Source organism: Glandiceps talaboti, chromosome 15 (assembly GCF_964340395.1).
Source record: "Glandiceps talaboti chromosome 15, keGlaTala1.1, whole genome shotgun sequence".
Classification (NCBI taxonomy): domain Eukaryota; kingdom Metazoa; phylum Hemichordata; class Enteropneusta; family Spengelidae; genus Glandiceps; species Glandiceps talaboti.
The window spans coordinates 7,513,288-7,625,167 of record NC_135563.1 but is presented as its reverse complement, the minus strand read 5'-3'; the positions used below and the strand labels follow the sequence as shown (position 1 = coordinate 7,625,167).

At 36.4% G+C, this 111,880-nt stretch overlaps 7 protein-coding genes across 9 annotated transcripts; 2 read left to right on the top strand and 5 right to left on the bottom strand.

Moving 5' to 3' along the window:
- The first annotated feature begins 2,128 nt into the window (after positions 1 to 2,128).
- LOC144446738 (excitatory amino acid transporter 3-like) lies at positions 2,129 to 18,783 on the top strand. Of its 3 annotated transcripts, XM_078136562.1 has the most exons (12): positions 2,129 to 2,217; positions 3,019 to 3,107; positions 6,208 to 6,348; positions 7,110 to 7,221; positions 10,362 to 10,569; positions 11,138 to 11,180; positions 11,869 to 11,977; positions 12,781 to 12,907; positions 13,370 to 13,603; positions 14,918 to 15,112; positions 16,541 to 16,675; positions 17,871 to 18,783. In XM_078136562.1, the coding sequence occupies exons 3-12, from the start codon at positions 6,232 to 6,234 to the stop codon at positions 18,079 to 18,081; spliced, it is 1,491 nt and encodes a 496-aa protein (XP_077992688.1). In that variant the 5' UTR covers positions 2,129 to 2,217; positions 3,019 to 3,107; positions 6,208 to 6,231; the 3' UTR covers positions 18,082 to 18,783. The 3 variants fall into 3 exon arrangements, with proteins under 3 accessions (XP_077992688.1, XP_077992689.1, XP_077992687.1); XM_078136563.1 differs by lacking the exon at positions 3,019 to 3,107; XM_078136561.1 differs by lacking the exon at positions 2,129 to 2,217 and having other exon boundaries at positions 3,000 to 3,107.
- Positions 18,784 to 28,157: 9,374 nt separating this feature from the next.
- On the bottom strand, positions 28,158 to 33,667 carry LOC144446906 (neuronal acetylcholine receptor subunit beta-4-like). The gene is made up of 5 exons (XM_078136751.1): positions 33,622 to 33,667; positions 32,762 to 32,901; positions 30,289 to 30,398; positions 28,715 to 29,651; positions 28,158 to 28,280 (listed from the first exon to the last, which is right to left on the bottom strand). Exons 1-5 carry the CDS (start codon positions 33,665 to 33,667, stop codon positions 28,158 to 28,160), a joined length of 1,356 nt encoding a protein of 451 aa, XP_077992877.1.
- An 8,487-nt stretch (positions 33,668 to 42,154) lies between these two features.
- On the bottom strand, positions 42,155 to 56,860 carry LOC144446905 (uncharacterized). The gene is made up of 10 exons (XM_078136750.1): positions 56,850 to 56,860; positions 56,325 to 56,395; positions 54,908 to 55,047; positions 54,114 to 54,158; positions 53,645 to 53,754; positions 52,340 to 53,279; positions 45,475 to 45,519; positions 44,605 to 44,714; positions 42,700 to 43,636; positions 42,155 to 42,274 (listed from the first exon to the last, which is right to left on the bottom strand). The coding sequence occupies exons 1-10, from the start codon at positions 56,858 to 56,860 to the stop codon at positions 42,155 to 42,157; spliced, it is 2,529 nt and encodes an 842-aa protein (XP_077992876.1).
- Positions 56,861 to 59,865: 3,005 nt separating this feature from the next.
- LOC144446904 (neuronal acetylcholine receptor subunit beta-4-like) lies at positions 59,866 to 62,990 on the bottom strand. Its single transcript, XM_078136749.1, has 4 exons — positions 62,937 to 62,990; positions 61,950 to 62,104; positions 60,571 to 61,543; positions 59,866 to 59,979 (listed from the first exon to the last, which is right to left on the bottom strand). The coding sequence occupies exons 1-4, from the start codon at positions 62,988 to 62,990 to the stop codon at positions 59,866 to 59,868; spliced, it is 1,296 nt and encodes a 431-aa protein (XP_077992875.1).
- Positions 62,991 to 71,435: 8,445 nt separating this feature from the next.
- On the bottom strand, positions 71,436 to 72,245 carry LOC144446902 (uncharacterized). Its single transcript, XM_078136748.1, has one exon. It carries the CDS (start codon positions 72,243 to 72,245, stop codon positions 71,436 to 71,438), a length of 810 nt encoding a protein of 269 aa, XP_077992874.1.
- Positions 72,246 to 79,657: 7,412 nt separating this feature from the next.
- Positions 79,658 to 80,467, bottom strand: LOC144446901 (uncharacterized). The gene has a single exon (XM_078136747.1). It carries the CDS (start codon positions 80,465 to 80,467, stop codon positions 79,658 to 79,660), a length of 810 nt encoding a protein of 269 aa, XP_077992873.1.
- A 4,116-nt stretch (positions 80,468 to 84,583) lies between these two features.
- LOC144446537 (uncharacterized) lies at positions 84,584 to 106,364 on the top strand. Its single transcript, XM_078136324.1, has 6 exons — positions 84,584 to 84,776; positions 87,849 to 87,992; positions 89,187 to 89,373; positions 96,945 to 97,403; positions 100,673 to 100,905; positions 102,005 to 106,364. Exons 2-6 carry the CDS (start codon positions 87,876 to 87,878, stop codon positions 103,526 to 103,528), a joined length of 2,520 nt encoding a protein of 839 aa, XP_077992450.1. The 5' UTR covers positions 84,584 to 84,776; positions 87,849 to 87,875; the 3' UTR covers positions 103,529 to 106,364.
- Positions 106,365 to 111,880: the final 5,516 nt, after the last annotated feature.

Below are 111,880 nucleotides of genomic sequence, written 5' to 3'. Positions count from 1 at the left end.
TCACTACACATATCCTCTGAACAGCAATGTACTGTTAGTGGTAGCGCGTTCCTATCACAAATAAAATATGACTGCACATTGTCTCAACAATAAATCCATACTGGCAACTGCTAACTACGATGAACCTCATATTTCAATAACCCTGGCAAACTTCACCCCCACCCCCACCCCACCCCCATCTCTGACCGTTGTCTGTTTCCTTTCTGACTGTGCATGATTGAAAACGTTTCGAAGGAACGGGCTCTAAAATATATAGCTAATTTTATACGTTTTCTGATATTGAAGGGTATAGTAGCTGAATATTCACATGAATTGAGCAAAACTCATTTCATTCTACGTTGTCAGCACAATAACATTATGCCAATATATTTACTCTAAAGTGACCCCCTAGGTCAGTGATAATGCAACTGATAAATAGTAATCGAGGGCCATTTTTGATAACACATCCTTGGTATAAATGTTTCCAACACATTCTTGCATTAAGGTTGATTATCATTAAACTCATCTCACCCATCTAAAGATAACAAATCATTATACAAAACTCAATGAAATGGTCTCTTCTGAACTCTGTCAACAAATAATTTGTCCCCAACTCAAGAAACTGATTTTAGTATTTTATACTGAGGAGCCAAAAGTGTGGGACGCAGTCACCAACAATGCAGTACCACAATTGAGCAAAATTGACTCGGTGTAGTTGACAAATAAATCCATAGTGGTCGCCCCCTTGCATGCACAATCAACATCACATGTCTACAAGTGACATACGTCTCCCTCTCTCCTCTTTGTCATCCCCTCTTTTAATTAATTCTCCCTCTCTCATCTCTCTCACCCCTCTCTTACTTCTCCCTCCCTCATCTCTCTCCCGCCCCCCTCTATTACTTCGCCCCCCCATCTCTCTCCCTATCCTCACTCCCCTCATCAATCCCATTCCTGTCTGTCTGAATACCATTCAAAGCGTTCATACATGCTATACCAAAATAGACATTAATACGGTGACAACGGAAATTTGATACGTTTTATACTTTTAAGGGTGCCATACTAGAACTGTAATAAAATATGTTTTGTAAATTTAATCAAAAAACTGATTATTTTAATACTGTTAAAACGTGCAACGGTTAGAAAGCAGTAAACATAGAGGTGATATGACTCATTTTTTAGTATTTGAGGGTACTTGAATAACAAATATACATCAGCACCATTCGATAAAACTCCTAAAGTTAACTATCTATTTCTTTGGTGTAATATTTTAGATAAGGATCATCAGCTGGCCGTTCGGGTCGTTCTTCAATCTGGCAAAATGATTTTTTAATGACGCCCTCTACGGCATGATTACAAAAAAGTCCAATACGTCACTGTTGTTGATGGCGACCCCACTAGCGTGTAATCTGAGCGAACATTATTGTTTATTGATGAAATTTTGGAACTTGATTGAAACAAATTATTCAAAGCTTAATCTGACTTTACATGTTATTGTCATTTCTTAGTCATTCGGACTATTAAAGAGGTCCGCGTGTGCGGGTGTATAGAATATAAGCTTACGGCAATGAGTTCAAATCTGAAAAGAAAAAAGAGGGTCACCATATTTTCCTAAAAATCTAGAAATCGCTAAAATTGGGTAAAATCACAAAAATCATACAAAAAAGTTTCATAAAATTCATATATTCTGAAATCCTTGAATATATGTTTACAGTTTTTTCTTATTTTTTCATTTCATGTTATTGTCCCACGCTACTAGATTTTAATAATATTCTTCTAAATGTTCAGAAATAGAAGTAAATTCTCCCCATTTTATGAATGTAAAAATATGTTCACGCTCAGTCGGCTGCTTAAACCACGGTCGGTCAGATTATCGGAAACACACTTCTTTTTATTTGGCCTGACTTTGGCAAAGGTTGCATTACTTGTACACGTGACTGCATAGCATGAGGTCAGGAATTGTGAATAAAGTGTGATGATTTATAAACTTTACATGCCATATTGAAAATACCCATGACAAGATATCGTAAATCTTGTACTCACAGAACATTCTTTTGAGGTTGTTGAAGTAGCTAGATACTTGACTAATAAATAAGGAATACGTAATAGTCCCGTTTCATGTGAAACTAGTTCAGGTACTTATGATTGTCTGACAAGATCTAGACATCACACCATTTTGTCACAATCGTTCGAGGATTGTGTGAATCCCAGAAAGGTGTACAGGTACTGGGTGACGTACAGGTTCGTATAATGTCAAAATACATCGATACGTAATCCAAAGATAAAGTGGATCCCTAAACTTATCACGACTTTCAGAAGCAAAACATAGTAAAATTCTATCCGGACACTATGATAATTCCAACAGTGATCGTTCGTTAAGGTTGGGTCATATTGACAACTGTTTAGCTGTAAAGGTTTTCGCATGACCTCGACCTTTTGTTTTGTGAAATAATTTATACCAGAAATGCATATTGCCATGTTTAGGGACCAGTCACTTTATCCAATCTAAGGGAATGTCCATGGATTGACGGAGTCGCCCTGTGTTTGACTTTGGGAGAGAGGTTTGGGTTATTTTGCTTTTTCCTTAGCATGATATAACTTTACCTTTGCTTGAAAGCCACGTATAATAGTAAATGTATACCTATTACCATATTGGTTAATGTACATTTCGTGCCAAACTCGTATAACGTATCTCAGACCACCAAGGTGGCAAGAAATGTCAACATCACGCCCCTGCTTTGCCCTTCACGTACCATGTCTGTTTTTTATACTGAATGATGTTGCTCTTTCGAATTGAGAAAGTGTATTGCCGACGCTTACACCCTATCTGAAAACTTTAAAAATTTGAATGCTGCGCACCCTTGACATAACAGAATGTACTTGCGCATGGTATGTGTACACACATACTTTTGAATAAGTCAGTCTGAAGTAGACAGGCACCTTCATTAAGACAACAAGTACACGACACCGCGTGCAAACATACATTTATACAAGGGAACTGTAATTTAACACCACCTGACTTCTTGGTACTGGTCTGTAAAGTGGTACTCGCCAGTGACTGTACAATTTGATGTGGATACCATTCGGAGATCTGTTTGAAAATTAAAAGGTTAACAGACTGAGTAATCGAGGTAAGGCTTAGTGTACTACTCATATCTATACCTTTCGTAGAGCGATTTATTCACTCACATTCTACGATCACTTTAACGGTCTGCCTGGCCTACAACGGTATTAGTTTGAAAGCCGTTACATTTGTGTCTGAGGCTTCCTTCAAGTTGTAAATCGTGATGAATAAACGTCACGTTGCATTGGCAGTGCAATTCATAGCAGTAAGCAAACAATTTTTATTGAGGCCGTAAGTTGTAATATTTCAACCACGTTCGTGCAAGGTCGACGTGTGCTTTTGTCCTGGAAGAAAGAGACACACACATTTCAATGCCTCTAACTTTAATGATAAATCGGTTATTCAACACGGGTATTGTTTCTCTGTTTTAGATTCACTTTTTCAACCCTGAGTTTTCAACAAATCCCGGTTTATGAAATACGATATATTGTATTTTGTTTTATAAGTTTTTATGTGACAATAAATACTGTACACATACAGCATATACATGTAATTGCCACTTCTACGGAGCCGGTCGGTATCGGATTAACAATGTTTTACGGCCTGTAAGTCAGCATAAGGAGACTCAGCATGACTACGCTAAAATCATTCAAAGGGGTCAAGAAGTCTAGCTACACTGAAGTCGGTTTTTAAAGTTGCAAATCAATTTTTTTTTATTTTTTTTTTTTGGGGGGGAGGGGGGTAAAATGGAACGGGATATTTCTCTTGATACCTGAAGGGATTGGGATAACGTTACGAGAATCACATTGATATAAGCGTAGAAGTTGTAAACAGGGTGAACTCAAGTTGACAAGAAATTAAAGTCCTCGTCTTATTTATATTGCGTTTACGATAATAATATTCAGCACATCTGATGGTAAGGCATATATTTTAAGGATAAGAAGGGAATATATTTATAAAGTTTGTCTCACAATGGCGTGGACAAATTGTCTCGGTTATCGACGTTGTTTATAGTGAGGATAAAGGTTTCAGAGAGAGTGAACACCAAGTTTTGATCGGCCAAATTTTGAGGTCGAAATTTTCTGAAAACTAAATTTTCTGTATTTCTTTCTTAACCTAGTTAAAGCTAATTTTGCTGTGTTTTCGATCGGCCAAACATATTTGTATATATGCCTCATTTGAACGCAGATAAACACAATTATTTAATGTAATGAATGTAACCGTGTAAGAGAAGACGTAAGAAGTCTGAACGTAGTGATTTGTCCTTTACCCATATTATATCAACATTATTAGTCCCCTGTATTTGATTGTTCGCTAATTCTTGAAGTCCTGCCAAGTCTAAGACAACTGAAGTCTGTCCTTGTTGTGATATAGGATTACGAGGACTCCAGTGTCTTCCCCGAGTCGGTTCTCGTCACCCTCAAAACTGGTGTTTGTGTTAAAAGGCGACGACTTCGGTACGTGGTTAGACTAGGTATGTGCTTTGGTAGTTCATTCACCTAAATTTGGTTCTACACATTTGTTGGTGAAGTTTTCAAATTAGGGATCACGTCTAAATTTCATAAAAAATGCATGAGATATCTCCCCCCCCCCCCGATTTCTATTGTCTGGGTTACAAATAGGTCACGTGTTTCAGAGTTAACTGTTAACTCCTCATTCACCTGTTTATATATGCAGGACTTTTGATCCCTAAATGAGATAACCTTTACGGGCTTTCCATCCGGTGTAGGTAAACAGTAACAGAGCCAAAACATACAAAGTAAACATCGTCAAAGGTACAACAAAGCTGACAAATTTGTTTAATAGATTAAAATATTCAGTCGTAGACGAACTTCAGCACTGGTGCACAAGAATTATATGTGGAGATTTTTTGACTTATGTTCAATAAAGATGGGATATGTACGTTGAGGGTATTTTATTCCCAATACCTACCTTCAGAGTACAGAGTGACCATTTGCTCTGCCACACTTCAATGCCCTCAGGAAAAATTCGCAGTCTAATTTAGGGTACATGTATACGTAGTGGCCCATTGAACTACTTTAAGTTAGAGACGAATGTTTACAGAAGGGGATCGGATCATCGGAATGTGGCAGAGCCAGGGGACAGAGCGCCTTCTGCGAACGCTTAGAGCTGATAAACAGCTACAGATTGGCATGGGGGGTACAATACACTCAACATTTATAGTATCATCTTTAGTGAACATAAATGTAGTCAAAAACATGTGTAAATCTAGCCTTCGCGTATATTTTCCTGTCACCTGAATTCTTAGTAAGAATACGGAGCACTGATATCCCACGCCTAAACAAATACAATTGTTTACCACTGTAATAACTATAATTTACAAGTCTACGACACCATGGGTTATAACATAGTGGCCATATAGTACAAGATGAGACACCCCCCCCCCCCCCCCATTTTTCCAAAATCTCATAAAGTACCATCCATATCTCTTTTTTTATATTTGAATATTTCGTCATAGGCGAACAACACTTTCTTTTTATTTCAGTAATTCATGGAATATCACACATCACCAAAACTAAATACTTGGTCATTTTTTCTGTCAAATTTTGCAAAGAAACACTCTGAAATACTTGATTGTTATAAGACTTTGGCTGTATGATCCATGTCTCCATGTCTAATGTACTATGTGTAATTGTATGATAACACACATCACCAGACACTTACACAATGTCTCCTACCAACATTATGTTTTGACAAAAGAAATTCTGAAATGTGAACTTTCTTTTTTCTTTTTTCTTTTCACGTCATGTATTTCAACTGTTATTTTCTAGTGATGTGTTTCACTTTATTTCAAGATTTGAACATTTTGGCTGGTGGCCATTAGTACTGAATAAAGATATGTATGTATGTATGTATGTATGTATGTATGTATGCACATGTATGTATGTATGTATGTATGTATGTATGTATGTATGTGTGTGTATACATGTATATGTGTGTATGTATGTATGTATGTATGTATGTATGTATGTATGTATGTGTGTGTGTGTATACATGTATGTGTGTGTGTAATATGTCTCTTTTTATGAAGGTCAGGCGTGAAGATATCGTGCGTACTGTAATAAATTATTGATAGACAGTTGAACATTTATTAAGTTTATCGATTGCCCATTTTATGATGCGTTTTTCTTTTACTCAATTCGCAGAGGTGTGTATTGTGTTCAAGAAGCATGGCGAATTTAGAATGCAGCGGTGATTGCATGAAGAGATGGTTTAAAACTAATTTGTTACTTCTGCTAACCCTACTTGGAGTAGTTGTAGGATTCGTGCTCGCAGTTATACTGCAGGTAAGAGACTCAGAGCTGATGCCATGTATATAGATAGAAGACATGAAGACAGACCTCTGATTAGCTCTATTTTTACTATTTGCCAGTCCTAAGTCACACAGTTTCAAAACTTAACTTGCGTCTTTTCTTTCATATTTTTGTGATGCTGTATGAATTTTCTTTTATTTCTATTGTGTATTCTCTTTTATGTATGTGTGTGTGTGTGTGTGTGTGTGTGTGACGAATAAAATAAATAGAAAAAAGAAAATAGAAATCAAATCAATAAAATAAATATGAAATAGAAGACTAGTTGGAATCAAGGAGACTTGAAAAGTTGGTTGTGAATGTCGCATTTTGTGTTAGAGAGAGAAAGCTTATTAGTATACTGGCATTTTCTTCCACCATAAAACTGGCACACCACGCCCGACTTATAACAATTCACTTCTTAAAGGGTCATGTTTCAGTACCGGGTCATCGCATTTGTGATAGGATAACATGTGGGCCATTCTTTTGTTCTGGACCAACTTTTTCTATAAATACATCGTCAAAGTTGTTGTGTGTCAACGCTATTCGCAGTATCCTTCTCGTTATCTCTTTTTCTTTGTCTCGATTTACTTCAGAAGGCTTAAAACCAGTTTTGCAATTATTTGCCCTCTTTACAATCAATTATCATGCATCTGATGTACATGACTTATCTGTGTACTTTAATATCGGATCCAGTATTAGAACTGCCACCTGTTGGTCTTTTACCAAACTGTCGCTTTCTCTTGCTACCTTTCTAGCCGTATGACATATCTGATGATGCTATAATGTGGATTGGGTTGCCAGGTGACCTCTTTATGCGGGCATTACGATGTATGGTTCTCCCTGTATTGACTGCTAGTGTTATTACAGGTAAGAGTCCCTCTTTTCAAGTCACGTGACTGTAAAATATATTGGCTGTGACAGGATTAGGGGTGATCACAGTGATAAATCGTCTATTTAGTCATTAACGCGTCAAATCATACAAAACTACACAATTCCTGAGTACACTGGCGGCCGTGTGTAGACCTTTCGAGCAATAACCCTATAAATCGAAAATGTGTCACACAAGGTCACCAATTCTAGTCAGGTTTATGATACAGCAATAAATGCTACATATTATAGATCTACTAAAGTTCGTGTTTGTATGCTAAACCAACTGGACATTGTGTGATGTATACAATAGACACCGGTGGAAAGATAAACAACAAGGCGGAGCCGCGTTGTTTATCTTTCCACCGGTGTCTATTGTACTTATGCCCGACAAGTTCACAGGATGGCAGGATTAGTCCATCTCACCCTTGCTAGACTAGATTAAGATAAAGTACACACTGTCTCACCCCTTGCCACGCTAGGTGATGATAATAACTGAGATAAAAGTGTACACATTCGGGTGAGGACACACACAGCATGCAGTGTTCACGGCGAAGAAATAAGCCATACAACATTCACAAGCCCTGATATGACTGAACAACGAGACGTGTCTAATATTATAGTGTAGCTCATCTGAAGATCTGTGTAAAATTCGTTTTTTAAATGTTTACCGTTTCTTTTGAATGGTAACAGTTGTGCCCTTCATCCTTAAACCCTTACTGTGCAGTCACTACTCCATTCATGGTACAGTAGTATGACTTATTTTTAATACTACTCGCCACAACTATTTTTCTCCGTAATTAAGTTCTCCTCGTAATTTTGGCAAATTATTTTGGTCCGGGTCGTACTCTTGCATTTCATTCTTGAGACCATGGAGGCTCCCCTTCCATGTGCAGGTATATGGTTTCTGACTTTGCCGGACTGGTTTTACTTGAACTACAAAGGTCAACCCAATTCACACCTTCTAAGTCCCCCTTTGTCTTACACTATCCAATACTGATAAGACTTCAGCGGCAACTCAGACAAGGAGGTGGTTATAACCCGCTACACAAACTTTAATATTAGCTCCGGTAGAGGACTGCTAATCCCGTACATGTCAAACAATGTGTCAACATTATGACAGATAAAGGGCATAATGTATCAATAACTCTTATGCCCTTTATCTGTCATAATGTTGACACATTGTTTGACATGTACGGGATTAGCAGTCCTCTACCGGAGCTAATATTAAAGTTTGTGTAGCGGGTTATAACCACCTCCTTGTCTGAGTTGCCGCTGAAGTCTTATCAGTATTGGATAGTGTAAGACAAAGGGGGACTTAGAAGGTGTGAATTGGGTTGACCTTTGTAGTTCAAGTAAAACCAGTCCGGCAAAGTCAGAAACCATATGCCTGCACATGGAAGGGGAGCCTCCATGGTCTCAAGAATGAAATGCAAGAGTACGACCCGGACCAAAATAATTTGCCAAAATTACGAGGAGAACTTAATTACGGAGAAAAATAGTTGTGGCGAGTAGTATTAAAAATAAGTCATACTACTGTACCATGAATGGAGTAGTGACTGCACAGTAAGGGTTTAAGGATGAAGGGCACAACTGTTACCATTCAAAAGAAACGGTAAACATTTAAAAAACGAATTTTACACAGATCTTCAGATGAGCTACACTATAATATTAGACACGTCTCGTTGTTCAGTCATATCAGGGCTTGTGAATGTTGTATGGCTTATTTCTTCGCCGTGAACACTGCATGCTGTGTGTGTCCTCACCCGAATGTGTACACTTTTATCTCAGTTATTATCATCACCTAGCGTGGCAAGGGGTGAGACAGTGTGTACTTTATCTTAATCTAGTCTAGCAAGGGTGAGATGGACTAATCCTGCCATCCTGTGAACTTGTCGGGCACCGGTGACACCGGTGGAAAGATAAACAACGCGGCTCCGCCTTGTTGCTTATCTTTCCACCGGTGTCTATTGTATACTTATTGCCTTCAATGGTGTGATTGGTGGCCAATGCACTGTACATACTACAATTACTGTACACTTTCAAAACTTACCTATACGCTTACGTGTCTTATAAATGTAACAACTATGTACTCTATCTGTATGGTGTAACCGAACTATTCCAGTTTTTGACTTTTCACACACCATGGTGTTCAGATATAATGTTGATGTTCAATATTTCTAATATTGCGTGGAGTTAGGACATCACAATGAGAAGTGTGATATTTCGAGTCAGCATCCGATTCTCATATTAAGTGAGTCTCTTAGTTGTACTCAGTGTGCAAAATTGTCGGTCATCCACCAAGATCAAAGTTGTCACACCTAATGCTACTCTAATGACGGGAGCCCTCCGACACATCCAAGTATGAAAGGATGCTGATGAGGGCAGAACGACACCACGTATCTTACAATCTAACCTAAAGCTTCCCGGTTTAAGAGGTGGCGAATAACTTACACAATGTATACACACACTGAGACTGTAAGATACGTCGTGACGTTTCGCCCTCACCGGCCTCCTCTTAGGGATTGGCCGATGTTTGAGGGCGCACCGTCACGGCGTACCTTACAGACTAACACACACTTTGTCACAGTAGTTATTCCATATTATATAGTAAATAACGTTCCCCGGCGAGTACCCACTTTAATAATACACGCAATTCAGATCTGTGCTTTACTAACGGGATACAAGTACATGTAATTGTCCTACATTTAATGCCTTTCAGTGTGTTCCTTGTCATTTCTGGTCATATGGATGAGAATTTGGTATTTATTTTCGATTTTATTTTAATTTATAAAAAAATTATCATGGCTTCCTACTTGACAAATCAGTTTGAACCAACATTGACAAAATCTGTGTTTGAAATTAAACTCAATACAAGTTGCAAAAAAAACTATTTTAAAAACTGCAAAAGGTTTGTTATTGTACGTACAATATAAACCAAAATTTTACACATTTATCAGTCTTTTGCAATGTATTGAGTTACAAACAAGGACTTGGCATATGTTGTTTCAAACATCAATTTTTCAAGTAAAACGCCATGATAAAAAAAATTATGACTTAAAAATCTAAATAAATATCGCACCCATATGGCCACTTTAACTACTTCACAAATACATATGTGTGGGGTTTTTTTTTTACAGCTACGGCATCTTTGCAGCCAAAATCCAACGGTAAAATGAGTGGTATTACGTTCGCCTATATTCTTGGGTCGGTCTTCCTGGGTGTCCTTGTTGGGATGTTACTGAGTTTAGCCATTCAACCGGGCAAACGACCAGACGCTGACAACATCAATGAAGATTACCAACCAGCCTATTATGAAACTCAGGACGTCATAGCAGATCTTCTGAGGTACAGTCAAAATAACGAAGCCTGAAACAAAACTAGGTCTAGTTCGACTAAGATCTTACTAACATTGTTACATGTTATCGTCATGGTCTGGCACGAGCAGCCTTGTTCCTTTCTTCAGCATCTATCGTAGAAAGTCAACATTGACACAGTCAGTGGTCGATCATACAACCAGGTTGTGCTGTGATGACGTCGTTTATTTACTTATATTGTATGTTGAAATATAATTGTGAATAGAGGAAGCAGAATCGAGACAGTGATTACAATACACCAATCTCAGTCCGAGGCCCGGCTCCCTAAATATAACACGATTCCACCAAACACCAGCAATATCAAACACTACACAGAATCAAACTATTTGACTGGTGTTCGGATATTTGAATCTGTCCGTGATACGAACAAACCATTTATTTATTTCGCTCCGATAATACTGTGTGTAAGCTAGAAATGTATATATGGCACAGTACACTTACACAAGGTAGTAAGAGAACAATACGAAATATTAGTTTAGGCTAGCAGACGTGTGTATTTCTCTGTTGCCGAATAAATGTTGTGCATTTGATTATTTCAGAAACGTGATAACTGACAACATCGTCAAGGCCTGTTTGCAATCTGTAAGTTACTGAGATGACATCAATTTAACACACACACATACATACATACATACATACAAATGTACAGACAGACAGACAGACAGACAGACAGACAGACATACACACACACATACATACATACATACATACATACATACACACATACATACATACATACATACATACATACATACATACATACATACACACATACATACATACACACACGCATTCATACATACATACATACATACATACATACATACATACATACATACATACATACATACATACATACATACATACATACATACATACATACATACATACATACATACATACATACATACTTGCTACCAATAGTAAACCTGACGAATTTTAAAATGTGATAAGTTACTGTTTCACTGTTATAAAATATTTTCAAAAATAAAAAAGACCAAAATCTAATGTCAGTTGTATTTGTGGTGTTAGGGATATTGTAACTTTGATGATATAACAACGACATAGCATAAATTCATTTCGGTAGTCGGTCGTATCACAAATCAACCGACGCCACTTTTCAAATCTCTGACATCCGATCGCACCTATAGGAGAAATAAATGGGGGAAAATGAAACCATACTTACTTTTTCTTCTAAATCATTGTTATCAATATTTTCGGTTTTTTAATGAAGCTAAAAAGTTCCAGCTTTCGTTTTGCTAACTTCCAGATCTATACAGCTTACACGTTTGGTGAGAGAAATATCACGAGTACCAATGGAACGGAGATGATAGTATTGGCGAAATCGAATGAATATAACGATAGTACCAACATTTTAGGTGAGAAACTTAGGTCAGTGAAATATAAATACAGTATACTTGCACTCTAACAGCACATATTTCTGTAGATTTATATACCATTGTCATCGTCTCATCGAAAATACATTTACCTCACCATGATTTCGTCCACCACAACTCTTATTTGTAACCAAATGAATTTTTCATTTCTTTTCATCTATTTTATTTATTATTTTTGTTATTCATGTATCTATCTATCTATCTATCAATCTATTTATCTATCTATCTATCTATCTATCTATCTATCTATCTACCTACCTACCTACCTATCTACCTATCTATATATCTACCTATCCATCCATCCATCTATCTAATATATATAGTTATTTATGTATTTGTTTGTTTATTTATTTATTAACTTATTTATTTATTTATTTATTTATTTATTTATTTATTATATAAATATATATTTAGTTATTTATTAACTTACTTCTTTATTTATTCATTTATTTTATTGATTTATTTACTTCATCGGGTAAAAAAAACATTGGCGCCCAAATGTCTGCATGGAGTTCCAATACATTTAAATGTTGTTGTTTTTTCATTTACACTAAAATGTAGCAAAATATGCTATCTTACTTTTGAAGTGTGGCATGTGTAGTTTCTTGTTGGTTTCTGTGTGATTGTATCATGACAAAAAGGCTGCACGGCATAATTGTGAAATTTACTGTACCCTGGGTACAAATTGATGTACTCCAAACAATGATGTTATTGCATTTTACTAATACTTTATTTCAATATTTTTACCTCTTGTTACATTTTGTCTGATTTCATTTCTAAAAAAGGTGTTTTGGTATTTGCCCTCGCATTTGGAGTCTCCATGTGTGTGAATAAAGAGGAGACACGAACCATGTTTAATTTCATGTGGTCACTTCGCATAATATCGATCAAAATATTGACTGTACTATTGTGGTAAGTACACCATTATAGAGAGTAAAGAGAAAAATGTGATTTCCTGCCTAGAATATGATTAGTTTGTTTTACGATGTTTTAATGACAGCACTGATGACGAATGTATGTATACATTTCACGTGTCTTTTTGTTCAAAAAATCACTTGTTATTAATGAAGAAATAAATGTATAATTTTACCTCAAGAATGTTAAAGCAATCGAACTTCTTTGAAAATCTGTCCAAAATCTGCCCCGTCACGGCGTACAACACAGACTACAAGTAATACCCAAACGTCTAGCTATATTTCACACATACAATAAATGCTCAGATATTTCCATGTCCGGTTGCCACCCCTGTATAAAATAACAGTGAAATAACAAATAACTGCGAGCGTTATGTTTAAATTATAATAACTCAATTCATATTTCTGTGAAAAATCACATTTTGTCATGTTCATGTTTTTTTTACCTTTTTTATCACAGGTTCCTCCCTATAGCAACCGCAAGTCTTATTTGCAAGTCATCGTTACAAGTTACTGATCTGGCAGCCGTGTGGACATCTCTTGGTTTATTTGTAGCCACAGTGATAGCTGGTCTGGCCATCCATGTCTTCATAACTCTACCCCTCATCTTTTTCATTATAACGAGACGTAATCCATACTTGTACATGTTGAGATGTTCAAGGGCTATTGTTATGGCTATGGTTGTCAAGACAAAGTAAGGATAAATACCCATTCATGTAGAAAGTAACCAATACATATCTTCAAGGTTGACATGGCTTTGTTTTGTTTTCCATAGTGTCAACTTTTGATTTATGTATTTTTCATTTCAAAAGTCAGTCCTATTCCAATATAGCTAGGCTTTCGCCTGCAGAAAACCAGTGTAGGTAAACTCCAGTCAAAATTATTTCTGCCTTTAGTTCATTTTGTATCGATTACTGCTAGTGCTATCAACTTAAATGAAAAGTCAAGCCAGACTTATTTCTGCCTTAAGTACACTTGTATTGATTACTGCTATCAACTTAAATGAAAAGTCCAGCCAGACTTATTTCTGTCTTAAGTACATTTGTATCGATTACTGCTATCAACTTAAATGAAAAGTCCAGTCAGACTTATTTCTGCCTTTAGTACATTTGTATTGATTACTGCTATCAACTTAAATGAAAAGTCCAGCCAGACTTATTTCTGTCTTAAGTACATTTGTATCGATTACTGTTATCAACTTAAAGGAAAAGTCCAGTCAGACTTATTTCTGTCTTAAGTACATTTGTATCGATTACTGTTATCAACTCAACTTCCATGCTATTACTAATCCCCAAATTGCTTGAACATATTTCACGTCAGTAGAGCTTTACAAGATTTCAAATTTGGATGAGTTACTGAAGTGCTATATAATCACCCCCAAATCGTAATATAAAGTTGATAGCAATATCAACTCAAGCGTACTAAAAGTAGGAATATGTCTGACTGGCCCTTCCTTTAAAACACGTTTAGGAAAAGGGGTTACATCTGTGAAGCCTGGGCTTTATTAATCAGTATGAAAAAGAACATTAAACATAGTGTCACGTATTCGTGTGAATTAGTAGTTACCCAGAAGACATTGCATACTTCAGATGACTGTTTTTGTAAGTGTGTAACTGCAACGTACCATGCCGATATTAAAAAGAAAATGTGTTGGCATAGTTATGGTGACTAGTGTGGAAAAGTTAACATATTTACTGGGATTGAAACGATGAAGCGTAACCATGGTAACGGCAATATAAATGTAAACATACGATATAATTTGGTGAAGTTAATTCGTTAATACGTTCAATGGTTGAAAAAAAGACTTGTCACTTTGCTCTCGTAACCATGGTAACATTGGTGTGATTTGCATGCGCGTATATAGATTTCCTGAATCCTTGACAGCTGACTAGGTATAATGTTGATACATCAATTTTTTCTTTCAAACAGAATGTGATGCATGAAAAGAAATAATTTATTATGTCTACCATTTTCATTCAAAAACTCTCATTTTCATTTTTTTCACCAGTTCTGCAACTCTGCCGGAAATTTTCCGAGCTTGTGAGATCAGAAACCATGTCCATAAATCCGTCAGCAACTTTGTGGTACCGTTGTCAGTTTCCTTCCGAGCTGATGGTTCGGCTGTATTCATCGTTTGTGGCGCTATGTGGTTGGCACAGAGCTCTAACATGTCCCTAAATGGAGGCCAACTAGTCACCATGTTGTAAGTTTTATTGACAAGTTAACAAACTAGATAACACAATTGATGTAAGGCTAGGTGGTCTTTCGCTTAAAATCTAAAACCTATGACCACTTACTACCAAAGTTTAAGTAACGTTAGACTTTCAATTAGGCGGGACGGTGTTTTTCACATCTCACAAAACGTTTTTGCACAAGCAGACACTGATAGTGCACACATGTAAAACAGACACTGACAGTGCACACATATAAAATGATACATGTTATCTCACACTGTGAACACAAATCAACATCATTGTCGGATGACACATGGAAAGTGCTGACAAAAAATCAATCTAAATCTATGTCCAACCTTTTTTTCCAGCAATATACATTTATTGTTTTTATGGCGAGAATCAAGGAGAGAAAAGCAAGTCTAGAATGTATGCTTTCTCAGTCATAGACAAATGTTTTGGCCTGTTTCAATCATAAATTATGTAATGCAACTTTTATATAATTCACTGCTCATGAATCACATACAAATGACCCTGTGTATATTTGAATCAATTAATATATTTGATAGCCAATTGGCTTGTTTCTGTTAATTACTTTACCATGGATTCGTTACAAACATCTAATCATTTCAAATGCCATTATTGTACACTTGAAGAAAAACACGAATGTAGGAACTAGGAACTAAAGGCCCTTTTTAATAATCAGTGAAACTTAGTTATTCTATCATTTTGCTCCCCTTTATGTATGGTGTGCGATTGTGTGGGGGACCTTTCCCTTTCTGTGTAATATCAACAAATGCATGTCACGAGGTTGAGGCAATTAGGTTTGTGTGTTATCACCTGGCCGTCACCTTTTGACCAGTCATTCGTTCTTGAATATCCAATGATTTATATTTCACGGCATAGTTGTTCAATCTCTGCGCTGAGCTGATATACATGATACATGGCTTAAAGTGGCACAAGTTGAGTTTAAAAGTGAAAATACTTACAAAATAAACTAGATGAGAATATTCTAGTATGTTAATCTCGGTACATAACTTCTATGAGACATTGCAATTTCTATAGATCTGTTCTGGTATCGTTAGAACTAGTACTGTTGGTTGATTGCATAGTGTATTTTTATACGTATTATAAATTACGTCGATCATAGGTCATAGTAGGATGGTTAATAATATGTTATATCCTAACGCAAGGTTTGAGTTCAGTCAATTGCAAATAATGGTCACATCAGTGAGATGACATGTCAACAGCTACAAGGAGTAATGCCGATGAGGGCGCCCCATCTCAACGTAGCTTGCAGACCTAACTGAATCTGGAAGCTGTCGATCGCGATATTTTGTACACTGATATTCTAATAATCTTAGTATTTCATAACCTTCGGCCGATGTGAAATAACATGATTTTGATAATGTAATTATTTTATCATTATTAATGACTCATTACGGTCGTTAATCTTTCAGCATTGTTTCATGGGTGATGGGCAACAGTCTCCCTTCTGTTCCGAGTGCCAGTATCGTTGCTATAGTTACAGTATGTAGTGCCGTTGGGGTACCGTCAGATAATATTGGTCTCCTGCTCACCATGGAGTGGCTGTTGTAAGTAAACACATGTTGCAGGTTTTGAGAGATATTGATAGTATAGGTACATGTCGCACCAGGAGTTGTACCATGTAAATACTCCGCCCTTTCTCCGAGTCAGCATGGGCACGTCCCGGGGCACGTATACGAATATTTAGGGTTCAAAGCCGTGGTAAATGTCACACATTTCGTTTATGTATAGACGTACTATATACTGTCCGTCCCGTAGCCCAATATAGTGTTTTCATGTATGAACGTAAATGTAGTAAGTTCTGAATTATATAATTACTTTTTGATAAAGGTACATCGATTATCAACAACACAAAAAACGTTATGATGAATTACTAGTATACCAAAATACAGTGTTGAAGACTTTTTTCGTCATCTCCCGACGTTTACAGATGTATGAGGGCGCCCCGTCACGACGTACCCAGCAGACTCGACGTTGTATAATGTATGCAATAAAATCAAGTTCAAAGATGGGCTTTTTGCGTACTGTGGGCTAATACTTAATAGGGAGATGAAGGACCTTCCATATGAAGGGGAACGGGGATGTGCCATCTAAAAAGTTACTTTTCACGAAAAATATCCCTAAATATGGGGTTGATAAAGACACGCATTTTTCCTTACTGTCCCTACTCTCGACTAAAAGCTCAAGATTAAATCGCCTCAAAAGTCATACAAACTGCACCCATCGAGAATCTAACATGACATTTGTAAAGGTAGGTAATCATGTGTCCGGGTAATGTTATGCCTGATGTTATGCCTATATAGCACCCCCAACGACAGAATAATCTTGAATTAATCGCGGGTCCCCATTTTCCAAACACCCCAACCGTACAAAAGGATACATGTTTTGAATCTGAACTGCATACCCCTTTTTTATAAATTACACAGCCAATGAAAATTAAAAGCTTATACTGTAAAGATTTATCGGCTTAATATGCCACTTCCACATTATAACTTCATCAAATAATCCTAGCGTGCAATGTCACCTTTTAAATCAAGTATTAATCATGAGAACGAACGTAATTCACGTGAAGGGCATATGCCGCACGACGTCAATACTCAAGCCCCTTCCACCCCTGAGTAATCATGAGCACGTCCACTTTTAGATAATTGTATGGTGAACAATAAAATTGATATTTAAACAATTATTATTCGAGTTCCTAAAAAACAGTACCGTGACAATTATTTGTGTATTTTGTAACAGGGATTCACTCCGAACTGGAGTGAACTGTTTCGGACACTGTTCCTCCGCTGGCATTGTCGACTCCATCATGGGAAAAGAAATCCAGGCTCTTGAGGAAGACCTGGAGAAGAAAGAGCCAGGTGATGTAAAAAATGAAGAAACGGAAGGCTTACAAAATAATGGATTTGATGGGAAGGTCGTACCAGAGAATAAACTGGATACAAGGCTTTGAAGCAAGTGTGTTCACGACGCGCTCAAAGATGTATTCTTGTATATCACCATGGCTAATGCGAGGTTGTATTTTGTCGGAAAAACGTAGTTACTTCATATGATTGTAATACCATATACTTTCAATATATAGATGCTTCAGGTGTTGGAAAATATAGACAAATACATTATTGCCGGTGTCTTTCCGCCCACACCGCCTTCTTTTGCGAAGGGTATTAAGGCCGACGAGGGCGCCTGACACAGCGTACTACATTTTGTATCTTGCAGACTAATAAAGACCAGTATTTCAAAATATATAAACTATTCTTTTGTTAACAAACAAAGCACGATTTTAAGAAATTGGACTATTCCAGTCTCGAATGCATTCAAAAACTAACATATAGAAGTTTGTCGCTGCAATGAATTATTATACATAACGCAATAAAAGATAGCAGGGCCAACTTCTATAATGACGTCACCTTTTCAGTAATCTTGTTTTTCGATGCATTCACAGGACAATCATACATATAAGTTAGTTGATCATAATCTGGTCAACACTTGTCAAAATATTGGGATCACACCATTGCTTGTTAAAAGACTCTAATATAAACACTAATAGATATAATGAATAATAATAACAATAATAATATAAACATTACTTTTAAAACTATATTTTCTCAAATATTTGAAATAGTGCATTTTTAAAGGGAGCGTTGTGCTAGGGGCATTTATATTGTCAACGTACATACAACATGTAGGATTTAGAAGTATATGGGTTTAAAAAATTCTGTAAATATTGATGTTAACGAATTCTGATAGTTTCCAATAATTGTGTGTGTGTGCGTGTGTGTGTGTGTGTGTGTGTGTGTGTGTGTGTGTGTGTGTGTGTGTGTGTGTGTGTGATACGAATTATGTATCCTGATTGGAAGTCGACAATAATAATTCATCGTATAAAATTTGACTTTGGCTGATTAAACTTGTATTTTAAAATATCATTTGATAGCGTTATGTTTTTTCAAAGAGATAGCATTTCTGGTGTTATTAATCTAATGACAAAAGAACCAGTAAAACACCAACGTTGCTATAGTAAATGTAACAACCAGCTATGACAGATAAAAGGCTAACCGTGGTCGATAATACCACGTATACAAGAAGAGAACAATTAGGCAGTCGAACTACCAAATGGAAAGTTTTTCCTAGATAGTTAAATGTGTAATTCTGCTCAGAACCTTTTTGAGTGTTATAGATTTGTTATGGATTTTATCGGTGCATATCGATCACAGATGTTGGAAATGTATTTACAAAGTATCGCCACGGTAACGATCGTATGCGCGTCACGACTGCCACCTACAAGAAACGTGTATACAATCCTGGCGAACGTACGACCTTATTGATACCCCAGACAAGTGGTCTAAAATGATACCCATGGTGTCGTCATTGGTTGAGGTCACTAAAGGTGAATCAGAGCCTGATAAACACAATTACTGTAGTTGTAGCCGTGTATGCTGACAGAGGTAAATGCCTCATATTTGTCGGTTATTACCTCTCACAGTTGTTTGTTGGAAGAAAAGAAATCAATAACACTTTGTAGTGCCACACATGTGGTATAAACATATGCTATGACGCAGAAGGAAAATAAATGGTATGATGACTCGTTCTAAAACCTGTACCTGTGTTCCATTGTATCTCCATGACAACAGATAGTCCCTATCAGTAGACAGTGCTACTCTGAATAAGGTATTGTGTACCTCCAGTATTACTATTCCCTGGGCAACTTTTGTTTTTTTGTTTCATTTTGAATTTTCTACAGTGCATTACAAACGTTTGGCCTTGAAGCACCCGGCATGCACTTGATTGAACGCAATAAATTCATTTGAGTATCGTATATAAAAGAGGTTTTATGACTAAAACAGTTATTATAATAAACAGAATATACCAACAACACGTTTTTAATAAAACACCATTGGAAACATTTCGGAATACAATTGGTATCCAGGTCTATAGGTGGCATTCATATGAAACTGTCAACAAAGACCGATAGCTTCAATCATATACTCTACATGAAATGTACGGTATATGCTTCAATGCACTCCACTCCCGCTGTTAATGTTTTCAGGCTATCATGGAAGGGGAGTTGTGAAAAACATGTTTACGTTTTGACAAGTTCAACGACATATGTTGACAAATATTTGATGATGACGTTACTATTGTAGAGGAAGTCGTTAATTGCTGGCACAGTGGCGGCCATCATATGTCAAAAATATGTATTTCTCGCCACCCTTAAAATCATAATCCATCACGTGTTGTATTGAGCTAGGGTCAATAAGGTGTGCTGATCTCTGCTATCATCCTTTCCATATGTTTAATTGTTCTCGAACATAGTTAGCACAACTCAACCAATGTCAAACGTATATGCATATTGACGTCTATGTGTACGTGTGCCTGTATGTATGTATGTATGTATGTATTTGTATATGTGTGTATGTGTGTATGTAGTAGTAGTAGTAGTAGTAGTAGTAGTAGTAGTAGTAGTAAATGATAGTGGATTGTTCAAAGCAAAGTGACCAGAATAATACTAGTGTATATGTATGCAAATTATGTAAATGATGAGATAAGGTCAAAAGGTTGAAACCCTAAAATTGGTTATGTGATTGGTCTGAAGTTTGGTGTGGATATTTGGAATGCTGCGTCAATCCTTTATGTGTAAATGAAGACTAAAATTTGACTTCGGGTGAACAGATACAGTCATGCTCAAAAAATGGGATTTTCGTCCAATGACAAAAAAAATCGAAATTAGCTGTACGTTTAGTTGTGCGATATTGATAGCAAGTAACCGTGATGTGGTAAAAAACAAGTACCATCAAAATCTTTAATTTATATTTCTAGGTGTGTTTATATTAAACATTGTTCAATGTAAGATGATCATAAATCTACTGTTCACTTTTTTGTTTAGACTTTTATTTTGGGTCAAAAGATTCTCATTCTTCAAAAATGCTTTGTTAGGTCGCAAGGACAAGCAGGTAAACTATAATGTCTGAAATAGAAAATAATCTAGATAATATCAAATTCAGTTATAATTGCCCATGTTCAATTGACAGTAGTATAATCACTTGTGCTACTATATCATTGGCGCTGGTGTTTTCCAACGTACGCACGTGACAACCTTTCAACTGAATTACACTAGAAAACATTTCAAAATACTGTTTCGTCATTTATTTATCAGCGCCTAGTATATATACAACCACTGGCGTAAGGTTTAACAATTCATTGAAATGTGTTCTGAAGTCGCATATTCCATCACAGCATGGATATCATACTTGATAGCGATGGTACCGTCTCTTCAAGGATTCTCCGTTCGAAAAACACCTCTTTCAGTTTTCATAATGAATTTGAACCTGGGGATTATCTTGATTTATTTAATGATGCATTCGACGAGAATCACAAACACCAGGCATTTCGAATCATGATCATCTTCCTGGATGCCGTTATCATCTTCATTGGAGTCCTGGGGAACTTAAGTGTTATCATCGCTATCTGTAGAAGCAAAACTATGCGATCTTCCACTTTTATTTTCATCGGGAGTCTAGCTGTGAGTGATCTGTCCATCACTTTATTTTGCCTTCCATTTACACTCGTGTACACCCTCCAAGAGGATTGGATATTTGGTGGCGTTATGTGCCATATAATACCGTCAATTCAAACATGGGCCGTCTGTGTATCAAGTGTAACTCTTGCCATAGTGGCTGCCGATAGATACTATGTAGTTGTGTACCCAATGAAGACGAAGCTAACCACGAAACGTGGATTTTTCATCGTCATCTCTGTGTGGATTGCATCTGCGTGTTTCGTTGTACCGATTGGACTTTCCTCGAAACTGGAATTTATCGATATTCTTTCAATAGTACATATGGTGAAATGCACTGAACAGTGGTGGACAGCATCGGGGAAGAAAGCTTATAACCTCACCCTGTTCCTTTTGCAATGTGTAGCCCCCCTCTTCGTCTTGATTCTAACTTATCTACGAATCTACCTGAAGTTAAAGAATAGAATTGTACCAGGAACAAGAACAGCTAACCAAATAGATGCCGAAGTGAAACGACAGATGAAAATGACCCGTATGTTATCAACAGTGGTTACAGTGTTTGCATTTGGATGGTTACCTCTAGATATTTGGATCCTTTTATCGGATTTCCACTTCTCAATCATCGACAATGAGAATGTAACAGTCGGTTACCATATATGTCACACTATTGCCATGATCACCACGTGCATTAACCCAATTGTTTATGGTTTAATGAATGAGAAATTCCGAAAACAATATGGCCGACTGTTTCAGTTGTGTTCTAAACCGAACTCCACAACAGTCCAACCTATTGGTGCCGTCGGCGGGCATCATCAGGTATCTATAAACTCAATAATTTAGAACTGCTGGTAAAGTGTGATGACTAGAGTATATATGGAAATCAAGTTAATTCACCAAAGGTACTTTCTTTTACAAAGTGTTGAACATATATTGGACACAATATATGACTGTCTGACACCATTCATTGACCAAATCATATCTTTCATGAGGACTTCAATACCGTTCATCGCATTGATATAAAATACCGAAACACTTCCATCAACAATTTCAAAATGATATTCGGATTTTTGTTTACTGTAACAGTTCAATGTTGCGTCTTTTTCAGAGAAGTTCTAAAATATTACAATTGTATTATTAAAATATTACAATTGTATTATTAGTAGGCATATCGTTAGCCTGATATCAAATGTATTTATCGTTATGGATAATCCTGCTCCCTGTATGAATATTATCAATAAAGTTTTATGTTACCATAATTATCTTATCGTATCTTATCTTTCGACACCTTAGTCCCAGAACTGTTCAAAATATGGCGTCTTCCTGCAACTAATGTGTACGTTAGTTTGAAGTACCCAAAGACTTTGTCAACCTAACGATGGAAATCACAATTGTTTTAACGAATACAATGCATAATAACCTCAAACAAAGGTGAAATTCGACAAACATACACGATGTGGTCAGTGTCTACACGTTGCATTTAATTTACCAATATAGAGTGAAACCATACCACTTGATATGATTGAATATATCAAAGTACATACTATCTTACCCACAAAATAAAAATACAAGCACCGGAAAGGACCATATGGTTTATTGAAATGATGAACTCCATTTACATTAGCGTCGCACATCTATAGGATTTATCCGAATGATAAATCAGTCAATCAACTATCCAAGCGTAAAACTGTGTTGATGTTGTAGGGAATTGATGTGCATCTGAATGTTGGCAATATGTTACACACAGTGATGTATGAATTAGACTCGATGTACAAGTTAGGCTAGCATTTATCGTATCATATCGTGTCATATCATATCGTATCATATCATATCATATCATATCATATCATATCATATCATATCATATCATACAATACCATACCATATTTCAGTAGCTATCTATATACGAGCGAAAAATGATACGAACCAGAAACTGCCTTGTATCACTAAAGAAAGCATGGTGCTTTGATATTAAATTTCGAAGTATTCCAAAAATATTGATATCAAAAATCGGTAATAGTTCTTTGTATGGCTGTTTAATAGATGTTTACATTTGATGAGTTACCAATATTGAGTTACCAATATGATTCATTTCATTATCACATTCATGTCAGTAGTGAACAGGCATTATCAATTCGAGTGGTTCGATTTTAGAAATATACAGTGAGTGCGCCAACAACGGACACTAAGATGTTTAAATTGGTACAAGGAGTTTGTTCCTATTAAAAGTTAATCAACATTACCTGAAGCCCTTAAGTAGCATAGGAGACGGGTGTGTAGCCACAGTTTTTACACCAACCACCAACTTTTCTGGTCTCTTCTTTTTTATTTTCATGCGAAGCTGTCCCCTCGGAAAAGGGCAAGAATAAAATAGAGACAAAGCTGGTACCAAATCAAGCGAGCACCAAGTACAAGAAGCTTAAGTTATTAGTGCTTTTTTGAATCATAATGAAAGTATAATGTTATAAATCCTGGTTTTATCAATTTTGATGTATTTATCCACTTTATAAAATCTATCACCTCTTTTTAAATTAAACAGAAACAATAGGTGATGTTTTAATTCCTGCACTTAATATTATACTACTTATTGGGAAATTTCCACTACATAAATAATAACCCAAATTTCATATATTGCAAGATATGATGATATAAATGCGGAAGCTAAATCTTGTAATAGAAACCCTTTTACATCAAAATCTATATAGTATATTTTTGTGTGTTATTCCGTAGTTCACTAATACCTCTATGGTATCCAGTAAGATATGGTCAACCTATGTTTCCAAAAAGTATTAAGATTTGGATTTATTTTGTTGTACTTTAAGTCGTTCTTTCTTATCAGCAAGTGTCAAATTTGAAGTTATTATACTCAATATCACAGACACAACTCCAACACCAGATATAAAAAACAGGTATAGCTGGAACCATTGCTAAGATTGCTGTTGAAGTTTATTTAATCCACTAAGCAATTTGTATGATCATTTATAAGCTGAACATAGACGTTCTAAATAGTTAATTAATTCTTCAATACTTTGTATTTTTTCACTAATCATATATTTATATCGACATATTTTATTCAATACTTTTCTCAATATATTTGAGATCAATCAATATAACTCTTCTTGGTGTAATTGTAGATATATCTAATGGAAGGTTGGTTGTTACCCTTGAAACTAAATGTGCAGTATTAGAACCTTTATGTAGAACTTCAACTGATCCATCTATCTTGATGATTATTTTGGCTCGTGTATGAGATGAACACTTTACTGATATGTTATTAAACAGTAAATCATATTCACCCTCCGTATTCAGTTTGATGCAATCTATGATTAATGTGCCTTTAGTTATTATTTTATTATCATTTGTCATTTGTACAGCTGCCGTGTGCACGGATAATTTGGTTTGATTTTCACTTTTTAACCCCAAACACTTTTCTTCTGGTGTGTCATAGAATAAGATGTTTGATAATTCACCACTCATTAATGTGTGACCTACATACGTCTAATGAAAATACTGTTTACTGTGCAATTATAAAGATGAAAGGATACGGCCATACATTGAGTGACACTTCCTTAATGGATTTGCTATTGAATGTCAGAAAGACTTTTACTTCATATCCCATATTGACACATCAATTGTCATATGTGATTAGTGTGATATCAATATCCTTGACAATATCCTTGACATGCCTGGGACGTCTAACTAAGACTAGTTTGCTGCTGTTTTCAGTGCCAAGCTAAAGAAAGTCAATCCACTGAATATAAAGGCCACTCCAACCTCCACCCCCAACGCCCATCAACTCAATAAAGAGTCGAGTGTGTGTAAAACATGACATGGTTGTGAAAGTTAGTTGTATAGTATACGACATATGACTAACATTCATAGACGTAAACAAACTGACAAGAACATGACGTGAACCTACGTCAGAGGCACCCGCAATTGTTTTGTATAAATGTGCATGTCAGTTTGATATTGTGATAAGGAGAAAACATTTCGGCACCTTCAAAGTAAATTGACAGCTAATAAAGACAACCTTTTGATCAAAAGGCAGCTCGAGACAACTGATGTAAGGGTTCTACCTATGACCCTTGTTACATCAATCAGGTACATTCAAAAATCGTGATGAATATCGAGCTTCACCAATGACAACAAAACATTTCATTATATTTCGTTATTAGAGAATACTTCAATAATGCAGTAAAATTGGTTAACAATTACGTACACAATTTGATTTGAATAGGTCATTTTAGGTCATACTGAATTCATAATACAGCGTGATTTAATAGAAAGTAGGTCATTGCCATATTACATTAAGTAATGATGCATCACACACTTAGAGATCACATGGAACTTTCTTCCAGTGTTATCACAAGGTAATTTCTTTTAATGGATAATATGTCAATAGTTGTCATTGTTGATATAGCAATTAACCTCAATTAATGTCAACTGAGGTTTATTACATATCAGTAACTACGTTCATTGTATTGTTGTCTTTGATGATAATGGCAAGTACTATTGTTGTCGTTTGATTGCCATTGGATGTATAACTGTCAATATTAAATGTCTTTTGTATTAGCATAATGGTACGGGTAGGCATTGTTTACTCTTTATCAATGCTATCATATTGACATTGTGAAATGAGTTAACGTATCAAATTACTTATCAATATTGCCTCAACGAGAAATAATGAGCCAAAAGTTGTTCATGCAAGCAAGTGAGTACCCCACCACCACCACCACCACAACCCAAATGTTAGAATGATATAAACATGTACCATTTTTGGACACTATGTAACTCCCCCTCCAACAAATAAATAAACAGACAGACAGACAGACAGACAGACAGACAGACAGACAGACAGATAGACAGATAGACAGATAGATAGATAGATAGATAGATAGATAGATAGATAGATAGATAGATAGATAGATAGATAAAAGATGGTCCTTTATACTTCCCCAACTTTTTGGACAGCATACGATTCACTGAAGGCTATGTGCATAGGACAAAACCTTCACATCTATATTGGAACCCTCTCTTCTACCAGGTCGCCCTTTATACAATATTTGGTCTACTGGTAAACAAACGAGGCTCAAATCGTTCCCTATTACTTTAACCATTCAGAAACAAATGACACATAAGGTTGGAAGCGGCCACATTCACCATTAAATATTCATCACCACTTGGTAAATGTATCACTATATTTATTCTTATAACATATGAAAGAAATATGATTGTATTAAAGTAGTAAATATTAACAGCGTGATACATACATTTATTACCATATACACGAGATATGATACAGCAGTTTAAACACCAACATAATTACTACTGAAGGAAAAGTTGAATTATTAGCAAGAAATAAATATTTGAAAGTAATTTTGATGATCGGTGGACTATGCAGCGTTTGAGTAAATTATCAAAATTATTCATGCCATGAAACATGACATGAATTATCTATAAATAAAATAGTGAGAATTATTTATTTACCACAAGTTTGTAATAAGTTGAACAAAAATCTGAGAACAGGATAATTTATGAATTGGAGATTTGTGAAGGATACTCTACATAAAGATATTTAGAACATCACAGAACTGTTCCTACATATTTACAATTCTAAAACAAATAGGGGGTTTGGTAAGACCTGCAAGGGTTTTTGCTGGAAGTTATATACCCGAAAGGTGAAATTTGCATACATGACAGGAAAATAATGACCGAGCGTGAGTCAAGTATTGAGTTCCTTTCCTGCGCGTGCGCTGGTTACCTATCCACTATCAGGGCCATAGAATGTCACCTGATCGTACACGGAAACGATTAGCGTAGGTTGCTTAATTTTGCACGTGGTTTCTACAAATCCGAATTAATTATACTAAAATCTTTAACACTTGACGACACGGTCACTGTTCAAACTAAGCATGGCATAAAAACGTCGAAACAGCTAGTAAACTACGGTGGAATGTTAAGAGGTTGGCACATTTAACACACATTACAGGGCCAGCATGAGGGGATAAGTTGCAAAAATATCGTTAGAGCTTAATTGTTAACCAATCATATGTATGAAGTATATTATAGTATAATTTATAATATGCCTCAGTGATAATGATGTGCCATGATTCGCTAGAATCAGTCACGTGATAGGAAAATAGAATGACTATTTCCCTAGGGAAATAGTTCCTTCAACTTTTACATGGTCACGTGACCACCGCGCGTTCACTAGCAGGTCAAAATGGCAGCTTCTGATGATGTCGTCTGCCACCGCGAGTTCACAGCATGAGGTATATTATAAAACACATATTGCCTGGCCTATATTCAGGCAATAGCACCCGTTCATTACCCCCTCGTGACTGTGAGTTACCAGAATCACATGCTATTTCCCTTGGCCTTTGGCCTTTGGCCTCGGGAAATAGCATGTGATTCTGATAACTCACAGTCCCTCGTGTGTAATAAACGGGTGCTATAGCCCCCATGACCAGGCAATATGTGTTCAATATTGACCGAATACAACATTGATACCAATTAAGGAATTAATATTCAATATCAGCTTCTAATAAGAACAATGCAACTGTGCTGATGACGTAGACGATGAGAGATATCCACAGCAATAAGCGGTCCACAACGGCAGCTACATACTTCCAATCTTCTAACATCTAGGAAAAAAGGAAAGATAAGACTTGAATTGATGAAATAGAAAGGTTTATGTTTCTATGAACATAAAGTCTGGAACAATATAGTAAATTCTAAGAAGGTAAGTTTTCCGTTACCTTTTGGTATTTGTTTGTTATTGTTTGTTTATTTGTTTGTCTGTCTGTCTGTCTGTCTGTCTGTCTGTCTGTCTGTCTGTCTGTCTGTCTGTCTGTTTGTTTGTTTGTTTGTTTGTTTGTTTGTTTGTTTGTTTGTTGTTTGTAGTACAACCTCAGTTCGACATTTCTGTACCAGTCAGACATTTAATTAACAATCATTGTGACATTAAGTTCAAATGATGAGAGGGATTTTTTTTTAAAAGCCAGTTCAATATTGTGTATGTGACATCTAAAGGGTCACAATCGGTTTTTTTCTAAACTGAAGAATGTTTAAGGTTTACCTCCTCTTCAATCTCGTTAACCTCCGTCTTAAATTTCAGGTTTTTTATTTCTTGCAGAATTTCGTGGAATACGTCGGTTTTCAGGGTTTGGACGCCAAGGTTGATGTTTTGTTTATTCAATTTCATAACATCCATCTCCTCATACTCTATATCCATGGTTTTATCAGCAGGTTTGCCATTGTTTGAAGGAATGAAGAAGGGTTGTAAGGCCATCTTGTCGTCTGCTACCTTCATTTCTTTACACTTCTCCATCATCAGCAAAGATGGTAAAACGTCGATGAAGACCCGTTTAATCCAAGGAGCCATTCGTAAGTGTCTCCTTGTACGATGGTGAAGACGTAGAACGAACGTAGCGATAAGAATGGAGAAAGACACCAATGTCATGTTGAAGAGTAAATACCGTACGATGAGTGGAACTGAATCCGAGCTTGGAGGCATGATATCACCAACCAACAGATTGAAGACAGACATTGTGATCAGAACAGAGACGCTGAATGACATCTTTTCACCACAATCACATGGTAACAGATACACCAATAGTGTCAACACTGCCATCAACATACAAGGTAGAAGGATATTCATGATATAGTACAGGGGTCTTCTCTTGAAAGTTATTGTGAAAGTGATAACAGACCAGCCTTGTAAAGGATTGTAACTGTACAGTGTTGAGATCTCAGCAGTGCCACTTTCTATTGACCATTCAGTGTTGTCTAAATCACCATTTACCACACTATCTGGTAAGGCTTCTGTTTGCATGAAGTTGTCATCATAAAGCCAGGGCGCGAGTGTCATAGAACAGGTTTGGGTATCGAAGGGAAAATGCCTTATATTCATGTTACAGGGAAATGTAAATAATGCTAGTGCATTGGCCTTTGCTGTACCATTATAGAAAATTATTACTAACCCGGATGTTGGTATGAAGTAATCATCAGTGCCACTGAAACGAATAACAACACAGATAGAAAGTAATTATCAAAATCATTGTTTGTGCATTAATGTGCATTATATATTTATCAAAACCTAATCAGTTCTGGCTACTTTCATAAGGAAACTTAAATAAAGTTTCATTAGATTTACAGACATATAATTAGCTGTAACATTATACCCTACCTTTCGGAAAAGTAGGCGGTGATTTAAAAAAGTACAAGATAACAAAAGATGTCAAAGTAATGATTGGAATCAAATTCACTATACACATACGTTTCCTAGAATTTGTTTCTAACCCTCAAAAGTATTACAGATAGTTATAGGATTATTCTAAACCATTTCATGGATATGACAGGACACTTTTAGGGTTATCGTCTGTTATTTTGTCCAAGGCAAAAGGTTTCCAACTGGAATCGAGAGGGTCGTTGAAAACAATCGTGAGGAACATATCTAAGTATTACCATTCAGTTTTAAGGATTACAGATTAACATCACTTTGTTACCTAGAAAATGTGAAGTAACCACAATGCAATGTTACGGTAACACAATGTACAAATACATAACTCAAGCAAGCATCAAGAGTCATAGGAAATGGTTGATGCAATGTGAAAGAAAAGGAGAGTAGTAACTAAATTCGTGTCTACAAACCTGTTGGCGACGGCAACATTCGGTCTCCATACCCAATCCTCGGGAACTATCACTTCTTCTATACCGTCATGATCTGCAGGATTCCATTGTAACTGGTAGTCGTACCATTCCTGAGAAAAGAAAAACGGAGGAACATAATACCGGGCCTATTTTCCATATAAATACTAAATATCTTACTTTGCATGGTACAATACTAAATCAAAATAGTCAAGGTCAACATCAACATTTAGAATCACCTCAAAGGCAAGTGAAAAACTAGAAATAGCACGTATGACTAAAGAATACAATACTATAATTATACTAATATTTTGGCATGAATATGATACTGCATTGTAAATGTGACTCTGCCATTGTGACTTCTATTTTATTAAAAGGTTCAGCTTTCTCTAATTCGGTAGTCAGCACATGCTAGTGAATGGATGATACTAATTTGGCTGTCAAATTGTGGAGAGAGGAGAGGGGGGAAGCAGGATAGTATACACCCAATCCCCTTGTTAATAATGTACTGAACGGAAAAGGTATCTTTATCAATGGTTATTCAGCTGGAATATTGAAACAGATTCTTTGTTGTCAATAAACAGGAAAAAGAAAATGCGTATTTTTTCAGCTTTTAATTATTTATGACAAGCGAGTTATGATCACTTGATATACTTACGGACTTTGTGAAGCCGCTAATAGTAATCAGTTGATTCTTCTCGTCCTGAGATAATGAAAAAGTATTAACAAACATTACAATATATATATATATATATATATATATATATATATATATATATATATATATATATATATATATATATATATATATATATATCGATTAGTTTAATATGTATATTTTAGAAAAGAATTTCGGTTTTGTTAAATTGCAGATAGTACTCATTACTACATGAACTAGACACTCACACAATAAAATAAAATTAAAATCTACCTACCCCACCTATGCTAATATTGAGCGTATTATTAATCGGGAACACACAATTGTTTTAAGCTTAAAGAAAGTTTGTTGACTAATTATGTGTTTTGTTCTAATATGTCGATTAGTGTACCATTCATGATAGAAGACTAAGAATTAGTCAATTGACAATTGACGTCATCTACACTAAGTCTTCTTGGCAAATATTAATAGTGTAATTGAGTGGTGAGACTTAGAATAATGATTTATATATTAAAATGTGTTATTGACAAGTATCAATTCTGTCTTACTAAGTGTTTTGCTATAAATGAAAGAAACTCATCATAACGTAATTTAAATTTTGCAGCTTATTTATTTATTTATTTTTTATTAATCATTCATATACAGACACCATTTCAGTGCATTAGCATCGTTCTCCCAATGGAACCTATTGAATGGCATTGTGTATTCAGAAGTGAATTTTAAATTATTATGAAAGGTGTTTGAACATTTGGTTTTTACTTTTCATTATCACGTTCATAGCAATATTACTACACAAAATATGTTCAAATAAATAACAGCTATTACATTGTGTGTTCTAACTTAATTTGACTGACAGATATACAAACGGGAACGAAGTTGAAATAAGAATTAATTGCAGTTAATTGTCATGTTTTGTATGAAATAATGAAAGGTAAAATGAATTCAAGTGTTTAACTATATAAGGTTAGTAAAATTACCATTTAGTTGATTCTGAAAATCAAATAAGCCGCAAAAACCTGTGTGCAGCCGAACTGTATTAATACGTCGTGACATGTTGTTAACAATGATAAATGTAGAAATATGCTTCACGATAATAGTTACAATAAACCAAACAGTACCGGTTTCATCTTGTTTATCATATGAAGCCTTACATGATGACGTCATAACGCCATCAAAAGAGAGAGACGACGATAATCATTGTAAACTGAATACACAATGTCTTCGAATTTCTATGAAATGTTTATGCTATATTTCCGTGTGCATGCTATAAACCATTGGGTCCCTTACATGATACTATACACGTACAGCAGTGTGTGCTGCCAATGTGTTTGAAAGATATTATAAAGACCATTTTCTCGTGTAAGTGGCACTTTAACTAAAAGGCAATTTGTGTGTAAGGATAGGATGTTGTCTGGGCAGTTCACGTACATAGATTCATGATCCAAATTTTCCACTATGACCAGAATTCCATAATGCGGACGTTTAAGCAATGACCCGCAAGTAAAGCTATACAGATTTAAAAGTATCCTAATACAAAGAAATGGTTTTGTGGTAAAGACAATCGATTGATGTGTTGCCTAATCGCGAGTTAAGTGACACGTCACTTTCTGAGAGAAGCTCTTTACTTTTTTACATATTTGTAAGCATACACTAATCTCTTTTCAATGTTGACTTATACTATGAATACATACAAATAGGAAAACGTAATCGATGATCGTGACAACCATATAACTGTACATGCAACTGTATTTAAATGTCAGTTTTCAAGATTGAAACTTATGTCACATACAAGTTATTTTCTATATTGCTTATACTCACCACATCCATTATCATGTTCAGTGTAAACCCCAATCTGATCTTCATGATGTCTGAGAAGTTCGGAACAGGTCGAACGTGTTTAGAGTGATTCGTAAATAATAGTTCCTGGAGATTTCTCTCCGCTGGCGAGGCATCAGAACCTGTATTTGAGTCAGAACGACATTTGCCAATTTTATTTTGAAATATGGTGTAAAAACCATATAAATATCAAGTCTTTGCGAAGCACAGTGAAAAACTTGCAAAATCCTCACGCTATCTGATATTGCAATAATTGCATACGTTGTAAAGAGTTAGTGTTTGGCGCAGCATTTGATAAAGCATCGTTACCATAGTGATATGAATAGCTGAGTATCACCCGTTAAAGTTAGTGAAAGTCCCCATGGAAACACTTCTGCTGATAGAACATTTATAATAGTTAAACACCAACATTGCAAAAATTCCGCACATAAAACAAAACATTCTATTTAGATGGCGAAAATATCGATAATATTCTAACATCAAGGGTTTCGATTGAAACACTAAATAAAATAAGTGCCTTGGGAACCAATTTCAATGGAAATCACAGTGCACAAAATCTCTCCCAGCTTTTGGTATAAAATCTTGCTTTTGATTCTTTTGAAATTTCGGGTTCACCATCAAATCGACAAGCTTTTATGTCCCCCACACACAGAGTGAACACAGTATTCGGCAGCCATTTTGAATTCTAAATATGACGATATACGGGTCATCTCTTTTTCAAAATACTGGATATGAAACCTGATTTTTTTTCTTGATTTTAACAGAGAACTAATTGAATTTTTGTGAACAAAATAACAGCAAACTACATTTTTCAGATAAGTAATGAATACAAACGTCATTACCTGTCAGTTGTAACACAATAACCATGATACATGCAAGAATCAACATCTTCTTCCTAGTCTTCTCAACAGTTTGTATCAAATAATAGTATCTATTTAAGTAGAAAGATAAACTTCATATTAATTGATAAAGTTCATATTGATTAAAAGAGATATTGATCGCCATTTCCGTTGAAATTTAAAACGAAAAGAAACAATATCCGGTATTTTATTCACATGACGTCACGAGAATTAAAAGCTATTATTCATTACCATGATATCTAATCAAAGTGTAATATTGTATATTACTTGATTATAGGCAATGACTTGCATATTGCATTAAATAAGTATATAGCTAGATTAATTGATGCTGACGTGTGAAATGCAATATTACAATATTTGTTTACACTGGGCAAATGTAAGATAACAGTTTTGAAATTACTAACCGGATTTACTGGAATCTATTTGTGTGTTTAACAACCTGTGGATAATGTGACTTTGTTTACTGTATTATTGCCTCACAATTTACTAAATTACGAAAAGATTCATTTAATATACATCAAAGAATGTCGCTGAAATTGAATGAAGCCCTGTCAAAACTTCTTCATTTGTTATACAACATAGGCTGTTCGTCTAGGTTATGAGTTATTCCGTCAAACATTCAGATAGTGAAACATTTCAAGTGAAATGAAGACTTTATTTTGTTTGATATGTTTTTTAAAATATTATCAAGAAAAATTGATCTACCTACCATTGATAGATAGAAAGCTCTGAAATGCTTGTGCGTTTTCCCCGAGTATAAGTCATTTACCTTCCGTGCGCTCTAGTTTACAATGATAAAGGTTTTTGATTTCTCACGAGTTGACTTTGAAAAGCAGCTAAAATTGCTGAGTCGTTTCTTATATCATCAAATATAGGTTGTTATTGAATAGTGCAAATTCATGAAATACAGAGTAGGACACACAATTTTTTTTTCAAAGTGGATTTACTTTTGAGATGAATTTTGTGGTCTCCATTTGGGCAAGGAATCGTACAGTAAATTAAGTAGGCCTGCCTACAGTATATTTTCATGTAATTTCATCAGTGCTGCCCAGTTGTCTACCGGATAACCCGTGAAATGCTCAGACACCCTAACATATCTAAGCAACGGGTAAGCATAAATAAAAGCGGATAATACAATTTATCGATTAAAAGGTATTTTACGTAAGCACCGTCGGATCATTATCAGGGTCTCAAAGTCAACTACAAACGTCAATTAGTTGAATTATATTCCAATACTTTTTTCTCAAATTGTCGAGCAGTGATTAAAACCACCATATTTTGCTAGCATATGTAGAGACTGGCACATGGATGACAAAGTAAAGTGATAAAGAGCACAAACTTTAATATCTAATATTATTCAAGATCAAACTTTATTTGATATTGCTACTTCTGATCCTCATAGTGGACTCAAAGTGTCTGTAATCTGAGATGGCAAAGAATTTGACTACACATAACGTGTATTGTACGAAGAATAATACTGCTAATCTTATAGTAATTATGCCAGTTTCAAGGTGAGATTATTCATTGAAAAGAAAGGCTTCATTTCGAGTGTGATTCTACGTCGAAGTTTGATGCAACGGTGAATTCGTCATACTCGAATACATAATTCCGTCTGTAACTCATGGCAATACAATAACATTGGGTAATGAAAAAACGTATGTCTCTCTGATATAATGGTACAAAAGGCTTTGCCTTGGAATATCGCTCATGGAACATGACAACTTCAAATGCAAAAGAAACTAGGTGCCGCGCACAGTGGGGGTGTCGAAGTAGTCAAGTTGATACACTCTTTGTCATAAAAGCTTAGCTTTTGGGTGTTTGAGACACAATCCTTGTTTGAGACACACTGAATCCTGGTCATAAGAGCTTAGCATTTGACGTTTTATGCTACAATTAATACTCTAAAACAGAACACATCAAAAGATGCGTTAGTCGGAGGTGACTTCTTCGAAGCATCCTGCTTTACACACTGTTACAATTTCGAGTGGTGTCTAAGATAAACTAACTTCTGATCTGTTGAACAGAGTAAATTGTTGACATTAACTCTCAAATGCTAAGCATTTATGAACATCAGAAGATGCCGCTTTCAATGTGGAAGAGAGCGCTCGAGCAGTCCAGTGTTTTCAGTGACCATCTCGCTTTCCACATATATTTCTCGTGTCTCCTTTTTAACCCCTCTCTCACTGTGTCTTTTCGTACAGTATGTACGTCCAGTGTCTACATCAAGTTTTAAAAAGTGGTGTATGATACGCTCAAACTTCAATGATTCTTCATCCAAATTAGATGGTACTATGCCGTGATAGTAGTCCTGCTTGCATACGGAGTAAGTCGTCCCTTGAGCGAAACGCGTACACCGTCTGCAAGTAGGACTACCATAGTGACTCTTCAGAATCGCAATATCACAATTTACGACCTGTTTTCTTGGTCGCGGTCCAACGGATGTTTGGCATCTCGTCGGCCATCTAGGTCCGTGGAATCATGAAAAGGGGGTACTTTTTCAGATCACCCTCCGAGAATATGGGTAGGATGCCCCATTTCTACTCTCTCTCTCTCTCTTGGAAGAAACTTCCCCGACGAAGGCCCGGGGAGAAAGATCCTGTGTGCAGTGTTATGGATTGGGTGTCGTTGAAGGTATTAACCTCCCGGATTTCGGAAAGAAGGGGATTTTTTGCAGTGATTTTCTCACAGATTCACTATAAAAAGGGGGAAGGTTCTTTTTCATTGAAATATTAACTGGAAAAGGGGTACGTATAAAATTTCACTTACAAGCATGGGTACCCACCCCATCCATGATCCAGCGACTGCCCATATCGGAAACGCCTCGGTAAAACCAAACTACGGATAACCTGAGTTAATCAATAGGCAAGTCCAGTTGTAGTCTATCAGCTAGCCCTCGGATGTTCTTCCGATAAAATACGACACACAGCCGAACAACGCTATCGAGGATGGAACATCGGGCAAGCCCTCACATGCGAACTTCGTTCGCTTATAGTTATAGCATCGAAAGAAAGCCTGAACGTCTAGCAGCAAGACTAGTCCAGTTGTTGACAATCTCTAAATCTGTTTGCAATGTCAACTGTAATAGGATTATAAAAGTTGTAATAGCTGATAATGTCCCTTGACTCAAACGATTCACTCCTTGAAAGTAACCTAGCACTCGGTTTTTCTCGTTCCATAGTTAGTTAAATAATTTTTTGAAAAATTAAGCACAGAGATACTTAAATAGCAAATTCCCATATCCGATCTCCATATACCACATGTAACATCGTCAATGTACGGTGCACGATGTATCCTAATGGTATGATCGCGATCGGATCGTGACCTTTCACCCAAGCCAAATCGTGACCTTTCACCCGAGCCAGTTGTGCCTCGCGGCAGAGTAACACACTAGTACATGCACACATTCGACACAGTCGACAGCATTTCAGTCTTGACCTAGTACCTGTACCAGCGACGACTCAGGCTTATCAGATGTAATTACAAAAAGCAAACACTCAGTTATGGTAATGAGCTGATAAGGATTGATAAGAAAGTGCAAGAATTGCACTTTGCTGGTAAAGGCGATGTTCCCCTCATGCACCGCTGGGGTGTCAGAGAGTCAGAATTGTACGGGGTGTTGGTCACCGAAAACACCCGTCCTGAAGACTGCCTGTACTGTCAATCTATGTTGATGACCGTTTTATGTGTTCTGTTTTAGAGTAAATTGTTGCAGAAAATCCACAACTGCTAAGCTCGTATATGACCAGGATTCAGTGTGTTTCGAACAACTCAATTCTGGTCATAAGAGCTTAGCATTTGGGTGTTTTCTGCAACAATATACTCTAAAATAGAAGACATCAAGGGTTGCGTCAACCACAGTCGATACAGACGTAAGTTGGTGTGGTTTCGCTTGGACTGTTTGTTTTGTAGCCTCTAACTGGCGCATCTTTTGATGTGTCTTGTTTTAGAGTAAATTGTTGCATAAAACGTCAAATGCTAAGCTCTTATGACCAGAATTGTGAGTGTTTCGAACAAGGATTGTGCCTGTCTCAGACACCCAAATGCTTAGCTTTTATGACAAAGAGTGTATGTTGATTATCAGTAAAGTCAATTGATTCCATTAAAAGCATCAAGTCTATGTGTAATGTTTTCATTAGAAGCCGTTTTCTATGGTACTGTAAGAAAATAGCAATGTTTATCACATGGCCTTCAATGTGACTGGGCAAAGCATCCTGCTGTGTTTGTTGTGTCTCTGTTATTGTTGGTCTAGAGCTGAAATTTGTCTATCGTTGTGTGAAAAAAGTAATGTCCCATGAGTGAAACACCAAGCCAACATCATTTCTACTGTAAATGCGTAAGGCCTTCAGCTCAATTGCCTAGGCTGATGAACTTCAAACCCCGTGTTTCTTAAGAGTCTATCACTATTTCCCGATTCACTGAAATGGTGAGTTCTTTTTTAACTAGTTATCAAAATTCATTTAACACAACCATATCACAGGAAACTATGCTTTATTTTGATATTAATCAAAACCATGTTTAACCGTGACTTCAACTACTAGCGAAAATCTCCATTATTCTGTTAAACAGTTAGTGTACAAAACCAATGAATAGTCCAATACTCACCCTGGTTTGTATTTTGTACACGTATTTTCTCGTAGTCTAGATCTATACGCGATGACCAGCTTTCAATGGATATGTTGAATTCAATACCAAGATGTCTCCGGTGTCCTCAAAGGTACGTATTCTGCTATCCGGCGTAACTGCTCTTCAGAAATCGAGAATATGTGTCACCTTCTTTGATTCAATTTCACTGTTCCCTTGATCACTGAAGCAATTAATAAGCGATTTCATTCGAAGCTACTGGCGTGAGTAACAGTCGAACCTGACGCATTAACAAGGTGCGCAATGATTGGTTGGTTCAAGCAGGGGCCTCGATTAGGAATCGAATATACATATTCATTTCGTGAACGTGTTTATTAATAATTTCCAAAAATGCTCCCAAAAAGGTGAAATTCGCATTGTTTCGCAGTCAAAAGAATTAAATCACTGTCCATAGTTAGGGTGATCCTATTTTTTTATCTGTTTCTCATTACCCAAATTTTCAGCTCCGACATCAAAATAACTATTACTCTATTTTCGCCCACCCTTAATATTTTGCGAAACAGCGCCTTCTCTGGAAAGAATATTAAGCAAGTGTCTAGACTGTCGATGTCATCTAGTCATGGCGGTGGCGACGACACTTGTTCACACCGATAGCATTTCTTTCTTGACGAAAAGTGTAAGTTATCAAGTTGGGGGGGGGGAGCTGAGAATAAGGCAATTGTGTAGAGAAGCTGGGAAAGGGCTTGTTACCAGGAATCCAATAAAAAGAAGACAGAGAGGAGGAAAAGGAGAGGCAGAGAAACATGAAGAAGATTTCTTTTTTTAGATTTTTATTTTGAAATCGACGTCGACCGACCGACCAATAGTTGATATGGAAAAGTAATGAGAAACATAAAGAAAGGGTTACCTACCAGCTATGACATGCTTCAACTGTTGTTGCTATGTTACTGGTCGACATGAATTTGATGGATACTAAGCAAGATGACATGATAAATTAAGTTATTTTTACTACCAAACCAGACTGACTATAAAGTTAGGCGGTACGATGTTTTTTACATCTCAAATAGCGTTTTTTTGTTAGGAATTACCCAAACAAAATAGTGCGCATGTACATGAAAATGTTACATTTTTTAGGATTTTATCTCACTGTGACCACAAATAAATAGTTTTGTGCTCGAATCTTCAATTGTCATCTTGAATTGTGCATCATGGGGTTCCCCTGGGGTTCTGTTTTCTGATTTTGTTTTCTTTCAAAATCGCATTACTGATGACAGAGTCTTTGATTTTATTATTTCCCCATGCATTAGCATACAAGCCATGTGTGACAAAGAACATTTGTATAATTACGTAACAATAGTGTTCACAGAATTAGAAATGCATTATGTTATTTTCTTGAAAGGCAGATATTGATTTGACTTTGAAATGAACATGGTTAAAGTTTGCTTTTTGTGACGTGTTTTACCCTAACGGCGTTTTTTGTTGTTACAAAATTAACCCAAAGCTTTGTTTAAATATCAGATATTCACTGATGCTACTTAGGGTTCCCTTGATGAAGGATATTACCAAACCTGAAAGATTATAACGTTTCAGTCTCACAGTATGGTTTTGCTACCAATTAGCTAAACCAAATACAGGCATTGATAGCACACATGCACATGAAACGTTCAAGTTGTACCATGTAAATACTCCGCCCTTTCTCCGAGTCAGCATGGGCACGTCCCGGGGCACGTATACGAATATTTAGGGTTCAAAGCCGTGGTAAATGTCACACATTTTGTTTATATATAGACGTACTATATATTGTCCGTCCCGTAGACTAATAGAGTGTATGAACGTAAATGTGATAAATTCTGAATTATATAACTACTTTTTTTTATAAAGGTACACCGATTTTCAACGACACAAAAAAAGTTATGAATGACTAGTATACCAAAATACACTGTTGAAGACATTTGTCGTCATCTCCCGACGTTGACAGATGTATGAGGGCGCCCGTCACGACATACCCAGCAGACTCGATGTTGTATAATAATGTACTGTAATAAAATCAAGTTCAAACATGGGCTTTTGGCGTACCGTGGGCTAATACTTGATAGGGAGATAAAGGACCTTCCATGTGAAGGGGAACGGGGATGTGCCATCTAAAGAAGTTACTTTTTTCACGAAAAATCCCTAAACATGGGGTTGATAAAGACACGCATTTTTCCTTGCTTAGTAAGTGTCCCTACCTTCGACTAAAAGCTCAAGATTAAATCGCCTCAAAAGTCATACAAACTGCACTCATCGAGAATCTAACAGACAGACAGACAGACAGACAGACAGACGGACGGACGGACGGACGGACGGACGGACGGACGGACGGACGGACCGACCGACCGACCGACCGACCGACCGACCGACCGACGGACGGACGGACGGACGGACGGACGGACGGACGGACGGACGGACGGACGGACGGACAGACAGACAGACAGACAGACAGACACAGACGGACGGACGGACGGACGGACGGACGGACGGACGGACGGACGGACGGACGGACGGACGGACGGACGGACGGACGGACGGACGGACGGACGGACAGACAGACAGACAGACAGACAGACAGACAGACAGACAGACAGACAGACAGACAGACAGACAGACAGACAGACAGACAGATAGATAGATAGATAGATAGATAGATAGATAGATAGATAGATAGATAGATAGATAGATAGATAGATAGATAGATAGATAGATAGATAAAAGATGGTCCTTTATACTTCCCCAACTTCCTGGACAGCATACGATTCACTGAAGCCTATGTGCATAGGACAAAACCTTCACATCGATATTGGAACCCTGTCTTCTACCACGTCGCCTTTTATACAATTTGGTCTACTGGTAAACAAACGAGGCTCAAATCGTGCCCTATTACTTTAACCATTCAGAAACAAATGACAGGTAAGGTTGGAAGCGGCCACATTCACCATTAAAAATTCATCACCACTTGATAAATGTATCACTATATATTACTACATTTATTCAACGAAATATGATTGTATTAAAGTAGTAAATATTAACAGCGTGATACATACATTTATTACCATATACACGAGATATGATATGATTGTATGTAATAAAGTTACAGCAGTTTAAACACCAACATAATTACCACTGAAGGAAAACTGAAATTATTAGCAAGAAATAAATATTTGAAAGTAAATTTGATGATCAGTGGACTACACAGTGTTTGAGTAAATTATCAAAATTATTCATGCCATGAAACATGACATGAATTATCTATAAATAAAATAGTGAGAATTATTTATTTATCACAAGTTTGTAATAAGTTCAACAAAAACATCTGAGAACAGGATAATTTATGCATTGGAGATTTGTGAAGGATACTCTACATAAAGATATTTAGAACATCACAGTACTAGTACTGTTCCTACACATTTACAATTCTAAAACAAATAGGGGGTGTTTGGTAAGACCTGCAAGGGTTTTTGCTGGAAGTTATATACCCGAAAGGTGAAAGGTGAAAATAATGACCGAGTGTGAGTCAAGTATTGAGTTCCTTTCCTACGCGTGCGCTGGTTACCTATTCACTTTCAGGGCCATCGAATGTTACCTGATCGTACACGGAAACGATTTGCTAGCTTGCTGAATTTTGCACGTGGTTTCTACAAATCCGAAGTAATTACAAATAAAATCTTTCAGACTTGAGGACACGGTCACTGTTCAAACTAAGCATGGCATAAAAACATCGAAACATCTTTCTTAAAGAGTAAAATACGATGGAATGTTAAGAGGTTGGTACATTTAACACACATTACAGGGCCAGCATGAGGGGATAAGTTGCAAGATATTGTTACAGCTTGATATGTATGAAGTATATTATAGTATAATATATAGACCGAATACAACATTGATACCAATTAAGGAATTAATATTCAATATCAGCTTCTGAGAACAATGCAACTGTACTGATGACGTAGACGATGAGAGATATCCACAGCAACAAGCGGTCCACAACGGCTGCTACATACTTCCAATCTTCTAACATCTAGGAAAAAAGGAGAGATAAGACTTGAATTGATGAAATAGAAAGGTTTATGTTTCTATGAACATAAAGTCTGGAACAATATAGTAAATTCTAAGAAGGTAAGTTTTGCGTTACCTTTTGGTATTTGTTTGTTATTGTTTGTTTATTTGTTTGTCTGTCTGTCTGTCTGTCTGTCTGTCTGTCTGTCTGTCTGTCTGTATGTATGTATGTATGTATGTCTGTCTGTTTGTTTGTATGTTTGTTGTTTGTAGTACAACCTCAGTTCGACATTTCTGTACCAGTCAGGCATTTAATTAACAATTCTTGTTACATTAAGTTCAAAAGATGAGAGGGATTTTTTAAAAGAGCAAGTTCAATATCGTGTATGTGACACCTAAAAGGTCCCAATCGTTTTTTTCCTAAACTGAAGAATGTTTAAGGTTTACCTCCTCTTCAATCTCGTTAACCTCCGTCTTCAATTTCAGGTTTTTTATTTCTTGCAGAATTTCGTGGAATACGTCAGTTTTCATGGTTTGGACTCCAAGGTTGGTGTTTTGTTTGTTTAAGTTCATAACATCCATTTCCTCATACTCTATATCCATGGTTTTATCAGCAGGTTTGCCATTGTTTGAAGGAACGAAGAAGGGTTGTAAGGCCATCTTGTCGTCTGCTACCTTCATTTCTTTACACTTCTCCATCATCAGCAAAGATGGTAAAACGTCGATGAAGACCCGTTTAATCCAAGGTGCCATTCGTAAGTGTCTCCTTGTACGATGGTGAAGACGTAGAACGAATGTAGCGATGAGAATGGAGAAAGACACCAATGTCATGTTGAAGAGTAAATACCGTACGATGAGTGGAACTGAATCCGAGCTTGGAGGCATGATATCACCAACCAACAGATTGAAGACAGACATTGAGATCAGAACAGAGACGCTGAATGACATCTTTTCACCACAATCACATGGTAACAGATACACCAATAGTGTCAACACTGCCATCAACATACAAGGTAGAAGGATATTCATGATATAGTACAGGGGTCTTCTCTTGAAAGTTATTGTGAAAGTAATAACAGACCAGCCTTGTAAAGGATTGTAACTGTACAGTGTTGAGATGTCAGCAGTGCCACTTTCTATTGACCATTCAGTGTTGTCTAAATCACCATTTACCACACTATCTGGTAAGGCTTCTGTTTGCATGAAGTTGTCATCATAAAGCCAGGGGGTGAGTGTCATGGAACAGGTTTGGGTATCGAAAGGAAAATACCTTATATTCATGTTACAGGGAAATGTAAATAATGCTGGTGAATTGGCCTTTGCAGTACCATTATAATGAATTGACACTACTCCGGATGTTGGTATGAAGTAATCATCAGTGCCACTGAAATGAATAACAACACAGATAGATAGTAATAATCAAAATCATTGTTTGTGCGTTAATGTGCATTGAATATTTACCAAAACCTAATCAGTTCTGGCTACTTTCATAAATAAACTTAGTACCAAGTTTCATTATAGATTTAATTGGATGTGCAGTGCTAGTAGTTTTGAGATATGACACATAGGCACACACACAAGCAACCGCACCAACCAGTAAGACAGACACACACACACAGACAGACAGACAGACAGACAGACACACACACACACAGACAGACAGACACACACACACACAGACACAGACAGACAGACAGACAGACAGACAGACAGACAGACAGACAGACAGACAGACAGACAGACGGACAGACGGACGGACGGACGGACGGACGGACGGACAAACAAACAGACAGACAGACACACACACACACACACACACACACACACACACACAGAATTAGCTATAACATCATATCCTATCTTTCGGAAAGTAGGCGGTGATTTAAAAAAAAGTACAAGATAACAAAAGCTGTCAAGAGTAATGCTTGGAATCAAATTCACTATAAGTATACGTTTTCCTAGAATTTCTTTCTAACCCTCACAAGTATTACAAATAGTTAATAGGACTGATCCAATCCATTTCATGGATTTGACAGGGCACTTTCAGGGTAATCGTCTGTTATTTTGTCCAAGGCGAAAGTTTTCCAACTAGAATCGAGGGCATCGTTGAAAACAATCGGGAGGAGCATATCTATTAAAGTACTACCATTCAGTTTTAGGGATTACAGATTAATGCCACTCGGCTGATTTGTTACCAAGATGTGTGAAGTAACCACAATGCAATGTTACAGTAACAATGTACAAATACATAATTTGTGGAAAAGCCGCAAGCATCAAGAGTCAGACTCACAAGAAATAGTTGTTGCAATGTGAAACAAAATGCGAATAATAACTGAACTCGTGTCTACAAACCTGTTGACGAGGGCAACAATAGGTCTCCATACCCAATCCTCGGGAACTATCACTTCTTCTATACCCTCATGATCTGCAGGATTCCATTGTAACTGGTAGTCGTACCATGCCTGAGAAATGAAAAACGGAGGAACATAATACCTGGGCTAATTTCCTTATAGATACTGAATATCTTACTTTGCAGGGTACAATACTTATGGTTTCAAGCAGACTGCCCTTGTTTTGATAAATTTATTTGTTAGGGGTGAGACCGAAAGCGCGCGAACACACTCGAAGTACATCCGATGAGAGACGACTGAAAAACAAAAGTTTTAAGGATTACGCTTCTAATTCGTCTATCGAGTATTTTATACCATAATGTGTTACGTGAACGCATAGTAAATCAAAACAGTCAAGGTCAACATCAACATTTAGAATCACCTCAAAGGAAAACTATAATTATACTAATATTTTGGCGTAAATATGATACTGCAGTTAAATTCGAATTAGCCTATTAGCTTGTAGATTTCATTCTAAATGTGACGTAGACTTGTGAGCTAATGCAAAGATCCCTTAAATAGCAATCATTATGATTTCTATTTTATTAAAAAGCTCAGATTTCTCAAATTCGGTAGTCAGCACATGCCAGTGAATGGGTGATACTAATTTGGCTGTCAAATTGTGGAGAGGGGAGGGGGGGGGAGAAAAACCGGTTAGTATACTTACTCCCCTTGTTAACAATTTACTGAACAGACAAGGTATCTTATCAGTGATTATTCTGCTGGAATATTGAATAAGTCTTTGTTGTCAATAAACAGGAAAAAGAAAATGCGTATATTTTCAGTTTTAATTATCTGTGACTGGTAAGTTATGGTCCCTTGATATACTTACGGACTTTGTGAAGCCGCTAATAGTAATCAGTTGATTCTTCTCGTCCTGAGATAATGAAAAAGTATTAACAAACATTAATATATCGATCGTATTTGGTACTTTAAGTAAAAGGCAATTTGTATGTAAGGATAGGATGTTGTCTGGGCGGTTAACGTAAATTGATACATGATCCAAATTTTCCATTACGACCAGAATTCCCTAATGCGGACATTTGAGCGATGACCCGCAAGTAAAGATATACAGATCTCAAAGTAATTAATACAAAGAAAGGGATTTGTGGTAATGACAATCGATTGATGTATTGACTAATCGCGAGTTAAGTGACACGTCACTTTCTGAGAGAAGCGCTTTACTTTTTTTTACATATTTGGAAGCATACGCTAATCTCTTTTCAATGTTGACTACATACAAAACGGCAATAGTAATCGATGATCGTGACAATCATTTAACTGTACATGCAACTGTATTTAAATGTCAGTTTTCCAGAGTGAAACGTATGTCACCTACAAGTTATTTTCTATATTGCTTATACTCACCACGTCCATTATCATGTTCAGTGTAAATCCCAATCTGATCTTCATGACGTCTGAGAAGTTCGGAACAGGTCGAACGTGTTTAGAGTGATTCGTAAATAATAGTTCCTGGAGATTTCTCTCCGCTGGCGAGGCATCGGAACCTGTATTTAAGTCAGAACGACAGTTGCCAATTTCATTTTGAAATATGGTGTAAAAACCATATAAATATCAAGTCTTTGCGAAGCACAGTGTAAAACTTACAACTCACACTATCCGATATTGCAATAAGTGCATACGTTTTAAGGATTTAGTGTTTGGCACAGCATTTGACAAAGCATCGTTACCATAGTGATATGGATAGCTGAGTACATAGTAACACCTCAAACAACAATTGAAAGTATCACCCGTTAAAGGTAGTGAAAGTCCCCATGGAAATACTTCTGCTGATAGGACATATAGAACATTTGTAAAAGATAAACACTAAAATTGCAATAAATCTGCACAAAAACAAAACATTTTATTTAGATGGTGTAAATATCAATAGAATTATAATATAATCTCTTCATATTTTAACATCAAGGGTTTCAATTGAAACACTTCAATAAGTGCCTTGGGAACAATTTCAATGGAAATCACAGTGCACAAAATCTCTCCCAGCTTTTGGTATAAAATCTTGCTTTTGATTCTTTTGAAATTTCGGGTTCACCATCAAATCGACAATCTTTTATATCCCCCATACATTGAGTTAACACAGTATTCGGCAGCCATTTTGAATTCTAAAAATGACGATATACAGATCATCTCTTTTTCAAAATACTGGATGTGACACCTGCTTTGTTTCTTGATTTTAACAGAGAACTAATTGAATTTTCGTGAACAAAATAACAGAAAACTACATTTTCTAAATCAAATAAATAATGAATACAAACGTTATTACCTGTCAGTTGTAACACAATAACCATGATACATGTAAGAATCAACATCTTCTTCCTAGTCTTCTCAACAGTTTGTATCAAATAATAGTATCTATTTAAATAGAAAGATGGAGTTCATACTAATTGATAAAGTTCATATTAATTGAAAGAGATATTATATTGATCACCATTTCCGTTGAAATTTAAAAAGAAAGGAAACAATATCCAGTATTGTATTCACATGACGCCACGAGAATTAGAAGCTATTATTTATTACCATATCTAATCAAAGTGTAATATTGTATATTACTTGAATATAGGCAATGACATATTGCATTCAATGTGTATAGAACTAGATTAATAGATATTGACGTGTGAAATGAAATATTAACCTTGTTACAATTTTGTAACTTAAAATATTTGTTTACTCTGGGCAAATGTAAGATGACCTTTCGTTTGAAATTACTACCAAGATTTACTGCAATATATTTGTGTGAGAGGATAATGTGACTTTGTTTACTGTATAATCGCCTCACAATTCACAAAATTACGAAAGATTCATTTAATATAAATCAAAGAATGTCGCTGAAATTAAATGAAGCCCTGTGTCAAAACTTCTTCGCGACCATGTATTATACAACATAGTCTGTTCGTCTAGGTTATGAGTTATTCCGTCAAACATTCAGATAGTGAAACATTTCAAGTGAAATGAAGGCTTCATTTTGTTTGATATCTATTTTTTAAAACATTTTCAAGAAAAATTGACGTACCATAGATAGATCGAAAGCTTGTGCGTTTTTACCTGAGTATGTCATTTACCTGCCATGCGCTCTAGTTTATAATGATACAGTTGTGATACAGTTGTTAGATTTCTCACGAGTAATATCCCCTTACACAATGCGGAGAGATTTTAGTTGAGGTCCTGTTCGACTTTGAAAAGCAGCTAAAATTGCTGAGTCATTTCCTATATCACCAAATATAGGTTGTTATTGAATAATGCAAATTCATGAAATACAGAGTAGGACACACAATTTTTTTCAAATTGGCCTAACTTTTGAGATGAATTCTGTGGTCTTCATTTGGGCAAGGAATCGTACAGTAAATTGAGTAGGCCTGCCTACAGTATATTTTCATGTAATTTCATCAGTGCTGCCCACTTGTCTACCGGGTAACCCGTGAAATGCTCAGACACCCTAACATATCTAAGCAACGGGTAAGCATAAATAAAAGCAGATAATACAGTTTATGGAATTAACTAGTTCAATTATATTCCAATGTTTTTTTTCTAAAATTGTCGAGCAGTGATTTAAACCACCATTTTTGCTAGCATATGTAGAGACTGGCTCATGGATGACAAAGTAAAGCAATAAAGAGCACAAACTTTGATATTTAATATTATTCAAGATCAAACTTCATTTGATATTGCTACTTCTGGTCCTCATAGCGGACTCAGAGTGTCTCTAATCTGAGACGGCAAAGAATTTGACTACACATAACGTGTATTGTACGAAGAATAATACTGCTAATCTTATACTAATTATGTCAGTTTCAAGATTATTCATTGAAAACAAAGGCTTGATTTCGAGTGTGATTCTACGTCAAAGTTTGATGCAAAGGTGAATTCGTCATACTCGAATACATAATTCCGTCTGTAACTCACATGTGGCAATACAATATGTAATGTCAAAACGTGTGTCTCTCTGATATGGTACAAAAGGCTTAGCCTTGGCATATCGCACATGAAACATGACATCTTCAAATGCAAAAGAAACTAGGTGCCGCGCACAGTGGGGGTGTCGAAGTAGGCAATTTGATATGCTGATTATCATTTGAAAATAAAAAGTCAATTGATGCCATTAAAAGCATCAAGTCTATGTGCAATGATTTCATCAGAAGCCGGATTCTACTGCACTGTAAGAAAATAGCAATGTTTATCACATGGCCTTTAGTGTGACTGGGATGGGCAAAGCATCCTGCTGTGTTTGTTGTGTCTCTGTTATTGTCAGTCTAGAGCTGAAATTTGTCTGTCTGTGTGTGAAAAGGGTAATGTCCCATGAGTGAAACACCAAGCCAACATCATTTCTACTGTAAATGCGCAAGGCCTTCAGCTCAATTGCCTATACTGATGAATTTCAAACCCCGTGTTTCTTAAGAGTCTATCACTATTTTTCCGATTCACTGAAATGATGAGTTCTTTTTTAACTAGTTATCAAAATTCATTTAACACAACCATATCACAGGAAACTATGCTTTATTTTAATATTAATCAAAACCATGTTTAACTGTGACTTCAACTACTAGCGAAAATCTCCATTAATTATTTTGTTAAACATTTAGTTACAAAACCAATGAATAGTCCAATACTCACCCTGGTTTGTATTTTTTACACGTATTTCCTTGTAGTCTAGATCTAAACGCGATGACCAGCTTTCGATGGATGTGTTGAATTTAATGCCAAGATGTATCCGGTGTCCACAAAAGTACGTATTCTGCTATCCGGCGTAACTGCTCTTCTGAAATCGTGAATATGTGCTACCGTCGTCGATTCAATCCCTGTTCTCTTGATCACTAAAGTAATAAGTGATTTCATTCGAGGCTACTGACGTGAATAACAGTCACAGTCGAACCTGACGCATTAACAAGGTGCGCAATGATTGGTTGGTTCAAGCAGGGGCCTCGATTAGCGAATTGATTATACATATTCATTTTGTGAACGTGTTTATTGATAATTTTCCAAAATGCTACTAAATGCAGTCTAAAGAATTAAATCACTATCCATAGGGTGACCCTATTTTTTATCTGTTTCTCATTACCAAATTTTCAGCTCCGACGTCAAAATACTTATTATCCTATTTTCGCCCGCCCTTAATTTTTTATGCGGAAAAGTGCCTTCTCTGGCAGCAACGACAATTGTTCACGAACAGAACATTTCTTTCATGACGAAACGTGAAGATATTCAAGTATGGGGATTGAGAACATAGCAGTTGTGTACAGAAGCTGGAAAAGGAGAGGCAGAGAAACATGAAGAGGATCTTTTTTTTTAGATTTCTTTTTAATCGACGTCGACCGACCGACCCATAGTTGATATGGAAAAGTAATGAGAAACATTTTTAAATGGTTTACCCTTACCAGCTATGACTTGCTTCAACTGTTGTTGCTATGTTACTGATAGACATGACTTTTATGGATATTGAGCAAGATGACATGATAAATTAAGTTATTTTTACTACCAAATCAGAGTGACTATAAAGTTTCAATCTTAAGTACAATGTTTTTTACATAACAAACAGCGTTTTTTGTTGGGAATTACCCAAACAAAATAGTGCGCGTGCACATGCAAATGTTACATTTTTTTATGATTCTATCTCTCTGTGAACACAAATAAATAGTTTTGCGTTTGGATCTTCGACTGTTATCTTGAAAGGTGCATTATGGGGTTCCTTTAAAGATGTTTTTTTCTGATTTTGTTTTCTTTCATAATCGCATTACTAATAATGTCAGAGTCTTTAATATAATTATGTCCCCATGCATTAGTATACAAGACATTTACATGTGACCAAGAATGTTTGTACAACTACTTAACAATAGTGTTCTAAGAATTAGAAAAGCATTATGTTATTTTCTTGAAAGGCATATATTGATTTGACTGTGAAAGGAACATTTTAAATTCATCATAAACAAACGTAAGGTTGAACTATTCCAGGTTAAAGTTTGCTTTTTGTGACGTATTTTACCTTAACGTCGTTTTGTTGTTACAAAATGAACCAAAACCTCTGTTTAAATATCAAATACTGAATTATACGACTTAATCTTCCCTTTGTGTAGGATATTACCAACTGAAAGGTTATAACGTTTTCAGCATGTTGTTGCTACCATTTGACAAACAAAATATAGGCACTGATAGCACGCATGCACACGAAACGTTCAACATAGTTTTATGTGTAAATGTCCCTTGTTTCATCAGTGATGTTGATTTGTGTCACAATGACATAAAAAAATATCATTTTTTATATGTTTGCACGTTATCAGTTTTATGTCAGTCGTAACAACAACACAAAACTTGTGTGAGGCGTAAAACATCTTTAGTCATTCTGGTTTGGTAGTAAATAATGAAGCACCTTTGTCAGGCATCGTTCATACTAATGATAAAATGAGATTCACTGTTTCACCAACAATATCAAGTGTGCAGCAAAGTATATCAGGTGTGAAGACATATACACTAGCCTATATTAAGATTAGGTCATAGGTTTGAAAATGTCATTGTAATTACTACCAACGTACATGATCCAGCAGGACTCCAATATCCGTGAATAACACGTGAACTTTCTCGGCACACCCAAAATGAATAAATTGAAAATTGAAGCTGCCTTGACGATTCCCTCACTTGACATGACATGACAGTTTTTACTCACACAACTTCAAATAAAAAGTAAATACAATTTAAAATAAAGAATACAAAAGTATACATTTAACATGGTGATTATCGGTTAGAAAATAAACAATTGAAGCCATTGACAGAGGCCTGTTTCTACAGCACTTTACTAGAATAGTAATGCTTATATCTTTTCAATGTGAATTGGTAAAGGAGCCTGCTGTGTTTTGTATCTCTGTTATTGCTACTGTGTATGTGAAGATGTGAAAAACATGTCCAATGCGTTAAACATCAAGACAACTTCATTTCCCCTGTATATGTTGTATACATGGTATTGTTGCTATGAGATAAATGGCGCAGACTTTTTAACTGTCACTTTCGAAGGTATTTGAAATTATGAAATGTAAACATTGAATATCTCAATATATATGTTCAGCGTTTGAGGGTTATCGAACGTAAATCTAACCAGCCATGTTGATAGATTTTGCTGACAGTTGGTCAATAATCGATTTCAGCTTCAGAGAACATGACGATGGTGCCAATGATGTAAATGATTAATGAAATCCAGAAAAGTGACCGGTCAACAACAGCAGCCACAAATTTCCAGTCTTGCAGCATCTTTGAGTAGAAGAGAATATCACGTTTTAGTTTATGCAAATGGTACCTGCCACATTTTTTTTGCCTTGTATGTCTGTGCGTCTGTCTGTTTAATTCTAAATTTCCGGAAACGGACCAAAACATTTTGGGCAAGATTAGTGAGAGGACATCAGCACAATTAGTGTAAACCACATTTGGTCTGACTCAGTAGATTTAGTGATAGATGTCCCCGGGATAAAAAAAAAAAAAAAAAAAAAGCTGAGGAGGGGGCACATGCGCACAGTTTCAAAATCAATATTTTTATTTAGAATGGCACTTCAACATTTTCATGTTGTTGTGTTATTAGTATACATGGTAAATTTTCACATCCGTTGTCACCGGATATAACACAAATATAAAAATTCAAAATCATAGAACTGATGAAGTCCATGTCTAGGAACAAATACACGTGTGATGAAAGTACCCACCTCGTCATCAGCATCATCAATTTCGGTCTTCATCTTCAAGTTCGTGATTTCCTGAAGTATTTTACAACAAACATCAGTTTTCAGGGTCTGCACGCCTTGGTCGGATTTGTCTTTGTTCATGTTACATTGTTTACATATTCTTTCCACACCCAAGTCATTGTCAACTGCACTGTTGTTTCCAGTTTGATCGAAGATGGGTCGAACGGTGTTTTCTTCACTCAGACTTCTCACAGGTTTACATCTCTCCATCATAAGCAGGCACGGTAAAATTTCAATGAAGACCCGCCGAACCCAACATGCCATCTGTAGATGTCGTTTCTGACGGCTATGAAAACGCAAGACAACGGCAGCGGCGAGGATTGAGAGGCACACCAAAATCATGTTGAAGAGTAAATAACGTTCGATCAAGGGAATGTGGTTAGACGTTGGAGGCATGATGTCACCAACTAACAGATTAAAGACTGACATAGAGATCATTATGGAGACACTGAATGACATCTTTTCACCGCAATCACATGGTAACAGGTATACCAATAGAGTCAACATTGCCATCAACATACAAGGTATAATAATGTGTACCACATAGTAAAGGGGCCTTCTCTTCATTTTCAGTCCGAAAGTGATCAGAGAAAATCCCAGCGGCGGATTATAAGTATACAAAGTCGTCACAGTAGCACTACCACTTTCAACAGACCACTCGGTACCTGAATTTATCTGATATAAACTTAGTATATTGTGATCTAAAGCCTCTATACGGGCTAATTTGTCATCGTAAAGCCAGGTAGTGAAACTCACAGAACATATTTGGGTATCGAATGGGAAAAGTCTGATATCCAAGATGCAGGGGAATGCGTACATTGTTGGTACGCTGCTCGTCACTGAACCATCGTTGCGTATCATAACATATCCGGATGTTGGTACAAAAAAGTCATCCTTGACACTGTAAAATACAATAAGGACAACATATGTGTGATACACATATCCATAGACGTAGAACACCGCTATAATGGCCTAAGCCCCCTCCTACGTCCCTTTTTATACACAAATGCGTTGTTGACGTGTGCCTACATTTAATAATAGTAGAAATACACACATATATATATATATATACACACATTCATTCTTCAACCAGACAAAGATATACTAGCACACACACACACACACACACACACACACACACACACACACACACACACACATACATACATACATACATACATACATACATACATACATACATACATACATACATACATACATACATGTGGCTGTCAAGATAAACAATATAATTGTTATGTCATCTACCTGTTAGTTAGAGCAGTGGTGGGTTTCCAAATCCACTCGTCGGGGACTGCAATCTTTTCTATTCCATCATGATCTGCAGGATCCCATTGTAATTGGTAATCATGCCATTTCTTGAAAAACCGGAAAAGAGAGATGTTAGCCTATACATAGCCATATAACCTGTGTGTGCATGTGTGTGTGTGTGTGTGTGTGTATGCCGTACATACGTACGAGTGCGTATGCATGCATGCATGTACGTAATGTATGTATGTATATGTGTGTATGTGTGTGTGTGTATGTATGTATGTATGTATGTATGTATGTGGATTATGTATAGCTATTAATCTTACTCGCATGTTATAATAAATGAAATAACAATTAATACAAACTATAAGTCGTTTGAGGATTTACCCCAACTCACATCATATCGATTTCATTTTACAGACATCACCGTGTGATTTAAAAGTAGTAGAAATCCTGTAATACTTACAGAGTCTGTAATACCACAGATGGTAACAACTTGATTCTTCTCATCCTAGGCAAGAAAGTATGAAGAAAGTAGAAGACACTCTATTCTTTATCTCAGTTTGAATTAGTATATTATCAAAGACAACTAATAGTCGAACACTATATTTAAAATTGAACCTAACAGGTAAGCAGTAGTTTGCTGAACGTGTTCGTGACAGTTGTTGCCAAACTATAAATCGCCAACTTTGATTGAAATTAGCATATTGTGCCAATATTCATAATTTTAAAAGGACACATTCTTGTATTTCAAAATGTGACAACTGTACATTGGGATTTTAAATCTTTTAAACATGAAAACGTTGTTCTGCACGTGTTTACAGTTATCTCAAATATCAATAATTTGTTTGAAAATTGATAATATTATCTTCGAAGCCAGTAAACATGAAACAGAAAGTCATCTGATTTGAAAACAATCTTCTAATATTGCCACATTTCATCGTCTGGCTCTCCATATAATTTCAGTAGCATTACTTTGTTTGCATATGATACGATCATATGAGCGGCCTGTCACACTGTAAATCAATTGTTTTTGTAACGGGTACTGATTTGTTTGAAGTGTCCTAATATTCATTGACTGTTAATCCTTTGTTACACTGCAAATGATTTGTCTACAATATGCTAACCCAAGCAAAGAAAATGTAGCAATGTATGATTATTGTCAAGCATGTGAATGAAGTGTAGCAATATTAGAAAGATATTTGTTGAGTCTTATGATTTCCAGCTTCAAGTTTACTGGCTCAAAGTCTTTATACGTACTACGTCTATGATCTTGGTGAGAAAGAATCCAATACCGATCACCATGACATCTGAATAGTTTTCCATGGGGCGGACATGTTTGTTGTAGTTAGCAAATACCACTTGCTGGAGATTTTGTTCAGCCGTGGAAGCATTTGTGCCTACAACACAGATAAATTGGTAACTGTCATATTTTCTTAAGATCTTCCAATTTGCTTTGTTTTTTACACACGTAGATAAACAATACTGTTTCATTTAGATTCAAGGCTTCATGATCAACCGTTGTCTGCGATATATTAGTGATGATTTAATATGATTTGATTTGACATTTTTTCTGTCGTTTCATTTCTAGTCTATTCTTTCGATTGAATATTTTCTCTCTATGATTTTCACTCACAGTTTACGATCTTATCTTCTGGGAGATCATCACTCCATGATTAGGCCAAATAAAATAAGTTGTTTGGTTCCGGTTACCCGACCCCACCTAGTTTTTCACGCCTACCCTAAACCCTTTTCTTACATATTCGAGAAAAAAAAAGAAAATCGCGAAAATTGTGAAGTCTCGCAAGAAAGAGTGGATGCGGATACTGACATCAACTGAAAAAGACAATATAAAACTGTTCTTCCAATCTGTTATGGCTGTACATCTGATGAGAAGAAACCAATAACACAGAGACCATATGGAAAACAACGGAAAACATAACTACCTGAACTTGACACTCACATATGAAAAAATAAAAAAATAAAAAAAAATAATATATATATATATATAGTAAAAAAAATAAACCTGCCCAACATATTCTAAAATTGAATGTAATCGGAACCACACCACACAATATAAAACTGTTCTTCCAATCTGTAGTGGCTGTACATCTGATGAGAAGAAACCAATAACACAGAGACCATATGGAAAACAACGGAAAACATAACTACCTGAACTTGACACTCACATATGAAAAAAAAAAAAAAAAAAAAAAAAAAAAAAATATATATATATATATATATATATATATATATATATATATATATATATATATATATATATATATATATATATATATATATATATATATATATATAGTAAAAAATCTACCTGCCCAACATATTCTAAAATTGAATGTAATCGGAACCACACCATTTTTTTACGCCTTGGGTAACTAATATCAGTATACAAATGTACACCAACATCGTGATTTCTATGTTTTCCAACTATTTTACTTATTGCCTATCCCAGAGATAATACCATTGTTAATCGTATATGTGTGCTTCTACGCATGTAGCTTAAATACGTGTATGTAAACGAATCACCGGCACAGACTAAGCGGTAGTCGACGTTTGCTAGTAAAGACAAGTCCTCTATGAAGAACTAAGATATACAAAATGTAGATATTTCTTACTTTAAAAGATAAATGTTACAGTAATAACATAAATTGAGTACCTGTCAAATACAAGACGACAACGACGAAGATGGTATGAGCTAGAGATGACATTCTCAACTTCAATGGTACTCTGTCGAGGTAATAGAATGAAAAACAAATGTCCCTCTCAACGGTCTATTGGGAACCTGGCTTACACTTTAGTCGACCAAGTAATCGAATTATCATTACTTTTATGACGCGCCTAGGTGGTATTTCAATTACCAGTAATTGACATTCATGATGAAATCCTAAAACAGATACACATCACGTATGGGTTTATGGTTTATGATGTTAGCGAAAATTTATTGATTTTCATCAAAATAAATCAAATTGTAGAATTGTTTTCCAGATCTGCCATGTACTTTCAATTGAGGACTACTGCGAAATGGAATACAAATGAAAACAATTACAAAGTGCAAAGATGTTGAATTGTGTACTGCAAGACAGAAAACTTACAATAATAGCACTATATTAGTCTAACTATAGAATGAAGAACAGGGTTACAATGTATTTAGAGTTACAAATCGAGTTTCTTTGTAATTTACCTGGTAACCATGATTACCAATAATTATGTAAATGGGAGATTTGTATGATGATTTTCATACGGCGTGATTTAAGAAGAGAGTTACTATTAACGCCAGCGAAACGTTATACACGTATTCTTAAAAAGTGACATTGACCTGAATTATTGTTGCAGAGCGAATTTACTACCTTGACCTATTTTTCTAGGACAGCACAGGAAGAAGGATCGAATTGTCTACGCTAGAGACCCAGACACTTCAATAATACATTACGAACCTCGTTCAGGCAATCATTGATGATAGAGATATCGATTTTTTTAAAGGTTGCACAACCGTTTCTATGTATTTATCACATGAAAGCGTCGGCAAATTTAAAGATCGAAGCATTGTGTTATCAAGTTATAAATTACCGTACTTGTACCGTACCGTACCCTATCGATATAATTACAGATTGTGCTCTAAAATGTTGAGAATTTTCAGTTGTATTTTCTTTTCTTTGGGCTTTGATTTGTTACTATAATTGATAAATCAATACATCTAGCACTTAGTGAACATCAGTATGATTTTACTAATCCAATATCGACAATACAAATACTTTCCACTTCTCAGAAATGAAATACAATACAAAGCGTTTCCATGGTTACGGTTATCCATAACGAAGGACTGGGAATCAACACATTTAACTTAGAAATACTTGCTCATCTAAAGGATTCGTTATACTAAAATCTATCATGAATAAAACAATAAATCGTTTCTGAGTAAAAACACAGGTGTAGAAGTTACAGACGTTGATTGGTGATATGGACAATTTGATTAAAGAAGCAACGAAATGATAATGTAATAAATTCATTGTATGTCTACCTAACTCCTCTGTTGCACTTTTTTTTTCTCCTTTCGTATAATTTGTATGTTAGTCTTGAGCATGTTGGGATGGTACCAATAAATGCACTATAACCAGACACGAACTGAATGCCCATCTAAGTAATTATGTTACTAGATGTCTGTCGACACAAACTAAATTTGGTTTGACCTTGTACCTGAAGGCCAAGTCAAATACTAAATATTCGATTGATGAGAATGTGAGAATGTTTGAATTGAGATTCTATTAGTAAACTTCAACAGTTACGAGGTAAACTTGAAACTTTATGACAAATGTATCTCTCGTTCATCTATTTTTTGAGAAAAACTGTGAATCACCTATTTTATTGAGAAAGTTATGAATCATAGTGATGGTCAGTGTCAGCTTTACTTGAAATTGACTTTTGCATAATAAGAGATATGTGCAGACTAAGGTTAAGCATTTGACCTTGAAGGTGGAGGTCAGGGTAAAATATCAAGTTCTCAGAATATGAGTAGTTGTCTCACCAAGATAGCATACATATGATAAGTCAATCTCGATGGCGATACATGAGAAAAGAGTCCAAAGATAACACAGTATATGTGAATTAAGCAAATTAATATTTCACACTTTTTAATCAAGGTGATCATGTATTGTATAAAAGGGGGCGCCTTTTGCTTCATTTAGATAAAAATCAACAAATGATATGGAATATACATGGAAATTTCCAAAAGTATGGTAACCAGTGTAATTACTATGTAGGAAAATCAACAAACATCTTCTATTGGTAGCCATGGCACATGTAACCAAGCACTATAGCGGTATACTATATGGTTATCCAAAAAAGTGAATGGTTGATAAGTGACGTGTCATATATATAGTTACGATAGTGTTAATTTCACCTACAACTGCCAGGAAATTCATATGCAAGGTCACAGATTATTCATCAGCAACGTTTCCGTTCTTGAAAATAAGTTGGTTTTTTGTATCGCTTAGTTGCTAAGAGTGGATGCATGACCAATTATTTGGTCTTATTTGTTTACATTGAACATTGATAGTGAAGATGTCTCAAATACGGTTTGATTCCAGATACACATTCAGACTTTCAAAGCAACCAGAAGCAAACTTTAATGGTGTGTGATAAGCGTCCAATGAAATGTCTTCTAGTAATACTCCTTGTAATAATGGCAAAGACTCAAATTATGTATGAAATAAATAACATTTCAAGAGCAATATAAGGTAACCAGTAAATATATTACGTTTCGATTATTTTATTATAAAAACAAAATTCTCTAAAAAAAAAAACAATATTGTTCCCTGATGAAGTTAAAAAGTTCTTTGTGCAACCATCTAATAATACACACTATGAATTTAGAAGATCTTAAACTGCTAAGAAATATTCTGAAACTACCGATCGAGATCTCAAAGAGAGCATCAGATCAAGACCTATTGCTGCTTTTGTCTGTAGTAAGAAACATTTTTCTTTTATAGACCTTTGCGCTAACAACTCGTCTAACTACACGTTATAAGTAACACTTAATATATTAGACATTTCGTCGTAGTATGTGCACACAAATTTATGTAAATGAATGCTGAGGTAATACATGTATTGCTAGCAGATCATATTGAATATGTCGAGTATAAGCTTGGAAAGTCTTATATAGCAATTATATCGTTCAGTCGTCACAGTGTGGGGGCATGTATGTTGGTGCAAGTGGTAGCGATGTTGATAATCTCCAAGGGAATACAGATTTTTATTAAGGATGTTCAAATTCGCTCTTTTTTGGCTGTTGGTTGATTGGTTGTAGCTATGTACGACCTGCTGACTGTCGGTAACGTACCTATATATCGTGAATAATCACAGCGTTATGACTACAATAGCTATCTCTCCGTGAACTGCTTTGAATGGTAGTCAGTGAAACTCATATATCTCAGATCGCCTTGAAACGGTTAACCTGATTGGCTGCCATCGACAACTCATTGCCCAATGAGGTCGCTTCGTTGTGTTTACTGTAGTTTAAAGATGGCGGTACCCTGTCGACTATGTGATTCAAAAACAGCAGTCAACATTAATTGATAGTATTAAAGGAACTCTGTGATTGGCCAATTTGCTGCTGGATAATGACAGTCTGTGACTATAACTAGCTAACTGTGGCATGTTCACTTGCAAGTGCATTCATTGATATCCATTGATTTTTATATTCAATAATCGACGTCTGCGAACATGATGATGGTCCCAATGATGTAGACGATGAAGCTAATCCACAAAAACAACCTATCAACGACGGTAGCCACATACTTCCAATCTTCCAATAACTGTAAGGAGAAAAGGATTTAGTCAAGTGGTATAAGAAAAACTTATTTGTCTGGACTCTTTAAAATAAGTATTGGGTATACGATACAATTTGAAGTATGGTATATCAAACTAAACACTTGCATGTTATTCCTGTGCCTGGTCATAGCATATTCGTGCACACAGCTTTGTCATTGGACACCCCTTACTGTAAGTTATAACTGATGTGTGTAATTAAAGTTTATATATAGTTAGTTGAAACAATGTCATCACAACGGTGGGTGCTGTTTCGAATCACACACATATATCTATACCAACACACCACTATAATTTAGTAGTTGTGTCAGTATACCCACAGCTGGTACATGGTATCCTTCAACTTGGTAATGGTTTCTAGTAAACAGTAACCACAATACTACATGCAATGTTATGTACAAGCCCAGTTATAACAGTAACAATGCCATCCTGCAATGTTGGTGGAGTTAATCTGGATACGGATGCGAAAGCGAATGCGAATACGAATGCGAACACGAATACGAATATGACGCCTATTACGAATAAGAATAAGAGTAAGAATAAGAATAAGAATAAGAATCTAAAATCTCACTACCTACCGCATCGTCTTCTTCCGCAGCTTCTGTCTTTTTCCTTTGTTGTCTGACTTCTTGCAGCATTTCATGAAATACATCTGTTTTCAATGTCTGGACGCCAAAGTTAGAACATTCGTTTTTCTGATTATTCAATTCTACCAAATTACGTTCTTCGTACGATATATCCATAATTGTAACATTTTGATCTGTGTGTCCTCCTTTGGCGGTAGGTTTGTTTGATGGTTTAAACAGAGGTTGGACTGTGTTGACTTCACTGGACACTTTCATCGCTTTACATTTCTCCATCATCATCAAAGACGGTAAAACGTCAATGAAGACCCGTTTAATCCAAGGTGCCATTCGTAAGTGTCTCCTTGTACGATGGTGAAGACGCAAGACAAAGGTAGCGATAAGGATGGAGAAAGACACCAACACCATGTTGAAGAGTAAGTACCGTACTATCAGTGGAACGGACTCCGAGGTTGGAGGCATGATATCACCAACCAATAAACTGAAAACAGACATGGCGATCAGAACAGAGACACTGAATGACATCTTCTCACCACAGTCACACGGTAGCAGATAAACGAATAATGTCAACACTGCCATCAATGCACATGGAATAATGATATTCATGATGTAATATAGAGGTCTCCTCTTAAAACCAAATGTCACCATGATTACAGACCAATCTTCCGTCGGATAATGTGTAGTGAGGGTAACAACTTGAGACGTTCCACTTTGTACAGACCACTCAGTGTTGTGTCCGGCGAAAGCTTCACCAAGAACTTTGTCTGGTAATGTCTCCGATACCATGTAGTCGGTGTTGTAAAGAAAGGGAGTGAAGATCGCAGAACAAGTTTGAGTATCGAAGGGAAAGTTTCTGATATCCAAGCTGCAGGGAAACTTGAATGTTGCTAAGGTGGCAGCCCGAACTGTACTGTTGTAATATATTGTTACAATCCCAGATGTTGGTACAAAATAATCATCTGTAGCACTGCAATCAAAGAATTGACGTACTTTTTTAATACGATGTACATATTTCAAATTTGTCATAAATTTACCATTCAAATATGAATCACAATCAAATGTCCTTAGATTGAGAGGACTGCACAGCTGCCCGCCGACACCAGACAAGTGTTTATAGAATAAACCATTTTCTCTGTAAAGGGAGATGAACCCACTTAATTTCTTGTGTTGGCCATCGCCTTTACTTTAAGGCGTACTGGTGTCGACAACTTGTTGTACAGAGCACCTGATGATAAACGAAAAGTATCCGTACAGTATCTAACATTTAACCCAAGAAATGCTATTAGATTCTATCACAAAACACAGCTTCCTTAGAACTAGACAAAATTAAAACAGATGAAACATGTAACGGAATGTGTATGCATATGCTGTACCTGTTGAGAAGAGCCGTCCTGGGTCTCCATACCCATTCTTCAGGGACTACAACCTCTTCCATGCCATCATAGTCTGCAGGATCCCAGTGTAACTGGTAGTCCTGCCATACTGACTTGGATATTCCATTGATTGTGATGATTTGGCTCTTTTCATCCTGGGGAAGGAAATAGAAGTGTTTTTAAATGATTTCATACAGTTCTGGCGATATCGTCAGACACAATCTAGATACGTGCAAAATCCATTCTTGATCGAACTGATCGGTATTGTAAATATCAATGCGGAGAGTTTGTCCTTTCTCCTAAAGATTTCGTAAAGTGGCGTATTGAGTAAACATTTTTTATTTGCAACTGCTCCCACATTTGAGTACACAAAACTACATTGTAAATAGTCGTCGGTGGCTACCATTATTTGATCTCTGCAACCCAGTGTTGATTATTATCAGAGCAATTAAATTTCTAGATGAAATGAGTTGCAATAAATGAAATCAAATACTGTTTTGTCAAATCAAAACGATACCACTGAATAGAATTCTTGGGGTCGTCGACAAAATGAAAAGATAATTGCCATTAGTCATAGCAGTAATTCTATATACACGGGTTATTAAGACAAATATTTGTGAAATCCAATATCCCTTCCGTTAAAAATGTTAATGTACATTTACAAAGAAAATGTCAATACTTTTATTTCGTATTACATCATTATGCATTGGAAAAATAGTCAAACGTATTTGCCCGAAAAGTCTTGATTCTATATAGGCTAGTGAAAATCGATAGATCATTCTGTCGTATCGATATCTACGTGTTCTTGCCCACTGAACTTTATATGAAGAAACTTCAGGCCTTCACTTATATCACATGTCAATCACGTGACGTAGAATATATAGTTAGCATCGGGCTTACATTAAAATTTACGTGACAATGTAATTATTCATTTCTTCAGTCTAGAGTGTTTTTTGAGTATCGTAAGATCGGACAAAGCATAAATACGGCTAATTTTCCGGTGCAGTTTTCTTCTTCGCGTTCAGCACCACATTCTTTCATTCGAGAACTCGACACGATTAAACCCGGACAGCACCGAGACCGCTTAACTTTTGATTATTTAAGTATTGTTTTGATTTTAATGTTTACTGAGATAATAATTTCTCATTGGAATATGTTAGGGAGATAATATATATCAGTAATTTGAAATAAAATGGGTTTTTTTAGACATGATTACAAGTTAGGACCTCAACGGAAAACTTTCTGCTAATAAAGGCGTCTCAGTTTTAGACAGCTGAATGTTGCGAGCTGACTATGTAATAAAACGTTGTATCGTTTCATTGAAAATAAAAGGTTATCCATATATCTTATTTTAAGTCTTCTTTTCCTTGTGCTGGGAAAGCTCTAGTGTCTTCTTTTCCTTGTGCTAGGAAAGCTCCAAAGTCTTCTTTTCCTTGTGCTGGAAAAGCTCCAAAGTCTTCTTTTCCTTGTGCTGGGAAAGCTCCAAAGTCTTCTTTTCCTTGTACTGGGAAAGCTCCAAAGTCTTCTTTTCCTTATGCTGGGAAAGCTCCAAAGTCTTCTTTTCCTTGTACTGGGAAAGCTCCAAAGTCTTCTTTTCCTTGTGCTGGGAAAGCTCCAAAGTCTTCTTTTCCTTGTGCTGGGAAAGCTCCAAAGTCTTCTTTTCCTTATGCTGGGAAAGCTCCAAAGTCTTCTTTTCCTTGTGCTGAGAAAGCTCCAAAGTCTTCTTTTCCTTGTACTGGGAAAGCTCCAAAGTCTTCTTTTCCTTATGCTGAGAAAGCTCCAAAGTCTTCTTTTCCTTGTACTGGGAAAGCTCCAAAGTCTTCTTTTCCTTATGCTGAGAAAGCTCCAAAGTCTTCTTTTCCTTATGCTGAGAAAGCTCCAAAGTCTTCTTTTCCTTGTGCTGAGAAAGCTCCAAAGTCTTCTTTTCCTTGTGCTGAGAAAGCTCCAAAGTCTTCTTTTCCTTGTGATGAGAAAGCTCCAAAGTCTTCTTTTCCTTATGCTGAGAAAGCTCCAAAGTCTTCTTTTCCTTGTGATGAGAAAGCTCCAAAGTCTTCTTTTCCTTATGCTGAGAAAGCTCCAAAGTCTTCTTTTCCTTGTGCTGAGAAAGCTCCAAAGTCTTCTTTTCCTTGTGCTGGGAAAGCTCCAAAGTCTTCTTTTCCTTGTGCTGGGAAAGCTCCAAAGTCTTCTTTTCCTTGTGCTGGGAAAGCTCCAAAGTCTTCTTTTCCTTGTGCTGGGAAAGCTCCAAAGTCTTCTTTTCCTTGTGCTGAGAAAGCTCCAAAGTCTTCTTTTCCTTGTGCTGGGAAGCTCCAAAGTCTTCTTTTCCTTATGCTGAGAAAGCTCCAAAGTCTTCTTTTCCTTGTGCTGGGAAGCTCCAAAGTCTTCTTTTCCTTATGCTGGGAAAGCTCCAAAGTCTTCTTTTCCTTGTGCTGGGAAGCTCCAAAGTCTTCTTTTCCTTATGCTGAGAAAGCTCCAAAGTCTTCTTTTCCTTGTGCTGGGAAGCTCCAAAGTCTTCTTTTCCTTATGCTGAGAAAGCTCCAAAGTCTTCTTTTCCTTGTGCTGGGAAAGCTCCAAAGTCTTCTTTTCCTTATGCTGAGAAAGCTCCAAAGTCTTCTTTTCCTTATGCTGAGAAAGCTCCAAAGTCTTCTTTTCCTTGTGCTGGGAAGCTCCAAAGTCTTCTTTTCCTTGTGCTGGGAAAGCTCCAAAGTCTTCTTTTCCTTATGCTGAGAAAGCTCCAAAGTCTTCTTTTCCTTGTGCCGGGAAAGCTCCAAAGTCTTCTTTTCCTTGTGCTGGGAAAGCTCCAAAGTCTTCTTTTCCTTGTGCTGGGAAAGCTCCAAAGTCTTCTTTTCCTTGTGCTGGGAAAGCTCCAAAGTCTTCTTTTCCTTGTCCTGGGAAAGCTCCAAAGTCTTCTTTTCCTTGTGCTGGGAAAGCTCCAAACGATTCAATGTCATATATCGCTGTGGAAATGTGTCGAGGCTTTCCCGGTCAGTCCACTGTCTATACCGGAGTCACCTAGGCTAGGCAATGCAAAGTAACCGTGGTTTTTTTTATGAGTAATCGTCTCAGACTATTCCAGTCCTTATTCCCGGATTATCCCAAAATTTGCACTCGTCTTGCGAATAGAACACGGCTGGATGATACAGCCTACCTATCGAGTCTGTAAAGCACTCACCTTAGATTTGGGTTGTCACAGGTCTATTTTCAGTTGGTTTTGACCCCATATATATGTTATACATACTATACCTTTATACTCAACAACATAACTATATCTTACACGATGCACATCTCACTTAGACAGATTACTTACCACGTCCATAATCATGTTGAGAGAAAACGTGTAACCAATGACCATTATATCTGAAATATCTTGAACTGGTCTTACATTTTCACTGTAATTAGCAAACAATGCTTGCTGTAAGTTTCTTTCTACAAGTGCAGCATCTGTGCCTATATTTTGGACCAAATGGAAAAACATAATTAATGATTTGCACACCAAATTTCCACTACAACATGCACTTCATTGAATTAATGAATATAAACACACACACACACACACACACACACACACACACACACACACACACACACACACAACCACACACTGGTCTATCACATTTAGCACACTTTTTAAGCCTTACTTACTATCTTTCCCCTTCTAGATAGATATCCCTATGTATTTGACTATATTTTCAATACATGTTTAGAGTACTGGAACTGACTGATCATGAAATTCCCTCATTTTTCTCGGCGGTTAAATTCTAAGTCTTGAGTGTACCGAGGCCTAAACACAATATGTACAAGACTATCTTACCTATTACCTAGAAGACTATTTTACCTCTACATTTAATATGTGATGATATTTCAACATTGCAATACTCTCGGTTTGTTCATATACACCTATTGAAGGGGAGTACCACCGAAAGATATCTTACTTGACCACGAACGTTGAGGCTATTCTTGACGAACGTTGAGGTTAAGCCTGACGAACGTTGAGGTTACTCTGTGAGGTTTTTCGTTTGAATCAAGTTTGAATTTAGGAATTAACAAAGCGTCTGCAACTCTGCCGCAATATTCTTACCTGAATGAAGTAACGACTTTCTGTTTAGCGAGAGCTACATTTCTTCAAATGTTCAGCTAAATTAATCTGTCACTCATGTGTTTAAGAAAATAATAACTTCTGGATTTCTAGATAACAATTGCGAAATTTTAAATACCAAATTACCTGACAGGTACAGAATGATGTGAAATATGGAAATCAGCATCGCCTTGTGTGTCTTCATCGTCATAGTGCTGGCTTGTACTATCTTCTCTTCAGTAGATTTGGGGATAACTTGAAGAAAGTCTCTCTTGTAACTGTTATGATTAGTCTATGACAGAAAGGGTGATCAGGTCTCATTTAAATACCAAACTATAAATAATAAAGTAACCATGCATGTCAATGAGCATTCATCGTGTGACGGCAGCAAGATTGATTATTTTGTAATGCATACCGTTCTTAGCATCTTTTCATTTCAAATGATGACTTGCTGTTTTAAATCAGATTGATGAATGTCAGTAGTAAGTAACATTAATGTACGAATATAGGTCTACCATTGTAACACTGTCAACCTCCATCAATAGATTATTTGTTAATTGTAATTTGATATCATAAAATACAGCAGTCACGAGCATGAAAGAAACTCTACTATAAAGAGCGTTTTCAAATTTCTATGCTGAATTATTTACTTGATGACAATGGAGGCAGTTTCTTTTGTATCACGTACTTAGAGTAATGTAAGTCATGATATCATGAATCAGCAATTTTATTCAAGTTCACCAATCCAGATCGAAGTCCAAACAATGTTGAACTTCGTTTCGACCTAGATTTTATTTTTGCAAAGTGCGTCCTAGTTACTGCGGTTCCATATGACAACCCCTCATGAGTCGTCACGTATAGGTTAACAGAAACAAGTGAGTGAGTGAGTGAGTGAGTGAGTGAGTGAGTGAGTGAGTGACAATGGCCTGTCATTGATCTAGAGCTGTCATATCAAATCACAGTCCATCTATCCCTGTGGTCAAGTCAGCACCGGTCTTTGTTGTTAATGGTAGCTTTGAGTATCTACAGTCATTGCGGGGGGGGGGGGGGCCTGCTTCGGCATTAATACATTTCAAGAGAAATCCTGTGTTTTGTAGCTGGGCTTGGTGAAACCCCGGGGATGAAACATTTACTGGACTTTGCTTCCATACAGCCTAACATTGCAAAATGACTTCAGAGACTACTGCCTTTCATCGTAGTGTAATATTATAGAAGTGATCTTGGAAATTACATACTCTGAGTTATTATTTTGTTAGTCTTAGAAGACAGAAATATAATTATGTACTCTTCTTAACATACCCGAAATTTCGAAGTTTTGATATAATTTATAGACCTAATAAAAAAAATTGTGTGGTTCTGATTACGCTCAGTTTTAGAATAGGTAGGGTAGATAGATTTTGTATTTTACTTTATTTACTGTTTTCATGTGTGAGTGTCTGGTTCAGGTAGTTATGTTTTCTGTCGCTTTCCCCAAATGGTCTATGTGCTATTTGTTTCTTCCCATCAGATGTACAGCCATTACAGATTGGAAGAACAGTTTTATAATTGTATTGTCTTTTTTTAAGTTGATGTCAGTTTCGGCATCTACTATTCTTGCGAGACTTCACAATTTTGGGATGACTTTACATGTATTTTGTTTTCTCGAATATGTAAAAAAAGACAAAAAAAAGACAAAAAAAAACTTAGGTTTGGCACTGAAAACCCAGGTGGGGTTGGGTAACCGGAACCAAACAATAGGTTTTACTTTCTTTAGTACCTTGTCTGTGGACTACTGAATATGCTGTACGTCTATACAGGTAGGAGATCTATTGCAAGTAAATCGCTCACACACAACTATGTGATTACGTATGGCTCGAGAATGTGTTGAACCGAGTTTTTTTCCTGAATAATAAATTAGAATGAACCTTTTAACTGCCTCACATGTATATCTTGTCGAGTCATATCACCGCCTTTTGAGCTAAGAGTGATCGTAGCTGTTCATTACTCCTTACGTCCCGACCACTAACTCCCCCCCCCCCCGATTATATGGTGTGAGTGTAAACTGTAAAGATAGTTTAAATACTTCGATGAAAATATATCCGAATGTTAGAGATTACTACTAGAAAGGAGTACGCCTACCGTTATAGTTGTACCATCATGTTATCGTCTTATCAAGTTCCACAAGCTTTAACGACTCGAAATCACGGGGAAACATCGTCGTCAGATTCAATTGACAGAACAACAAAATGGCCAATACCAACACTCTGACGAATACACACTTGAAACGTTACAAAAGGCTATTGATTAAGTTCACCTGTGTGATTTCTCCTAGAGTTGTTGCCGACGCGCTTTTACAGTGTCGACGTCACTCTTAACATAACAGACAAACATAAGTATGCATAAAAACACTGCCTTTAATACGCAAACCAATGCAAATAAAGTGAAGTAGGCTTTAATTAAAGAACGGAGTACCCACAAGTTTAACTAACTCATATGTTAATGAAGTTAAACATTTTTTGGTATGATAAGTCAAAATGCACACTGTTATAAAGCTGGTTCGAATGTCAATGTGTTTGAGTATGGCGAGCTTCGTGTTTTCAAATTCTATCGGTATTTGTAGAAATGATCTTTTTCGGACCAACTGTTTTAACACAAAACTATGTTGGGTAGTCAATAACATTTGTTTAAAGTGAGTGCCTCGAGGCTATATGACGATGTTAGCTTAAAACGGTCTGGTATACAGTAAAACGTTTGTGTCCCCAGGGTGTATAACATCAGTTGTTAGCTTGGAAGTTGATGTAATGCAGTAACATGACCTTGGAGTATTTACTTTTCTCTCTCAACAATAACTTAACTCGAGCAGGTCTATGACTCGAGCGAGTATCACTTCTTTACAGCTACTCGTTGCCTTTGTCTGAACTATGATAACATTGCTGAAAAAAAGTTACTCTACTAACCCGTACCCACCTCCTGTTTTTACACTGACGCCTTCAAAGGAAAAGTGTACTTGGTAATAAGACATCGATTCCTGAAGACTGGAAAGCACATTTCTTATTGAGCGATATAAACCTAGTAACATGATCTCACCAGCCAGAACGGTTATGAAAAATATTAGTATTACTTATATATATTAGGAAAGTTTACGTAATTCGATATTTACCATGTATTGTCTTGTTTTGCATGAAGAGAGTGGTCGCCAGTTGGAGATACAGTTACAAAGTGGTCATAATTGTTTGCATATAATTGACAGTATGTATCTGTATAGTCAAATTGATAGGTTCTTGTCTGTACAGTCTGATTTGAAATCGTCACTATCACGGGGGCATTATACAGTTCCAATCAGCTAGTCGATCATACCATTACCTGATAGGTATGAAAGAGCCCCTGAACTTCAAAACGACGTTCACAGTAGATTCTTATCCATGTTGTCTTATCCATGTTGTCCTCTGTCTGCCTGTCTGTCTGTCTGTCTGTCTGTCTGTCTGTCTGTCTGTGTCTGTCTGTTTGTTTGTTTGTTTGTTTGTTTGTTTGTTTGTTTGTTTGTTTGTTTCTATCTCTCTCTCTCTCTCTCTCTCTCTCTCTCTCTCTCTCTCTCTCTCTCTCTCTCTCTCTCTCTCTCTCTCTCTCTCTCTCTCTCTCTGTACTCTCTCTGTACTCTCTGTGGAGACTTCTTTAAACATTCAAACCTCAGGAGCAGTCGTTTACCTTGTAGTTTGCAACATTCTACACTTCATGTACCTACCATACATTTAATTATGATGCAGTCAATAGCCAAGCAAATGTGTGTGTCTTCCAAAATATCTCTGAATAGGTAAGTTACAGTGTAGGTAATATAGCCATACAGTTGTATAATGCATTGACGAGTAAATTGATGTATTGAAGACAATTTGCAAGTACTGTATGGCTTTCGATAATGTGTATGGTTTGAAATTTTATGCCATTAAATGGCCCCCTACATGTCCTTTTTTTAAGTGCTTACTGTCGGAGGGGAACACCCCCTCCCACACCCCTCCCACACCTTCCCCACCAACTATCATGGGGGATGCTGTAATTGCCAAGAATCAAACTTTAAAGATAAAACCCTTACTGACTAAGTATCTCCAAGTACAGCCCAATGTGAGACCTTCTTCTCTATATTTGTAAAGAAATCTCTCATTCTTTGTATGGATGCTGAAGTTGATTTCCACTGTTAGTTTAATGTAGTGTACCTGTACATCTCTGAGGTGGAACGGGGGGTGTAGTATGTGTAGCCGTGAGGGGAGGCTACGAAAATTCTTGAGTTCATTTCGGGGGCGGGGGGCATGAATTTTTTTGAGAGCGTGAAGGGGGCTGCGAAAAATTCTTTGACCCAAATAATTTCTCTTCCCGCCCCCCTCCCGCCGTAAATTCTGACTCCAGCCTAATTGTATTACACGTTATAGGTTATGTATGTGCACACATTAACTAACCAATATAAAAGATATTCTTGTAGGAGGGATATGACAAAATATAATTTGCGTTCTGAAAACAGACGACTAACTGATCATAATGGATTCTTTATGTGGTAGCAAAGCAATGCCAATATCATAAGTTTACGTGTCAGTCTCTTCTGATCAACATTTACTGTAAAAAAAATGTTAGTTGTCTTGCAACATAATTATGGAAAAGGAGGACCCTTTTTCATACCAAATACATCATCATCATCATCATCATCATCATCATCATCATAACAATTTATATAGCGCCAAATTCCAAAAAGTCAAATTGTTTAAAGGCGCTAGATGGTGTTCAATTTACACAGAATGCTCGCATAAACATAAATTATGATGTTTCAGTCGTTTTTTGAAGATTTCCAGGCTTGTGGTAGGTCATTCCAAAGCTTTGGAGCACAGATTGTAAAGCCGCGACCGCCATAGGTTTTGTTGTTAAATGTACGCTGGACTAACAGGCTTTTTTTTAGCTGATCGAATAATAAATACATAATTCTTATATGGTCATAAACATGTTCTTACATTGGTTGTACCATGGAGCTCAGCCTCAGCTCAAAAGTGTACCACTACCATGCACTTCCTCAAATCTAAGGGAAGTGAAAACAACCCTTGCGCTCGGATCCTCCCCGTATTGCCATCGTGTGACAGATTGTCCGTCATGTATAGAAGAATATACAAGTATACTAGACGTTGGGCAAGGGGGTTACCCAGTACAATTTACAGAAAGTTTAAAAGTCTAAAATAATAAACTTACAAAGCAAACATTAACATGTTTACATCTACGATGAAAAGGACAATTTACGAATTACGAATTCGAAGGAAATAGATAATGAAAATATAGATGATAGAACTGTAATTTACTGTGTCATCATCACCTTTCGTCATCTTCTAATTAAAACGCAATTATTTTTAAAAGTATAGAGCTCCTTGCCCCAATTATATTAAACAGTAAACTGGTGGATATGCTCACATTTTATTCTTTATCATATCTGCGAATATAACAGTATCTTTCTCAATGGCTTCTTTGATTGCTGGTAGCATATCGTCGTTTTCTTCACCACTAGGCGACGCTGTCACAGTCTTTGGTTTAGGAGGAAGAAAACCGGAACTTTCGATAGCAGACTTGTAAATGAATGAAAAATGTGGACCCGAAAGCAATTCGTGCCAGTGTCCAATATTTCCTGGCTGCCAATTTAACATACTTTCATAAAACGGGATTCCCATGATTTTACAATACCGCTGTAGCAGATCACGTGGGTTCTGGATCAGATCGTCGGTATCTATGACCACTGGATGCTGACCCTTCTCATTGGTGAGATAATTATACAAGTCATACATCGGCTGGTAAGAACCATAATTGAGAGTGTACTCAAGGGCATCAGTTTGCAACAACCCCCTTTCCTTCAAACCCGTGGAGAGCTTGTAAAACGATGGGTACGTTTCTTTTGGATGTCTGAGAAGGAAGGTACTTTGGTAACCATCAGGCAAGCTATCATAATTTCCTTGTGCGGAAGCACAGGATATCATATCTTTTACAAAAACAGCTTCTTTATCGGGGTAGTCTGCTTCTAATCTTTTCTTTACATCTTTGAACGAATAGTTTGGCAGTATAGGAAGCTTGGAGTAATTACCAGGTGCTCTATCTTCACCAAACAATGCAGCAAGTATGTATTCCTCATGGAACACTTTGAAGCTTGGAACTGATGCCATTGATAATTCAAACACAGTTGATCGTGCCCGAGGGCTACACCATAGCATTATTTTCTTCTGTGCCATCTTATACCTGAAATGGGAAATCATTTATATATAGCAGTGTCTTGCAAAGATTTCATGACGTCATCAGCATAGCAAATATATGGTAATTATGTCCATGTTATACATCAGAGTTGAGCTGTTTTTGTTGAAGTCTTCATAATTGCGCTGTCATTATACTTCAATTGACGTACTGAGTAATGTACACTGCAGTCATGTCCCTTCAATGGTAGAAACACACGAACAGAAAGCATACGGATCTAGAGCGACAATATTACTGGGTATATAGTATGTTCACATAACACGTCAAAGTGTGTTGCCCCCGACGTCTTACCCATATATACTGGTTTCATTTGACCTGATACATGGTACGGTACGACCTTATCTATAGTTTAGACTGACCTGTTCGTGTTACTGCAACGAACGAATGACTAAGCATACGTATACGAATGTATATGGAGGTCAGATGAAATGCCCTTGGATTAGCAGATTACTCCCAGTTAAATAAAGCCACTGAATCCCTCAGTAGTGTATATATGTCTTTGATGTGTGTAATGTCACTAAATAATGACTATTAAACTACGGAAAGTTTTTGGAAGTACAATTATACTGAAAGCCATTATACAATGTTAAATAATACAGCTTTTGAAAAGAAGTATTATGCCATGTACGTTTTACTGTCACATTTGACAACAATGCAACGAAAAGTTGTTATCGTAAATGGATGTTGTATTAATACTAACCAATTTTGATGGTTGTCCAGTTACGTTACTGATTGTTAGACCCAAAGTTCTTGACAGCGAGACAGACAGGTGTGAGGCGTGGCACAGGATTATATAATGACAGGGATACCTGAGAGGGCGCTACATTTACTTCGAACAAATGTTGACACATTGATGATCCTACCACAGACAAGTGATCTGATATGTTTCAAAAAATAGAAAAAATATCGATAACATTGACGTGTTTTTGCCGATAATAAACAAAAAATGTAAATAACACGGACAAGGTAATCCCGCTAACGGCTATATCACAACGTCTGTGATCCTACCCAAGGGTGTCACGTATGACCTGTCAGGCCTCCTCTGCTATCCCTGGCTGATAACAGAGGTCGAGTTGAGATCGTAACATTTTCATTCTTGAACAGAAAGGCATAATTTTGTTAAACCCAAAGATCACTAGAAATTTTTCTACTGAATATGTAAGTAAATATAAGTAGGATTCGATGTTAATATATAAATATGTATCTTTTTATTTTTATCTTTATAATATGTTTTATTTTAACTCAAAATGAAAATGACATGACAAAAAAAAGACAGAACCAAAATGAGAAGAGAAAAAGAAATACATAACACCGTTCAGACATCTATGTAGCTTGGATAGTAAAGGGAAAAAAGTACACCATAAATGTAGATCGCAACATTTGAAATAACAACCTACAATTGTACATATATTATGTACAATAGGAGAAACTTACACAGTAACAGTCAAAGAGATGGTCAGGCCGCAAAATCTATCCACTTTTTATGATAAATCGGCATGGTACCTTTTCTTTGTGATATATGGAGTTCCAGTTTTTGACTGTAAGCCACATTAGCCCTGATTGCAGTAAAGCTGGGTAACTGTTTCTTAAGTTTACTGCAATAGATAGATTTTTGTAAAGAAAAACAATATGGTTAAGTAAGTCTTACCAATCTTTATCACCAAACATGATTTGCTCAGGACTTGGGTTTCTTGGGCAGTTCAGAGCTTTCCCCCATAGATCACACATATCGTACCAGATGACTTTAACAAAATTGCAGTCAAAAAATAAATGCACAACTGTTTCTGTGGCACTATGGCAAAAAGACCCCATATCTGAGCTAACTAAGGGTGAATCTAGTCGAAATAGCATAGAGTTTTTAAAAAATGTTATGACTAAGTTTCCATTGAAACACACGCAGTGAACTACAAATTGTACTCTTAAATGGCATACTATATATAAAATCCCAATCTGAATCTTCGAACCTCTTTCCAAACAATTGTTGACTTCTTGGGATAACAAAGTAACTACTGGATATTAGAGTTCGGATCTGTTTCTGTGTGGAATTCAATATAGAGATAGTCTGCTTGTTGCACTGAATCTGGAGCGTGTTTTCAGGTCGAACACAGACAACCCTCTTCCCTTTTCCAATATGAAGGAATAGTAGAAACAAAACCCGGCCATAACATAACAGGAACTGTATATGGTTTATCCCTTGGGCCTGTAGTTCCTTCCACCCTTTGACTCGATTGATTTCATAGAAAATGTCAGCAATATAAAGTTACACCTGAAAATAAACTTTCCTCCTATTGGTTTCAAATAAAAATCTAAGATGTGTTTCCAAGGATGGAAATCATTGGCACGACAGTTTTTAATCTAATTAAGTTTAAACATTTTCTGCATGGAGCAAATGTCCAGCATACCAAGCGCCCCCCCCCCCCCCCTCGGCCTATGCCACCTATCATGGTGTTGCGTGCTATCTTGTCGTGCCGCTTCCACAAGAAGGAATATATTTTAGAATTAATCTTTCATTGATCAGACCGAGAAGATACACAACTTTTGGAATAATGAGAGTTTTAATGATCTGAGTTCTACCAATGATGGACAGATTACGCCGGTTCCAGCACTGTAATACGTTTGTAAGACTCTTAATTGGCGAACGTATATTTTTTTCATATGCTGCTTTAGCTTTGTCATTATAACAAAAGAAGACACCAACAATCTTGATAGCTGGCCTAGGCCATTTGACCCCGAACAGCTTATCTTGACGAAATCTCCATTTCCCTAGCCAAAGTGCCTCAGATTTGTCATAGTTTACACAGACATAATACTAGTAGCAAAGAAAAGTTTCTGAGAAGTGAAAGAAAAAGAAGATTTTTGACAGATTGCTCACTATTTAAAAACATATGAGGTCGTCAGCATAGGCAGAACTTTTAATCTCCGTAACCCTCAACTAATATACCTTGGATACTCTCATCTAGTTGTAGTTTAATTAATAGGGCCTCTAATGTGAGTATAAATAAATTTGGTGACATGGGTCTCCTTGCCAGACCCCTCTAGTGAGATACATTTACAAACTGGTCATAATTGTTTGCATATAATTGACGGTATGTATATGTGTAGTCAAATTGATAGGTTCTTGTCTGCACAGTCTGATTTGAAATCGTCACTATCCCGGGGGTGTTTCGCATTATACAGTTCCAATCAGCTGTTTAAATCTAGTCGATCATACCATTACCTGATAGGTATGAAAGACCCCTGAACTTCAAACAACGTTCACAGTAAATTCTTATCCATTTTGTCTAAATGAGACAGAGTACCACGCACAGTCAACGATCAGCTGTTCTTACAGAAAGCTGTTCTTACGCAATTTTTCAGAGGGAGGGCATTTTTTCGATCGGGAGGGGAGCAAACAAGGAAGAATTACGGTGGGGAAGTCCTGATTTTGATACAGTGACTGTTGTAGAACGGAAAACATGGCATTGTGGGAAGGAGCGCACATCGTGTATGTCAGAATAAATTGATGGTATAGAGGAAAGCACACGTGTTTTCCTAGTGGGGAGTGGAGTGGGTAAATCATTTCGATGGCCTGGTGGAAAAGTTGAAACCCAGTGGGAGGGAGAGAAGGCAGATATCCTTCACCACCAGTAGGAGGACGCATAAGGCTGGAGTGGGAATTTACGGCGGGGCCGGGGACCTGGGGAGAAATTGGAGGGACCATGAGAAAAATTGAGAGTTCAAGGGGGGAGGGGTATGGAAATTCTTATGGTCTGAAAGGGGGATCCCCGAAATATTTTGCTCATGATTTGAACCAAATTAAACCTCAGGAGCGGTTTAAAAATTTCTCGATAATGAGTTGGGTGAGAGTCATGCGAATGTATTTGTGTATGCCTTCCTCTGTCTGTCTGTCTGTCTGTCTGTCTGTTTGTTTGTATCTCTCCGTCTGTCTCTCTGACCCCTCTCTCTCTCTCTCTCTCTCTCTCTCTCTCTCTCTCTCTCTCTCTCTCTCTCTCTCTCTCTCTCTCTCTCTCTCTCTCTCTCTCTCTCTCTCTCTCTCTCTCTCTCTGTGTGTCTCTATGGGAAGGCTTTTTTAAACATTCAAACCTCAGGAGCAGTCGTTTACCTTGTAGTTTGCAACATTCTACACTTCATGTACCTCCCATACATTTAATTATGATGCAGTCAATAGCCAAGCAAATGTGTGTGTCTTCCAAAATATCTCTGAATAGGTAAGTTACAGTGTAGGTAATATAGCCATACAGTTGTATAATGCATTGACGAGTAAATTGTGGTATTGAAGACAATTTGCAAGTACTGTATGGCTTTCGATAATATGTATGGTTTGACATTTTATGCCATTAAATGGCCTCTTACATGTCCCTTTTTTAAAGTGCTTACTGTGGGAGGGGTCACCCCATCCCATACTCCTCCCACACCCTCCCCACTAACTATCATGAGGGATGCTGTATTTGCCAAGAATCAAACCCTGCTGACTAAGTATCTCCAAGTACAGCCCAATGTGATACCTTCTTCACTATGTTTGTAAAGAAATCTCTCATTGTTATGTATGGATGCTGAAGTTAATTTCCACTGTTAGTTTAATGTAGTGTACCTGTACATCTCTGAGGTGGAACGGGGTGGGGGTAACTGTATAATTACACATTAAAATATGTGTAGCCGTGAGGGGGGGGGGGCTACGAAAATTCTTGTCATTTCGGGGGGGCATGAATATTTTTGAGAGTGCGAAGGGGGACTGCGAACATTTTTTTGACCAAAATAATCCCCCCCGCCGTAAATTCTGACTCCAGCCTTACTGTATTACACGTTATAGGTTATGTATGTGCACACATTAACTAATCAATATAAAAGATATTCTTGAAGGAGGGATATGACAAAATATAATTTGCGTTATGAAAACAGACGACTAACTGGTCATAATGGATTCTTTATGTGGTAGCAAAGCAATACCAATATAAGTTTACATGTCAGCCTCTTCTCATCAACATTTACTGTAAAATAAAGACCAAGAGTCACAGACAGTGTACGCAAGTATGATGTGTGTTAGTTTCGGAAAGATATGCTCCTAGAACACCACAGGAGTCGAACCGCATATTTCCAGAACAAAATACAAATAGAAATACAAATTAATAAAGAAATACAAGTAAATGGATATGAACCCACCGACAGTATAGAGTTAACCAACGATAACATTAACACATGTACATCTGATTACATAGTGACTCTAATTTAAAACACAGTACATTTATCTCAAAGGATTATGCCTTCAAAAAAGTATGGGATTGATCGATGTTCAAGAAGAACAATGCAGACAAGTATCCTCCAAAGGTACATTTGCATGATACATAATAATCACAATTAGACTGGAAAGGTGTTGTATTCATACATTAACAACCGCCAAACCGAACTTATAATGTTAGTTGTCATGCAACATAATTATGGAAAAGGAAGACCCTTTTTCATACCAAATACATAATTCTGATATGGTCATAAATATGTTCTTACATTGGTTTACCATGGTACGTTCTGGAAGTCTGCCTCAGCTCAAAAGAGTACTACTATAATTGTTACATACAATTTTGATATGGAGATATATTTACAGTTTTAAAACTAGAATGTAACGATTTTGACACGAAAGTATATTTACAGTTTTGAAACTAGGAAAAGAAACCCAAGCTATGGCCAAACATATCGATATAATGGCTCCTATTGTCTTTTAGCCAAGCACTTTAGCAAAACCAACACACAATTATAACTACAAAAGAGAACATTCCAATCAAGTACAAAGACACGTGAATAACAAAAGAATACAATTGAACGAAACAATGGAAAAAGCTATTAGTAGCGAGAACAATAAGTGCCTAAAACCTAATCTCCGGTGATATTTGTATAGCTTTTGTTAGTGATAGTGTCAAGTTCAAGTTAGAGTGCTGGGCTTGAAACAAAGGGAACCATTGGATGAGCTTTCAACTCGAGAGACATCGGATGTTTGAAACGTCTCATGACGCCGGATGCAGATTTAGAATAAGAATTGTGTTGTGATTTTAATATGCTTTGCATATCGAGAAACGCCCCTTTTCTGGGCTATAAGATAGGATAACTATTGTAACTTTAGAGAATAGAGATGGGTGTAGAGATGGATGGTAGCTTGGGGCTTGTTGGGGAGATTCTAAGATTTTGAATCTCCCGAGATCTGTATTGAAGTGGTATTGCAGCCGGTGTCAGCTAATAAATCGTCTTGAAGTTTTATTGTGGTCTTGTCCCTATACAGTGATTTCGTGTGTACCTCTTGCTTAGTATAATTCCCTACTATACGTTGATCGGTAATTCTTATTGACATATCGAAAAGAGATTCATAGATTGTCAATAGATAGATTATATCGATTTCAACATTTGTTGGGGACCTATCCGGGCGCTGTATAAACCGACCAAGTAAACAACAAGATAAAATAGCTATACAAGAAGACAATGGCTGAACAACAAATCGTTGAACAACAGGATGTCGCTATTGAAGAGCCACTGAGCCCAAGAATTGATTTCCAGATGGGAGAAAATGATGACGACGAAATCGTTGTGAATTACGGAAATTATGAAGCAGAAGACGGAGAAACTGGTAACCACGACCAAAAATGGAAAAGATCCCCCAGTGACTATGCAAGTGCATATCACCATGAAAGAACGGCTGATGTGGTGACAAAGATAGCAGCAGAGGACGGAGATAGTGATGAAAAGAGAACGATGGGAACATTTGTCACATTACAAACACTGTCAGTTTATCAAGTAAGATGTATTTAATAATTTGTTCAGAAGATAGTTTATTGTTCTTTTCATTTAGAATATTTACATTCTGCTTAATTGTGCTAGGGAGTACATTCAACCAAAGATCACGTCGTGAGAAATCCTTAAGTTTTCAAGTTTTTATATGTGGTTTTGAAAGTAATTCTTATTGACATATCGAAAAGAGATTCATAGATTGTCAATAGATAGATTATATCGATTTCAACACTATGCATTTCCTCAAATCTGAGGGCAGTAAAATCAACCCTTGCCCTCGGATCCTCCCCGTATTGCCACCGTGTGACAGATTGTCCGTCATGTATAGAAGAATATATACTAGAGGTTGGGCAAGGGGGTTACCCAGTACAATTTACAGACAAATTTAAGTGTAAAAAATATAAATTACGAAGGTAACATTAACATGTTTACATCTACGATGAAAAGCACAATTTACGAATTACGAATTCGAAGGAAATAGAAAATGAAAACATAGATGATAAAACTAATTTACTGCGTGTCATCATCACCTTTCGTCATCTTCTAATATCAAATGCAGTTATTTTTAAAAGTATATAGCTCCTTTCCCCAATTATATTAAATTGTAAACTGATGGATATGTTCACATTTTATTCTTTATCATATCTGCGAATGTAACAGTATCTTTCTTAATGGCTTCTTTGATTGCTGGTGGCATATCGTCGTTTTCTTCACCACTAGGCGGGGCTGTCGCAGCCTTTGGTTTAGGAGGAAGAAAACCGGAACTTTCGATAGCAGACTTGTAAATGAATGAAAAATACGGACCTGAAAGCAATTCGTGCCAGTGTCCAATATTTCCTGGCTGCCAATTTAACATACTTTCATAAAACGGGATTCCCATGATTTTACAATACCGCTGTAGTAGATCACGTGGGTTCTGGACCAGATCGTCGGAATCTATGACCACTGGTTGTTGACCCTTCTCATTGGTGAGATAATTATACAAGTCATACACCGGCTGGAAGGAACCATAGGTAAGAGTGAACTCAATGGCATCAGTTTGCAACAACCCCCTTTCCTTCAAACCCGTGGAGAGCTTGTAAAGCGATGGGTACGTTTCTTTTGGATGTCTGAGAAGGAAGGTACTTTGGTAACCATCAGGCAAGCTATCATAATTTCCTTGTGCGGAGGCACAGGATACCATATCTTTTACAAAAACAGCTTCTTTATCGGGGTGGTCTACTTCTAATCTTTTCTTTACATCTTTGAAAGAATAGTTTGGTAGTATAGGATGCTTGGAGAAAGGACCAGGTGCCCTCTCTTCACCCATCAATGATGCGAGTACGTATTCCTCATGGAACACTTTGAAGCTTGGAACAGATGCAATTGATAATTCAAGCACAGTTGATCGTGCCCGAGGGCTACACCATAGCATTATTTTCTTCTGTGCCATCTTTAGACCTGAAATTGGAAATCATTTATATATAGAAGTATCTTGCAAAGATTTCATGACGTCATCAGCATAACAAACATAATGGTAATTATTTCCACGTTTATACATCAAACTTGAGCTTTTCTGTCGTCGTTATCATTGCGTTGTTATTATACTTCATGTACTGAGTAATGTATACTTGTACCTTTAGGGGTAGAATTTGGAAGAATAGATATTACTAACTAGATAAACCACCCTGTGCAGTTGTCCAAGAAGTAACACGCGAACAGAAAGCATACGGATCTAGAGCGACAATATTACTAGATTTAATTTCTAGTATGTTCACATAATATTAAACCATAGAGTGGTCACGTCAAAGTGTCTTACCCCGGGGTCTTACCCATAGATCAACTGGTTTCATTCGGACCTCATAGTATGGCGTGGTACGGTACGACCGTATCTATAGATTAGACTAACCTGTAACCTGTAACTGAGTGTAACCGTGTTACTTTAACTGTTGACCCCAAATGAATGACTACGTAAACGAATTCGACTGGAGGTCAGATAAAATGCCCCTGGATTAGCAGATTAATCCCAGTTAATTAAAGCCACTAAATCCCTCAGTAGTGTATATATGTCTTTGATGTGTGTAATGTCACTAAATAATGACTATTAAACTACGGAAAGTCTTTGGAAGTACAATTACACTGAAAGCCATTATACAATGTAAAATAATACAGCTTTTGAAAAGAAGTGTTATGCCATATTGCGTTTTACTCTCACATTTGACAACATGTAACAATGCAACGAAAAGTTGTTATCGTGAATGGATATTGTATACTATTACTAACCAACATTGATGGTTGTCCAGTTACGTTGTTGATTGTTAGACCCAAAGTCAGTCTTGACAGCTAGACAGGTAGGTGTGAGGCGTGGCACAGGATTATATAATGACAGGGATACCTGAGAGGGCGCCACATTTACGGCGAACAAATTTTGACACTTCGATGAACCAACCACAGACAAGTGATCTGATTGAAAATACCAGATTTAAACTGAATGCCTTCCGCAAGGGCAAAGTTTTGATATTCTTGTTCGTACAGAGATTTGTTGGAATACAAAAGAACATGTGCAATTAGTTATTTTTCCTCATTGATTGTTATTTGCCCATAGCTGTAATTAAAGATCATGATGTAAATATTTTTGTGTTGTCATAATTTCATTTGTTTTTGTTTTCTGTTGTGGTTGTTGATATTCTTTGTGCTGTAATGTTTTTCTTTGTTTAGAATTCTTCATTTGTAATGTTTTTTTAAGACAAATATAAATAAGTATGTGTATGTGATTGTTTATTTATTTATCATTTATATGTACCCTTTGTATTTAGTTACTTCCTATATTTGTCAGGACCAGCGAGTAGATTAGTTCAAAGTGAACTATTTCTATGGTCCTCACCATGTACCAGAACATTTTCTTATTAGTTATACTTACTTTTTGTATTGTTATTAATTATCTTAATTTTGTGGTGGAAATAAATCAAATTAAATTAAATTAAATTAAATTAAATTAAATTAAATTAAATTGAATTAAAAAGATTTGTGGTTTGGTATTGTTGATGTATGTAGTAAATGGTACTGAATTGGAAGTGTGCATTTCTTAAAATATAGCTAATTACTGTTATTGAAATGTATTTTGAGAGTCACACATTCTCACTCAGTTGTTACTATAGATATTACAGATAATGCAGATGTAAAGAATGAACTTCATTTATTGGTCGTGAACGGTATACAATCTTTGGTTTTAATAAAGCATTTTAGTATACATCATCCCACGAAATCAATGTTAGTTTTATGCTCCCAGTGTGATTCCATGTAAGCTGTTGATTTTTCCGATTTAGGACACGTAACGGCAGTGGCTTGGTGACTGTAAAAAAGTGGACAAAGACACTTATGTTATTTTATGTTATTTAAATATTAGTAATTTCCAAAGTTCAGAATGTGAGATGGCGCAGCTCATGGTGTGCTTGTTAGAAATTGTATCTATGTTGAAGACAGAATAGAAGCATCTATAGTGCATTGTTAGTTTTCGTTGGTAAAGAAAATTTCGCACAGTGCAATGACAAATGACATTGTTCGACACAACATTTCTAGCAAAGTACTAATAATCTGTCCATATAGTACAGTTTTATTCGACATATCTGATTCTCGAATAAGGATGGACTTATTTTCTTCCAAATAATTTCATATGCGGGTGAGATATGTTCATCTTGCCCTACACTACTCCTCACATTTCGAGTCATTTAAACATTCAGAGTAAAAAGGTGGAAGCTTAATTGGAAGGGTATCTACAGAATAGTTGCACTTGAAATAAACTTTCCTCTTATTGGTTTCAAACAAAATCTACGATGAGTTTCCAAGACACCAACAGTCTTGATAGGTGAAATAGGCCATTTGACCCCGAACATTTTATCTTGACGAAATCTCCATTTCCCTAGCCAAAGTGCCTCAGATTTGTCATAGTTTACACAGACCAGAAAAGTTTCTGAGAAGTGAAAGAAGATTTTGTACAGACTTCTCACTATTTAGAAAACATATGAGGTCGTCAGCATAGGCAGAACTTTTAATCTCCGTAACCCTCAACTAATATACCTTGGATACTCTCACCTAGTTGTAGTTTAATTAATAGGGCCTCTAATGTGAGTATAAATAACTTTGGTGACAATGAGTGTCCTTGTCTGACCCTTCTAGTGAGATCAAAATAACAGGTAGATAAACCTCTGTTCATAACACAGCTTGAGGGATTATGATAAAAAAATATGAACCCAAGTTATAAGAGAAGGGCCAAAATTAAAATTATGCTAGCTCTGAAATATAAATTTCCATTCCAAACTATCGAAAGCCTTTTGAAAGTCAATAGCCATTAAAATACCTGCTAAATCAGAGTATGTTGTCTATTCCATAAGGCTTTCAATCAAACGAACACATTAGCCAATTGGGTGATTTTTGAAACTGTTTGGGTTACACTAACTAGATTCTCTCTACTTTTTTGTCCATCCTTTTAGCAAAACATCTAGCACCTATTTTGTAATCTATATTTTATGGGACGCCAGTTAGAAATGTATCTTTTGTCTTTATCTTTCTTCTCTATAAGAGTGATCACCCCCTGAACTTCATTGACTGTGTGATAGGTGACCATTTTCATATGCTTCATTTAAAGAATCAATAACATATTGGCCTACCCTGTACCAAAGTGTTTGATAGCTAGAACTCAACTGTAAGGCCATCCTTACCTGGTGTCTTATGTTTAGTCATACTAAGTGAGTTATAATTAAGGCCCTCCCGTAATGTTAGTGGCCCCTCTTCGCTTATGGGTATTACTTGAATGTTAAAGATTGGGATCATGCGAGGATCTGCGAGTTCTGTCTTGGCTATCCCCGCTCAAATATTCATTGAATTGTATATAAACACGTCAGCTCTGTCAATTTCAATGCCACAACTGTGTTGCAATTATTTACTGTAACGAGCCATCGTCAACCAACGGAGTGTAATACACACCTTTTTCTCTTTCCTATTCGGGTACTATAAATAGTTGATAATTTATATTAATTTCAATTTATCTTTTTATGAATCTGTAACTAGGGAAACATGTTGGCTCATAATAAATAAATAAATAAATAAATAAATAAATAAATAAATAAATAAATAAATAAATAAATAAATAAATATGCCTTTTCGTCGTCGGCATGTCTTTATATTCATACATAATGAGGTAAGCTTATAATTACTCTGCAACTTTTACAGATGAAACTTTAATTTTACACGTATCGTATAAATTCGCATCATTATCTGCGAAAAATTCTATATCTGTCTTCTGCTGTTCAAATATCAAAGTACCAAACACGTTAAAATCGTTTCGCCCAAGTCCCTTTCATACAGGAGCTAAGAATGGGTCAAATTGCTATGCCAGGGGCTTTCCCGACCGAAGGGAATCCTCACTATCAGTCATGTGACACTTGTCGCAGTGTGTGTCTGTGTGACGTGCTTGCGGTGTTGAACAATAGGTTGAGGGCGCACTTGACCGGGGGATTCCCCCAATGACTAAGAAAAGAAACATGTTGGTTTTTTTTGGAAAGACTAACGATCGATTTATCGAGTTGCTAACGTTGCGTACACTTGAAGGGAATACGAACATTCAGATCAACCGGTTGTCTTGTCATTCTTGTGACTGAAAAAAGAAAAGGAAAAGGGTGTTTAATTGAGTTTCTAACATCAACTGTACCGTTCTACTATTAGTACAAGCAGACAGTCTGGAGAGAGGGCGCAGTACATAAAAGGTAAGATTGGTCGTCTGGGTCGTCGTTGAGAATAACATGATTTAGTGATTCACTTTCACCATTGATGCTTTGTGTCAATGCACAATGTACCGAATGGCATGATTTCATCTCAGTTGTCCAAATTCACAGTTTTATAGAACACAGAACCGCGTGTAACAGTAACAGTAGAACGTGTACACTGCTGCCAGTGCTATACACATTTGGTTTACAGCTGTCGATTGCAATACACTCACTCTGATACGATCTTGAAATCCACGACGTTTACTTTTTTTTTAAACAAGGCATGAGTCATCTTGAGGTTGTCGGAAGTACTGAATTTCCTGGTGTGTTTTTATATCACCAAATATAATATGGCCACCATCAATATCATGGATGTCCACGCATATTAATACTCATCGATACTTACTGTCGGCCATGTTTTCAATCTCTGCAAATATGATTATTTATGTGTCGTTAGTATATTTGATTTTGGTCCGAAGAAATCCAAGTAAGTCTGTCGCCATGGCGATTACGTCATCATTGAAACTACAAATAAAAGAAAGTGTTCTGAATCATCTGAAATAAACCACAGGGACACATACATATCATATGCTTAGATTGTTGTTTTCTTACGAAAAATATCACACGAATCATGCTACTACAAATGTATCAATATTCGCTCTATACCAGAAGATAACTGTGCTATTTCTTTCCACAACAAAGGTAGGGGAATATATTCAAGTCAAAATGTTGTTATATTTAGCCTCAAGACAAAGAAAACAACAATTTAAGCAATACTTATAATGTGTCCCTATGTCTGAAAGTTAAAACCATATTTGTGGTAAATGAATGTCTCTGAGTGTCTAAACGTTTGCAGTATTAACAAACAAAATATCGTCTATTTCTGTCAACATACTACCTTTAAATCAAAGTTCTGTCAGAAAGAAAATAAATTTATCGTCATCATCAATATGTTGTTGTGCTGTGGTGGTGGTGGTGGTGGTGGTGGTGGTGGTGGTGGTGGTGAAGGTGGTGGTGGTTGTGGTGGTGGTGGTGGTGGTCACATGGTAATGGTGGTGGTGGTGGTGGTGGTGGTGGTGGTGGTGGTGGTGGTGGTAGCTTGATTTTTTTCTTAACTTAGAATTGTTTACTAAAATGTTCTGCTAGGCAACCTGAAGTATTTAGATGTTTTAAATGGCCAAGTTTGGGTTAAAAGACTGTCTCGCTGAGTCATCAGTTTTGTTCCGTCACATAGCAGGTTATAGTTCAGTTGTACATACACATAATAGGTTGATACCCTCTAGATAATATAAGGTTACCTCAGTACTATGAAACCATTGTTGTAGATTATACCAGATTTGGCTTTTAAACTTTGAGAGAATGGTAATTCCCAATACATCTGCTTTTAAATTGTTATACCTACATTGGACCATGGTTTCACAATGTTTGTTGTTGTTGTTGTTTTTGTTGTTGTTGTTGTTGTTGTTGTTGCTGCTGCTGCTGTTGCTGTAGTTACTAGCTTACCAGATGAGGCTTTTAAAATTTGAGAGAACGGTAATTCCCAAAACATCAGCTTTTAAATTGTTATACCTTCATTGGACCATGGTTTTACAATGTTTGTTGTTGTTGTTGTTGTTGTTGTTGTTGTTGTTGTTGTTGTTGCTGCTGTTGTTGTTGTTGTTGTTGTTGTTACTGTAGTTATTAGCTTACCAGATTGGGGATTTACAAACTTTGAGAGAACGGTAATTCCAAAAACATCAGCTTTTAAACTGTTATAACTTCATTGAACCATGGTTTTACAATGTTTAATGTTGTTGTTGTTGCTGCTGTAAGTTACCAGAGTGAGAAACCAATCAATTGCAATCATTAAACATGTTGTATTCGTATTTGACATCCTGAATATGCTACATAAAAGTAGCTACATGTAGATTTATTTGTATAAAAATGACATAACCCCATTATCATACCGTGTGGGTGCAAGTGTGGCATACTTGGGGTAGTTACACGAGTGCATACAGTGTCCTCTGACAGTACTTTCACTGTGAGGAGTGTAATGAGTGAAAGTGCAGCTGCAGAAAACACACTGACATGTGCATTCATCATGCATCATGAGGCTATGTTATTATTACATATATTTAACCAAAAACCACAAATTTCCATAAAAGTGATACTATGCAATCACATGCTTTTGGGGTATTTGTATTAGTGATTTCAGACGATTTAAAATGGGATACAAATAATGGTAACATCATGAAAAGGGCACAGCAACATCTTTACTTTCTGAGTCAGTAAAAAAAAATTAAAATGAACAAAAGTATAATGGTTCAATTCTACAGAGCATTCTAATGACAATAAATATATTATTACCACCATTAATGCATAATGACAATAAATATATTATTATTATTGTTTTGTGTACAATAAATGCTTGTCTCCTCATTTGCATATCATTTGCATGAATGTATGCAATAATGTTTTCAATATTGCACCACATTGCAAATACCACTAGTAGTATGCACACTAGTCTTGCTGCTAGACTCGTGACTATCGTCCCTAAGCTTTGTATGCCGAGTGGTGCAGCCACAAGAAGAGAGGGACTTATCGAGACAAGTCCCTTTCTTCTCGCGGCTGTGCCGCTCGGCATACACAGGGGTATTTGCACTCGTACTTGCAGTGTTTTCTCATGCATTTTCACAAGCTACGCTCATAAAAGTACTGTCGCAGAGAACACTGCAAGCACTCGTGCAAATACCCCGAGTATGCCACACTTGCACTCACGTGTCATGGGGTTCTGTCATGGTACATATTCCTACCTCCTTACCACCATTTTTGACTTGTCATTAAATCACATACTGTGTTAGAGTTTCAATGTGGGTTATGAATGTAATCAGACAACTTTAGATCATACATGAAGTGACGGGATTTCTATTTACTGAAAGTCAGTGAAATGCCTCTTTCTGGTTTTTTTTTCTTTCCTTCAATCTCCATTTCCTTTGCAGTGGACATTATAATTCTTCTCTTTACTCCAGTTCATAACTCCTTCAAGGATGTGTTTTTTCACTCCCATTCTTCTGATTTCTAATTTCTTCTAAGGTGTTTGTGTGTTGAAGTCTGGAAATAATGGATGAAGAAAGAATAATCAAGCAAGTTGAACGTGAAATGAGGGCTAAGCTGGCAAGTTGTATAATACCTGGGACACTTATGCCATATTTGACATGTCTAACAGATCATGATAGGGTAAGTTTGTATTTCACTTGATTATTGTTGGGGAAAGTGATGATGGTGAAGATGATGCTAGTGGTGATGGTGGTGTTGGTGATGATGATGATGATGATGATGATGATGATGATGATGATGATGATGATGATGATGATGATGACGATGACGATGACGATAATGATGGCGATGACAATGACGATGATGACAAGATGGTGACCACATAAGATGACTATGACATTAAGACTTGTGAAGTGACTTCATTATAGTCTAGAGGCTATCCATTGGGTTTGAATCTGAAGATGTCTTTACCCCACAGTCTAGAGGCTATCCATTGGGTTTGAATCTGAAGATGTCTTTACCCCACAGTCTAGAGGCTATCCATTGGGTTTGAATCTGAAGATGTCTTTACCCCACCCCCCACCCCTCACCACAGTCTAGATAGAGGCTATCCATTGGGTTTGAATCTGAAGATCTCTTTACCCCACAGTCTAGAGGCTAGCCATTGGGTTTGAATCTAAAGATGTCTTTACCCGACAGTCTAGAGGCTAGCCATTGGGTTTGAATCTAAAGATGTCGTTACCCCACAGTCTAGAGGCTAGCCATTGGGTTTGAATCTGAACATCTCTAGAGGCTATCCGTTGAGTTTGAATCTGAAGATGTCTTTACCCGACAGTCTAGAGGCTAGCCATTGGGTTTGAATCTGAAGATGTCGTTACCCGACAGTCTAGAGGCTAGCCATTGGGTTTGAATCTGAAGACGTCTTTACCCCACAGTCTAGAGGCTATCCATTGAGTTTGAATCTGAAGATGTCATTACCCGACAGTCTAGAGGCTATCCCTTGGGTTTGAATCTGAACATCTCTAGAGGCTATCCATTGGGTTTGAATCTGAAGATGTCTTTACCCCACAGTCTAGAGGCTATCCATTGGGTTTGAATCTGAACATCTCTAGAGGCTATCCATTGGGTTTGAATCTGAAGATGTCTTTACCCCACAGTCTAGAGGCTATCCATTGGGTTTGAATCTGAACATCTCTTTACCCCACAGTCTAGAGGCTATCCATTGGGTTTGAATCTGAAGATGTCGTTACCCGACGTACATGATTGGAAGAGATGACTGGTTACCATGTTGGTATCCAGACTAATTCATAATGGTTATGAATGATTGGTTGGTTTTCACTAAAATAGTATTTTTTTCATCAATTTATTTACCAGGAAAATATTAGATGTGAAATAAGAATCAATGGTGATAGAGACGGTGCTAATATGTTACTTGATCGGCTTAAGAAGAAAGGTCCACAATGGTACAAAGAATTAATCAATGCTTTGCGAGAAGATGAGGTTGGTTTATCAGAACTGGCTGATGACTTTGAAACTAGAGTTGCACAGAGACTTGGAAGAAGTAAGTACACTTTTATAGTTGCAGGTGTTATTTCAGTATTTTACTGAACCCCCTACTCTCAATGTAAGTTATTTTGTACCAAGCGATTGTTTAAGGGCATAGCCATTTCAGGTTTAGATGGCGATGATTTATGCACTTTGATTTAGAGTCAATCTGATTAAAAACCGATGTGGTGAAAGCGGCTAGATGTCCTTATTTATCTCTATTCATCGTGATGTGACATTTGTTTTGTTCGGAGTGATCGCCGCCTTCCCACCATCACTCGGTACGAAAACAAACGACACAAAGTGCTTTCACCACATCAGATTTTAATCAGATTGATTTAAAGTTTGAAAGCTTGACAAAGATTCCATTTTTGCTAAGGCCTAAAAAAAAATTGTTTGGTTTTGGTTACCCAACCCCCACCTAGTTTTTCACTGCCGACCCTAAACTTTTTTTTACGTATTCGAGAAAAGAATAATAAAATTGCAAAGAGTGTGAACAGTGAAGTCTCAGGAGAAATAGTGGATTCGGAAACTGACATCAAATTTAAAAAACAATATAACACTGTTCTTCCAATCTGTAATGACTGTACATCTGATAGGAAGATATAAATAACACAGAGACCATTTGGAAAACAATGGAAAACCTGAACTAGACACTCACACATGAAGAAAAATATATAGTAAAATGAAATAAAAAATCTACCTACCCCACCTATTCTAAAACTGAGCGTAATCAGAATCACACAATATTTTTGTTAGGTCTATGCTTGTAAACAGTATTGCCATAAACAGGTCAGCCATCACCATTTTCATTACACAGTAAATCATTTCTTATGTTATTTTTAAACCAAACACCAAGAACATCTGATTGTTACTAATTATGACATTAATTATAGTCTATGTCCAGTTTTGAATACTTAACATCTGACATTTTGTGATTTTGTGTGTTGTAGTGATAGACATGAAAGGAGAATTAGACAACTGAGATGAAAAAAAAAATGACTTTTATCGAGATATTCAAGAAATAGTGATATATGGTGTGATGTGTTAAATATAATAACACAATCTACTATATTTAGTAATGCAGGCAAAATAGATATTTCAGTACTTGAATTGACTGAGGGTAGGCGAGGGAGGGGGTTGTAGTTGGCAGAATGAATTAATTAGGGTGACTCTATTTTTTTTTCCTGTTTCTCATTACCCAACCGACCCAAATTTTCAGCTCTGACATCAAAATAAAAAAAATATTATTTTTGCCCACCTCTATTTTGTGGAACAACACCCTCTCTGGCAAGAATAAGTAAGTGTGTGGACTGTCAACATCATCTACAGTCACGGCGGCAGCAACGATGCTTGTTCATGAACAGAGCATTTCTTTCATGACGGAAGTCATTCACAGAGGGGGAAGGGTAGAGAATTGTGTAGAGAAGCTGGGAAAGGGCTTGTTCCCAAGAATCCAATGAAAAGAAGATAGACAGGAGAAAAGGAGAGGCAGAGAAACATGAAGAAAATGAATTTTCTTAAACTTTTTTTTCAACCAACCATCCAACCAGCCCATAGTTGCTATGAAATAGTAATGAGAAACAAAAAAAAAGGGTCACCCTTATATAAATGATGATCTTTCTTTCACATTTATACCTGAAAAGTTCAATTTATGAATTACAGAGAAAAGAGCGTCATCTTTACTTTTACAAAAAAATAACAATAATTTGCTCAATCATTAGTTGCAACGTGCCAATTACATTCTGAAAAGTGAATGAACAGCTGAGCATTGTAGCCCCTTCACTTCATAAAATTAATGCCCGCTCACCGTAAAATATTTTAGTTTCAAACTGACTTCAAAATAGAAAATATTAGTCTATATATATAATAAATATAATAAATAATCTCCCGATATTTCTCATTCCTGTTTTGCCCAATCATAAGATTGACTAATCAGTTTATATTAAGCGATTAATTTATCATGCAATCTAAACTTTGTTATATGTACATAACTTTACCATGTTTTTTCTACTTGAAAAATATAATGTGAAACAGTATCGACTGAGTCCATGTTTGTCACTTAAAAAATTGCAAAATGCTAAAAAGTGTGTAAAAGGTTTGTTACATATACAATAACAAACACTTTACACATTTTAGAATTTTTGGCAATTTATTGAATTACAAACAAGAACTTTGTATATATGTTGTTTCACGTTTTTTTGGTGGTTTTTTTTGAAAACGTAGTGGAGTTGTTTTATAAATTAAAAATCCACAATAAATACCTATTTGTTATCCATATGGCCACTTGAAATGCATGAAGTTAATATACTAGATAACTTTTTACAGCGAATAGTATTTGGCCTAAAATGTTGACAAAATTTGTGAAATCACAAAAATTCATAATTTCTCTTTTGTAAAGTTCAAACGTTCAAATTTCAAAATGTTTTCATGTTGCTGATATCTGGCTGCAAAAAAGGGTTCCATTTTTTAACTTGCTAGTCTAAAGAAGTACATTTCTATAAGGCCTAAAAAAATTGTTTGGTTCCGGATACCCGACCCCACCTAGTTTTTCACTGCCGATCCTAAACTTTTTTTATGTATTCGTGAAAAAAATAATAAAATCAGAAAAGTTGTGAAGTCTCATGAGAAATAATGGATGTGGAAACTGAAATCAACTTAAAAAGACACTATAAAACTGTTCTTCCAATCTGTAATGGCTGTATGGGAAGAAATAAACAACACAGAGACCATTTGGAAAACAATGGAAAATCTGAACTAGACACTTACACATGGAAAAAAATATAATAAAATAAAATACAAAATCTACCTACCCTCACCTATTCTAAAATTTAGCATAATTGGAACCACACATTTTTTTTATTAGGCCTAAATCAAACAAAGAAACAAACAGAAACAATAACATTTTCAGCTGTTAACTTGTGGGTAATATTTAACATTTCTACTTCCTGTAAATCATTAAATTCAGATTTTTCATTTTGTTGATGCATGTCTGTGCTGAAAGTAATACAATTGTTAACTTGTGGGGTCAAAGGGCAAAAGTTCACAAGTTCACGGAAGTTATTAGCATGCAGACATGCAAGGCATGAGTCATTTACATACAGTACATGGTTGACTCAACTTATGGTTTCAACATAGTCAGCCAAATTCACGCTCAACTATTTTTATCCTGTTTATGGAATTACGAGTGAGGGTTTCTTCCCCGGTAAGTACCTAGGGATACACCTATCTCTCATCTGTCCATCAAAAATCCCAAACTGTAAATGTTATGCCGGTAATTTTGTTTGTTGAGTTTATAAAAAGACCTGTACGTCATAAAAATTCTCCAAAACTTTGCTGTGAATCATGAAGTGAAAGATGGCGTATACTCAATCTGTATTTCATGTCATGGAGTCTTTTGAAAATTAGTCAACTTTTTCTCGTTGCAACTTTAATAATCTGACAAGGAGGGTTTCCATATATAATACAAATGTGCATATGCAGCAAAATGATATTTTACACTAAAAGAATGCTATAAATATGTGTGAAGGCCACATGTCCATGTATTCAGTTAAAGGGCATTGCCCTCCACTCTCATGACTCTATACTTTCCCTCAGGATAATTTTAAAAAAAATATATATTATAATGGTTATGATTATGAGTTTTATAAAAACAAATGTGGTGGAAAAAAAATCATTATTGATAGAAAATAACAGCAAATTTAGAGGCTATATCAAGTGAGGCTCGAAATCATCCCATGCCATTTCAGCTGAAAAAAAGTACATTTGAATTCAAGGATTTGTATATTACATAATATGGATATTGTGTCTTGTGTAAATTGGGTTTCACTTTGCATTGTCTGTGTACAGAGACCAGGTAAATGTTATTCCAAACACTGGCCACCATTATATAAGAGACTCCCGGTGATATGCCAATTCATAGGTAAACAACCTCTCCCCCAATTGTCTTGTACTTGACACACTCCGAGATATCACATATAATCATAAAAACACCAAAGGTGAAACCACTAAAACGAAATTAGAGCAAAGAAACACAGCAGTGGCCATATCACTGAATACACTTGTAAATAAGTTGGGGAATTTGAACAAACAAATTTTATGATGAAAAGAGAAATTTTTGGCAGCATTTCAACTTCATTCTTGTTTGACCTTTCAGTTGCATTGACTAGCATGATGAGATCGTTGAGTGTTTGTGAAAAGTATTGAATTTATACCAATGTCGGCATATTGAGTTTTTTTTATATTTCACAGACATATTATTCTGACCTATTTGATCTAGAAATTAGTTTCAATGGCCTAAAGCCATCCAGTTTCACTGAATAATACCATACAGGTTTGTTTCTGTCATTTTAGAATTGTCTTAGAATTTTTGGCCAAAGTTACTGAAGTTGAAACCCACTCACAAAAATTGATAATTGAGAATTAATATACACAGTGTTTAAAAATGTAAGCAAGTTTTTGAGTCACACATATTCAGAAATTATTTACACTATAAAACCTTTTGAACTAAGACTATTCCCAATTTTCAATCAAAGTTACTTTTTGTATATCTTTCTGTTCCAACTTAAAAATGTTTCATTATCAATGTTTTTCTCATTAAAATAAATTATATTGCTATACCAGAGAGAACCTTCATTCTGGCAAGTCAGAGCATCTGGTTTTTTCATTTAGTCTAGAATCCAGGTGGTGGGGATTTCGAATTTTTGTTGAGAGGAGAAAACAAAATTCAAAATCTGCATTGCGTGGATTCTAGGTGGTTTTTCATTAGTATTGTTGTAAAGAGGCATGATAGTGTTTTACTTGTTTTTACAACAGTAGTAGCCTAGAATTTAGTCACGTCAAGGGTAAAGGAAGGAGGGAGTCAAATCCCCATATGACTTGATTCTAGACGACGCCACACTTCCTTGTCTGTAACTATACCGATGGTGGCATAGAGACTCGTCTTTGGTTTCAAATCATTTTCAAACAGAATATATCTGTAGGTTTGAAAGCCAACGACAAATTTCTAAACTATGAGGATAGAGAACTTGAAATCATTTGAAGTGTTTGCAGATCGGACATACACCTACATATCAGTTTTTAGTATTGAAATTAAACCTATGGCGTACTTATAGTTCCCCATTTCCTTTGTGTGTATATATATGTTTGACTTTGTTTAGTATCCAAAAATGGAATATTTGTAGCATGGTAATGTTATGATTAAAACAATATGAAATGTAAAGAAATTACCATGTTATTATTAGTAATGTACAGTCGTGTTTGTGATTTCCCACATAAATAGTATAGTTTAAATTTGTAAGGTCAAGTTATTCATTAACCAAAGACCTGTAGACATAAAATGATTTTATGCCTGAGTAGTGTGACTGCATGTTTGTCATTCCACAGTCTCCCATAGTGTAATCTACTATATTCTTGTCAAAGATGCTGTAGACAGTTTGAGATATTTAATTTCAGATTACTATATCTCAAACAGAACTGATCACATTTGGGGTCCAAAAAGGCCTTCTCTATATGCCCAATATATGGCTGATAATATCATTCATACAGATTGTGTGTGTGTGTGTGTGTGTGTGTGTGTGTGTGTGTGTGTGTGTGTGTGTATGCATGTATGCATGTATGTATGTATGTATGTATGTATGTATGTATGTATGTGTGTGTGTGTGTGTATGTGTGTATGTAATATGCATGTGTGGATGTGTATGTCACTGAGAGCGTGGGGGGGGGCAAGTATGTGTACTGGTCTGTCTACAATATTTATGGTAATGACCATTTGAAATTAGTGGACAAAAATTGATAATCACGGGAACATCAACATCAATAAATTATGCATACTATGGTGAATAATCAAATCACCTGATATTAAACAAGAAACTTGTCAGGTTGACTTTTGATGTATATTGATCACATTTTATAAAAAAAAAGTTCAGAAAGTAACAAATCAAGAGATTTTGCAGCATAATAAAAGAATATGTCCTCTATTTACTCTGAAATATGATCATGACATTAATCATTTCACATACCTTCTGGCAAGATTACTGTCAAATAAATTGGTATTCATACACTTATGTCAAATGATATGTACCATGTGTGAATACCTAAAATAATCTTGTAATATTATCCCCAAGTTTATATATCGATTTGTAGATTTTGTACCAGTCTATATAGTCAAAATAAAGCATCCTATCTCTGTAGACATCCTTGTTCTACATTCGAAAAAAAACAATATTTTGTAAAATGAAACCAAAATATTTTGTTTATCAAATTTCTGTTTGGAAATATAGAATCTAAAACAACAAGTCATACTTTTGAAGTTGTATATTGATTTGAAAAGTGAAAAAAAAAAGTAGAAAAAGTAAAAGAATGTGTTGTTTTATGTGTTGGTACTTACCAGTATGTTACAATCTTCAGAACTATGACATCATTTAGTCGATTGACAGAATCAGAATCAGCATTGAAAACAGTATATCAGAAAAACTTGATCTCACCTCCTACCTAACCACCCAGAGGCAGAGTTAGGCTATCTAGTATATCAGTGTGACAGTGTCATCTGCTAGAATTTCAGCTGTCAACAGTCAAGCTAATGTCGAATAAGTCAGATAGCTAAGTCTCTTGGCGACTTCATGCGTAAATTTGAACAATGTCTCATATTTTATGATAACACTACGTCAAAATTGCAACTGGTCTTCTTACATCCCAAGCTCACTCTAATTCACCAGTAAATGTGGAAGTTGTTTATAAACACACCTAAGAGCTAAATAAACCCAGAGGAAATGAAACTCATCCTGCCTGTCAAAGGTTTTTCTGTGTACAGTCACTATCATATGTTCGCTATATTCATTGATTACACACTATAATCTTAGCTTTTGATTTGCTTTACGTCCCACGGACATTTGGTTTCCAGAAAAGATATGGTCATCTGACTGGATTTTGAATATAATTATATGTGAGTGACCTTTGACCTTAATGACTGAAATGACATTCTTTCGTCTATACACCTGTACATGTACTTTGTACAAGTGCTATGTGTGTGGACTTTAATAGTCAACTCTTCATGTATGTGATATAAAAAAAACCACCCTTGTACCATGTATAAACCAATAGCGTAGTTCAACATTGATGTCACAAAAATGACAAAAATGATGTAATGTAATGTTTTATTCATGAGCCATGACCTAATGGCAAGGTCGGACAAGCCTTCGCCGTACCTACTGCTGCTGCGTTACAATCTTGGTTGCAACATTCGTCACCTATTTTTGTTTCGTTTCAATGTAGGCCATTTCAAATTTAAAAGTCAAGCTCCATTCTTTAGTTCTTGTTTTGTTTTTTCGTTTTTCCATCATACTGTACTGTCCATGTATAAAAGATTCATTTTATTGCCAATGAATATCATGAAACCATTTATTAGGTAACAGAAGGACAAATTTTGGTACATGTGTTTTTACTTTTGTTACTTTTTTGGGTGAATCCTCTCTACCAAGGGGTATTTGTTTGTACACAAAAAAACTACAAGTCGGGGAAAACCTGATTAGGCCTAAACAAAATTTGTAGTTCTGGTTACCCAACCCCCACCTGGTTTTTCACACGCAGGTCAAAGTTCACCGACAGGTCAGAGTTCGTACCAACCCCAACATTTACCACCTGCACTACAACCAAATTTACAAGCTACCATCCAGCCATACCAGCAACCCTTGCAACAACAACCCAATCAAATTCAGTCGCCTTGGCAACCAAATCCCCAAATCCACCAATCACAACCAGTTGTACAGGGGCAACAGCCTGCTGCTCTTCCAGTCGACCAAATCACACGTCAGCCTCCTCACAGTGAAACTCCACATCCACAACTCAATACAGTGACATCACCTCCAGCACCCCAAATCGTTACCATGGAAACTCAACATACAGGAGTAACCAATGGTGCTAGTGTAAAGCCATACACATCTACAACTCCTCTTCGTTCTGTTACAAATGATATTATGGAAGCTCTCAGACCATTGAATGTGGAAAACGTGTTTGACAGGAACTGGAAGGGACTTGCTGGTAGATTTGGTAAGTATAGTTTCATACACAGCTCTGAAATTGGATGAAATCCTTGACTCATGACTATTTGTACATCTTCTTATGAAGTACGTTGTGGCATAGAGGGAGCACTGCATCACACAAGTTGGGTTCATTACAGAGGGAGGGGAGAGTATTTGCAAACATGGGTGAGAGCTATAGTTCAGTAAAAAAATTAATTTGCATGGGTCGAAATGATAGTTTTAAAAAAAATTGTTTTTCCTGAGTCACCACAAACCATTAGTAAAAAAATTAAGAGATAGATGAACACCAGATGTTGGAATGTCAAAAACATTACTGTGCATCTTTGACATTATGGGATACTGTGTCATCTCAAATATAAAACTACCTGCAATTCGTATGTCACTGCAGTACTTTTGATGAATGGAATGTTAATACTTGAAATCTGAGCTTCTTCTAAGTTTTTCTTGAATAGGAGACTATAAATACATATGAAATAATAGAATATCGGTGAAAAACCTTCCAATTTCTCAAAACAAGAGGTAAAAAAATGTAACACTCTTCTACTAGAAACAAAAAAAAATAAAATAAAGTAGTTGAAGTTGCAATATTCCCTGGGATGGGTACTTCCCAAATTTTCAGACAAGATGTGTTGTCCAAGTTCACATCTACCCATACATAATGATTAATCCAAAAGCAGACCCATAGCTAGGGATTTCCATTCACAATCATCCTGTACGTCACTTACTTTTATTCTGATTCTGTGAAGATATTTCTAAAGTATGAAGACATTTCCCATGTTGTAAACTCAATGATTAGAAAATTTTCAGATGAAAAGTTAATGTTTGGGGATTTTTTCATGAAAAAGTGACCCATTTGGACAGCACATATATAGTATACCATTTATCTGCCTATGGTACACCATAATGTCACCCCACCCCTAAATCCCACCCACCCCTACGCCCACCCATCCCCCGCCTCCTGGCAATAATCACAAGTAAACAGGTATAAAAGTCTTGGATGATTAATGCTGCGGCAATATTTTATAACATCATAGAAATTAGTGTGATATGATTCTCTTTTTTTTATCAAGATGATTTCAAAATTTCATTCTCTAGAAAGAGATGGCAATTAATTAAAAAAAAAACTCTGATCTATGTGATATGGCATTCATGCCATACTATCAGCTACCAATCATGATTTAGAAGCCTGATAGGACTGAACAACAATGTACAAAAATATATCTTTGATAGGTCACCTCCTGTATTGGTAAATCTCACGTCTGACACTTTTTGGACATAAAACTTTGACTCCATGTTTCCTTATCAGACAATGACATAAATAGTGATGTAAGCTGATAATGGTGTTTGTACAGAGATTACTCATTCTGGAAAACCAGACCTGACATTTCTTCCGTGACACTGCAAAATATTAACCTCTTGCAGTGCAGTATAAAGAGGCTGTGGTTTACGACAAAGAGAATATTTTAATCGTGAATCAAAAATGTACTGATTTTGATATGATTATGAAATACATATCTGCAGTTCACACTATGGCAAAACGAAGAGCAAATTGTGCAATCAATTACCATGACAACACTCATCATGAAACATAGGTAATTAGTAAATAACAACAAAGATATTGATGTAAAAAGAAACATGAAAGTATAATAACATAATATAAGATTAGCCTTGTAAATCTAATCTTTTAATGTGTGAATGAGATATGGAAAGGTGAGTGTCATTATCAAAACAAATAAATAGGGGGGGGGGGGGGGGGGGGGTTGCAATTGAATAAATTAGCTTAGATTTAAATGGCCAAAATCTCACAGTGAAGGCCAGGGTTTCAATCCCAGGTTCTAACATTAGTGTTATCTATATCGTTCTTTTTTTCTGAGTCACCTTTTTCTCTAGCTTTGACAACTGTTTTTCACACCTACTATTTAATCCTTTTTTCAAAGTGAGCCTTCAATAGTGTTCAATATCCCACTAGTTAGATAAGATGCCCTAAATGAAATCATGGGTGCCCCTCCCCCAAGCCCCCTCCCCTCCCCCTCCCCACCACTCATGTCACTGAAAATTTGTAAATAAATCACCTATGCACTACGAAAATTACTCAAAAACTTAAAGTACATATCAATACATCACTTTAGGACTCGGAGTACTTGTGTCTGAACAGAAAGCCTCCATGAACCCCTTGTATGGTAATTTATGTAAATGATGCATAAGACTTATGTGTGTGTCACTAGCCGTCTGTATGACCAGACTGGAACATTGCCAATATTGCTACAGACAGATTGGACAAGTATCTTGTCAGTATTTTAGTAGATTATGAAAATTATATCCTTTCTACAAACAATGCAACATTATGCTGTCATTATTTTATACTTATGTAAAATATTGGAAATGACAGATGAATTAAATGGTGTTTTTTTAGACAAGGTCAGATAATTAATGTCCAGCAGCAACATTTGTTACACATCATGCATGCCTAGTTTAATTGTCTAAATATATCACACCACAATAAGGTATGGCATGACATCTTGACTCACCCCCAACAAAGGTTAATGTTACCTTGGATTTGCATAATATCTCACCCCCAGCAGAGGTAAATGTCACCCTTGTTGATTTGCATAATATCTGACCCCTAGCAGAGGTAAATGTTATGCTTGTTTGATTTGTACAATATCTATCACATTATCTCAGTCACTCCTGAGTGCATGATGTATGGGTGGTCAAAGGCAGTTGGGAAAAGGGTAGGGTGGGCAATGTTATGGGAGAAAAGGTGGGGGGGGGGGGGGGGGGTTGAGAATTAGTTGCCCAATGTACACCATACCATGCCTGTACTTGAATACATTGGACATGGCATTCAGTATCGTATCAGTTTTCAAAAGCTGTCAATTTGTAGTAAACATTTTCTAAATTGAAATAAATATAATCTGCTGCAAACTATTATTGAAAGAACGTTTGAATAACATAAATTTAGAATGATTTAAGTTGAATTTTATATGACGCCATATTCAGGAAATGTTTTGGATGGATGTGGCGGGGGGGGGGGGGGGGTTTAGGACTTGTTCTCTGACAATCCCGAGAGAGAGAGAGAGAGAGAGAGAGAGAGAGAGAGAGAGAGATATGTGTGTGGGGGGGGGGTGCGTGCATGTGTGTGTGGGTGGAGGAGGGTTATTATTACTGTAACTTGCATCTAAGGGGCCTTATCGTAGTATGCGGTATTCTAGTGATTGAAGTGTCTCCACATATTCAGTAATATATGATTTTTATTCATTCCATTCTTCCCTGTAGATATCAGCACCGAAGATGTGGCCCAGATTGAGCTAGCTAAAAACCCTACCGAGGAATTATACCGTACTCTATCAAACCAAGATGTCACAATGGGTGCTCTGGTTGACAGGCTACACCAACTAGAAAGATATGACGTCTTGGGTAAAATAGAAGACATTACAGGCTATCAAGTACCCAAACCAAAGATGACTGTTGAAAAACAGAATGATGATAGCAATGCTATCACTGAAGAGGTGAGATTTAAATAATATCAACATAGCATATACTTTGGAAATCAGAATTTTATAGGTTCTGTTCCTCCTCAGTTAAAATATTTCGCCTGTTTTTGCTCTTTACAGAACGGCATTCTGTTTCTTGATCCAGTGTATAATTCCCAAATTATTTGTATGAAAATGGTAGAAAATTTCTACTCAGTGGCTCCCAAAAATGCCGGCCAATAAATGAGATCATTATCTGTCAGCATTGATCACACTTTTTGCATTTGTACACTGACATAGGGAGTCTTTGTGTGCATTAAAGGTCTCATGCTTCCATTGTACGTAGATTTTAGGAGTGAAACATTAGCATAAACACAGAAAACTCTCTAGCTTGATGGTGCTATGGAAAGTGATGTATAATGTGGGACATTGGCCATTTCTGCAATTGTTCAGGTGTGCTAGAAATATCCCTCTTGTTGCATTTCTATTCAATGGGTATGTCAAACCATAGACCCCTGTAACCCACAGGTTATGGGTGGAGGGTTTATGGTTGAACTGTTGAATACAATGAACACCATTTTCAGAGTTCTTTAATATGGATAGAAAAACCCAGAAAACCCTTTGTTGTCAGTTTTGATATGAATTATGATAAGGCACCATAGCTTCGAAACTTTTTCTGTTACTTTATTCAAGAAAATTCAAACCCATTATCTGTTAAAATCAAGACAAAAATAATCAGAGGTCATATGCAAATTTTTGAAATAAAGGTCAAAATGATATTCAAATTAGCCCATTGTAGAATCCAAAATGGCTGCAGCTGAAGAATCCGAAGAATACAAGGTTTTTGATTTCTTAATAACAAAATGGTGAACCTGTAAATTCTTTTCTTGTTTCAAAACAACCAGGAGAAAGTTTGGAGAGATTGAAGAACTTTGTTTTTCACAGAAATAGGTCCAATTTTCAATATGTGTCCAATACTCAACAATTCTGGTTCTCAATTCTGAAAAAAAAAATGTTTCCAAACAGTGCCCCCAGTGGTCAAACTGTACAATCTTTTGTCTTTATTGAGATTTGTGCCTTAAAAAGAACATGACGCTAGTTTTGTTGACATTGGATATTGTATGTTCTATGACAGGATCTGCCCATGCCTGATATGCCACCACAGGATGCAACTCCTGCACTTGGAATTACCAGCACTGAACCAGCAGGGAATGGATATGTACGGAGTGTGTCAGATGCAGACAATGAAGTTGAAGCTGAACCAGTGGGGTATTCCAGAGACGAGACAGAGAAAGCAGATTCAGAAATGCCCCAAGAAGCAGAAGAGAAAACAGAAACTGAAACAGAAGACCTGGCTACTACATCAAAGGTTGATGACACAGTCAAATCTGATACAGTGGAAGAAACTCAGTCACTGCAGGAAAGTGCACCTATCAAACAAGAAAATGAAGAGAAGCTGAATGAAGCCAGTATCAGTAGTCCATTAGAAGGGAATGATATTTCAGATCAACAATCTTCAAACAACATGGAGAACTTTGAAATTCAGCCTGTGGAAGAAAGTAGTGAGGACAAATCTCAACCCTCTGAGCAAGCAGAGCAAGCTGCTAGTCCACAAAGCCAGCCTTTCCAAGTTGTGGCAGAGGACAACCAAGAATCGAATCAGAATATGGAGAAATTTAATGTACCACCAGTGGAAGCAGAGGACAACCAATCATCGAATCAGAATATGGAGCAATTTGATGTACCACCAGTGGAAGCAGAGGACAACCAAGCATCGAATCAGAATATGGAGAAATTTGATATACCACCAGTGGAAGCAGAGGACAACCAAGCATCGAATCAGAATATGGAGAAATTTGATGTACCACCAGTGGAAGCAGAGGACAACCAAGCATCGAATCAGAATATGGAGAAATTTGATATACCACCAGTAGAGGAAACATCTTCTGAACAAACAGCGGGGAAGGAAGCAGAGCAGTTAATTGACAATGATGACACGAGGAGAGAAGAGATACAACAAGCAGTCGAAGTTCCCATTGAAAAAGTCGAAGTTACAGTATTAAAAGATGACAATGGAACTACGGAAGAATGGAGAGACCCAAGATTTATCAAAAGAGGAGCATCAGGAGACACAAACGATGTACCAGTTGCTAATGATGTAGACAGAACAAAAGATGAAGAAACAATATCTGAAACTGATGTCAAGAAGGAAACTGAACAAGAAGGAGGTGATACACATGCAAAAGATACTGTAATGAACAATCTAGGTGAAGTGTCTATCACAGACAATGCTAATGCTAATGGGGATCATGTGGAAGAAGAACCTACTTTAAATGTACCCAAAGAAAGTGAAGATGAGAAGAAAGTAGAAAATGTTAGTATTCCGTCTAATGAACTCCAAGAGACTCTTGAAAGCAATGAGGTAACTCATACAGGACTTGTCGAGGAAACACCAGTGTCGGAAAGTTTACAAGCTGAGAATGAGATCACAGGTGATGATGTTGGAAGTGATGAAAGTCAACCAGTTAAAACTGAATCGCCATCAGATTCATCTATCAAAAATAAAGAAGACATAGGGTACTTATTACTCAAAATTAGTGTACCTATTGTAGCTGTTGCAGCCATAGCTGTTGGGGTATTTCTTAAATGGCGCAAGTAAATTTGAAGATACTGGACTGTCTTGAGCAGAAAATTCACCCTCTGTTTTTTCTTTCAAAGAAATGCTATGCAATATGCTGTTAGCAATAGACACAAACTTGTCCTATAAATGTGAAAAAGATGTGATGCAAAAAGTGGTGCAGGTAAATTCGAAGACACTAGACTGTCTGTGAATTCACACTAAGTTCACATCGTCTTGAGTTGAATACTTGCTTCATCTTGATTTGAATACTTACCTTCAGTTTTTCATGTAAAGCAACATGTTGTGCAATGCCCGTTTACACTAGTGGCTACATACTTGTATCCTTGTAAATTTTCTTTAAGACAAAAAAATAACATTGTAGATCAACAAATTAAGTGGCTAATTGCATTTCTTGCCCCTCAAATAGAGTTCAGCTTTTTGTATTTTTCTTCAGATTAAGATGAGTAATCATTATTATTTACTGCAGATTTGGGGTCAAAAAATAGTCTAATTAGTAATTTACAAATTCAAAAAAGTACAAAAAAATTACCATATTTTTTTACACATCTTGCAGTAGAATTTATATCAAAGTTCACATTTTCTTGTCAATATTTGAAAGACTGCGACAAGAAGATATTTTCAGTTGGCAAACTCAAAATGTAAAAAGGTGCAGAATATACTAGATAATAAATTCTCGGAAAAATTTGTAGATCACAACCATCTTGGATTTCAAAAAGTTACCAAGGCGATGGGAAATAACTATGAATAGACTACTCATGAGCTAAATGTAAAGAGAACAATAAGATTTCATTCAGCCAAGGAAAATATGAGTGACCTAAGGGGCCCTTGTCACTACTTGTCTAGTGACTTAAAGTGACAAATTAAACCCTAAAGTCATGAGTGTTTTCTGGCTGAATGAAGAAAAATATTGGGGAATAATTTAATTATAACATCACCAGTAATATTTTTTGAAAACCAAGGAAAGCAATGACAATTTTGAGTTTTTTGACTGACATTTTGAACACAGCAGAACTAATGACATAGACATGCGTTGTCACGATGTAGATGCTCATTGTCGTGATGTAGAATGACCGGGGTATATATTCCATATTTTTTGTTGAACCTGGCTCATGCATGGTGTAATATACTATGTAATGTCTGTATATTTGATGTTTTCAAATAATGTAATAAAAGTTTGAGGTGTTTGGGGTGCCAGTCTCAAAAGAAAAATAAAATGAAAGAAAAACAAATTTGGTGAAATGGGTAATCATGACTTTTAATACTTGCTGTGACTTACTTGCTGGTATATGTGTGCATGAGATGTTTTCATATATGTGGTGCTTTCATACCGTTAACACAGATAATGTTTGCTAGAGAACTACATAACTTATGCATTTCATGATCAACAATCAATTTGGCAAGCTGAGATTGTTTTACTCACTAGATATAATATTGCTGAACATAGCAGGATTAAATTGAAGAGAGAGCTTTATTTACATTCATTTTTTTTTCTACTCTTCCCTCAATAACAATCATGCTGTGTTCAGAAGTAAAAGTGTTGTTATCTATCAAGTTAAATGACAACCAAAACTTGTGAATTGATCAACTCTGATCATACATAATATGATAAAAGCTCATCTGTGTGTAAAAGTTCAGTCTAAGTTAATGGATTGTATTGCACTGAAATTTACAATTAGCTCACATTGATCATACATGTGTATGTTGCATAATAGTCTTCTGGCAAATGCTGCTTGTTTTAGCTGTGCCTTTAAGTATAACATAAGGCATGGCTAAAAAAAACAGGTATATGCTCCCAGGGAGTTGAGGAAGTATAAAGGGCCATTGTGCTGCTATAGCTCCATGCCAGGGGTAATAATTGTAAAGTGCTTTGAGCACAGAGTGGGAAAGTGCTATATAAAAACTAACATTATTATTGTTATTACTATGATTATTATACATTCATCATAAACCACGGACACTTACACAGTGTCGAAGAAGAAATATCAGCTCTCGTTTGTGAGAATGATCTTATATACATAGACAAGATTAATATCAAGTTTGGTCAAACGAACAAAAATCATACTAAAATGGTGAAAAAAAAATTGGTTTTGAATTTGAGGTGTACAGCAATCTTTTCTGTGTGTTATTTTGCTAAAGTACCAATTATCTTTCATTTTATGCAAAACACGGCTTTGTAAACTTTGTGAGATTAGACATTAAAGGGGCACAAGCTGAGGTTATACATATTTGGACAATGTTGTGTATTTAAGAGTCGCTCATAGTATTCTACTAACTGAAGCATACATAATTATCACTTGCAATTGACTGAACTCAAACCTGATATGAAGATATACACTTTTTGTTATAAAAACAAGTTGGTGTGGTTTCAACTGGAGTGTTTGTTTTGTCACCTGGAACTGACACATCTTTTGACCTGTTCTGTTTTAGAGTAAATTGTAGCATAAAACGTCAAATGCTAAGCTCTTATGACCAGGATTCAGTGTGTGTCTCAAACAAGGATTGTGTGTGTCTCAAACACCCAAATGCTAAGGTTTTATGACAAAAAGTGTAACATATTAACAATTCGATGACATATTTTTGATGCATACCAAAAAATGTTGAGGAATACATACTAGGCAATAAACTGTTCTTACATAATTACAAGGCAGTGGTAGTGTCACAGTAGGCATGCCTTGACATTAGTAATAGTTTAATCAAGGTTTTTTTGTAAGTATTTTCACTTGACTAAAAAGTTTATAAACTCAGCTTGTGCCACTTTAATAGTCAAACCATTCAGACTTTATCTGTCATTTTCTATTTTTGCTATGAGCATCCAGTCTACTGTCTGAGATGTTTGCTGAAATTGATTGTAATAACAGTAAAAATTAAAATAGAAAACAAATATTGCTAATATAAAATAATGAACTGAATAAAAGTTGTTGAAACCAATTTCTAAAAAATATACTTGTAATTATTCTGGGTGATTTTGTGACATTCTTTCCAGATGGAATTATGATGGTTGAATTGTTAAGAACGACCATCTTTGAATTTGCAGGTTGTTGGTTAAAGCCTTGTGGTGGTGGTGGGGGTGGTGGTGGGGGTTACTGGGTCAGATGAATCATGCAAGTAAAACTGTATATTGAGTTTGTAAAGGTATATTATTATTTGAAAGTAAGGTCAAAAAAAAGTTCTATCTAATGTGGTGTGACAACAAGATTTTTAAAAAAATGTTGATTCTCAACAAACCTGTCACTTAATCTACTATTTATGGCAGTTATGATTCTTTTTTACAGCACTTTAGAGGAATTGTGTATGTGGGGTAGATGTTATTTGCTCGTTCAAGATTGGCTCTGCAGTAGTCTTCACTGAAGGAGAGAGGGTTATTTTTGTGTTTCCCCCAAATCTGCAGACTGCTAGGCTGGACAAACGAATACCAAATTTGCACCAATGCTTCTGCCGTAGTAGAGGCGTCATCACCCAACCATGTTGTGTACAGGAACAGCACCATGCGGGCCATTAGATGTACATTACTTTCATTCAAATAAAATTTGATATGGCCATCAAAGTCGTCTGGTAACGAAGCCCCGGTCTTAATTACATACCTAAGATCGCAAACATTTGTAAGTAGGAGAGATAATTTCTTTGGGCGATCCTGACCAACTCCATTCATTTTGAGGAAGTTTCAATAAATCTACAGCTACCGAGTTTCCCCAATAATCTACGTTGAAAGGGTCCTTCACCTTTTCATCTCTTTCGATTCGACCATGGGACCCAGCTATCATCGTCGCTATTCCAAGAATTTCATCCTTGACTCTTTTACAGCCTGTCTTGTGAGATTCCCAATCTTGAACTTGACACTCGCCTCCGCAGTACCATACACGTAAACATGCTGCACACTGCTTTGCACTTGTCGTTACTAAACCACAATTATTGCATTGGTGAGACTTTGATGCCATTTGACATTCAACCTATGAAAACAGAATACGTTTAGATAAGATTTCCTATCAAGCATTCTGTGTGCAATTTTTAAAATGTGGGGCTTTTCGCAATTAATAAAATGAAAGGAAAGTAATAATTTCATTCAATTTTACCTAGTCGTCATTCAAGGTTGCTATCCTGATGAGGACTCCAACCACATAATATCTCTCTCTCTCTCTCTCTCTCTCTCTCTCTCTCTCTCTCTCTCTCTCTCTCTCTCTCTCTCCCTCCCTCCCTCCCTCCCTCCCTCCCTCCCCCCCCCCCTCTCTCTCTCTCTCTCTCTCTCTCTCTCTCTCTCTCTCTCTCTCTCTCTCTCTCTCTCTCTCTCTCTCTCTCTCTCTCTCTCTCTCTCTCTCTCTCTTCCTCCATCCACTATAGCTATCTCGCGCCATCCCTCCCTCGACCATCTCTAACTCTCTCTCCCTCCCCCTAGCCTCTCTCTCTGTGTCTCTCTGTCTCTCTGTCTTTCTGTGTGTGTGTATGTGTGTGTGTGTGTCTGTCTCTGTGTGTGTATGTGTGTGTGTGTCGCTCTCTCTCTCTATCGCTCTCTCTCTCCAATTATTAAAATACATTCAAAATTTAACATTAGTACTTTATCACCCTTTGAAAATACTTCAATTTACCTCATGTCGATATTTGTCATCCTGTAGACAAAGATTTCCACAGTATACAGCAAACCCACACACATTACATTCAAGTCTTCCTAGGTTACCACAACGCCAACAGGCTCCAATTTTGGAATCCATGACTTCTGTTCTGTGTGGGACGCAGGAGTAAACAAAAAAAAATGAGAAATACACACTGTTATTATGTATTAATGTTTATTAATGACTAACTGTGTTTATGAGTCTTTATATAGTTATACGACGTGTTTTTTGCAGGTGACCAATTTCAATGATCTGAGCATTTGTACTAAGTGTGTACTAAGCATTGTGTCAGCTAACTATCTTTAATTGCTAGTAGTAGTAGTAGTAGTAGTAGTAGTAGTAGTGGTGGTGGTGGTGGTGGTGGTGGTAGTGGTAGTAGTAGTAGTAGTAGTAGTAGTAATAGTAGTAGTAGTAGTAGTAGTAGTAGTAGTAGTAGTAGTAGTAGTATACTGTATACGAACAAATGCACTTTTTGTATGCAGATGGTTACCTGGAATAGTGCCCAATTCTACGAAATTCGTCATGGTTCGTCAGAATTTGTAAACCAAACACGCTGAACAAAGAGATACAGCTTAACATTGACTACGTATAGATCTAGAACTGACATCGCACTGACGTGTCTCAAACAAACCCAGTCGTATTCATGGTAGTAAATATGAAAGTTGTTACAGAGAGCAGAAGTAATAATTTCAAAACAGATAGACCTGCTAGAACCAACACGTACGACTTTGTAATATTAATTACTAGTATTGCACTGTAGTCACTGTGACGATAGCGTCGATAGCAAATTGCAGTCATTGTAATACATGTAAATTTTCACAATTATGGCCTTCCCTATACGGCTTGCCATGACACTTTCACTTTTTCTTTGAAATTTAATCCACCATCCATTCGCTCATTACAGGAAAATTAAATAGTCTCACGCCTTCACTTTCAAAGTATACATTTTAAACACTACGGTGTAATGGTGGGTTTATTTAGTCCTGCTTGCAGACGGAGTAAATCAGGATACGACTTTATAAATAGTCCGTACGTGTCTGCAAGCAAGACTTTACCTCGGTTTAGAATGTGTGCTTTGAGAGCTCCGACACGTCTCCGTTTACTTCCAAGACGTGTGGGCGTTCTCATGGCGCATATATTTCCAGAGCTATTCTGGGTGAAACGGTACGATGGTTATATGAACTTGACTTTAAAGTCATCGAATCGTCCATTATAATAGTAGTGAAGTAGGGCTAATTAGCAAGTTACAAAAAATATAGTAGCGATATATATATAGAGAGAGAGAGGCTTACCACGGATTTGTTCAGGTACGTACGTTTGGACTAAGTCTTGTTTTACTGTAGAATTTATGGAAATTTCACCTCCAATGATTTCCTCAGTGGTTGCAATTGCTGATGATTCCTTCTTAATGTGTCTGTCCCTGGTATTAGCTAAATAATCGGTTGCCAAACCTTGTTCACCGGTGAGAATAATGAATATTGTTTGTGTACATTCAGTATCCGCCTTCGCTATGCAATGTTATCTGTACGCGACTGTGACGCATGAGTTCTTATTTGGAGTGCGCTACACGACCTGTAAAACGGCGCCGCTATTCTTGTAGAACAATAAATCTGCGTAGCACGTTGTACCTTGTGCATGTAATGGACTATAGGCCCCAAAAATTTAAAGAGCCGGTGAACGATGACTTGAAACGGGCTATATGTGTAAAAAAAATTACTGTTTATACTTGATATCAGAACACTTTGTTAAATTTAATTTTCAGTACTCTTCTTAGCGTGCACGTGATTACAATCTTTGTCATTCATTAATAACAAAAACGAAGTTTTAAAATAACTATTTCAAGTCAAAATCAAGGATACATTATAAAATTGTGAATACAAGTATCTATTCACAAGGATATGATTTTCAGAGTTGCACAAACTTTTATTAACACATCATTGCAAACCAGAGCTGATTTTTCTTCCGTGACACATCGAAAAATCAACGGTGCGTCAATTGGACGGTACCGTAAAAGAGGCTGGGGTTTATGACGGTGTATTGACGAGGGTTTTAGCACAGTATATTAAACACAGCAGTACAGCAATCTTTTTTGTGTGTTATATAGCTAAAGTACCAAATATCTTTCATTTTATGCAAAAACACGACTTTGTAAACTTTGTGAGATTAGACATTTAAGAGACACAAGCTGAGTTTATATGGATGTGGGTATGATTATTTATGTTGCGTATTGCGTATATGGACAAGACATACCCTTGTGACATGACTTTCAGAAAGTTCAAATTTGGGCAATGATTTTAGCGTTTGGTAACCTATATTTTATTCATTTACAAGATGTTGTGACAGAGCGTTTCATGGTGGGGGGGGGATACTACACGACATCTTGACAAAATAAGCAATAAAAGAACATGTATACAATTTGTGACAATGAATTCAGAAATTTTAGTTCTACCATGGATTAATTCACTTGTTCAGTAACTTCATGCCGAGATAAACTCAACGGAGTTTGAAATGGGTGTCAGTTTGAAGACCATATGAAAATCTTAATTACAAAAATTAATAATATTATCAATTCATTTCTCACCATATAAACATTCAGGTCAGATTCATATATTATAAATGTACTAAAATTATCACTGCTCAATGACCGTTTGCAGCTCCAGATCGATATGTTATCTGCACTCCTTACATTGGACAGATAACTTTCAGATCAATGTGTGTAAATACCCATATTGGGCCAAAACATATAACACTACAATTATATATAGTATGTTATTCCACAGACGATTCTTGTCTGTGGTGATCCTAATACGGAATGAAATCACGCGAGCCACATTAGCGCCCTCACTCGAGCACAGGCCCAGTACTTCCGTTTGAGAAAAGTTTGTCTTAGTGAAGACTCTAGTCAACGTCCGCGCACAAAACAAAACTGTTAATTGACGATCTAAGGAGTAGATTTTAACACAACGCTGTTATTTCTTTATATATAATTCTGTCTCTGTACCTAGTAATTTAATAGATGCCGTATGTCTCACATTAATTCACAACTTATAATTCTCAAAGTAATGTGTACATGTAATATGTCTCACCCTAACTCACAACTTATAATAATATAAAAAGTAACTCATTTAGATGTAATATGTCTCACCCTAATTATAACTCACAACTTATAACTCATGTAGATGCAATACATCTCGTCTCACTCTAACTCACACTTATAACAACGTCAAAGTAACTCGGGTATGCAATATATCTCATTTCACCCTAGATCACAACTTATAATACTATTAAAGTGACTGTAACTCATGTAGATTCAATATATTTCATCATAACTCACAACTTATAATAAAATCAGAAAAAAAAATCATTTAATATATATATAGATGTTTTGAAGTTATGGATAGGTATACTGCGAATAAATTGTGTTTTAACTTCACAAAGAAAATGTATGCATAGCATAGCATAGCATAGCATAGCATACAGTTATGTTACTTACAGAACGTACCTTTTCTATTAATCGCAAGAACATTAGAATGTGTAACTTCCATGAATTTTACATCGCAGGTATTGTCCATTCTAAATTTCTCTGCAATGATCCTGTGTTTTGAGTTACACGACGACAGTTCACTTTCCAACAGTGTGGCATAACATGGTTGAGTTCACGGATAAAGTTCCGCATTGTCAGGCCTGAATAACATACAACATCTGTCGAAAACTTTGGAATAGCCTTTGCATTCAAGCTGCAACCAGTCGTTTTCATCTTATGGAG

Excerpts from the sequence above, each read along its gene's own strand:
- LOC144446738 (XM_078136563.1), top strand. The coding sequence starts at position 6,232 with ATGGCGAATTTAGAATGCAGCGGTGATTGCATGAAGAGATGGTTTAAA. Across the intron at positions 11,978-12,780 it reads CGATAGTACCAACATTTTAG|GTGTTTTGGTATTTGCCCTC; the intron begins GTGAGAAACTTA and ends TTTCTAAAAAAG. Across the intron at positions 15,113-16,540 it reads GGCCAACTAGTCACCATGTT|CATTGTTTCATGGGTGATGG; the intron begins GTAAGTTTTATT and ends TTAATCTTTCAG.
- LOC144446906 (XM_078136751.1), bottom strand. The coding sequence starts at position 33,667 with ATGTTGATTCTTGCATGTATCATGGTTATTGTGTTACAACTGACAG. Across the intron at positions 32,902-33,621 it reads TATTGTGTTACAACTGACAG|GTTCTGATGCCTCGCCAGCG; the intron begins GTAATGACGTTT and ends ACTCAAATACAG. Across the intron at positions 28,281-28,714 it reads TTAACGAGATTGAAGAGGAG|ATGTTAGAAGATTGGAAGTA; the intron begins GTAAACCTTAAA and ends CTTTTTTCCTAG.
- LOC144446905 (XM_078136750.1), bottom strand. Across the intron at positions 54,159-54,907 it reads TCACCAAGATCATAGACGTA|GATGAGAAGAATCAAGTTGT; the intron begins GTACGTATAAAG and ends TTTCTTGCCTAG. Across the intron at positions 42,275-42,699 it reads TTAACGAGATTGAAGAGGAG|ATGTTAGAAGATTGGAAGTA; the intron begins GTAAACCTTAAA and ends CTTTTTTCCTAG.
- LOC144446904 (XM_078136749.1), bottom strand. The coding sequence starts at position 62,990 with ATGAAAGAATGTGGTGCTGAACGCGAAGAAGAAAACTGCACCGGAAAA. Across the intron at positions 62,105-62,936 it reads ACTGCACCGGAAAATTAGCC|GATGAAAAGAGCCAAATCAT; the intron begins GTATTTATGCTT and ends TTCCTTCCCCAG. Across the intron at positions 59,980-60,570 it reads CTGCGGAAGAAGACGATGCG|TTATTGGAAGATTGGAAGTA; the intron begins GTAGGTAGTGAG and ends TTCTCCTTACAG.
- LOC144446902 (XM_078136748.1), bottom strand. The coding sequence starts at position 72,245 with ATGGCACAGAAGAAAATAATGCTATGGTGTAGCCCTCGGGCACGATCA.
- LOC144446901 (XM_078136747.1), bottom strand. The coding sequence starts at position 80,467 with ATGGCACAGAAGAAAATAATGCTATGGTGTAGCCCTCGGGCACGATCA.
- LOC144446537 (XM_078136324.1), top strand. The coding sequence starts at position 87,876 with ATGGATGAAGAAAGAATAATCAAGCAAGTTGAACGTGAAATGAGGGCT. Across the intron at positions 89,374-96,944 it reads TGCACAGAGACTTGGAAGAA|GTCAAAGTTCACCGACAGGT; the intron begins GTAAGTACACTT and ends TTTCACACGCAG. Across the intron at positions 97,404-100,672 it reads GGGACTTGCTGGTAGATTTG|ATATCAGCACCGAAGATGTG; the intron begins GTAAGTATAGTT and ends TCTTCCCTGTAG.